This window comes from Ursus maritimus, unplaced genomic scaffold, assembly GCF_017311325.1.
Source record: "Ursus maritimus isolate PB19 unplaced genomic scaffold, ASM1731132v1 scaffold_7, whole genome shotgun sequence".
NCBI lineage: Eukaryota > Metazoa > Chordata > Mammalia > Carnivora > Ursidae > Ursus > Ursus maritimus.
The window spans coordinates 70,495,480-70,638,767 of record NW_024426885.1 but is presented as its reverse complement, the minus strand read 5'-3'; the positions used below and the strand labels follow the sequence as shown (position 1 = coordinate 70,638,767).

Below are 143,288 nucleotides of genomic sequence, written 5' to 3'. Positions count from 1 at the left end.
GGAGTAACTTACCGATCGTGTGTCCTGTGACTTCACCACATGCCACAACTTGTCAACCTGTCTTGACAAGTTTGTGAAGATATGGCCCCGTTCTCCGAGCACAGCTGATTGGGGTGAGGGGCAGGGGCACCGGACACCCAGGTTGGACTTTTGGGTTTGGAAACCCAGAGTGGTTCCGATGAGTTTCTTCCCGGTGGCTGAAGCTGTAAGAGGCAACATTTGGAAGACTGGGAAAGGAGAGGCAGCGGGTCTGAAGGGAGTGAAGGGAGAGGGCGAATGAGAAAGAAGCAGGTGCGCACAGATTCAGGGGGAGCCGGCCCACGGCTCCCCTTCATAAGCCACTTAGGTCTCAGGAAAGAATGAGGCTTAGTGAGAAATTTGCCTCGACTCATCGGCTAGGAAGTCATGAAGCCTGGACTCAGACTCAGATCTGCCTGATTTCAAAGCGGGTCCTCAACTGCTTCCCCCGTAGCGTCCTGTGTTAGTTGGCTAGGGCTTCTCCAGCGAAGTACCATAAACTCTGTGGCTTTGACGATGGAAACTTACCATCTTGTGGTTCTGGAAGCTAGAAGGCTGAAATCAAGGTGACCTGGCTCTCTCCGCAGCCTGTAGAGAATTCTTCCTCACCTCGTCTGGCTTCTGGTGATGCGAGTGACCCTTACCTCGTGGCAGCCATACTTCTTGGTGGGTGTTTCTTTGTCCCCTCAAAGGACACCAGTCCTACGGGACTCAGGGCCCACCCTACTCCAGCAGGAGCTTGTCTTAACATGATTACATCTGCAATGACCCTATTTCCACCTCGAGTCCCGTTCGCTGCATCTTCTTCAGGGACACAGTTCAGCCCGTAGCCCTCCTCCAGAGAACGAGATCTCGCTGCTGAGGGAGCCAGGCCACGAGGTTCAGGGATGGAGCCAGGGCATTGGTCCGCAGGGAGCTGGTGCTGGGAACTCTCTCCCCCTCTTACGTGCTACAGGTAAAGCTGTCTTGTAGCCACAGGAGAAAAGACACAGAAAATAATGTAAACTGGGGAGCAGTGAGCCAAAAGCAGATATTTAAATCCTCGATGATGAAGTGAAAAGGTGAGTGGGGCCAGGGGTAAGGGAAAAAGAGGGGCCAGCAATGAGATCACAGCGATCCATCTGGCTCGCCGTTCATTTATTCCATATTAAGGGACTCACGTGTGCGGTGCACGAGGACGCGTCTGGAGTGCAGTCAGCTTCCGATGGGAGGCTCACCGTTAGGAACGCGTCCGTGCCTTCAGACGTCCGCCTGACATCTTTTCCTCCTGTCTCCTGTTACGTGTCTTTAAGTAATTCTGAAAGATCACTGTGCTTTAGTCTTTTAAGAACTAAGATTTTGGCCTGCTCCTTAGTTTTGGAGATTGATAGGAAATTTTTAAAACCAACGCCTTTTGGGAAGAACCAGAATTAGCCAAGCAAGAGAAGAAAAATATGATGAATTATACTAAACATGACATGACAATTCAATTCATCTCTGGAAACCCCTAGCAAACAGTCATCTTCGAAATATACTTCAGACACTATTCTGCACTAATAAAGATCTTGCTCATATATATATATAAAATATGTATATATATACCCCAGGCCCTAAGCATGTGTGTATGTGTGTGTGAATGTATGTGTACACAGGCCCTAAGTGTGTGTATATATAGTATGTGCATGTGTTTGTGTGTGTGTATCCATATATATAATATATACATAGGCCCTAAGTATATATATGCATTCATATGAGTGTATATATATGGGAAGTACGTGTGTGTATATATGTCTGTGTATGTGTGTCTTTAAATGTGTGTGTGTATATGTGTGTGTATATGTAGGCTCTAAGTATATATGTACTTATGTGTGTGTATATATATGTAGATAATATGTGTGTATGTGTGTGTTTATGTGTGTGTATATGTATATGCCCTGAGTGTGTACATGTATGTACACACACACGTATTTACATATGCATATAATGGTATATGTGTGTGTATTTATATATATACACATAGGTGTGTGTGTATATGCACACATACTATATATATATACTTCTGTATATACTTCCGTATCTCTATAAATCTATACATATATACCCTTCAGATTCTAATTAACAGGCCTTGGTTAAATGTCCGTCACCTTCAAGATCTCCAATGTCACTCTAGTCTCAAGACAAAATGATAACCAGGAAATGCCCTGGGCACATAGACTGTTCCACCAGTTGGGTCTAGGAGACCAATGATACTTGTATAGGGCAGGATCTAGGGAACCCCAGAAAGAGGAGGTGTGTGTTGTAACATTCTGGATGAAGCACCAATCTCCAGAAACTAGGCACGTCCTGCAAAATGTCTTCCCAGTTCCCCAATTATCTCCCCCTTTGCATTTCTGACACCAACGTCCTCATTCTTCCCGTTCTCCTCCCTCGTAGCCCAGGGCTGGACCGCAGACGCTCTTACTTTTGGAGGTGCCCCCTCGCCTGTTGTGTCAAGCACGCAAATACCCCTACCCTCTACAGTGATCGGAAACTACAGTAGGGCTGAGTTCAGTCGTGATACGTTAGCACGTGACACCTGTAGACATTTGATGAAACCTTTATTCATTTAGCTTCTTTTCTTTCCGGCTTCTGAGGACAATAAGGTCTCCTCTTGAGTAAATGAGCACGTTTGGAACTCCTTATTTGGCATTCACCCATCTGATTTGCCTCTCCCAGTGACCTCTCAGTATTGACGGGGTATTGGCAGGCCCAGCTGAGCTTTGATTCCTGGATCCCCCTTTCTTCTCTCTCCTGCGACCGTCGTCATAGGTTTGCTTCAGGACCCAGCAAGACCACCTCCTCTTCTCTTTGAACTTCCCTCGTCTCGCCACAGCATCCAAAAGAAGCCCCCTCTGAACTCCCAATGGTGCCTCTTGTTTGGCACTTTCTTTTCTATTCCAACTAGGCAGACATCGAGCGAGCGTCTGCTATGGCCCACCGCCGTGCTTCTGTGCCTCGCTGAATCTCCTACGACGAGATTTATTTATAGATGTTGGCTGCAGGTACCAATCCCAAAGACGCAAGGGGAAAAGTCAGCACTCACCTTCTTTCACTGAATCAAGGTGCACCATAATTTTAAAAACCTGTCTCTCAGCTCACAGACGTTCAAGCCCTCAAGCCCTCTCTCATATAACCGAAAGAATTGAAAGAGTATTTTAAAACCCCGAAAGAGGACAAACATGAAAAGAAGCTGAGCTTTTCAGCACTTCCCATGAAGCAGGCTGCACCTTGAATGCTCAAAACAGGAAATTATTTCCTAAAGTGTTTTCTACACGCTTAGTCCTAGGACTGAATATTTATTTCGACTTCCACCATTAAAGGAAAGGAGAAAATAAGAAATCAGAAAACCGCAGCCCATTCCTTTCTAAGAGCTGTACCTCCTTCCAGCACACCTATGTAGATAAGTGAGTCTTTCTGTCTTCCGAAATATAAAATAATATATATAGAGAGGAGGCAGCTATTAATGAATTGAGGACTGATTATCCAGTCTGGGTTTGACCCAGACTCTTGCTTTTCTCCCACCCTCGTGGATACCCTGCCCCCATGGACAGCCTGCATGCGGAGACTGCCATTATCCCTTGACATAGTAGTTTGGACTTGAATTCTTGCAAGATCCTTGCATGGTGTTTGTACCTGGTTTCTTCATAGTTTCCTTGGTACCCTTAATAAAGCCAGATCGTTTTAGGCTGGTCGTTCAGGGGATCCTGATGATTTAAAACAAAAAAAAACAAAGCATTCTCTGCTTGGCCATGCCCGTTGAAAGACTTCTTCTTGTCCTGCCTCTGCTTGCTTGGGGCCGGAGTGGGGCTGATCTAACACGTGCCCCGCACAGATACCCACAATCTTCGGGGCCAGCCTGTGGCCTGCCCTCCAAGGGTGCTTTGAGGAGTTACCAGTTAGTGGGTCTAAAGTACCGTAGAAACCGAAGTTGTTTCCGAAAATGCTAAACAATAAGACATTGCTCCAAAGGGCCTGGGTCCCTTCGGTTATTTTACAGGAAATCCAACTCCAGCAGCCTTACCCAGCCATTATCATTTAATTACCAATATAAATCTCACTAGCAACTTCCATAACTTCATTTGCAAACGAATATACACACCTCCTCAATCATCCCCTCCTTTTCTCTCTCTCCCAAAAGCCATCCCCCGACCGCTGGAAGCCCAGAGAAACTCCGCGCCAGCCGTGATTTGCAGATGCCCCGTGTCCCGCCAGGCCAGCGTGTACCTGGAACAGGGCTAGGCGGGCACCACGGGGCCCGCTTCCCGCTCACACCCATAAATCCCTGCCCGCCTCGGCGAGGGGCAGAAGCATGGCAGGAGCCTGGCTCCCTCTGCTTAAAAGGTTCACAAACCACAGTGAACTTCTCAGTGATCTGAGGCCAAGTTTCCGGTATGTAATGAAAACTGAAACCCAGTTTTGGGTTTCCTCCCCAAATTCACACTGAGCTAGTCATGGCAAGAGACGTGTGAGGTAGCGAGGACAAGCAGCTCTGAGACGCAGCTGAGACGCACGGCCTTAAGTTCTATTTCGGGCTCTGCCACCAACGTGTGTGGCCCGAAGCCCGTCACCCACCCTCACTCCCCTTAGGTAACTTTCTCTAGTCTTGAGAGGGTGTTTTGACCTCGACTTTTCCTTCTGGGACCTGTGGGGGGTACAGGGCGGAGGACTTTGAGGTGGGAGCACCTCTGAGTCTCTTACATACAGCACACCCACTTCGGGACCCTACGGCCACCCCGCCCCCGCCAACATTTATATGTTGCCCTCTGTTTGCATTCTGAAGTGCTGCTTTCACTTCTTTGAGGCTTCAGCTTTGGATTTCAGGCACATCTCTACTTGTTTGGCTTTCCACTTCATGGAGACGACCAGAATCATGCCTCCGTTATTTCGGGGGTTCACCTAAATAACCCCCCAGATCATTCCCAACGTGGCACTTCTGCAAGTCTATGAAATGCTGCGGTGGAAAGAGAGCGCACCCAGGCTTTGAAGGCAGGCGTACGTGGTCCCAGCTCTTAGCTTTCGAATCTATTAGCTGTGTGACTTTGGGCAAACTATTTAACCTCTCTGAGCCTAATTTCCTCATCTGAAAAACTGGGCCAGTGCCAACTACCAAACCGTTGCCACGAAGATTAAGAAAGTACTTACAAGACACGGAACAGAGTGCCTAGTATATAGTAGATGCCAATGTCAACGCTAAATTCTGCTTTTCTTTATTCACGTGAGTCTCCGATGGGTCAAAAATGTAGGCCACAGTACATTTGAATATTGCTTCTTTCTTCCCATCCAGCGTCCCACTTCAGAAAGAAGGAAATCAACAATAACCCTCAGAGGCTCTGCTGAAAACATCACCCATCCATTGAAATGTACTTTCCATTCAACAACTAGGTTATTAATTATTCATTCCTATTGGAACTGAAATAAGAACAGGGCTCACTGCTTGCGACCCAGAGCTTGACAGGAACAGGGTTCCAACTGCTCGATTTCAATCGTTTCCTGTGATCTATGTAATATATCCCAAATCTGAGATTTGCAGTGCTAAGAATCAGGCAAACTTCAGACTGAATGACTGCCGGTAATGTTTAGTAGATGCCCTGGAATGACTGTTCACTTTCCTTTCATTTCCATTCCAGGCAGTGCATTTCTTGGGGATTATTTCACTGCATGGGTGGCCCGAGTTCCTTGGCCTTCAGCCTTATGGCTCATTCCAGCACTCTGGGCAAGCAAGAACTACCCAAAAATGCAAGCTTTTCTTTCATGCCCCAGTGGCATGAGTAACATCATTAACTCTTCGAAGCTGAGGTTTGGGATTACGTAAAAACCTTACACCCCACTGTGTTAGCCGCCCGAATACCAGAGTAACAAAGTGTTCGCAGTCTGTTTTTCATACCAGAAATGCGGTTGCCCTAATAAACAGTCCTTGAGATATTTTTTCCCAGCGATTACATTTCATCAGGATTGCGGATTTCAAAATGGAAGCTAGACTCCCTACTTCTAGTTCCAGCGAGAACAAACAGGCAAGAGGAGACTTGGCTCTGAAACTCTTCCGACGAGGGGAAACGCTGCTGTCATGTCGCCAGGAGCGAAAGGACGGGAAGAGCACAGCTGTGCAGTGTGGTGTTTCACGTGCTCCTCTATAGATGAGCTTTCTCAAAGCTAAAAACCTTGCAGGACACTCGGTAAAAGGAGACACAGTAACACATTTCCTACGGGCCTTGGGCCAGGGCTGGGCCAAACCAGAGACCCGCGCACGTGCACTGTGGGTTCCGCGCGCCATCTGGTGGCTCGGGGCTGATATTGCAGGCATCATCAGGGCTTTCACCCCTTGAGGCCTCATTCACACAAGAAGTGCGTAGTAGGCTTTGAAGTTCTGTTGGGAGGTGATCACCAGCGCCCCCAAAGGAAGACACCAAGGGCCAGGTGTTCTGCATTCTATTCCTTATTCTATGACAGGATACCGAGGCCCCGTGTTCTCCTGGCAAACAGAGGTAACTGTATCCTTTAGGACCAACCTTCCTCTGACACAGCACCATGAGTGATCATCTCTGAGCCGTCTGGCCCTTCGTGTTCCCCTTCCTATGTCGTGATCACCCAGGTCTGGGCACAGCAGTCCCTCTCTTGACACTGCCTGGAACACACATACATCCTCATCTCCAGCCTCCTGGACCCTGCACTTCCCAAGGCTTGGTCCACAAGCATCTTTACATTCTCAGAAGACCTGTCTCGGTTTTTGGTCACCCTAGTGTTTCCAAAACATATTCCAAGAATACTGGATTTATTATTAAAAATTGTAACTTTGGAACATCTGGCTTGTTCACTCGGAAGAGCATGCGACTCTTGATCTCAGGGTTGTGAGTTCAAGCCCCGTGTTGGGTGTAGAGATTACTTAAAAAAATAAACTTAAAAAAAAAAGAATCATACCTTTAAAACAAGGCATTCCACTTTGGGAAAGTCTGGGTTATACCAAGTCAAAACAGATATTGTTGGGGGACATCGCGAGAGCTTCACCATTCTGAGATCATAGCAGAGTTTTAAGAAGAAACTACTGTCTGCTATGGTAGCTAAACTTACTTGACATCAAAACGTTTTCCCCGCCTCCACCTTTGAAGTGTTTCTTGACACAGCATTTGACAAAATAACTTTAGGGAGAAAATGGTCTAATCTACTCACTCGATTAGATAGCCATCTTTTCAGAAGTGAAAGACTTCTGTGTGAGTCTCCCCCAGCTGCCATAACAAAAGTCCCACACAGGGGCGGGGAAGGGGGCTCACACCACAGTCCTGGAGGCTGGAAGGCTGAGATGGAGGTGTAGTCAGGGTTGGTTTCTCCTGAGGCCTCTCTCCTTGGCTGGTGGGTGGCCATCTTCTCTGTGTGTCTTCACGCGGTTCTTCCTTCTGTGTGTGTCTGTGTCCTAATCTCCTCTTCTTAGAAGGACACCTTTTGGATTAGGGTCCACCTTCACGACCTCATTTTAACTCAATTACTTCTTTAAGGATCCCATCTCCAAATACAGTCACATTCTGAGGTACTGGGGTTAGGACTTCAATAGGAATTTTGAAGGGGGCACAATTCAACTCACGATAGCATCTTAGTTTTATATCTGTTGGAGAAAATTTGTACATTGATGGAAAATCATGCATTCTTTGGAGCAGGGCCAGCAAACTATAGCCAGGGGGCCAGATAGGGATACCCACCTGTGTTTATAAATAAAGTTTTATTGGCACAAAGGTATGCTCATTCCTTCACAGATTGGCTATGATTACTTTAATGTTCAAATGTCATATGGCTTGCAAAAACCAAAAATATTTACTATCTAGCCCTGTATAGAAAACACTTACCATTGCCTGGTCCAGAGCACATCCCTCAGGGTATCTAATTCTGATTCTATAGGGGCTCTGCCCCTTTCGTTGCTTTTGAGCTACTTTACAACTCAGTAGAGTTGTAGATAATAGATAGCAATGCAAAATAATCTTTGCTTATGGACACAGACAAGCCAGTTCTGCCTCCTCTTGCTCATTGCTTTCGGCATTCCTCACCTATAAATGTGATGGTTCTTTGGATTCTCTCTTGAACTGGTTGTGACATCTTGCAGTGCCCTCATTAATCGTGAGTTAAATAAAATCTTTAACACATGGTCATTTTATATCTGGATGAGAGTCATAATTTTACCTTTTTGAAAATTTTCCTTTAACATGTCAGTGTGATTATTCTCGGGCATGATAATAGCACTGGGATTATGAAGGATGATGGTTTTGTTCTCAGAAGATGCATATTGAAACAGGGGGAGTGTCGTGACGCCTACAACTTACTATCAAATACATCGGCATATACATAGATATATGTATGCACGTGTGTGCATACATACGTACACATATATGGGTGCGTGTAGGGGAAGACGGAGAGAAAGAGAAAGGGTATATGATAAAATATTAACAGCCAGTGAATCTGGGTGAAAGCCACATGGTGCACTAGAATGTACGACTCATTCAACTTTTCTGTCGAGTTGTCAATTTTCAAAATAAAAAATTGGAGGGATAAGATCATGTCACATACCCGGCTCAGCATAGAGCCAACCCCATGACCTATATCTGTGGGTGTTTCTCCAGTACTTCCGAGAGCAGCCAATTACGGACCTTTGTTTGCTCTCTGACTCTTCGGAGTCTGTGCCGCGAAGAAGAATAAGCAAACGAAACATCTCTGTTGTCTCTGTGTCTCTGTTGTCTCTGTGTCTCTGTTGTCACGCGGCTCAGTCTCTTCACAGTCCTTAATGGTACCACGTGAACGAGACAGTAAGGTAGAATTTTTTAACTAGATTTCTCATATTCCCAAGGAATTCTTTTAAAATAAATAAATATTAGGGACGCCTGGGTGGCTCAGTCGTTGAAGCGTCTGTCTTCGGCTCAGGTCACGATCTCAGGGTCCCGGGATCGAATTCCGAGGCAGGCTCTCTGCTCAGCGGGGAGCCTGCTTCTCCCTCTCCCTCTGTGTTCTCTCTCTTTCTCCCTCTCAAATACATAAATAAATAAATCATCTGTAATAAATAAATAAAATAAATGAATAAATAAATCATCTGTAATAAATAAATTAAATAAATAAATAAATAAATAAATAAATAAATATTTTCAGATGAGCCCAGGATCTGAGGACCGCTTAGGGGACATTCGTGTTCAAGCTTAGGGTGCAACTCCTTGGGGGGGCATTGAGGTTTGTGTCTCTCAATTACTGCACACATATTGTATTAACCCCCCCCAATGACATCATGGCCTTAACACAGAGACCCCATTAATTGTCATGCGTCTGCTGCTTGAGTTGGGACTGTGCCATTTGAAGCTCTTAGCATCCTTAGAGGTGGGAACGGCCAGGTAACAAGGAGGGAAGAAAGTCAGCTCAATTCTCAAAGGTGGTGTCATTTAGCGTGAAGGCTCGGGATTGAAATTTTCTGCCTGAGGGAAGCAGAAAAACTGACTCTTTACAGAATGCTGCCTGTTTCTAAACCTAAAAGGCACAGTAAGAATAGCTCACGGATGGCGCTGCCCAGAGGCTCGTTGAGCAGCCCAGTGGGAGGTCCTCTCCCGGAATCTGCCCTTCAAAGCTGCTGCCCCCGCAGCCCGGAGAGCGTTGGAGCGGCGGGGTTCTCCTGGGCCGCCTTCCCTCTGGTCACAAGGAAGCAGGGGCTAGAGTGGACGGAGATGCTCCTTCATGGAAGAAGGCCCTAGAGGAGCAGACTTTCTGCCTCTGACAAAGGCTGATGGCCCTGAAGGGAGAGGCGCAGTGTGGGCTCGGAGACCAGACCGCCGTGAACTCCGCAGGAGCGAACGGGCTTTGGCCGTGACCAACACCAGCGTGGAAGAAACCTGCCTTTCCTTCTCCATCCCCACCGATAGCGCACAGATTTTTCCTATCTGGCTTATTATCATAGCCTCTCATCCGGGGCCTCTGGACCCAGTTTTGCCCACTCCAGTGAGTCTTGCTTACAGACTCCCCGATCCTTTTTCTGTAGCCCATGTCAGCTCAGATTGATCTGTTCTTAAATTTTCCTGTCTGCGGTGGGATGGCACTGTCTAAACCTCCACGCTATTTAGTGTAGTGTCATTCCTGGAAAGGGGGTTCAAGAAACAGACTTTGAGGGGCGCCTGGGTGGCTCAGTCAGTGAAGCGTCTGCCTTTGGCTGGGGTCATGAGCTCGGGGTTCTGGGATCGAGCCCCGCATCAGGCTCCCTGCTCAGTGGGGAGTCTGCTTCTCCCTCTCCCTCTTCCCCTCCCCCTGCTCACCACGCACATGCTCTCTCTCTCTCTCTCAAATAAATAAACAAAAAATCTTTAATAAAAAAAGGAAATAGTCTTTGAGTGTATATACTCAAAAGAATATCTGAGGGCATGCACTCCCTCAAAGGCAGGGACTGGAAGAGCTATCTGCAAATCTGTCTTCACAGCACCATTGTTCACCATGGCCAAGGGGAGGAGTGGATGCATCAACATGGTCTATCCCTACAATGGAATAGTATTCCGCCTTTAAGAGGAAGGAAATCCGGACCCAGGCTACCAGCTGGAGGGATCTTGAGGCTATCCTGCAGAGGGAAATAAGCAGTCACAAAGGGACAAACCCTGCATGATTTTACTCCTAGGAGGTTCCGACAGGAGTCAAATCCAGAGAGACCGAAGGTGAAATGGTGGCTGCCAGGGGCTGGGGGCTGAAAGGTGAGTTATTGTTTGATGGGGACAGAGTTTCAGTTTTGCAAGATGAAAAGGGTCCTGGCGGCGATGATTGCACAACAGCGCGAATGGGCTTCATGCCAGGGAAATGGACCCTGAGCAACAGATAAAATGGCACATTTGATGTTTGTGTGTTTTGCCACAATTAAAACAGAAAAAGAAATAGTTTGTTAAATGCCGAATTAGGGAGCTCGTGAGTGATTTCCACTGCACCTGTGCAGTCCTGCTTTCTCAACAGGATCACACTTTTGCAACATGCAAATCATTTGACATTCCCTCCTCCCCTGAAAAGCCCTCCAGTGTATTCCCACGTAGAGTCAAATCTGAAATTCTTAGCACAACCTATTGGCCCGCCTGGCCTGGCCTGGCCTTCCCAACCTGCTTCATCCGACACAAATGTCCCTCATTCTTCTGTCTTTCCTCCCATACCCTTCAGTCTCACAGTTTCCCCCATAGTTTCCCCTGGGGGAAGCTTCCATCAGCTCTTATCTGGCTAATTCCCCTCATTCTTTCAGTATCTGCTAACATACCCTCTATCGGGGAAACCAGTCCCACCTTCCAGACCAGCTGGGGCCTCTGGCTGTGGGCTCTCTGTGTGCTCTTTGCTTGGTCTTGCATAGTACTTATCATGCCAGTTGTTAATTCTTCATAAAATCATTCAGACTGTAAGCACCACAAGGGCAGAGACACGAACACTGTCCCTTGTGATATGGACAATTTCTGCCAGCCTTTGTGATACAGACAACTTCTGCCAGCCCCATCGTTGGGGGTGTGACACATGCTAAGACCCCAAGCAAAGTAAATTCATTTCACGTGCAGCCCTCGGTCATCCCGTAATGCAAAAAAGGTCAAAGTCAGAAGCAATAAGGAGCTCTGCCATCATTCCTAACTGAGGGGGATCAATATTTACAGACAACTGTGGTCAGGTGCTCAACGCGCAGCCCGGCTTATTCACACGGACATTAATATTTTCACAACGTCAGCTCTACATATAAAAAGAAATTGTCCACAGACTAGATGGAATGTTAGTTGACCGATGCCTAGATTTTCAGATTGACTGCAAACAAGATTAAGGACTATTTCTTCCACCTCCCCTCCAGGCAACAACCCCAGCACTCTGCTCCTCTTTGCAAAAGGAACTGGGTGTTGGTGATGGGGTGGAAAGTTCTGGAACAACTTACTATTCTTTTGCTCCCACTACTTCTTTGTCCTTTTTACCACTTTGGCTCACACCTCTCCTCTCCTTCCCGCCCCACTCCACTTTTTGCAAAGTTTTCTTCCTCTTGGATCGGGCCTCCTGAAGTTAGAACATTCAGTCCTTTTCTGTTCTCACCATCTGCTGCTGGATAAGGGTGGGATGCTGTGTGTGTGTGTGTGTACAGTGTGTGTGTGTGTGTGTGTGTGTGAAGTGTAGGGTGGTCTTCAATTTTGAGGATGAGGAAGGAAGCAGGAAGACAGCCTCGAAAGTCAGGTCTCTGGGTAGACTATCCTAAAAACAATTCAACTTTCTGCGTGGAAAACATCACCCCTCCTGCTAGCATCTCTCCCATACACTCTTGTGTTGAGTGGCTGTCTGTCTCCTTCCACCTGCGCCTTGCATTACAAAGGCTCCCCTCTTTTCGGCGCACAGAAAGGAGAGGAAGATACACGTGAGCGATAAACCACACTGACTTTTATAAACCGTTTAAGGGAATATATAGTGGATGGATGCTGAATAAATTTATCTCGACTGATTGGTTGGTTGAGAAAAGTTAGTTCCATAACACCTATTTCTTACAGACTCAGAAACACTGTAGTGTTTATTAGCCAATGAGAGCAATGCTGAACTTAAAAAATAAAACTACCTATCATTAGAAAGACATGAGACTATCAACTTAAAAACACAACAGTCTTTAAAATGAACTTCTAACACTTGGCAAATACTTTTTAAATTTTTTTACTCAGCATTACATTTAGTAAACAATGTTTTCAGAAGTACTTAAGTGTTTGGGATCAGTCAGGGTTCTCCAGAGAAACAGAACCAATAGGATATATGTATGATATATACAGAGAAAGTAATTTTTTTAAAGATTTTACTTATTTATTTGAGAGAGAGAAGCAGTTTCCCCACTGAGCCGGGAGCCCGATGTGGGGCTTGATCCCAGGACCCTGGGATCATGACCTGAGCTGAAGGCAGACGCTTAACCACCTGAGCCACCCAGACGCTCCCAGAGAAAGAGATTTTACTATAAGTTCGTTCTTGCGATTATGGAAGCTGACAAGTCCAAGTCTTCAGTGTGGGTCAGCAGGTTGGAGACTCAAGAGGGCCAGTGATGCAGATGTAGTCTGAAAGCCATGCTGCAGCGTTTCCTCCTGCTTAGGGAGGCCAGTCTTTTTGTTCTATTCAGGCCGTCAACTGATTGGATGAGGCCCACCCACAATCTGCTTTCCTCCAAGTTCATCCACATAATATTATCTCAACAAAAAACATCCTCAGGTTGACACATCACCTTAACCATCATGTGTTGCGCGTGCCCATTGTCAAAGAAAAAGAACCCAGCACAGGACATATTTCAGTGAAAAAAAAAATGTAGGCGTCCCACTGCACAAGACCTAGCACCAAGGCTGGGAGCTGCCTTGTGGAGGTGAGTGACACCTCTGGCATCTGTTTGTGGGCTGGAAACTACTCCTGCCCTAACTCCACAGGAAAAAAAATAATAAACCACACACTATCTTTGCCTGGAATCTTGAAAACTGTCTCAATTGCTCACCTTAAAAGCCTTGTCCCACCCCCAGTGAGAAATCAGCCATATCTACTTAATGCCCTCTGGCTCTGAGCCCAGGGGCAAAAATCTAAATCCACTTGCCAAACTGTCTCTATGGACACCTACTAAGCTACCAGGGAAAGGAAATTCGCAGGATTTCGAGAAAAAGCTCCTCGGGTAGCAGCTACTACTGGGGAGAATTTGATTGGTCTGGTACGTCCCAAGTTTGGCGAAATGCAGCCTTTCAATGCTTATTGGTGGACTAGCAAAATAAAGACAGTTCATAATGGATTTCCCCTCCTTCCTTATTGCAAATGCGGCCACGCTATCACATTGGCGTTGGTGTTGGCATTGGTAAGAACTCCCTCGGCTTCAAATTCTCCCTGCGGTGACCTGCTGCCTGCTCTGGAATTGTAATTCATCATTTAACAGGATCCTTGTGTGACCGCAGACCCTGCCATCGCCTCCCCAGGGAACAGCAGCAACAGGGGGAGAGATGCTGACAGCAAGAGCAAAGCTTGAGAATTCTGATTTTGCTTCAGAAACAGGATAAGCAGGCTTCATCCTGCTCCCTCCGTCTGCCAAACTCCTAGGGATGCAGCCCCTTGGGTGAGAGCAGCCTCAGTGGGGCTTTCTGCACTCGCTAGAACCAGGGACCACACTTATGCAGAACCCCTTCTGTTTGCAGAAAACCAAAAAGGAGAGGAAAGGATCTAGTGGTAGGAGCAAAGACAATTTTTTTCCTCTTTTTTAAAAAGCTCTTAGATTGTGTTTAAAAGATAAAATGATGGAAAATTTCACAGCCTTCATAGCATCCCAATATTTCACTGGGATCTCAGGGGAGACAACACATGGCATACTTGGAATGAACGCGTCCCTCCCGGGGGCTGCTGTGAACACGGTCGCACCTCCTTCCCTCCCCTTAGTTGGGCCACCGACTCAGTTCTTCTCGCTTCTCTTTCTCTGCATCTTCAAATGAGTGAGGCAGTCTGGGGCGGAGGTAAGGCAGTGTCTGTCTCTAATCGGCTGATTTGCTGAGTCTCCAAAGGATGGCTTGTCCCAAATATTTAAGTTTTCTTTGTCTCCCTTTCTCCCTTAATTTATTGTAAATATCTACCATGAGAGGTAGCAAATGCATGAGGGAGCCAGCCATTCTCAGCCAGCTTGTGGAGCTTTCAAAAAAAAAAAAAAATACGGATGCTTGTACCCCATGCTCTGAGTTTCTGGTTTGACTGATTCAGGGTGAGGCCAGGCATTCTGTATGAGTGGTCTGTTCTGGGGGTTCAAGATCCCTAGTGATTCTCCTCTGGCACCAAGTTGAAAGCCAACAGATTCTGGGTGAGGCCAACCCCAGGGAAGATCTTACTTCCTAGAAAGGCAGAACTGGAAGGTACGTATTCATGGGACGCTAATGGCACAAGCTTCGCTGTGCCCAGACACTTGAGCACAAGCTGAGAAACAGAGGAAGGAAGAATGGATGCCCAGAATGAATCGTGTCGTCTCCTTTTGAATGGGGCTTAGCAACAGTGAATGCGGGGTTCGAGGCAGAAACGATCACGACAATTGGTCAGAAAGGGGTTCCTCAGCCCAGAAAGAGTGAGATGTTCAGAACTAATTGAGGCAAGAATACGAAATAATGTGCAGCTGGGCACGAGATCTGCATCGGGTAGGAATACTTGACTTATGTAAGTATGGAAAACTCAACAAGAGATGCTTAAGCAAACAGGGGCTTATTTTTCTCATGTAACAGTAAGTCCCGAAATAGATACTTTCTAGCAGTGGTTAGCAGCTCCGAAGAAGCCAGGTTCTTCCTGGGGTTTCTTCCCTGCCGCCTTTAATGCGGAGTTTGTCACCTCACACGTGTTCTCTGATGGGATCGAGAGGGCTGACACCGGTCCAGGGTCCACACTGTGTTCAGGGGAGAAGGAGGAGAGGCAGGCTGGGGCAGTGATGGACGGTCTCTCTTCTCTCTCAGAAAGCAAAAGCTTTGGGACTCCTTGGGTGGCTCAGTCAGCTAAGCATCTGCCTTCAGCTCAGGTCATGATCCCAGCGTCCTGGGATCCAGTCTCACATCAGACGCCTTGATCAGCGGGGAGCCTGCTTCTCCCTTTGTCCCCCCGACCCCGGCTTGTGCTCTCTCTCTGACAATAAATAAATATAATCTTCAAAGAAAGCAGAAGATTTCCTAGACGTATCACTAGCAGACTTCTGCTGAGGTCTCTTTGTCAAGAACTGGGACACACAGCCAGCCCCCATTCCCTAACTCTAAGGAAAGGAAAGTGGGGAACAAGATTGCCCTGCTGGCTGCCTAAGTATGAGCCACTGCCCGGGGGGTTAACACACCTGCATCCAGAACAAAATCAGGGTTTTGTGAGCAAGGGGGGGGGGATAGATATTGGATGAACAGCTACTGGTGTCTGCCACAGACCCCCAAAGGGAATCGAGGCTTCTGGATATCGCCCTTCACATAAACCTACTCCTGATATGGCTACAGTAATTGTCTCCGCAGAGATTCTCTCAGGGCTTTCATGGGAGACATCACAAGGCAAAAAAAAATCTCAGACAGAACCTGTCAAGCAGCTCCCTCCCATTCTTAGACCCTCAGAGGTAAACAGCTGAAGATCCAGCTGAAATCTTGCTAGTAGTCGCGCTTCTTGCCTTCCGTACGTGTCTTCTACTTTGTAGCTGTGAACCCCAAGGATGGAAAAGCACCCCACATTGACAACAGCACCATCTTCTATCCAGAGAAATGTCAGCTTCGAACCAGATCTGCACATTCGTTCCAGAGCCCACGTGCATGCAAGACGCAGGCACTTAAAAGGGACTTTTTCAGTGGGTTTTGAACCCTGTGTACCTATCTCTGGATGGGTGTTCATCATTTACTATTTTCTGTGGGTATCTATTATCCACAGGATGGTGTTGCTCTTGCTCACTCGTTCCAGAAAGATCGGTTCAGTACCTGCAGGAAGCCCCAGCAACAGCAAACAGGGAGTTCGTACCAACATTCCTCCAAGTAAGAGACATTTGAGAACACAGTTACCTGGATGACATTCCCTAACTTACACATCCTCTTCCCCATTTGCCTCTCTTCATTACCCTTCCACAGAGGAAGCAGTATTCATTGTAAATTGGAAATGTGAGAAGAGTCAGGATTAAAATTCAGAGGCACTGCCAAACGATCACATTTAGAAGTGATTCAGCTTAGAAGGGAATCCGGGATATCCGTCTTTAGAGATCTCATGGGAAGACTTTAAATATATGGCGTAGGCAACTCACGCCCATAAATCTGAATGATTTGTATGTTGCAACCTGTGTCGTGAGAGCCTAAGCACGGGGGTCGTTCAGCCAGGAGAACCAGAGGTGGAGCAGGGAGCACATCCCAGGGACCATTGCCAGACGCTTGCATCCAGACAGAGCACAGGCAGAATCTCTTTCTCAGAAGCATCCACATTCCTTGCTGGAGGAAACAGCATGTGGCAGGCTTTGGGCATAAGGGACGCAAGAGAGAACGTGGAATACACGAATCCTTGAGCAAAGTATCTCAGAAATGGGGCGCCTGGGTGGCTCAGTTGTTAAGGGTCTGCCTTTGGCTCAGGTCATGATCCCAGGGTCCTGGGATCGAGCCCCACATTTCCTGCTCAGCAGGAAACCTGCTTCTCCCTCTCCCACTCCCCCTGCTTATGTTCCCTCTCCGGCTGTGTCTCTCTCTGTCATATAAATAAAATCTTAAAATAAAATAAAATAAAATAAAATAGCTCAGAAAGCAGGAGAGACTCTAACACTTGCCTATCCTGGCACCTGTTTTTGCTGTTAAAATAACTGCTAGTCGTAAACTCTATCCATTTATGCATGAACCAGAGAAATTGCAAGGATTAGGGACAGCAAACAATTCTCAACCCCATTCTCTCACTTGCAACAAACCATTCACCTTTGTGAGGATGAGGAGAGGTAGCTGGAGACTCTGGGTCTCCTCTACCAATATTATTACATGTTGTTCCGGGCGACAAGGATGTCAGGTTTCAAATGCTCATGCTTCAAGAGTGATGCTGTCCCTGCAAATTTTCTGACTGATGAATTTATCATACTGTCACCACAAAATACTGACTTCTTATTTACCCAGGTTCAAGCCCTCACTGCAGGGCTACCATGTTTCCAGTACTTTGTTTGGTGTGTAGGATATAAAATGGATTAAAGCAAAATCCTAATTCTTAAGGGGCTCATCAGCTGTGGCAGAAACATACACATTCATCCATTCACACAACAGTATTTACTGAGTGGTGACGCTATCCTGGACACAGGAAGTGCAGAGAATATGAGGCAGTAAACCTGACATGTTAATTGTGTCCCTTTCTCTCTCGATGTTTTAGAGGTAACACATAGCAGGGTGCATGGCTTTGGGTCAGCTCTGCTGCTTTTCTGTCGTGTGACTCTGGGGCAAGTTACTTAACCTCCCCCATTCTTGGTTTCCTCTTCTGTAAAATGAGAACAATAATAGCACTTCATTTATGAGTTGTTTTGAGGGTTAAATGTATTAATACATACAGAAAAATATTACCACGTCTTCTTTATAGCAAGTATGATGGGTAACCGTTAGCCACTGTTGTTACTACAATTGAAGGTTTGGAGAATACGGAAGTAGAAGCTAGTAGGATTCAGAGCATCAGGAGTGGCTTCCCGGAAATGCCTTGTAATTTGGGTCTTCATGAAGGAATTAGAGATGGTTAGTCCATCAGTAAGCATTTCTCTCTTAAAGATTTATTTATTTATTTATTAGAGACAGAGTGATTGTGGACAACCCTGCTATGAACATTGGGGTGCCTATGGCCCTTCTCTTCACTACATCTGTATCTTTGGGGTAAATACCCAGTAGTGCAATGGCTGGATCATAGGGTAGCTCAATTTTTAACTTTTTTTTTTTTTAAGATTTTATTTATTTGACAGAGATAGAGACAGCCAGCGAGAGAGGGAACACAAGCAGGGGGAGTGGGAGAGAAAGAAGCAGGCTCATAGCGGAAGAGCCTGATGTGGGGCTCGATCCCAGAACGCCAGAATCACGCCCTGAGTTGAAGGCAGACGCCTAACCGCTGTGCCACCCAGGCGCCCCCAATTTATAACTTTTTAAGGGACCTCCACACTGTTTTCCAGAGTGGCTGCACCAACCTGCATTCCCACCAACAATGTAGGAGGGATCCCCTTTCTTCACATCCTCTCCAGCAATTGCTGTTTCCTGCCTTGTTGATTTTTGCCATTCTAACTGGCGTAAGGTGGTATCTCAGTGTGGTTTTGATATGAATTTCCCTGATGGCTAATGATTTTGAACATTTTTTCATGTGTCTGTTAGCCATTTGTAGGTCATCATTGGAAAAGTTCATATCTTCTGCCCGTTATTTGATTCATTTATTTGTTTCTCGTGTATTGAGTTTGAGAAGTTCTTTGTAGATCTTGGATACCAGTCCTTTATCTGTAGTGTCATTTGCAAATACCTTCTCTTGTTCCGTGGGCTGCCTCTTAGTTTTTTTGACTGTTTCCTTGGCTGTGCAGAAGCTTTTTATCTTGATGAAGTCCCACAAGTTCATTTTATCTTTTGTTTCTCTTGCCTTTGGAGATGTGTCATGAAAAAGGTTGCTTTGGCCAATGTCATAGAGGTTGTTGCCTATGTTGTCCTCCAGGATTTTGATGGATTCCTGTCTCACATCGAGGTCTTTCATCCATTTGGAGTTTATTTTTGTGTATGGTGTGAGATAGTGGTCAAGTTTCATTCTTTTGCATGTAGCTGTCCAATTTTCCCAGCACCATTTATTGAAGAGACTGTCTTTTTCCCACCGGATGTTTTTTCCTGCTTTATCAAAGATTAGTTGCCCAAAGAGCCGAGGGTCCATTTCTGGGCTCTCTATTCTGTTCCATTGGTCTATGTGTCTGTATTTGTGCCAGTACCATGCTGTCTTTGTGATCACAGCTTTGTAGTACAGCTCGAAATCCGGCATTGTGATGCCCCCAGCTTTGTTTTTCCTTTTCAACAGTTCCTTGGAGATTCGGGGCCTTTTCCGGTTCCATACAAATTTAAGGACTATTTGTTCCAGTTCCTTGAAAAATGTCATTGGTATTTTGATCGGGATAGCATTGAAAGTGTAGATTGCTCTGGGTAGCATGGATCATATGGTTTCACTCATATATGGAACATGAGAGATAGGAGGATCGGTGGGAGAGGGAGGGGAGGAATGAAGGAGGGGTAAACAGAAGGGGGAATGAACCATGAGAGACTATGGACTCTGGGAAACAAACTGAGGGCTTCAGAGGGGAGGGAGTGGGGGATTGGAACAGGCCAGTGATGGGGATTAAGGAGGGCACATACTGCATGGTGCACTGGGTGTTATATGCAAGTAATGAATCATGGAACTTTACATCAAAAACTAGGGATGTACTGTATGGTGACTAACATAATATAATAAAAAATTATAAAAAAAAAAAAGAGAGAGAGAGAGTAAGAGTGTGTGTGTGTGAGTGGGGGGTGGGGCGCGAGGGACAGAGGGAGAGAGAGAATCTTAAGCAGACTCCCTGCTCAGCACGGAGCCCTACTCGGGGTTCGAACTCACGACCCATGATATCACGACCTGAGCTGAAATCAAGAGCTGGACACTTAACGGACTGAGCCCCCCAGGTCCTCCTCAATAGCATTTCTTGAGCGTGATATAGCTAGAGGTGCAAGGGCTGGGATTAGTGCGGCTAAAGACAAAGACTCCATACCTCCCCCCACCAGCCCCAGCCCTCAATGTGCTCATGGTGGAGAGGCGGGCAGAAACGTAAACCTGCAATTACGTCGCAGCATGACAAATGCAGTGTTGCTGCTATGCTAGGATGTTTTGGGAATTTGGAAGAGGGTCACCTACCTTAGGTTGCAGGTGGGTGTTTTTGGTGGGAGTGAGGTATTAAGAAATGATTGTCCGGAGAGGTGACATTGAACTGTGTCTCAAAAGGAACTGCGTCCTTGTTGGGTGGAATAGAGGTACGGGCTAATGGGATGATGGAAGGGCTTTTGAAAGGATGAAGTGAGAGCACGTGGCATGTTTTAGGGACTTTGAAAACCAGGTGTATATGGGGCTCGTGGGAGATGGGGCTGGAGAAGTCGGCAGGGGCCACCCCACAAGGCATCTTGGATCTCACATTAAAGAATTGAAACATTATTCTGAGGGCTATGGGCGCCGATGGTTTGATTTTAGGAAGATCATCCTGGTAGCAGCATGGAGTGTATTGGAGTGGAGAGTGATTCAGGGGGGAGATCGTTGCTGTTATTTTAGCGAGAAATAAGAACAGTCGAAAACTCAGGTATTGTTTGGGGACAGGGGTTGGGGGAACACTAGAATTTTAGAAATACTTGGGAAGAAGTAAGGATGCTGGAGGAATGAGGATAACCGGGCTTAAGTTTGTAAAAGTATAAAGTGATACCGATGCCTTGGGTGGTATGCCAATGGAGACATCTGGTAAGCAGGTGGGTAGATGGGTTGAGGGGTCAGGAGAGAGATCTGGACGGGAGATACAGATTTTCCCCCCATCCTCAGCTTGTAAATGGTAGCCCAATCTATAGTTTTAATGAAGTTACTCCAGTAAAATTTATAAAGTGAGAAGAACAGGGGTCTGAAGATGTAACTCTGGAAACAGGTCAGGAAGAGGAAGAGGAGTCTTCCTTCAAAGAGCTAGAGAAGGAACAGCTGGGAAAGTCGGGAAAAGAAAACAGGAAGAAGCTATGTCATGAGAACATGAGAACCTGAGGAAGACAGCGCTTCAGGGAAAGGAAATCCTCAACCATGGAGCACAATAAAGACGGAAAAGGCGGCTTTTGTGGTTAGGAGACCACATGCCCACCTTGTTCCGTGTGGCTGGGACACAGGGCAGAGTAGGGGGAATTATTATGAGGCTGGTTGGCTTTCACCAGATGCTGAGAAACCTTCAGTGCATACTCCAGAGCTGGGCTTCATTCTGTAGGTAACTGGGACCGGAACATAGGCCAACTTATGAGTATGTTTTTAATAAGTCCTTTTTAAAAGCTGAGGTAAAGCTTACATGCACTGAAATGCCTAGATCTCAAGGATTCATTTCAAGGAGTTTTGACAAGTGTGAAACCTGGGTGACCAACACACTAATCAAGAAAAATATTTCCATTACCTCAGAAAGTTCCCTTGTGTCCTGTTTTAACCTCCATTCCCTATAGGCAACTACCATTCTCGTTTCTACCCAAAAGATTACTTTTGGCTATTCTTGAATTTCACATACATGGAACCATGCAGTATGTAAACTTTATTCTCTGGCTTCTTTTGTTCCATATAACATTTTGAGATTTACCCATGTTGTTGCATGGATTAGTAATTCACTATTGGTGAATAGCAAGCATTATTACATGAGTGGATCACAATTAATCTATTCCTCCATCCATGGACATTTAGGTGGTCATAAACTTTTGGTTATAACGACTAATGTTGTCAAAAACATGCCTGTACAAGCATTTTTGTCATAATATGTTTTCATTTATTTTAGACAAATATCTAGGGGTGGAACTGCCCAGTCATGAAGTAAGTGCTCTTTAACTTCATGAGAAACAGCTTTCCAAAGTGAGTGCTTGGCTCTTTTCAATCTTTAAAACTTAAGCCATTCTAGTGGGAGGGAAGTGGTATCTCTTTGATGGTTTAATTTGCATTTCTCTAACAATGAATGTTGAACACCTTCTCAGAGGTCTGTCCCTGCGTGTCTTCATTTAATAAGTGTCTGCTCCGAGAGTTTTGTCCATTTTTGTTTGATAGGTATATGAAAAATATATGTTGAAGGCAATTGGTATTTATTCCAAGTGGATTTACCGTAGAACCATTTATGCATTCTATCCATGAAAAACGGAATGACTGAAAGATGGGGAAAAAATCTTGCATCTCTGATGTCTGGTAACTTTAAATTTAAATACCTTTAAATTTTATAAAATCAAACTATAAAAATGACTTTAAACGATATAAAAGTAACCTTAACTTTAAATAACTTTGAATTCTACCTTATCAGCTATGTTTATTATATGTCAAACTCTTTGAAGGTGGGATAGTGTCTTCTCCATTGACTACAGGAGAGATCTTTACGGTTAGAAGGTGAAGAAAAGCCATGTTATAGGTTCAGTTTGCCTGGGATTCAGCCAGGAACCAAACCAGGAAGAGACATGCTAACCTGGGGCTTTGTTTTCGTAGGTAGCAGCAGGTGCTGCCACAAACACAGAAAACACACAGACGGACAAGTTTTGAGATTGCACAGAACACAAGCACTGTGCAGAAACATCTACATGTTACAGTCGGCATTGGGCACGGACCGCAAAGGCTGGGGTGGGCCTCTCCTTCTCAGCCCGGCCCCTAACACATAGCTAAAGCACTTTTCAGGGCCTCTGAACCATTCTCACATTTTCGGGTTTTTTTGTTTTATGGGGTTTTCTTGCAAGTGTCCAGAACACATTTCAGACCCACGAGGTCAATCTCTTTGTGGGTGGTGCCAGCCTGTGCCTTTTTGAAAATAAGTGTCTACGTGGCTGTGAAGTGCACCTCGGTGTACCTCTACCCGGCAGGCCTGCTTGATTTAGGGCTCCGGGGCAGGCCAATCTCCAATTAGGAGTTGATGGAGTTCACCCACGTACTACAGTAACGTTGAACGAGGGGCACCTTTCTTCTAAAAAACAGTGAGGGAGGGGCGAGAGGGATCAGGCTGCCGGCCGTGCTGCTGGCAGGAGGCCACGGCGGGCTGAGCCGGACCAGGGCCAGGCTGCAGGCCCCCTCCCACAGGCCTCCGTGCGGCCAGCCGCGCACGCGCACGCACTCGCGCACGCCGGCCCCCCATTTGGGCGCCGGGTGTCGGCGCCGCGCGCGCGGCAAATGGAGTGGGTCCTCGCGGAAACGCTGCTGTCGCAGAGCCGGGACCCCCGGGTCCTGCTTGGGGCGCTGTGCCGCGGGGAGGCGTCCGCGGAGCGCGTGGAGACGCTGTGCTTTCTACTGCAGCGACTCGAGGACGAGGAGGCGCGCCGTGGCGGCGGGGGCGCGGGCGCGGTCCCGGAGGCGGCGCGCGAGGTCGCAGCCGGGTACTTGGTTCCGCTACTGCGGGGCCTGCGCTGGCGCCCCGCGGGCGGCTCGGACCCCGGCCCGCTGGCCCGGCACCGCCGACGCGTGCTGAGGGCGGCGAGTGCCGCCTTGCGCTCGTGCGCCCGCCTCGCCGGTGGCCCGCAGCTGGCGGCCGCCCTGGCGGAGGAGGCGCTGCGCGACCTGCTCGCTGGGGGGCCGGTGCCCGGCGCCGAGGCGGCCGTGGAGGTGCTGGCGGCCGTCGGGCCCTGCCTCCGGCCCCGCGAGGACGGGCCGCTGCTGGAGCGGGTGGCGCAGGCCGCCCTCGCCTTGGCGCTGGGCGCGGACGGGAACCGGGATGAGGCCGGGCCCGCGGAGGACGCGGCGGCGCTGGCGGCCGGGAGGCTGCTGCCGGCCCTGGGCCAGTGCGGCGGGGCGGTGCTGCGGGCCGTATGGGGCGGGCTGGTCGCAGCCGGGGCGCCCTCGGGGCCGGGCCACGTCGGGCCGCAGCTGCTGGTGCTTAGTGCCCTGGCCGAGAGGCTGCTGCCGGAACCCGGCGCCGACCGCGGTCCTGGGGCGGGAGAGGAGGAACCCGACGCGCGGCGCTGCTGGCGCTTCTGGAGGACGGTGCAGGCGGGGCTGGCCCAGGCCCAGGACGCCTTGACGCGCAAGCGAGCGCGCTACCTGCTGCAGAGGGCGGTGGAGGTGTCGGCGGAGCTGGGGGCCCACTGCACCTGCGGCCCCCAGGAAGGAAACGGTACTTGCCTCTTTGCTTCCGGCCCAGCGCCACTTGGCTTTCTGGGGCGGGGTGGGGGGCTCCTGCTTCCAAAACCCAGCTATCCGCCCTCCGTGCCTAATGTGTATCCGTTAACCGTAAAGCCTGGAAACCTTGGGAACCTCACCTCTGGGGTGTTCTCCAAGTGACTACGAATCACTGCAGCTGAGAACAGTCAGCACTTCCTCACCTTTCTGACCCAGAGCAGGGCGGAACCCTGCACCCGTGGGAAAATCAGGAACCTGACTGAGCCCAAGCAGGACTTTACAGCCCACATTTGAGCGATCTTGATTACGTCCATCCTAATAGGAAGGAAGGGTTAGCTTCCATCAAATTGAAAGAAAAATTATTTACCTGTACTGACCAGTGGATTGAGTTTTGAACATTAGAACTCTGTCCTAGAAATCATCACATTCTTTGGAAATTTCCCTTGGCAGTTCTCTTACTGGGGACTAAAATTTGTTAAATGTATGGTCCTCAAGTCGACCTTTTGATGGTATTTCTGCTATTGATTTAATAGGATGAGTCTGATTTTAAGTAATTTTTTTTAAAACTTTGAGACTATGCTTCCTACTCCTTTATTACAAAACAAGAGCGGTTAAACTAGCAAGGACTCCCTTCAATTTGGCACTTCCTGTTCTTTGGTTTGTTCACTGCAATGTGCGAAAGTGGGCTTCAGCCATCTTTCTGAGCAGCCCAAGACCAAAATAGAATAATTCAGAATTGTCCCAATACATAGAAAATTTCTACAATTTCAATTTCTACGCCTCTTACTGCTAAGCGGTTTTTGTTTGGTTGGAGTTGTGAGTAGATTTTCATGTTTGTCTAAAACGTTAGATAGTAAGTATTTTGACAGTCCACAAATTGGTGATCATCCGACGAGAGTTTTCACTGGAGAACACTTTTTCAATGACCCAAATTAAAGTAATTTAAAGAGTTCTGCAGAGTTTTAAATATGAGCAGTAGTCTTTGCTCCCTGCCCACCCCCAGTTTGCCCCCTCAGAGAGCGACCACTTGTACCTGTTTTAACCGATTATTTTAGTACTTACCTCTATGTCTCCCAATAATCTGGATAAATCACCATCAGTTGCCGTAGTTATACTTTCGTGAAATGTGAGTTCAACATTTACAGAGTTATGACGGAAGATGTTCTTCACAGGTGATCTTGTAGTAAATTATGATTTTTTTTTCCTTCCTGCAAGTTTTTCCTGGAATTATGTCATTTACAAATTTGTTTGGTTCTCTCTATATTTATCACTAATTCAGCCTTAAAAGTGTTAGCTATCCTCTAAATCTTTCTTGTACAAAGTCCGATCATTTTCTTGAAGACATCTCTCCTGCATTCCCCTTACAAGCTCAGCCTGACTGCCAATTCTTACATCTGCCTTCACCTGATGCCTGTCTTGGCACTCTTGTTTCCTGGAGTTCGAATCTTCCGTTTTGGTTTAATCACCTGTTTTGGTGTAGGCATCTTCCAGAAATAAAAATTTTTATCAGAGCATGTCCCATATATCCATCCGAGGATGCTTGTGTCTGATATGTTTTTAAAGATTACTTATTTGTTTTAGAGAAGGAGAGTGTGCGTGAGCTGGGGGAGAGTGAGGGACAAGCAGACTCCCCGCTGAGCGTGGAGCCCAACACGGGGCTCCATCCCAGGACCCCAAGATCATGACTTGAGCCAAAACCAGGACTTGGACGCTTAACCGACTGAGCCGCCCAGGCGCCCCTGATATGTTTTATTTCTGTTATTTCCATCTGACACTTAATTTCCGTTCCCTGAAGATCCCCATCTGTTCGTACAGGTTGTCTGCCTTTTTCCCTAGATCCTTTAACATGTGAATCGTCTTCTGCATGGGCCATCTCTAAGTTTGGTTTTGTTTTTTGTTTTATCTCTGGGTGAGAGGGGGGTGTCACTCTTTTCAGTAGCGTGAAGTAAATATTTATGTCTAGAGATGGGCGCTCCTCCCCTTCTATGAGGCCGTGAGTGTTGGGGGTTGGCTCATACTAGTTTATCGGGAAGCTGGATTTGGATCTTGTTGCTGCTGTGGTTGTGGGGTGTTGCTACCTGTGTTCAGTGGGAAGCCGGGAGTCCCTAGAGGTTTTTCCTCAGTGTTCCTGTTCTCTGAAGCCGTTGATGCTAGCACCTCACTTGGGGTTCTTCACGCTTCCGTCCTTCCCTCAAGTGGAGACCGCTGACGTCTGTTACTGGGTGCAAGGCTTGAGATGGAGGGTGGAGAGAGGGGATCTTTTCATTTCTTCCTCTCCAGCCTCTTCTTCGGCCCCATGTGCCTGCACCTCAGGGTTCCATCCAGCTTTTTTACCATGTCTGCTCTCTCCCCAGTGGCAAATAACCTTGCCTCCTAAGTAGCGAAGGGTGTAGAGTTCCCTCACCCACTCCTGCTGTGGCTGCATTCTGCTCATACCTGTGGTAGGCCTTGACTGCAGGTTTCCTGCCCTCCCCTCACAGCAGCAGACCTGCTTTGTATCAGTGCAGGACTCTCGGCGTGAGGGGTTTCGTTGGGCGAGCAGGTTTTCTATCCATCCCTTGGGGCGGCCAACTTTTGCCTGGTGTCGGCACCAGGACAGGCGTGGGGATGTGGCAGGGTTTCCTCCAGGGGCAGACAGCTTTGGTCTCCTGTTTGAGGAGGGTCCTGGGTGCAGACAGGCTTCAGCCGATGACCACGACCTTGCACTCCTGTAGGGCTGGGATGGGCTGCTCCAGTTAGTCCTGCTGTCCTCTCAGACCTACGCGGGCCCTGCATGCCTGGGCTCCAAAGTCTCTTGCCTCCCACATGGTCTTTCTCAGAACACCTGGGGGATGCCTAAGGAAATGAGCTGATGAGTGGTTGCGTTCTCCCTTTGGGGTTCCCAGGGTTCTAGGCTGTCAAACTAACCTACACCTGGCTTTGAAAAACTCAAACGTTCATTAGGGTTTTTTTTCCTTTTTTAAAAAAAGTTTTTATTTTATTTTAGAGCAAGAGAGAGAGAGAGAGTGTGAGCAGGGGGAGGGGGAGAGAATCACACTCTGCAAGGAGCCCAACATGGGGCTCGATCCCACGACCCTGAGATCATGACCTGAGCTGAAACCAAGAGACGGACCCTTAACCAGCTGCGCCACCCAGGTGCCCCTCATTTTTTTTTTTAACTACTTTTTGGTGACCACCTCCTCTTCCTGCACTTGGCCAGAGGTAGATTCAGTTTGAGTGTCCTGTGTGTTCTTGGACAGAGGTTTTCTGCCCTTTGGAGTTCCGATCCCTGGAGGCATTGTAGTCTCAGGTGCGAGGGGTTTGGGATTGTGCATATTGTCCGGTGTTTTCTCTTTGTCAGTATGGCAGGAATGTTCTTCTGTAGCTTTCTCTATCCTAAGTGGAAACTGAGAGCAAGCATGTCTAAATGCCTTTGTTTTCCCATCACAGTTGATTTACGGTTTGATGGGGGTAGAATTCTAGCTTGGAAAATGTTTCCATTCGGAATTTTGAAGGCACTGATCTATTTATTGTCTTAGAAGCTTGAGCTTCCAGTGCTGCTGTCGAGCCGTCTGAAACCGTTCGGAATCGTATTTGTTTGTATGTTTGTTTCTTCTGCATGGGAGTCAGTGGGGACTGTGCACCGTCATTCTGAAGTTTTGCAGTTTTGGTACCGGTCAGTTTTCATCCTTGTGCTGGGCACTCGGTGGACCTGGTCAATCCGGAAATCATGTTCTTTGGTTCTGAGAACTTTTCCAGGATTACTTTCTTTCCTCCCTTCCTCTCTGCTTTCTGTTCTCTTGTTGGATATCGAAGCTCCTGGACTGGTTTATCAAAGCATCTTTCCTGTTTCCTATGATTTTGTGTCTTGGTTCTATTTCCTGGGTGACTCCCTCAACATTATTTCCAGTCCTTTCTTGGAGTTTCTGGTTTTAGCTGTCAAAGTTTTATTCTTGTGAGATCTTTTTTGTTCTTCTAATGTCCCCTTTTTAATCATATCCTGTTCTTATGACAGCATGAGATTTTCTTCCTCTGGCATAGTTTGGTTCTCTCCAGATTTCCTCTGTTTGTTTTGGTCTTGATCTTTAATGTGGATGTTTCCCCAGATGGCTGGTGATCCTTAGATACCTGTTTATATTTAAGACTAAGGAACCAGTGGGGCACCTGGATGGCTCGGTCAGTTGAGCTTCAACTCTTGGTTTCTTTCTTTCTTTCTTTCTTTTTTTTTTTTAAGATTTTATTTATTTATTTGACAGAGAGAGAGACAGCCAGCGAGAGAGAGAACACAAGCAGAGGGAGTGGGAGAGGAAGAAGCAGGCTCCCAGCAGAGGAGCCTGATGCGGGGCTCGATCCCAGGACTCTGGGATCACTCCCTGAGCCGAAGGCAGATGCTTAACGACTGCACCATCCAGGCGCCCCTCAACTCTTGGTTTCTGCTCAGGTCATGATCTCAGGGTTGTGGGTTTGAGTCCCGTTTTGGGCTCCGAGCTTGGCAGGGAGTCTGCTTGAGGATTTCTCTCTCTCTTCCTCTGCCTCTCTCCCCCGCTCGCTCATGAACTCTCTCTCTCTCTCAAATAAATAAATAAATCTTAAAAAAAAAAAATAAGGAACCCTAAATCTGAACACATAAGTGGTGCTTGCTGACCGTGAACTTCACTGTGAGGTGATCTGGCCAAGCCCCATGGTATTGGGTAATCTCTGATGGCAGCATTGTCACGTCTTTCCTCTTCGACTGGCCAGATTCCACGGAGACCTTCCAGTCTGCTGCTGCACAGTGAAGGCCTGGCCAGCATTCTGGGACCCGAGGGGCAGAAGAGGTCTTAGCATCCAGGGTGCATCCATGTTCACTTACTCCCGACCCTAGTAGGATCCAGTGCACCTTAATCCAGAGACCCACAATTTTACCTGCTCCAGGGAATAAACTCCAGGCTTTTTCCTGCTCAGAGCATAGGAAAGGGCACAGAGGGTCTGTTTCTTAAACACACTGAACAAAATTCTCTTTAGCCTTGCTTTTCGCCTCCACTTACAGAGTAACTTTGGCTGCCAGTTCCTTAGGTCTGGGGAGATGTTCAAGTGTAAATCAGTTTTTTTTCTTGGCTTTCCATGTGCCGCTTTATATTCACTTTTCTTGAGTCTGCTTGTTTTTCTCTGATTTTCAAACTAAATTTCACTGCTATTGTCTGCTCCCCCGTTTTCGCCATTCTTCTGGGTTTTTGCCTTCGAAAAATCCTTGACTGTTACAGTGAGGTTCTTGGGGAGAGAAAGTAGGGTTTATGTGTTCAAATCCATGATTCTAACCAAGAACTCTAAAAGCAGTAATCGTAATTAAAAGAAAAAAAAAAAAACCTTCTGAGATTCATCTTAGCCCAAGCCTCCTATCTAGGCTTTGATAAGGGATGCCCTCCATTATTAGAGAATACAGTATTTGCTAATAGTGGCATTATTTTAAAAATGATTGTCATTAGAAACTTATAAAATCTACAAAAGGAGGAACTAATTTTCTTTTTTAAACCATGTCAGGCCCAAGTCTGTTTTGGTGGTCTGAGAAGAAGAAAGATGAGCTTCTAAAGTTTTGGGAAAACTATATTTTAATTATGGAAACTCTAGAAGGAAATCAGGTAAGTGTTTTCATATTTTAACAAATCCTATGTAGATGTAGTTTTAATTTTTTTCCAACATTCCGTAAACGCAATGCAGAAAGACCAATTTGGATAAAGCATAATAGGATACAAATGTACTTTGTTTTCTGGCATAAATGCAATTTAAAACTGAATGTTAACTTAGGAAATTAAAGCATACTTTTAATTGACTTAAATTGTCACTCAAAGAGTTTTAGTCTTACTAGTTCTTCCCTTGACATTTACTTCTGAAGTGTTAGTTTTTAGTTTCTCAGCGTTATGAATAATCTTCAAAGAAATACAGACTTAGGAAAATGTTACTTAAGGCAATTTGAGGTAAATTGTTATGTAAATAACTACCTGCCCTTCCTCCCTTTCCTTCCTCCCTTTCCTTCCTCCCTTTCCTTTCTTTTCCTTCCTTCCTTCCTTCCTTCCTTCCTTCCTTCCTTCCTTCCTGTTTTAGTTTTTTAGAGCTGTGTGTACTGGTCCTGCAAGTGGAAACTTAAAAAATCATTTTTAGTTAACTATGAATTGGTTTTTGTAGAATTTTTAAGTTGACCAGAATCTCTTAAGATGACCTAATCTAGTCCAGTGGTTCTCAAACTTTAACACTCCTTAGAATTACCCAGATGGCTTGTTAAAGTACAAATTGCTGGGTCTGGTCCCTAGAGTTCCTGATTCAGTAGGTCTGGGGGCGGGGCCTGGGAATTCAGGTGTTTCTCAAGTTCCCAGATGACGCCTCTGCTGCTCTGGGATCACTGGTGGAGAGCAGAGCCCTTGGTGGTGCAGGGCCTCCCGGTCTGCCAGCTGCAGACCTCCGAGGGGCTGGCCGTCCGGATACTCATTGCTAGCTGTCACCCCAAGTGTGTACCAGGCATTGTTCGTGGACTGAAATAAAGAATTACTCATGGGCTAAATGTACATGAGGAACAAAGAAAGCATTTCCAAATTCAGATGCACTTCTATGGTTATCCTTCATCAGCAGATACTAAGGCCCCCCATGATTTATTTAAGAAGCTCTACAATTTACCTGTATTTACCTACACTAGTCTGGCCCTGCTCTGCATGTGTGGCCTTGAACATCACTTGAGTGACTCGGGGGAATATTTTTTTTGCCCTCTTGGTATTCTGTTGGTATTATCAGCCCTACCTATTTCCCAGGACAGTTGAGGATTACATGACATGATTTGTGATGCTCACTGTACAAATGTGACATTACTGTCACTGTATCCTAGGGCGTATTCATTAGCTTTGCCACGCTCAGTCTCATAGACCGGAATTTATGGAAGAATCGGGCACCTTCTGCGTAGTAGGGTTACTGTTGTACAATAGATGAAAATAAGTTTCATGTGAATTTCTAAAGTTTTAAAGTTCATCTGAGTTTTTAAAGGGTAGTTTTTATTTCATATGGTTTTTTGTTTTTGTTTTCAGATCCACGTGATAAAGCCAGTTTTACCAAAGCTAAACAGTCTGTTTGAATATGCAGTGTCAGAGGAAAACGGTAATGGTTACTTGTATTTTGATTTTTATAACATTTATAGCTTCCCCCCCCTTGATTTTATAACTAATTCTTACGCATTATAGAGACTTTGGAAAGACCATCAAAGTGTAACACAGAAAAACACGCATCTGCTGCCAGGAGAACAGCTGTTAACATTCCAGACGCGTGCCTTCTGGACTGATCGTTTGTAGCGTTCTGTCTTACTGAGCAGTATGTCCAGATGTATTCACCTGTACCCTTAGTCTTTGAAAACATACCTCTGAGTGGCTGCAGAGTTTTCTGTAATTTAGCGTAATTTAGCGGTATGGTTAATTTTGTAAACTTCTGATCACGGAACATTTCAAACATTTACAGAAGGAGAGGCATATGTAAAGTGAGCCCCACCACCCAGCATCCGCAGTGACCAGCACGTGGCCGGCTTGTGCCTCCACCCTCCATAGGCCCCCCCGACTTCTTCCCCCTCAGCAGATCGTGGTGTCTGTAATCATTTGTATACACCCTTAAGATAAGGGTTCTTTAGGAATGTTTTCATGATGGGGTACTTTACCTTGTTAATAACGGCTCTTTGGCATTATATATTTTAACTGCTTTCCGTTCTTATTCTCTATCTCTGTTTCATTGTTCGTTACTTTTCGGGATTTCAGTTATTATTCTGTATCTTGGACATTTTTAGAAAGATTCCAAGATATAACTTTAAGTGTGGTTTTCAAGCCTTTAATCAGTACTGTGTTTTGAGAGCTTCTTAGGAGAAATAGACAGAAACTGGAGCTTCCTAAAATTATTTTATGAGACACCATTTGTATCAACAAAACAGCTAAATGCAGGCTGACAGTGTTTTGTGTGCGTATGAATGATACACTGCGGCATTAGCGTGTTTACCCGTGAGAATTAACCTGGGTAAATGGGTTTTAGTGCCTCCTCCAGATAATTACAACTTTAATAGTTCGACCCCTTAGATGTTGAGCTTTATCCAGTCGAGCGCTGTGGTGGTTTTCTGAGACACTGGGATTTTTCACAGACCGTAAGAATCTATAGTCACCTGAGGCTAGAATTTAATTGAATCCTGTTGTGACTTCACGTATGCATTTACTATTAAATGATTCTCTTATTCCCACGTTTTGCCCACAGCTCTTGGCAAACCAAATCAGATAGCAGTGACAGGTTTGGAAAAATTACCGTTGCCAAAGCATTGAACAAGCAAGCATCTTGGTGTAAAGTACAAATAATGGACCATTTCTAGAATGTCATGAGTTAAAAATGCTGAATGATTTTTTTTCTAGAAGAATTAAAAGATATTTCAAAAGAGTTAAAAAATACCTCTGAGGTACATATTTATTATGTTTTGGGTTTTTTTTTTCCCCCACTCATTTATATATTGAATAGAGATTCACTTAATGTCCAGTATATGCTAAGTGCTAGGGATAAAGTGGTGAGACAGATATGCTTTTTTTCACTTAATTTTTGTCTCTTTTCCATGAAAAAAAAGTTGTAATGATAAGTTCTATGAAGGTACCAAACAAGGGACTGAAATGGAATATACAGTGAGTGGGGCCATCCCTTAGAGAGGGTCGTCAGGGAAGGCCCACCCCAGGAAGGACATCGGAGCTGAGTTGAGACGGCAGTGTGCACAGAAGCCCTGACGTGGGGCCGAGGACCGGAAGGACCAGCATGGCACAGGGTGGTGGCTGTGGGAGGCGGGGGTAGCATCGACGCTGTTCTCAGGGTCGCTTCCTGCCTTGGTCAGATTTTCTTGCAAGAGTATGAGAAGCATACTCTTGAGCAGAGGAGTGACAGTTTCAGATTCTGTGGGAAAAATGGATGGAAGTAGGGTGACAGAAGGGTTGTTTGACATCACCCCAGATCTGAAGTTCCAGCCCACGTGCATGGGGTAATAGTTAACCTCTGTGCACTGTGGTAGCGGTAAAGTTGCTTGCCGTCTTTGTAAATGAAACTGCCTGAATGTGGTTACACCGTCGGATAGGTCTGTAAAGTCACTGTATGTTGTAACGAAGTTAACGTGTCCATGTGTAGCTGTGTGTGTTTATGAATCTGTCGTCTGTGCGGAGCCACAGAGTGTGAGAATCCGTGTCAGCGTCACATGTTTTATCTCCACAGGGTGTTGGCTCGTGCACCCATCCTGGCATATGTGTATTTATAAAAGAATGTTTGAAAGTGAAAATAAAATCCTGACCAAAGAAGGTGTTATCCATTTTTTGGAGCTGTATGAAACAAAGATCCTTCCATTTTCACCAGAGTTTTCTGAGGTAATGACAGCCTTTTTCTTCCCCCTTGCTCCCTTTGTCAAGAGATGAGAGGTAAAGACATTTGTTGCATCATAATGTGATCTTCAAAAAATATATACTAGGCTCTCTCAGAGCAAGTGACATTTTATAGATTTGCATAATGATGCTGTTGTCACAGTTCCGAATCTCTGAATTATTGCTGTTTAGGGATGCTGTTCCCCCAGTTCTGAGCCAATGAATTATTGTTAGCTACTATATTAAGCAGAGATTGCCTTTTGAGCCATATTTATTAGCATCTGTACTTCCCTTTGTCAGAAATCACACAAAGCAGAGACAGAATTATAGCTGTGATTTTAAGTCTTGTATTGCCAGGGAGTCACATGATTACTTAAGGTAGAGTAATTTACCCTCACATAGAGGTACCCTAGGAAACCTTCCTAACTCATGACAGGCTGTCATGTTTTGTTACGTATCATTTTCCACCTTCTCCCGTCCTTCCTGCATTTCCTGTACACTTGCTTTTTTGACCCAATGTCTTGTCATATTTTTGAAAGCACAATTTTTTCCCATTTTATTTTCCAGGCACAGGGGTTTGAGCACAGTTTTGTTTTTCCTTGTAACTGCTTATTTTCCACTGGGTGTTTCTTCTTTGGGCTCCTTTCTTCCTTGCTGGCCCCCCGTGATCTCTCTTCCTCAGTTTTTATCAGGTGGGAAGATTCTGTACATATTTGTTGCGGTGGCGGAATTAAGGTACCCTCCAGCATTGCCCTGAATTAGCCCGCAGCGGAAGGGATCAGCTTTGCTCAGAACAGCTCGCCTGCAGCCCTGCTGGGACGCGCAGCTACGGCAAGCCGGCTTTTCAAAGTTGCACCTGTAACTTAACATCAACTACATTTTTTTTGTTTCAGTTTATTATTGGACCATTAATGGATGCGCTTTCGGAGAGCTCTCTGTACATCAGGTAAACAAACATCGTGTCATCTAGCAGCCATGTAGGAATATGTCCTTGATGTAGAAGCGTAACGTGTTTGCGGAGTACGACCAGGCTGTTGGATGCATTTGGTGCATGACACATATCGCCGAACAGACATTCAACTTTTTCTTGCTGTGAAGTCCCTTCTCTATGTGTGATTCTTCTTGGTCTTCTTCTTTTAGTTGTATCAAGTGTTCCTTCTTTCTGTTTGTTCGTTTTCTTGGTTTTGTTTTCTTTCTTACCTTGAACGCTTCCACTCTTAGAGTTTATGGAAAGTATATCTTGCCAAGCTTATGTTCTTCCCCTTGCTCTGATTCCTGCTGTCTTGGAAATTGTAGTGACTTTGGCTAACCAGCATTCTAAACTTTCTTTCCTTTTTTTTTTTTTTTTAACTTTTTATTTGGAGTTAAAAGTTGTGAGGATAATAAAAAAAAATCCCATGTACCTTTCGTCCACATTCCCTCGATGTCAACGTGTCACCGTGTTTGCTTAATCACTCCTTCTCTCCCTGTGGGTGTACGTCGGTTTCCCAGCTCTGTCTGCTGAGTGGACTTACCCGTCTGTGTCTGTTTCAGGGTCTGTCTGTCCATCCGTCCGCCACCATCCATGTGAAAAACCTCGAGTTCACAGCAGTGCATCTGATTCTAGTCCGATGCCGCAGGGCTCGCTAACCTTGCCCTTTCCAGATCTGACAGAGGCTGCCGTGGTTGTGAATATGTCACTTCCTTGCCCCTTCTCTTCAAACAGTTAGACGGCGAGGAGAATTTGTCAGTATTGTGCCATAGCCTCGTTTTTTGGCGTCCTCTGTACTCTTGAATTACACCTGCAGAATAGTCCCCTGCCTCTGATCTTTTGAAGACTGATGAACTAAATGTATACTTGCAGGTCTGTTCGGTGTACCTCTAAACAGACCACCCCCCTTTCCCCCCCACTGCCAGTTTCTTTGAAACGTTTAAATTAGTTTGTGCTAAGTTATACTAATACTTAATCCTATTTAATAAATATTGAAAGAGCATAGCAGCGCTTGATTTGCCAATTAGTTTTCAAATAACTCATTACTGTTGAATAGTTCTGTGAAGCAGTTAGACAGCTGGAGAGCAGTAAAACCTACTTGGTTCCTCTAAAGGAGCCGACAGACACATTTATTGTGAAATGCCTTCAGTTTTCTCGCACTCTAATGTGTTCAATTAACAGATAATGTTCCTGGCGGAAGCATATAGCAAGAGAAGAACATGACTTTAGTAGATGTTAACAATTAAATGTTCTTGCAGAAGTCGTTAGTTACTCATATATGTTTTTCTATAAATGTTATTTTATTTAATACTTAAAGATTTAAAATCATTCGATTATATGTTGGAAATAATAAAATATGATTGAAAATGATCACTTTTAGAATTTCTTAAGATGATGCTATTTTAGCAACATTCATAGTTGTGTGTGTGTCAGGGAAAGTATCATAAAAAGGAGATCTATGTCTACTTAGAATGTTACAATACTAACTTATGTCCGTTTTCCTAGAAGGTCCTGACGTTTTCGTATTCAGAAGGATCTTCAGAATTTCACTGAAAAGTAAAATGCAGGCTCAGGAAAAGATGTCCTGATTGTTGTTGAAAGACGTTCGAGCCATAGTTCATTTAGTTTCAGTATTACTTATTTGTAAATTTTAAGTATTTGTTTTTTTCCCTCATTTGTCTATAGGTCCCCAGGCCAGCTGATAGGAAGTGGTTCTCCATTGGGATTGAAATTACAGAAGTTTTTAGCCACTTATGTTTCTCTTCTTCCAGAAGAAATAAAGAGTATGTGTCAGTAAAGAGTTTTGAAATTTATTAGCTTTAAAATTTTTAGTATATTGGTGATAAGCGCTATCCTATGACTATTATAATCAGTATTGTCAAAATTTTCGGGAACATACATATTTTGTCAGAATTATACAGGCGTTCATTGTCATTGGGTACACACTTTTGCCTTTATACATAACACGTATTACCAGTATCGAAATGAGGACGTGGGAGTCATTTTAGTACGTGTGCTGCCGTTGGCCATCTTTTCTAATTTTCTCTGTTCGCTTTCCAAAAATCAGTAAAATTGGTTGACGAAAGAGAGACCTGGGTTCAGGAAAAAGTTGTAAACACAATATCCATTGTGTCAAAACTGCCCTTCTGTAGATAGGAACCTGACAGGTAAAAGAAAAATATACTTGCTTCATGTAGACCTTGTATTTTAGAAATACCCACTTCTTCAGATTAGGGACTTATTTTCCTTTCTGATGAGCTAAGTTGGTAAACAAAGAGCAACATCGGTGTTACTTTGTTTGTTCAGCAGCAGAAGGACTTAACTCCCTGGGTCCTTTTTTTCACTCGTGTCTTTGTGGCCTATAAAGTGATCCTGGGTCTGCAACAGATACACATTTCCTTTTGTACTTTGTCTGCAAATAGGGTGAAGCAATGACTCAGGAGCCAGGCATTAAAAAAACAAAAAGATGATCCGTGTATCTCAACTTTAAGTTCCTAGAAAATTGGCTCTTTTGATTACTTCTTTAAAAAATTAGTTCATGGAGAAGGAAACTCAGATGTTCTGTAGTTTGCCAGAAGTCAGAAGTGTAAGCAGTCTGGGGTTTGCTTTGCTGACCATGTTGGCAGAGAGAGAGGATGGAGGTAGTGCCCCTGGGGTTTGAGCACCTGCTGTCCGTGGCCAGGGCCAGCACGCAGTGTATGCTTGTAAGTGTGTTGAATGAATGTGAAACGGAAGCTCGGCCATCGCCCTCTCCCCTGTGCCATGAGTGAGGTGTTAGGCAAAAGTGGGAACTTAATTAGTCCAACAGAAGAGAGGGCAACTAAAATGTTTACTCAGTTTGTACTTGGTACATTTTTCAGTCAACAGTTTCCAGTGAGTATCTTACATGTGTTGTGCTAGGTACTTGGAAGGTATAAGATAAATGCTATTTTATAAATAAATAACATAAAATGTTATTTTATAAATAAAACATAAAGCACGAGCTCCTTTTAGGAGCTTTTAAGGATTTCTTAAGTCATTCTACAGTGATGATCAGAGGAAACAGACATTATCACTAATTCCATTACTTGAGTGTCTTTAAGAAATCACGTATTAGCAGAGAAGGCAGAACGGAGCACCTTCCGTTGGCATCTCAAGCTAGAAAAGTAGTGACCAGATCCAGGGTAGGTAAGAAATGGCGATGAGAGAGATCTCACGTTTTTGTACGCACAAACCAGAGGCCAGTTACCATCAGTAATTCTTATCCTGTTTTTCTTTAACCTCTCCCACACAGCACTGGTTTCTAACAGTAAAAAAAATTGATTTACACCTTAAACTTATTTTTATTATTATAGCTGCATGGTTATCAGAATCTCTATAATATAGTAGAGTACTTATCTTAGAGGAATGAGATTGAAGTAACGTTTTGTTTGTTTTTTTTTTACCCAATAGGTTTGAGCTATCATTCACAGACCATAAAACTCATCTTTTCAAAGTGTTCATTTCGTTGGTTTTCAGTACATTCACAAAGTTCTAGGACCATCGCCACTAATTCCAGAATATTTTCATCACTCCCAGGAAGAATATTTTCATCACCCATCATCGATCCCTTTCCATTCTCCTTTCCCGCCAGCTTCTGTCATCCACTAATCTCCTTTCTCTACGGATTTGCTGATTCTAGACATTTCATGTAAATGGAATCCTATAATATGTGGCCTTTAATTTATGTCTGGTTTCTTTCACTTAGCATAATGTTTTTAAGATTCATCATCCATGAATGAGTCATGCAGTAATGATCCGTGTATCAATATTTCATTCTTTTTTGTGGTTGAATGATACTCCACTGTACAGATCTCTCACATTTATCCCTTCAACAGTTGTGGACATCTGGATGGTTTCCACTTTTGATTATTACGAAAAATGCTCTTGTGAATATTAACATACAAGTTTTTGTATGAACATACGCTTTCAGTTCTCTCGAGTATATACTTAGGAGTGGAATTGTTGGCTCCTATCGTAATTCTCGGTGTAACTCAGTTTAACTCGTGAACTGTTTTCCACACCGGCCGCACCATTTTGCATTCCCACGCGCAGCACTCGTTACTATCCTTTTGACGACAGCCATCCTCACTGGGTGTGAAGTTCTATCTCATTATGCTTTTTTTAAATTTATTTTTCTATTCAAATTCAATTAGCCAACATATAATACATCATTAGTTTTTGATGTAATGTTCAATGATTCATTAGTTGCGTAGAACACCCAGTGCTCATCATGTGCCCTCCTTGATGCCCGTCACCCAATTACCCCATCCCCCCACCCACCTCCCTTTCCACGACCCTCAGTTCATTTCCCGGAGTCCAGAGCCTCTCATGGTTTGTCTCCCTCTCTGATTTCTTCCCATTCAGTTTTCCCTCCCTTCCCCTGTGGTCCTCTGCACTGTACCTTATGTGTCACATATGGTTTTTGATTTGCATTTTCATATCTACTGACTAATGATGTTGGGCAGCTTTCCGTGTGCTTCTTGGCAACAGTGATATTTTAAAACCTTTTCTTTCAGGTAGTTTCCTATTAAAGTTTATTCAGAAGATGACAAGTAGACATTGGTGTGCCATTCCCATTTTGTTTCTGTCTAAGGCTTTGGCAAACGTTCCAAGATGTAAAGCCCTGGGTATAGAAGGGCTTCTTGCTCTCAGGTAATTTACTCTGCGTTCACATGTGTTCGTATGTTCACATAGGGTTATCTGCAGTAACTTTCCATCAGTAAATTTTGTTTTCCCCTCTGCTTTAATCTATAGTGAGTGGTTTTAGTTAATATTGGCAGGGGGGTTTGAGCTCTTATTTTTGAGCTCTTGGTTTTGTATTAAGAAGTAAAAAATCTATTTATATGGTTGAACTAATTTTGTTTTATGAATTACTTGGATTTTGGTCATTTTAAAACAAGGCCAGTAAGGTTTTCTTAAATTATGTTGATAATGTAGAAAACTAGAGATAAAATACTGAACAGTAATATTGATTGCAAAGTATTTCAAAAAATATGAAATTCTTTAATAGTATCTTTATTTATAGTCTTTGAAAGAGATATATTTTATATCAAAATTGAGCTCTACCAGAGACCGTAATGGAAAATAATAGCCTTGAGGGTGTACTGACAGTGACTTTCTGCATTGGGAAGTGTAGGTACTGTAAATCAGCTTGTCAGTATTTACGAGTTACCGGAACTGTCTTTGGGACCGTGGACATGCATGTTTTTGTGTTTTGACGTCAGGGATGTTCTTCAGTGCACTATGACCACCCATCAGATTCTGCTGAGAGGGGCAGCTCAGGGCTATCTTCTTCAAACAGCTATGAATTTGGTAGATGTGGTAAGTTTATCTTTTTTTACTCAAGATACTTCAATTTACAAGTCTTTCTCCGTAAGTGTGCAAAAACGTGTCAACATAGCAGGTCTGTGATGCTGTCATTAGAAAGCCTTGCTCGTAAGGTCAGCCTGGTCCTTGCTGGAGGCCCAGAATGTAGATTTCGGGAGGGTTCCTCCTATGCTAACTGGGAAGAGGGATGGACTGTGCCCGGTGTTTACACAAGCAGTATGGTTTATACTTACACCGTCTTTCCTTCTCAGAGTCTGGAGTCTTGGTAGGTGCTCAGCAGAAGTGCCTGTGTGACCAGCTCCCAACAGAAACCCTGAGCCATGAGTCTCTAACGAGCTTCCCTGGTTGACAGCATTTCATACGTTATCACGGCTTGTTGCTGGGGAGATTAACCCAACTTGGGTGACTCCCCTGGGGAGAGGACTCTTGGCAGCTTTTGCCTGGTTTCCTCTGTTTCCACTTTTTCTGCACGTCTTCCTGTAAATTGATCTTCAAGGAGTATGTAGTATCTTTGTTTTTTACAGAGCCCCTTCACTACTATTGCTGAGAATAGGGTCTAGCATAGCTTTTCTGTGAAGGGCCAGAAAAAGTCCGTTTTTTAAGGCTTTGCACATCCCATGGTCTCTATTACAACTACTTGAAAGCCGCCATAGACAGTTTATAAATAAAGTGGCCGGGTGCCACTAAAACTTTATTTACAAAAGAGCTGTGAGTGGTTTTGCTGACACCTGGCCTAGAGCAAGGTATCTTAGTTCAAGATGTGCAGCCTTAAGGGGATGAAAAGATTGCTGTGGTTTTCATAAGACGGGGTCATTTTCATGGCTTTGAAAGCAAGCATCACTGTTCGGCTTAAGTAATTTCTTACAGAATGTTTTTGTTTTTGCTTTTAGACTCTGACCATCTCTTCTCTAAGATAGTAACCTTGATCGTAAGGAACATGGACTTAGAAAATAATCTTTCACTTTATATAATAACGCACTGATTGCTTGTATCATTTCTAAAAAACATTTTCTTTTTAAAAAAAGTAGCTTTCTTTTGATTTAACTAGTAGTATTCTACTTTAAATGGAGTGTTAGCTTGCTTTTATAGTGATCTCATTTTATTAGATTAAAATTTTTTAAGTGAGTAATTTTGTTAAACTGCTCTGACCCCCTCCTCTCTCCTTCCCCCTTGTAGGAGAAGGTGTCACTTTCAGATGTTTCAACTTTTCTCATGTCTCTGAGACAAGAGGAGTCCTTAGGACGAGGAACCTCATTGTGGACAGAGGTGAGATGAAAAATAATTTAATGATAAGGTCTTTGAAAAGTTATAAAAAATTGTTTTCTAATTGAACTCACTACTAATCGCTTATGTAAAATATAGTGATGGCTTTGTAATCTACCAACAGAGGTTTTTAAATATTGTATATTTGCTTTGAGTGAACCTAAGTAATAATGCTGCTAACAATCTTACAGGAGGACCCGAGAATGTCTGGGGTAGAGACGGACTTAGATGAGAAGGTCGAGCTCGTGGGTGGATCTCGATTCTGGATGAGATGGGTCAAAAATAAGGATGAGTTAGACTCAAAAACAGTGATACCGACCTCCTCTTTCTGGTTTTCTCTGTCTGTTAATGGCACTTCCATCTACCCAGTTGCCCAAGTCTGACATTTTGGTAATTCCTGATTCTTTCTAACTTTATGCATCAAACCCATCATGAAATCCTAAACGCCTTTCGTCTTCTGCAGCCGTTGCTCTCGCGGAGACTCTGCTCCTCCCCCGAGACGGCCTTGCACGCCCACTGGCCTCACGGTGCTGCCTTTGTGTGGGCTCTTCAGGGGTCTGCTTCCTCCTCTCTGTTTTGTCTGAAACTGTGGAACACCGTTCACGCTACTCCTGTTAGCTCTTACCCATCGTATAGCTGGTTGAATCCTAATCTGTGTCCTCTACAGGTTTTATGGTTCTTGAGGACAGGGAGTTTTTTAAAAAAGAATTCTATTTCTCCAGTGCCTAAGAGATCACGGAGGGCAAGGATGTGCTTATATCTTTTAGAAGGCAAGTCCGTCTGCGTACGCACAGAGGGAAATGAGAAATCAGCGTGAACTGTGTTCAAATAATTCAGGTGTGGAGTCAGAAGGACATACAGCAGGGTAATGGAGGGAATGAAGAAAAAGAAAATTGGGGTCTTTAGCAATTAGAATTTCATTTTATTTTCTTGATCATAATGCATCTAATTAGGTGGAATCTAAAAAATACAGAACCATGTAAAGAAAATAAAAATCACCTGTAATGTCTACGATCAAATTAAATCCAGATTTTTGGGCTTAATTATTAATTTTTCAGTATACATATTCTTAGTCTTGCTTTCTCAGTATATAGGTTTATATTTAAAGCGATATGTTAACATATATGATTTTCTACACAAAGTAACGATTATACTGTTCTGAATTTTATTTTTTGTCTTACATTTGAGCATTTTAACATGTTGCTAAATCTTCACTATATAATATTTAAAAATTCAGTCAATGAGATATTTTAGAATTTACTTAATCAGTTCCTTTTGTTGGACTTTTGTCTCAGATCTTATCATTTCATCTGGAAATATGTGCTACTAAAAGATAAAGACTTTGAAAGGGCCTAAATAGTCTCTTATCATACCTAAAAATGTTAACGATCATTTCTTAGATTTCAAATATTTGGTGTTGAAATTGCTCCAGATGTCCAATAAATGTATTTGTTCTTTGCATTTTGTTCCTATATTCAGCTTTGTTCAAGTATTCAGATGAGGTCTATTCATTGCATTGATATGTCTAGTTTGTAAATTGTGGTTGATCCATCTGGAATTTATTTCAGTGTATGTATGGTATGAGCTTTGAGGTTTCATTGAGAAAAGGCACGTGAGGATGTTCAGACCGTGCTTGGTCCACACGGAGTGTAAGTGCACTCCACCATTGTGGTCCTTTCCCCTTTGACCAGCCAGATGGTGTTTGATTGTTTGTTAGCAAGCAGCCCCCTTGGATTTCCTAATTTGTTCCCCTGATTTTCTCCGTTCTCTAATTCACTAACTTGTCTTCATATTTTTCCTTCTTTTTAACTTTCTTTCTGTATGTTTACTTATCTCTTTATGTCTTTATTTTTTGAAAACTATTTATTGGACACCTTGTACACAGCAGGCTCTGAGCTGGGTTTTGGGAATACATGGTCAGCAAGATAAACGTGGCCACTGTCCTCAGGAAGCTTACATCTAGTGGTTCATAGCTGAACCCAAACTTTAAACCTTTTGGTTTAAAAATAGAAGCATATATAAATATAAATATAAATATATCCCTTAGCGTAGACTTGGCTGTAGTGTCTAACTTGCAAAGTAGTAGTGTTCTCATTATTGTATAAATCTCTATTATGTTGAATCATGTAAGATTATTGATATTCAGTCACTTTTAACCTATGGAAAAGGCAAGTTCACGTAGCTCAAGCTAAGTAAGTTTTTAAATTAATGGACTTTATTTTTCAGAGTTTTAGGTTCACAGAAGAATTGAACAGAAAGTACACAGTTCCCATACACCTCCTCACCACCCGCCTCCACCCCTCGATTATTAACATCTTGCATTAATGGGGTGCATTTGTTATGATTGATGAGCCAATATTGATACATGATTATTAACTAATGTCCATAGTTTACATTGGGGTTCACTCTTTGTGTTGTGTATTCTTTGAAGTTTGGCAAACATACAATATGTACTCACCATTCCAGTATCACACAGGTTAGTTTCACTGCCCGTGCTCCACCGATTCGCCCCTCTCTTCTTTCGTGCCGCCCCCCCCCCAACCCTTGGCAACTACTGGTGTTTTGTCTGTGTCCATGGTTTTGCCTTTTCCAAAGTGTCGTGTAGTTGGAATCCTATACTATGAAGCATTTTTGGATTAACTTCTTTCACTAAGAAATATGCATTTAAGGTTCTTCCATGGCTCTTCGTGGCCTGATAACTCATGTCTTTTTATCCCTGAATAACATCCCGTTGTCTGATGTACCACCGTTTTTTCATTCACCTCCTGAAGGACATCTTGGTTGTTTTTAAATTCTGGCAATAATGAATAAAACTGCTATGAACATTCACATATGAGTTCTTGTATGGACATAACTTTTCAACTCATTTGAATAAATACCAAGGGGCACAGTTCCTGGATACATGTTAAGAAAATGTTCAGTTTTTTAAGGAGCTACCAAATTATCTTCCAAAGTAGCGGTACCATTTCGCATTCCCACCAGCAGTGAAGGAGAATTCCTGTTCCCCACGTCCCGTCCTCATCAGCATTTGGTGTAGTCTGTGAGGTGTGTCGTGGTATCTTGTTGTTTTAATTTGCAATTCTCTAGTGACATAGGATATTGAGCATCTTTTCATATGCTGTTTGCTCTTCGTATATCTTCTTTGATGAGGCGTATGTTTAGATCTTTTGCCCAATTTTTAAAATCGGGTTGGTTGTTTTCTTAATGTTAAGTTTTAGGAGTTCTTTGTATATTTTGCCTGTCTTTTACAAATATCTTCTCCCGCTCTGTGGCATCTTCTCATTGTCTTGGCAGTATGCAAATAAACTCTCGAGATTTGTATTTTAATAGGAAATCAAGGTAACCTGTCTCCCAGTGACTGCAAGGTAGATGCCATTTTAAACCATAATTCTGACATGAAAACTCTTTGGAGAGAAAACATTCTGAATCTTCTGACAGATTTGTTAGAAGAAGCAAATACAAATTTGAGTTTGTCAGTTTTAAGATGGTGCTTGTGGGAGATGCAAGGTTTGTAAAACCTCACACATTTCATAACAATAGCTCAGAAACTTAGTCTGGCCAGTTTGAGAGAAATATAAAGAAAAAGTACATCCTGTTGAAAGGTCAGTATCCTGGCTGACCTCACTGTTAGATTTTACAATGATCCGACGTGATACCTACACGGAGCGACTTCTTCAGTGTTATCGAACTGCTCATTCATCACCACCAATGGGATGTTGGTCTCAGTCTTGACTGAGTCGTTTGTTCATCAAGTTTGTCTTTGGTTAGTCCCGTATTATTGTCTCCTTAAATGTAATTTTGGTTAACCCTAATGCAAGGAATACTTTTTAAAACATTCTTACTTTTTAGAGAGACTTATTTCATAATTATTTACTTTGTATTTAAATTCATATGTTGAATTCGTACAGTAAGAATCTTTTCCTATGAAAAGAAAACTGAGAACATAATTCAATTTCAAAACAAAATTCACAATTTCATGTGACCAAAGATGAATTCTGTGAGTTTCAGTTTTGCAAATCTTCTAAAAGTTGTAACAGAGAAGGACTAGTATTTCTCTTTTTAGTTTATATTTTAAAATGCACATGTTAGAAAATAGACTTGTGAGGAGGGTAGGAACTTTATAACTAATACAAAAACAAACATACCCTTGTTTTAGTATAGGAAGCAGGAATAAATTTTAACTTCAATTTAAGGTTGTAATTTGGTTTACATAATGTGTCATTTTTCACAGAGATGTTCTTTAGAAAACCTTATTAAGATGTGCACTACATATTAGGTACTTTAAAAATTCTTGCCTGTAAATGAAGTTCGTATATTCATGTGTATATACACACGTGTGTATATAGAGATACACATTTTTTTCTATCTGCACTGTCTGTAGAACTCAGTCATGACTAAATGTTCTATTACCTTGCTGTGTTCAGATTTTTAAGATTTTATTTATTAGAGAGCAGGGGGAGTGGTAGAGGGACAAGCAGACTCCCTGCTGAGCTGGGAGCCCAGCGCCAGGCTCGATTCCAGGACCCTAAGATCACGACCTGAGCTGAAGTCAGACACTTAAGTGACTGAGCCACCCAGGTGCCCCTGTTGTGTTCAGATATTTAAATTCAGTTTATTGTGGAAGAAAGAAAATTGCCTTAGGGAAATTAGAAACCCTTTGCTCAGTTAGGTTTTCAAAATAACGTAATAACTATTTTCTTTCCCAGCTCTGTGATTGGTTGCGTGTTAATGAAAGCTGTTTCAGGCGAGCCTCGGCTTATAGCTCCATTGGACTTCCTGAGACATCCTCTTTAAATGCTTACGTGAAGAACCTCGTCCAAGAGTATATTAAGTCACCTGCTTGGGAAAGTAAGTCTGAAATCACTTATATGGATTGCTATCACTACATTATTTTCAAAGAACTTTTAACTAGTTTTTCCAATCCAGATATAAGCTTAACCAAATGTGTGCTGATTTACTGATATCAAACTCGTATTTTCGGCCAAATAATGTGAATAAGCAGAATGTGGAAATACGTTTCCTAACGTGTACTTTATCTGGTCTAGGACTTGAGATTTTAAACTACTCTTGTATGTGTTAAGAAACTAGTAAGTTGCCAGAGTAGGAATTGGACAGAGACACATTTATTCTACAATCATTGAATCTTTGCGGGCTAGATACTGCAGATGTGTTTTTAAAGCCTCTGTAAGTGGAAATATTTGTAGATAAATCTGTGCGTCTTTTGTGTGTTTGTTTTCAAAACATCACATGTAGTATGAACTGATTGTGAAAAGTAGTTTTAGAGAAAAATTATGTTTGAAAGGATGGTTTTGTTAGTTTTTTCTTTTTCCCAGATATTTAGTCAAGATCCATTTTCCAACTTCTTTGGGGAAATGTGTAAGACTGCACTGAGGGAAGAACTATTAGCAGATTCATTAATTAGGATTCTTTTTACATTTCTAATGCTTCTTCTTCATTCAAGTCCTTAGTTGATAATTTGGGTAAATTGCATCTTTGAATTTAACGTGTCTTAAATTTCCTGGGTTTGTCTCAGACTGAGTCGTTTTCATGTACTGATTAATCTGATCGTGGAATAGGTTTTAAATGAGCAGATAAACTCATGTATTTTGGAAGAATAATTATCTGTTTTTCCTTCTTAGAACATTTCTCTTTCGTGTTTCATTCTCCGTCTAGTAAATTCTCTATGGTGTTACTTGGAGGATTCTTTTGTTAGGCCTATAAAAGTAAATAAATTTTCGTCCTTACTAGAGTAAACATACATTAAAGTCCCTAAAATGTCTTCAGAACTTATTTTATAATTCAGAGTATATAACAGCATCAGATTTGAGTAAATATTCAAAATCAGATGAAACAATATTTTTAGAATTTTTTTCTTTAATATTTCTAGGACTTAAAATATACTGTTTAATATAATAGGCTATTTTAAGTTTTTAAAACACTTAAAACTTGATTTCAAGTGCAAAGGAGGCATTTGTGTGTGTTTTAATATTTTTGTTTGACTTTTAATGTCCTTGACCGAGTGCCTTTATAAAGTTTAATTAGCAATTACTGGGGCAGTTTTCAGAGCAAGTTAATAAATTCCAAAGAAAAAAAATTAGCTTGAGTTTCTGAACATAAAATACATGTACTATTGAATTTTATTTTTGTATAGGGACTTACTGGCCAAAACACTATTTTCACTCAGGTTCTACATCTAAAGTAGCTTTTTCTTTGGGTTTTGGCATAGTTAGTACAGATAGATTTTGCACTGTGGACTCCGCAGGCATCTATGAAGTGTTTTCTAAGAGCCTCTGGAGTCCCAGAGACAAAAGCTCTCTCCCTCAGAGCATCATCTAGCAAGGAAGTTGACAGGGAAGCAGATAATCCAAGCACAGTGCCTTGAAAGACGTGATAAGCACTAGGCTGGGAACCCGCGTACCTACTTGGAATGGGTAGACCAGCAGAGTAGAGGGAGGTCACCAGATGGGTGAATCTGACCAGTGGGCAGAAATGAAGGAGAAAAGCAGGAAGGAGTATCCCACAAGGCTTGGGCGAACTTGCATCCAGGGAGCTGAAGGTAGGTAGGCATCTGTCTGTGTATTTATGTATCTGTCATCTGTCTGTCTGTGGCGTGGAGCCCAAGAAGGAATGGTGGGAGGTAAGGGTGGATATGAGGTACGTACACACACATATATGGACATATACACAGTGTTGGACACGTGGTATGCAAGACAACAAAACAAAGTGATAGCAGCAAACCCACACAAAACCAGCATCACCTATAAGCAAACATGCGGAAGAGCTTTCAGAGCAGGCTTTCTGAGTCATGGAAAGTGACACATAGTAGCACTGAAGGCTTGTCAGACCTCGGACGGACACGCTGAGATTAAGGGACATACATTTGGAGAAATGTATACTTAACTCAGGCAGTCCCTCAAAGGATTTGGTGTAAAGATTTTGTAGTCAAGTGATGTGCCTACTTAAAATTAACCAAGAAATCTAGAGATGTGGAATAAGCCCGAATAGTCCCGAAGTATTGCAGTTGTATAACAGATTTTAAAAACAGCGTTGAAGTGTAATTGACAGACATCACAGTCTATGTATTGAAGCTGTAGGGTGTGGTGGGTTTGGACCTACGTCTGTATGAAACTCACCCCCATAGCTAGGTAACACGCGTATGTATCAGGCTCCAAAGTGTTTTCGTACCTCTTTTTCATCCTTCCCCTCCACTTCACCTTTCTCTCCTCCATGCCCTGGACAAGACCCATGTGCTTTCCAACACTGCAGATTAGTTTGCATTTTCTAGAATTACACTCAGTGTTTAAAATTCATGGTAGCAAGATTTGACCGGTGATTCGGGGCTAAAATGCATTAAGGTGATTAGTAATTGCCAACGATTCTTTTGTTTCTTTAAAACCATTGTTGCCTCCATTTTTCTAGCTTCAGTAAGCGAAAAGGAGTGTAAAGAATTCTCCCTCAGTGGTTTGCAGAGTATGGTTTCCAGACCAGCAACACCAGCACCACCTGGAAACTCCTTAGAAAAACAAATTCTCCAGCTCTGTCCCAAGCCTATTGAATCAGACTGTGGGTGGGGGCTTACCCTCTGTATTGACAAAGCCTCCAGGTGATTGTACAACAGGCCGAAGTTTGAGAGCCAGCGCCCTGTAGCATGGATTTGCTTCATGTGGTGCAGGGTTCTCGGGAAGCCCCCACAGCAGGCAGGCCTGCCGAGCGTGTCTCGTGCCGGAGGAGCAAGGCACTCTCTTGTCATTGGTCTGGTACTGTGGCCCTCCTTGACCTCGGAAGTCATTAAAAATCCACTACACTTCCAATTTATAACCCTCCCTTTCAGTATCCAAGGTGCACAGTTGCTTAGGATTTCAAGCAGGATCTGTGTTTCTAGAACGCTGCCCTGTTTTGCTGAAGGAGGTGAGAACCGTCGGGTTAGCCATGTTGCGCACCGGCTGTGTGTGCTGGTCATTCCCACACATGCCGTGTTTAAGGCCAGAGCTTCCCGCTCGCACGCCGCGTGAGCGCCGCTGTGACTGGAGTAGCACCCCTACCCCCCCACCCCGTGAGGTCGAGGAGGTCTGCTCACAGGACTGCTCGTGAATGACTTCATTTTAGTCTGTGTTGATGAAGGACGTCGATGTAAGTGTGGGGTAGAAAGCAGTAACGTGAGGAAAAATGTTTCCAAGAACAAGTTTCAAGGACTCGTCTTTACAACACGTACAAATTTCACCTACTCCAATTTCCTGGATAGCACCGACATTGGGATTTAAAAAAAAATATATGAGCAGATTCTTTACTGATGAAAACTAAGTGGCATTTATAGGATTTAAAAAATAATATGATAAAGTTTATCCTTTTGTTGTATTTTTTAACTGAGTTGTCCTACATGCAAGTATGTTTTTACTGCTGTTTATCTTTGTACTATTCCAGTAAATTTATATTAAGATATATTAAATTACCCCCAAAATATATTAGCGTGTTTAAGAAAACGATTTAAGTATTTAAACTACTGAGCTGGAAAACTAGATCTCTTACCTAACTTTTTCTTGAGAATTGGGGTGAAAAGTGCAATCTTGCTGTAATAATACACCATGAATGAAAAAGAAATCTATTCATGGCTTATTTTCATTTAGTTGGCTTTCAGAGATGGGAAAATATTCATTTTATCTGGTAACCATGTTCTTTCTTCCAAAACTTATTCTAGAAACTTTGCATAAATTTATTTTTTTTTAAAAAAGACAAGGGGAGTCGTAGGTATTATTAGTTTGAGTTCATAGAAGATGACCTAAGCTTTTTTTTTTTTAGGTTTTTGTTCTATTTTATTTTATTTTTTTGAGTGTAGTTGATACGTAATGTTATGTTAGTTTCAGTGTAGACCTAAGCTTTCTGAGAGGACAAGCAGTTGTCCCAGGGTCCCACAGCTAAGGAGCACAGGACTGGGGCTCAGACACAGGTCCGAGGCTCCACAGCCTTTGGGTCCATATCCATTCCATCCTCCTCCTGCTTACATCTTAGGCAATTTTCTTCTCTCCACTGAAATAACTAGAATTGCCTCTTAACTCGTCACGTTGAATCTCCTCTTGCTTCCCGTACAATCTCTCTTCTGCCTGTAGAAGTCCTTTTAAACTACTGATTTGGGTCTGCAAATGTTTCCTCCCTTTCTTTCTGTGCCTTTACTTTACCCTGAAGTGGCTTCCCCTAGCCTTTAGGAAGTTCTTTGCATGGCCCGCTAAGTCCCCTGGTCTCTTCCCTGGCTGTCTGTGTCACCTCAGCTTTGGCACTCCCTCCCACTCATGTGCCCTGCTGCACGGGCATCCTTCCATCCCCTGGAACGTGGCATGCTCTGCCTACTTGGGGAAGCCTTGCCTCCCTTCACCTGCTGTACTCTTTCCCAGCCTTCGCGATCAGCCCCATTGTCCTTCTTCAGAGGACTTTCTCTTATTCCCCAGACAGATGAGGGCATGGCCTCCTGTGTGCACTCCCCTTGGGCCATTTCGTACCGCTCACCACCGCTGTCATCGGTAACAGTGAGCTATGCCGGAGGGTGTTCTGTGCTTCGTCTCCGTGCTTATAATTTGATATTGATAAGGCATAATCGTTTGGCTGTTCTCTTCTTGAAACATCATCTTTGAAGGATTTTGTTCATGCTTTGCAAATGTCAACTCTTGTTATTTAAGCAGGAGAAGACTGCTTTATGCCGGACTGGTTTGAAGCCAAGCTTGTTGCAATGATGGTCTTGCTGGCCGTAGATGTGGAAGGAATGAAGACTCAGTACAGGTAAGTGTTTCCCAACTTGTAAAGAAAGCTTAAAAAATCAAAGAAAAGGCTAATCAGATTTATGGTGCCTGTTGAGACTTCCATGATTGGTCTGGAATTGATCCTAGTGTATTAAAGGGAGAAACCAGAGCACTGGCAGTATGCTAGAGAACTGCTTAAAATTAACAACATATTGATAGGAATAGGGGCTTGTTAGTCTTTTTAGGTAAGTTCAACTGTTAGAGAAGGTCAAAAAAACTATCTACAGTAATCACTGGTTTTATATAAGAATATTAAAAGAATAGGTTGTAAGATTCTAGCATAAGATTAGGTAAAGAAGTTCACGGGTTTTGATCCCTTTGTAAAATGTGTAATTTTTTTAAAATGCAATAAAGATTAAAGTCCTTTATATTTTGAGAATGTGTACAGATCAGTTCTCACCAGATTATAATTGTTGCAAAAAGCAGCTCCATTTGCTAGTGTATTTGCATGATACACAGTTAATTTGATTAACATCAGATCTCTTTTGTAGACAAAGTTTTACTATGAAAGTTGGTTATGATTTTTTATAAACCCTTAATTTTTTGTATTTTTTGTTAACGTCTCATTTCCTTGACTAGTATATGTTTTGGTTTTTTTTGTTGTTTTGTTTTGTTTTTTGAATTACTGTAGCAGGGTCTCAGCATTTTAATTTACAAATAAATTGGGTCTAGGATCTTCCTACTTGTGCCTCGAGTGTGGTATGTTCCTGCCTGTGCTTTCTTCTCGAGTGCACAGAGAATTTATGGAGAAAGCATAGACCGAGGGGTCAGCGAGGAGGCCAGAGGGGAGGGTCAGTCCCAGTAGGTGCTAGGTGTCCGGATCGTCCGTGAGACTAATTCTGTCTAATCGAATCCAGTAGCTAACCAGCTCCACAAGTTATAGATGGAAAATAATCTCTTCATGCTTTTGAAATGCTTGATTTGGGCATGTCTTTTAATATCTAGTGAAAAGCGGAGAACACAGAATGTATTCAGGATATTCTTAGACCCTCTTCTGGAATCCCTTACGAAGCTGGGCACAAATGCCTACATGCCCTTGCTGAGAACTGACCGAGGCCTCCAGCTCCTGTTGAAGTTATTGCACAATTGCTTGTTGAGAGGTTCCAGTGCCCAAGATGGTGAGGACACGTAGTTCCTGCGGGTGTCTGGCTTGGTATACGGTTGGTGGTTAGAATGAGAGGAAATCCCTGACCTTTTAAATGAGAGGATTACCTCATGCATTCAGCAGATACTGCCTGAGCCCCCGGTGGGGCTGGGGATACGCAGCGATGGTGCAGACCCTCTGCCCTCATGGCAGCTGACGTCATGGCGTTACTCCTGTTTTGGAATGTGATTGTGTTTGCTTTTGTTTGTTTTTTTCATTTATGCTCACACATTAATTTCCAGACATGAAAACGACCTCTGTTTCATGCATGTTCTAATGGCCACTCTGCTAGATGTTGCAGAGGCTAAGCTAAAGCACGAGAATGGCGGTAATTACGTGGGTTCTTGTTTTCAAATGTGTTTGTCTTTGAGCACCTTCTAAGGAGAGCGTACTTCATACAGAAAGTATAGTCGTAGTGGAGGCGTTGAGCTGTCTGTTCTCTCCTTAAATGGAGACGCATGCAAGACAGTAGCTGAAAACCATGGACACGAGAGCCCCTCTTCGTGGAGGAGCCTTGATTCCCAATCCTTTCCCACCCCTCACTTGGAATTCTAGAAATCTGCTGTTTGAGGATCCTAGGGAAGCATCAGTATTAGGCTAAACCTGAGGATAACATTGATGGGATTCGATTTTAATATATGCTTGTGAAATTTTAGAGCGAGTTTCCAGATTCTGATGTTTTTAATAATGGCAGTGGAACCAAATGCTGTACACATAACGGTAACTTTTTATAAGGTTTTTGTCTCCTTAAGGGCATAAATTTGGGTTCATTTGTTGTGTTTTGACTTTTTACTAGAGTTAGTGCTTTCAAGAGCAGGACTGGATCCCAGGCGCCCTTCGGAAAATTGTGATATTTGACACACATGAGCATGCGATGGTTTTTTATACATTATGATGCCAAATAATCAAACACCTGTGAACTTCTTACCCAACCTAAGAACAAATGTACCTGTTACTCCTCAGTCCCCTCCTTTAACTTTAACTTTTGTCTTTATCACTTCCATGCACTTTGGAAGATGGTTTTATTTCATCTTTAGATATTCCTCAACAATGTAGTGCCTCGTTTTCCTGCTTTCGAGCTCTGTGGAAATGCTGCTTCACTGTGGGAAGTCTTCTGTAACTTTTTTCACTTCACATGTTTCCAACATTCACGCACGTCCTTTCTTAGACTTCGTTATTTTCCGTCATACACTCTTCTGTTGTGTGAAGACACCACAGTTTATGCATTCTCCCAGTGCTGGACTTTGGATTGAATTAATTACCGTGACGTAGCATGCGGCCACAAACCCTTGTCTCCATGCTTTCTGGGCCTGTACGTGCACCTCTCCAGCGTGTGTATTGGTTCGTAGAGTCTGTGCGTAGTCAGCTTTATAAGATAATGAAAATTGTTTTTCCAGTTTTCCATTCCAAAATGTGTACACATTTTATGTTCTTAGCAGCAGCAGAATGTAAGAGTTCCCATAACACCTCATGCAGATCTTTTTTATGTCACCAAATAAGAACCAAGGAGATACCTGTTGAATTTTGACAGCCATTGGTGTCCATATGACTGTTAAACTATAGCAAGCTTAATTTACCTGTAAATAGATCTTAATCCTGAAACATTTCTTTTATGAGAGAAGAGGAAAATAGGAAATACTTATTTCCATTTCATAAATGAGGAAGCAGTCTGGGAATTAATTACCAGTACCAGAGTCACTGAAGAAATCATGGTAGAGGCAGGAATACCCAGGAATACTCTCTGTGAGCAGGTGATGAAGGTTTGGCAGTATGCCGCTGTTCGGGGCAACTTTGCCTTTTTGTGTTTAAAATTTGTTTAATTTAATCTTCAATATTTTATTATGGAAATCCTTAAATATATAGAAAAATATATAGAAATATATATATATAGAAAATATATAGAAAAATGGAGATATCATAATCTCTCCATCAAAATCCCCATGTACCCATCAGAGCTTCAACATCTGTCATTCCTGTGTCTTCCTGAGAGAATGCAACTACTGTCATTTCCGTTTGTCCTCCTTTTTTTCCTTTGCTTCCTTTGTTTTTTTTTTTTTTTTTTTTTAACGTATTAAAACTTGGAACGGCAGGAGGGGAGAAAAGCCACAGGGGGAAGGGGCTCGGTGCACTGAGTGTCTGGCGAGATGCCTCTTCCCCTTCTCCTCCCCTTAACCCGCAGCAGTTGCTGTGCCGATCCTCAAAGTGTGAAGTTATTTAAATCTTAATTGGGGGCGGGGCGACTGTGGAAAGCCTTTGAGCTGGTGTTGGGGAATTCACCCAGCAGATAGGTACTGATGATCCGTACGCCGCGCACTGTTTAGAGCACGAGGGTGCCAGCATGAGAAAAGAAAATCGCAGCCCTTGTCGAGATCGCATGGATTGAGGGGGACTGGCCTGCAGCGGGAAGAGGGATGGTAAGCAGCGACTATATACAATATATGGTGGTTGGATAGATGTTGGGGGAAATAAGGTAGGGAAGGGGGGCGGGGCGTGCTAGGGTAGAGGTTGAGGGTTACAGGTATAGTTGATTGGTCGAGGAAGACCTCGCTGTGAAGGGAACGGTCGGTTAAGCAAAGACTTGAACTGTTGAGGGACAGAGCCCTGCGCACACGTAGGGAAGGCTTCCCCGGAAGGGCGCCTGGCGAGCAAGGAGGCGCCCGTGGGAGAGCTGGCTGTCTGGGGAACGGTGAGGAGGCGTCGAGGGTGGAATAACAGGGCCTGAACTTTGAGAGGGAGAGAGGGGAGTGGGGACAGTCACGTGGGACTCCTTCCCTGGGCCATTTTAAGGGTGTGGCTCGGACGAGAGGGTTTGAGCTGGGGTGTGCTGAGCCCTGAATTGAGTTTTAGAAAGCTCACTGGGCCCTGCTGTTGAGAGAGCCGCAGAGGGTCAAGGGCAGAGCCGCGGAGACCAGCTCCTACGCTTGCATGACGTGCTAGGCATGGATGCAGTGAGTTGTGTTAGGACTTGGAGGTATTTTGACGGTTCGGCCAGCAGGATTTGCTGATGGGATTGGATGTGAGCTGGGAGAACAAGAGAGAACTCAAAGGTTACTCAGCTCTTGGAGAAGGTGGACAGATGGGAGTTGCCTTTAACTGAGGTGAGAAGGACTGGAGTCAGAGAAGATTTTAGAGTTAAAACGGGCAGTTCTGCTGTGGGTAGGTTAAGTGCGGGGCACCCGTTGGCTATCCTCGTGGAGTTGGTGAGCTGGCATTTACCTCTGAGTCTGGAGTTAGGGGGAAGCGTGGGTTGGAAATAGAAATTTGGGAGTCATAGCATGATGGTGCTATTTAAAGCCATGATACTGGACAAGAGCACCAAGGGAGCCAGTGTAGACGGAGAAGAGGTCCAGGTGTGTGGGGAGCACCAGTGTCTAGAGGTTGGGGAGATGAAGAGGAAGTGGCAGAGGACACTTAGGAGGGATTCACTACAGCATAAGAAGAGAAAAGCCAGGAGAATGTGCTGTTCTGGAAGCCAGAAGGAAGGCGTGGTAGCTGCACCAGATGCTGCTGGTGAGCTGAAGGAAGGACTGAGAGCGACCGTTGGTTTTGGCAACATGGAAATCAGGGGTCAACCTGACAGATCGTTTTGGGTGGCGGTGGGGGCAGCTGGGGGGGCAGCAAGGAGGTATGGAGTCCGGGGAGCTCTTTCAGGGGGTGTTCTGTGTGGGGGAGCAGAGACGGGACCGTTGCTCTGGGATGGGAGTTTTATTTCCTTGGGGGAGAAAATAGCAGTGCTTTGTGCTGGTAGAAACGATTCAGTAGAGGGGGGTTTTGAAGATGTGAGGAGGGGACGTTTGCTTCCTGGTGGCTGAGAGGAGGTGAAAGGGCACCAGCGGAGGGGCCGGCCTCAGACGGGATGCTGACGGGGAGGCACGTGTGGGTGGGTGGGCAGAGGCAGGGGTGGCAGCCGTCCCGTTCTGACTGTGCTGTTTTCTCAGTGAAAGAGGCAGGCGAGGGATGGGGGCGCGTATTCCCTGGGAAGGACGGTTAGTGGGTGGACTGGGCAAGTGTCGCAGGCCTGCGGGGAAGCCCGGGGGTGCGCGGAGCCAGCGCTCACGAATGCAAAGTGCGAGCAGGCGTGCGGCCCTTTGCCTCCCGTCTGTGATCTGTGATCTGTGATGCCGTCTCAGACTGAATCAGATGGGATCGGACTTGGGTTGTGGTTCTCCTTTTGGTGCCTCCATGGTACACATAAATGAGGAGTTTTTGTGAAAGGATTTCCAATCATTTTTTCAAAATTCAAACTAACGGTGCGCTGTTTACTTTCATGTTTGTGGACATGCACCTTTAGTTGCATTAAGCTCCCCCCCCCTTTGGTTACATCGGATCCTACAGGCCCGGAGTACCTGGCCTTCAGCAGCGGACGCCTTCTGCCCCAAGTGCTTGCCGCACGTGCCACGGTGGGCCTGGGGTCCTCCGTCTCACATCCCCCCCAGGGGGCTTTTGTTTGCTGGCCTTGATTAATCTCCGTGTCGACTTGAACTTTTCTTCCCAAGGTAGCTTTTATTTTTTTAAATTGTGGTAAAATATCCATAACATAAAAATGTACACTCCAACCGTTTTAAGTGTACAGTTAGTGATATTCAGTACGTTCACATTGTTGTAAATTCACATCGCCCACCATCCATCCCCAGAATGTTTTCGTCGTGCCCAACTGGACCTCCATACCTGCTGGGCGCTAACTCCTTACCCCCCCCACCCCGCCCCAAACTGCTGGCGACCACCTTCGTACTTTCTGTCCCTGTGAATTTGTTCCGGGGATCTCAAATCCGTGTAATCATCTAGTCTCTAGCTTATGTTGGGCTTATTTCACGAACTGTAACGTCTTCAGGGTTCATCCATGCTGTAGCATGTGTCAGAATTCCATTCCTTTTTAAGGCTAATACTCCATTGGGCGTGTATGCCATAGTGTGTTTACCCATTCACCCGTTGATGGACATGGGTACTTTCCACTTTTTGGCCATGTGAATAATGCTGCTTGTGAACATCTAATGTACAAATATCTCTTCAAGTCCCTGCCTTCAGTTCTTTTTTTGGTTGTATGCCTAGAAGTGAAATTGCTGGATCGCATGGTAATTCTATGTTTAACGGTTTGAAAAACCGCCATACTGTTTTCCTTAGCAGCCGCACCGTTCCACATTCCAGTCAGCAGTGCACAGGGACCAGGTTCTCCACACCCTCGCCAACACTCATTTGTTTGTTTGTTAATGGCCATCGTCATGGGTGTGAAGTGGTATCTCGTCGTGATTTTGGCTGAGACAGCTTTTGACCAATGCTGGTACCACTGTTGGGATTCAGGTTGCCAATGTTGATTATGTGAGGCCCAGAGTAGGAAACAAAACCATATACCCCATTCTGGTGGAAGTTTTTCGCACAGTTTGTGTATTGTGATAAGCTGTTAAATTGGAGAGAGTGACTGGGGGCCTGGAGATTCTTCTGTACGGGGTGACTAACAGGAAACTCCATGAGAGTGAGGATGATGTTGGAAACACAGTCCCTACTTTTCTTCATGTCACTTCGTTCTCTGTCCTGCAGGCCCTCAGCTTTCCCTTGGAACCTTAGGTTAACTTTATTTTCATTTCTTTATGCGATTATTGAGTACATATAGGAAAAAGAAAAGACAGAGAATCTGGAAGGAGAGGAGTATTCTGTTCTTAATGTATTTGTTGGTTATAATGCTTGCTTTCATAGTAAAAAGCTTTACCTTTCACCCATTTGCTCGTGGTTTCCTGACCTGACAAGTGATTTATGAGCTACTTCAGAGGCCAGATAGTACTGTCTCTACAATAAGTAACATGAAAATTTAAAATTAATTCTGTAATTTTTAATGCTATGTGATCTTTTAAAAAAATGAACATTTCTAAGAGGGATAGATGTCACATTTTGCAAAGTATTCAAATCTTTTACCTATTTTATTTTTTTTTTTTTTGAGATTTTATGTATTTATTTGATAGAGAGGCAGCGAGAGAGGGAACACAAGCAGGGGGAGTGGGAGAGGGAGAAGCAGGCTTCCCACTGAGCAGGGAGCCCGATGCGGGGCTCGATCCTAGAACGCCGGGATCATAACCCAACCTGAAGGCAGACACTTAACGACTGAGCCACCCAGGTGCCCCTCTTTTACCTATTTTAAAATTGAGTTATTTGTTTTCATACAGTTGTATGAAATGTACATAATGAGAATTCATGATATAGTCTGGGTACAAGTCCTTTGTTGGATATGTGATTTACAAATATTTTCTCCCAGTCTAGCTTGGCTTTTCAGTCTCCTTAAGTGTCTCTTGAAGAGCAGAAGTTTTCATTTTGATGAAGTCTGGTTTGCTTTTTTCTTTTGTTTCATGGATTGTACATTAAGTATGTTTAGGAAACCTTTGCCTTGACACTAGGTAACGTAGGATTTTCTCTTTTTTTCTTCTAAATATTTTATTGTTTTTTATTTTTTGATTTACGATGCATTTTGAGTTAATTTTTAAGGTGTAAGGTTTAGGTTGAGGTTTTGTTTTTTTGTTTTTTGTTTTGCCTGTGGATATCCAGTTGTTCAACATTATTTGTTGATGAGACTGTCCTTTCTCTGTTGTTCTGTACTGTTGTAAAAAAAAAAAAATTAACGGGCATGGCAGAAATAATCCAAAATAGATGGATGGATGAATGGGTAAACAATGTGATATATCTGTATTTGGCTGTGAAAAGGAATGAATTACTGATACACGCTACAACATGGATGGACTTTGAAAATGTTCAGTGAAAGAAGCCAGTCACAAAAGACCATATATTATATGATTCCTTTTTTATATGACAGGTCCAGAATAGGCGGGTCTGAGACAGAAAATAGATTAGTGATTGTGTAGGGTTGGGGGGGATGGGTTTATGAGGGTGATGGTCACAGGGTCTGGGGTTTCTCTTTGTGGTGATGAAAGTGTTCTAAAAAGTTGGCTGTGGTGATGGTTGCACATGTCTGCGACTTTACTAGACACCTTTGAATTATATGCTCTTAGTGGGTGAATTATGTTACATGAGTTATATCAATAAAATTGTTTAAAAATAATTAATTGGCCATATTTGTGTGGATCTACTTTCGGACTCTTCCGCCGATCTACACGTCTGTCTCTTGGCCAATACCACACAGGTTTGGTGACTGTAGATTGACAGTAACTCTCCACATAGGTAGGATTCTTCTTTCAAGTTCTTATTTCTAGCTATTCTAGTTCCTTTGCCTTTCCATACAAACTTTATAATCCACTTGTATTTACAAAAAAAAAATCCTGCTGGAATTTTGATTGGAACCACATTAAATCTATGGATCAATTTATGAAGAATTGCCTTTATTATACTGAGACTTTTGATCGGTGAATATAGTGTGTCTCTCAATTTACTTAGGCTGTCTTTGATTTTTTTCATCAGAGTTTTTTTTGTTTTCAGCATATAGATCCTGTACAGGTTTTGTTAGATTTGTGCCCAAGTATGTCTTTTGGGGGAAGCTACTGTAAGTGATAAATTTTTTTAAATTTTGGTTTTCAGTTCTCTGTTGCCAGTATAGAAATATGATTAGCTTTTGTGTGTTGACCTTGTATCCTCTGACCTCACTGAAGCACTTATTAGTTATGAAGGTATTTTCTGAGTGTGTGTTTTTTTTAATAAAATCCTTAGGACTTTTCTTTTATAGACAATCATGTCATTTGTGAATGGGAACATTTCTATTTCTAGAGTTGTCTATGGTAATCCCTTCTCCTTTTAATGTGTGCCGCATCTGGGGTCTGTGATAATTTGTATCCTCTCTCTGTCTCTGCCTCTCTTAAGACTGGCTAGTGATTTATCAGTTTTACTGACCTTTTCAAAACACCGGCTTTTGGGTTCATTGATATTTTTTTTTCTTTCTTGATTTTTTTTTTTCCAGTTTCATTGATTTCTGTTTTTTGTTTGCTTCTGTCTGCTTGCTTTTGGTTTATTTTGCCTTTTAAAAAAAATTAAGGTGGAAGTTTAGGTTGTTGATCTTCTTTTTATAATTTTTTATTATGTTATATAATAGTCACCATACAGTACATCCTTAGTTTTTGATGTAGTGTTTCATTTGAAAATGACCTCTAGTGCTATAAATGTTTAAAGTTTTACTTTAATTCCATCTCAAAACTTTTGGTGTGCTGTATTTCAGTTCAAAGTATTTTCTTTTACTCATGAATTACTTGGAAGTGTGTTTGGAGATTTTCTTGTTATCTTTCTGTTGTTATTTTTAATTCAACTCTATTTTAGTCAGCGTACTTTGTACAGTTTCAGTTTTTGAAACTTCGTTAAGGTTTGTTTAGGATCTAGGGTATGGTCTGTCTTGCATACCGTTCCATGTGCACTTGGAAAGAACGTGTATCCTGCTGTCGTTGGGTGGGGTGTCCTATATCAGATCCAAGATTTCCATGTAGTTTTCAGTTTTATGTCCTTGCTGTTTTTGTTTACTCTGTTACTAAGAGAGGAGTGTTGAAGTCTCTAGGTCTGAGTTTGGGTTTATCTCTTTCTCTATTTAGTTCTACTAGTTTGGCTTCATGTTTTGCAGTTCTGTCGTTAGGTGCCTCTGTGTTCAGAATAGTTTATTTTCTTGTTGAGCTGACTCTTTCCTTGTTATGCAGTATCCCTTTTTATCCCTGGTTATTCCCTGTACTCTGAAGTCTGGTTGTCTGGTAGTAATATAACCAGTCTTACTTTCTTTTGATTAGAATTTGCATAGTAGTATTTCCTGGCATTTCACTTTTATTCTGTTTAAATTGTTATATTTGAAGCAAATTTCTTTTAGACAGCATATAATTGGGTCATGATTTTTTATCCATTTTGACACTGTCTTTTAATTGGTATAGACTATTTGCATTTAGTATAATTATGTATATGTTTTGATTTCAGTCTGTCATTTTATTTTTTGTATTCTGTTTATTCCCTCTGTTTTTCATTTCTGTCTTTCCCTCTCTTGGCTTGTTTTGGGCAGTTTGAACATTATTTCATATTCCATTTTAATTTACCCTATTGTGTTTTTTACTAAATATCTAATATTCTGTGTGTGGGTGTGTACATATGTGCATGTCTGCGTGTGTTTATGATTGCTTTAGGGACTACAGTTTGCACACCTAACTTTTCAATTAGAATTAATGTTTTACCACTTGAAATGAATGTAGAAACTTTACCACCTTATGGACTCTTTTGCCCCCACGTATTATAGTTGTTTTATGTCTGCATTTGTTGAAAACTACCAGACAGTGTTATAATTTTTGCTTTCAACCATAAAAGAGATTTTAAAAAATCACAAAAGAAGAACCTATTGTTTTTACCTAGATGTTTGCGGTTTCTTTTGCTTTTCTTTCATCCCTGACATCCCATGTTTTCCTGGGGCATCATATGCCTTGTGTTTGAAGAACAGCTTTTAGCATTTCTTTTGGAACAGATTTGCTGGCAGTGAATTTTCTTAGTTTTCCTTCATCTGAGAGTGTCTTTATTTCACGTTCTGAGGAATATTTTCACTGGATATAAAATTCTGGTTTGACGGTTCTTTTCTTTCAGCAGTTTGAATGTATTCCATTTGCTTCTGGCTGCCATGGTTTGTCCTTCGAATTCTGTAGTAATTCAGTGTGTTCTTCACCTAGGTAATATGCTGTTTTTCTCTGCGTTCAAGGTTGTTTCTTTGTTTTTAGTTTTCAGCAGTTTGGTTATACTATGTCATATTGCACATGATTTATTTTACTTTATTGATCTGTTTTCAAGTTCATTGACTCCTTTCTTCTGTTTCTCCTTCCTGTTAGGATTTCTGTCCAGTGAGTTTTAAAAATTTCAGTACTTATACTTTTAAATTATGAAATTCCTATTTGGTTTTTGTGTGTATCTTATGTTTCTTTGCTGAGACTTTCTATTTTCCCGTATGTTTTAAGATTGATTGTTGATTGATTGTTGAAGCATTTTTATCATTAGCTGTTTGGAGTCCTCGTCAGGTTTTTCTGGAGTCAACGTCGTCTCATTGTTGGCATTGGCAGATTGTCTTTTCCCTCGTGAGCTAGGAATTTTCTGATGCTTCACGTGCCCTGTTACTTTGGATTGAATCCTAGATATTTTGAGTATTATGTTATGAGACGCTGGGTCTTGCTTAAATCCTGTGGAGAATGTTGATAATCTTGTGTAGCAGATGGTCAGCTCGGGGTTAGGCCTTAATTCCTGACGTTGTGGCTTCTGTGTGTGTTGGTTCCACTGTCAGCGTTGTGGTGCTGTCTTGACCTGCACCACACGCAACCCATCCGGTGACCAGTCTGGGGCTGGGGCAGCTGTCTCTGTTAGTTCAGTTCGGAAAGTCTTTGGGATGCTGCTCACTAGCAGGTCCGCGCATAGCAGCTCGGGGTGAGCCCGGCAGTTCACAAACCCCTTTCTGAGGCCGTTTTCCTGAGCGCCTCCCCCTCTGCAACCTCCTCAGGACTCATTGTCTGCTTCTCTGGGCTTCCCCTTTTTCACTCTCTGATCAGAAAGTTGGGCCATCGTGCTGGCCACTTTGTTGACTGCTCCTGTGCTTGGTTTCCGTCTGTGGAGGGCCAAACTCACGCTGTTGGGTGTTACTGCTTTCTGATCCGTCTGCTACTCCCTACCTTTTAGAGTCTCCATGTCGATGCTCAGATCTTCTGTCTGGGTTTTATTGTGAGAGAGGCTGGTGTACCCCTGTTCCATCTTATCCAGAACTAGAACTCCTAAATGATTGTTAAGGTGAATTATAGATTGCCCCATGCTACTAATGACTGTTATATTATTGGAATTCATTTTCGGTAAGTAATTCACCCATATGCTTAATGTAGTTGTACTTTTACTAGAAAATCTGGCCTATTTTGTACCAAGGAACTTCTGTTTCTGTCATTTCAGTTACACACTTTTTTCCCTGTACAGATGAGGTGTTCACACTTCTTCAGAGCTTCGTCATGTCTACTACCGAGAGCGTTTCCGAATTTATCCTCCGACGGCTTACTATGAATGAACTAAGTAGTGTAAGTACTCACGGGAGCAACTTTGCATTCTTTCTGTCAATATCTGAGTGATTGCTTTTGGGCAGGCACTCTGCGAAATTGAGAAAATTAATGTGATACTTTCTGGAGAAGCTGCCTTAGGAAGCAGAGCAAACTTTAAGCTGCGGAGTCTCCTCGTTCCGTTCCACCCGTGTCATAACTGAGGCCTTGGGGGAGTTGTGAAGCTTTTCTGAGCCTCAGCTTTCTCACCCACAGAATGGGGATAGTACATCCGCTCCCCAGGGGCTGCGAGGTCTGCCCAGTGTGACCTAGCTGGAGTGCTTCAGGCGTATTGGTCCCAGTGTCCAGAGAGTGGCAGGTTTGGGGCGGGACCAGGTATCAGGACCGGTCTGTTTCTAAAGCTCCATAAGCGGTTCTGAAACAGTAGATAACAGTCCATCTGAGGTGAGTGTCCTTTTCTGCTGTCTGTGCTCTCCACATGCTTTGTTCCCTCTAGGACAGCTGGGAACACCGGAAACTAATATAACACTGCATGTGAACTGCACTGGAAGTTAAAAAAAAAAGAGAGAGAGAGAGAAAGAAAGAAAAAATCTTCCTTTTTCTTCAAGAGTATTTTGAAAATGCTGATTCTTATAGAAATGCTTATTATTCTTAATTTTTTTTTTTGGTTGAAATCTCTAGGGACAAATGTTGAAGCTTTAGAATCAGGTTGTTAATAAAGTGATAAAATATACTTATTTTAATTTTTATTAGAATAGTCAAGTACATTTGTTTGATAGGCTCATGAGCAGGTGTGAAAATGCAAAAAGGCAAGTTCTGTACTGAAGGACCTGAGCTGTTATGGTAGGAAGGCAAGGAGACTATGAAGAAAAGCCCTCTGGAGTGGGGGTGTCAACTGTCTAAGTTCTTACTAAGCAGTTGCTAATAGCGGCTTTGCTATACCTACATTTCCAAGAAGGCATTTAATAAAGAAATAACTCTTGGTTTGTTTTGCTTCAACATCACTTTATTATCATCTTTTTAGGGAAATTTTCAGACCTACACAAAAGAAGTGTAATGAACCTCCAAGGACCCATTGTAGAATGTAACTGTTTTTGTTTGGAATTTGACACTAAAAATAGCTTTAAAAGGGGGGGAAGGGTTCATGTGATTTTGTTTAACGACCGCTCTCAGGGAAGAAAGCCCTGGTTTGTAGTATTTATCTGTTTCCATGACTGATTTCAAGCTACAAACAGGAGGCCTTGGAATCAGGGAGCAAGGACAGGCCCTGGTGCTTGCTATAGGCTGCTGGGGCCGGGGGGGAGGGTGGCGCCTGCCCTTGGCCCCCCTGGGTGCAGCAGCCCCCAGACTCTGAACCCGTCTCCCACCCTCCCTGGATGCTGCGGAGTGCGACAGTCTGGCCTGCGTCCTCTTCCATCTGCTCCAGGACCTGGCTGTTGACAGTCCCCTCTCTCTCGTATTCTCAGCCTCTCTGTGTCTCCTGGATTCTTTTCACGAGCCCCAAAACAGCTTTGACAGTCCCTCATCTCGAGGAACCCACGCTTTCTATTCCCTGGTCTCTCCAGCGCCCAACTTCCTTCTCTCTAGAGCTGAACCTATAAACCACAGCTCTGTTCTCACCTGGTTTCTGCCTCTGTGGAAGCCCGGAAGTGGCTCTCTCTGAAGCTGTCAGTGACTCCTTTGTCACAAACCTGATGGATACTTTTCAAACCATGCTTTGCTTTTTCTTTTTTCTTTTCTTTTCTTTCTTTCTTTCTTTTTTTTTTTTTTTTTTTTTTTTTTTTTTTTTTTTTTTTTTTTTTTTTTTTGACGGAGAGAGAGAGAGAGAGCTAGAGAGAGAGCATGAGCAGGGAGGGGGCAGAGGGAGAAGCAGACTCCCCACTGAGCAGATCCCCATGTGGGGCTCGATCCCAGGACCCTGAGACCAGGATCTGAGCTGAAGGCAGACACTTAACTGACTGACCCACCCAGGCACCCGTCAAACTGTGGTTTTCTTGACTCCTAAGCCCCACTGGACATACCAGCCACTTCGCCCTCAAAACATTAGCCATCCCGAGCACCCCTCACATCATCCTCTCCTGCAGTGGCTCCATCTCTCCGCCATCACTCCACCTTCCCTTTGAATGTGCATTCTCCAATAGAGAGCCTCGAACGTGGGAGCTTTAGAAAGCATGGTCTGGGCCCTTCTCTCCTGTTCCTCCCGCGGGGCGGTCTGGGCTGCACCCCCAGCTTCAGCTGTGCCAGGGACCCTATGTCTCCGTCTCCACCGCAGGTGGCTCTCCCAAGCTCACCACCCCATCAGTCAGGTGCTCTTGGACAACTTGAGTTGCATTTCTCACACTTAAGCCATTCAGAACTGAACCCCTTACCATTCCCTTCTCAGGAGTTGTCTTAGGAAAATGGGACCATAACCTTCCTAGTAAGAATGGAGGATCATAACCTGCCTAAAACAAAGGCGGTTGTCACTGCTCTAACTGTTATTTATGATATGTTGGCTCAGGGATGCAAGAGTTGGTAGAACATAGTTTCCAACTTCCAGGGTCTCACGGTCAGCCCGTGAGCCAGATGAGCGAATCATGACGTGTGCCGCAGTGATGCGGAATGCATAGTCACTGTGTAAGCTCTGAGAAGGGAGTCCTTAGCTCCGCATGGGGAGATCATGGAGGGCTTCTCTGAGGAAATAACTTTTTCTCTCAATATCTTGTTTTAGTACTTTTAAATAAGGTCATTTATTTTCTATCTGAATTCTCATAGTTTGGTAAAAATCATGGACCCTGCATGTTAAGTGTTTTATTGTTTGTCTTTAGGTTTCGGATCTGGATCGTTGCCATTTATACCTGATGGTATTAACTGAGCTTATAAATATCCATTTGAAAGTTGGGTGGAAAAGAGGCAACCCCATTTGGAGAGTTATTTCTCCTCTGCAGAATGCATCCATTCGGCATCTTCAAGAGATGGACAGTGGACAGGTAATCCTCCATTCAAGGTGTGCACTTATGTTGAATAAGGCATACGTAGAATACAGATTTGATTTATTAACATTCCGATATGAAAAGCATCTGCTGAAATTTAAAATAGTATCCTTTGTTCATATATTTGATGAAGATTGGGATTTTTACCCTAATATTAAGAATATAACAAAGGTGTGGTGACTTAAGTCTGAAAACTGTTTAGATACAGAGGGTAGATTTGCCCTGAGTCTTTGCCCAGGTGCCAGTAAGGGACACTTTAACGTGTCTAAATATATATATAGTATATGATATGTGACTAATATGTGACATGTGACATATAACACATGGTGTGTATTAATACATCCAACAACCCATATCCCTGCCTGTCTACCTTGTTGTCTTCCCTGGTCTTCTGCTGCTTCCTCTCCCCCCGCCCCCCAAGCGCCATTATGCTGCAGTCACGCGTAGGGGTCTCTTCAGAGCGTCACGAATCACAAGCACATGCCACATCCTTCCTCGTCTGGGCTTTCCTTCTGCCTGGTCCTTCTGCCAACAGCGCGCTCCCCTCCAGTACGTACTTGTCAGTAATCTGCTCGATCCTTTAGGGCCCAACTTGGATCGGTGTCTCATTCCTTCCTCCATTTATCTTTTGTTCTTTATGCCTCCTTTGTAGTGTTTCTCTCCATCTTTCTTGTTTTTCCAATAACTTATGTGTTTGTCTTTTCTCCTCTGGATTTTAGTACCTGGAAGCATTTTTTTTTTTTTTTAAAGATTTTATTTATTTATTTGACAGAGATAGAGACAGCCAGCGAGAGAGGGAACACAAGCAGGGGGAGTGGGAGAGGAAGAAGCAGCCTCATAGCGGAGGAGCCTGATGTGGGGCTCGATCCCATAACGCCGGGATCACGCCCTGAGCCGAAGGCAGACGCTTAACCACTGTGCCACCCAGGCGCCCCTACCTGGAAGCATTTCTTAAACGTGGCATAGGAAGGTGTAGTGGTTCTGAGCACAGGCTTTGGAGTTGGACTCCCTAGATGTGGATCCTGGCTTTATCCTTGCTAGCTCTGTGACCCTGAGGAAATTACTTAACCTCTCTGTGCCTCATTTACCACACCGGCAAAATGAGGGTTATAGAGTTGACAGTGGGAATTAAAGTAAGCTCATACATGTTAAAACTTTAGAACAGTGCCCAGCACGTAGAAAGCTCTCACTGAATGTTAGCTATTTTCATTTAACACGTCATAAGTGTTTAATAAAATTGAGCTAAATCATAGAGTAGTCCAGTCTGCTAATTAAAACAGAGAAAGTACTCGATTGCTTTAATAATCTAATTTTTAGGAGGGGGGAGGGGCAGCAGGAGAGGGAAAGAGAGAATCTTAAGCAGACTGAGCATGGAGCCCAATGTGGGGCTTGACCCCAAGACCCTGATACCATGACCTGAGCTGAAACCAACAGTCAGACGCTCAACCAGCTGAGCCACCCAGGTGCCCCAATAATCTGATTTTTAAAGTAGTTTTTAAGAACTGTCCCCAAAAATAAGGAGGCCCACTTACTACTTCAGCATCCTGTCTAGTACATGCTGTAGAAGGACGTCGTAGACCAAAATCATGAACCATAACACAGTAGTTCTTTAAGACAGCTTGCTTGTTCTAGTAATTCACTGAATTACATTAAGCTTAACAGGGACCATATTGGCTAAAAGTCAACACAAAATTTTATTTCTTGTGTTGACAGTGTTGCTAGGTAAAATTTATACGTAGAGACACTTGCTTTATTTTAGGGTGGTTGGTGAGGGAAGGTGCAGAGTGAGGAGTAGAAAGTTCCTCTCGGGTAGAGATGTGGCTGGCTGGCTGGCTGGCTGGCTGGCTGGCTGGCTGTGGGGGCACTGCTGCGGTCCCCCCGTGCAGCTGCGTCCATAGTGTGGGTTCTTGCCGGCACTCCTGGGTTCTTGGTTCGAGACAGTTGACTTTCTCTCCAAGTAAGAAGCCAGACTGTCTTGGTTTCCTTTCTTTGTGTTTCCACGTGTAGAGTTTCAAGTGCTTTGCATGAAATCACCCATTTATGTGATCTGCACAGTAACCCTCTGAGGTAGATTCTCTTACTGTCCCCATTTCACAGGTGAGGAAACTAAGCTGCAGTGTGTCCAACAGCCAAACTGTAGTAAGTGCAGAGCCGGGGTGCAGCCTCGTCCCTGTGGTTCGTGAGTAGCTCTGAGCTGCTGGGCTGTGTCGCCTCTCCAAAAGCAGGGAACATGGCGAAGGAGTTAGATACATGGATGCCTGGAGCCTTGTTGTTTTCTTAACATAATTCAGCCCAACAGTTAAAGCTAAGGCTCATCCATAGAAACGTATCCAGATGTGTATGTGAGTAGGAGAAAGGCCGAGAAACAGGGCTTCCCATGCACGTGGAGGTCCAGTAGGTGGCTGCTCTGTCATGGGCCACTTCCAGGAACCCACCTGCCCAACTGAAGAGGCCACACTGTCCTCTTAGTCGGAACTGCTGACTTTTTATTGCCACTTTCAATTTGGTCACCACCAGTCTGTACAGAGGTGGTGACGCTGGTGGACTTGTAGTATCGGGTCTCCTTCTGTTGCCTCTGCCGTCCAGTAGCAGGCAGGGAGAGGGGAAGGCGGGCACTCAGGTCCCGACGCTCAGGACTGGCTCGCATGAAATAAGACACTGTTCCATTTCCCTCAGGAGCCGACACTTGCCCGACAGATTCAGAGAGTCGTGAGTATGGCGGCCTTGGCCATGGTGTGTGAGGCCGTTGACCAGACGCCAGAACTGCAGCTCGACTGTCCGGATGCCGGACCCACGGAAAGGTTCCTCTCCTCCCTCCCACTCAACCACACACTGCAGAAGCCCCGCACAGAGGAGCAGAGCAGGTGTGTTCACCCCCAAGGGCAGCCCCTGGGTGAAAGGCATCTGTTAGCTAATGTGTAAAATTTCGTTTTTGTTTTCGTCGTTGAGATGATGAGTGAGTGCCCAGCCGTATTTGTAGGGTATGGGAATTTGAAGATGATGATGTGTTATTGCAGCTCTGTTACTAGAGAGCCACGTTCTGAGTGAATCCTTTACGGGGAAGGAAAGTACCTACGTTCCGAGTAGTTAGAAAGTTGAGGTCTGTGTGCTTTCCTTGCCTTTTGTGGGACAGGCTCTTTAATGGTGACTGTGATTTCTTGTAAGGGTCGTTGCTCCACGCTCAAGGAACTGAGCCAGACTTGAAGGAGCAAGGGATGGTGACTGTTTGTTTTGTTTCAGTTTTTTTGAAGAATCATCAGCTTCCCAAGGATGGGGGAAAATAGTTGCACAATATATTCATGATCAGTGGGTCTGCCTCTCTTTCTTGTTGAGAAAATATCACACCTTGATACCAGTGTCGGAGGGTGATGTTCCGGAACCCGTCCTGCCTGCCATTCAGAGGCCGGTAAGGACTCTGCAGTCCGCGCTTGGCGCCCTCACAGTCCTGCCTTCAGACCGAGTCTTGCCTGTGTTCCACTGCATGAAAGTTCTGGTTCCCAAGGTGAGGTACACTGAGATGTGAACTGAAGAGTGACGGGAACAGAGATCGGTTTCTGAAATGAAGTCATTCTTACATATTTCTTTCTTTTTTCCTTCCAGCTTTTGACCTCCTCTGAATCACTCTGTGTAGAGTCTTTTGACATGGCTTGGAAAATTATATCTGCTTTAAGCAACACTCAGCTGATATTCTGGTCTAATTTAAAAGCTTTTGTTCAGTTTGTTTTTGACACCAAAGTTCTTACCATTGCCGCAAAAATCAAGGGCCAGGCGTATTTCAAAATAAAAGAGGTAACTTTTTTTTACAATGCGGTAAAACGTCAACTTGCCATCTTAATCATCTTTAAGCGTACGGTTCAGCAGAGTTAAGAACGTTCACGTTGTTCTAACAGGTCTCCAGAAGTTTCTTAACTTGAACTGAAACTCCGTACCCATTAAGCAGCTCCCTTTCTTCCCTCCCCCAGCCCCTGGTAACCACCATTCTACTTTCTGTTTCTATGAATTTGACTACTTTAGATTAAAAGACGGTCACTTTTTGTTCTTTTTTAATTTGCGTGGCCTGTAGCACACGAGGAAGAAGAGAGTTCTGTTTGTAAGTGTGTCGTTGCTGTGTATTCACTCATTCAGTCCACACAGATATATTTTGAGCCTTCTTCGGTGTCATGAGTGAGCACAAGCTCCATGAGGTTGGAAGAGTATGTGCAGAAGGGCAGCCTGTGACCCACACGGGCCACACAGATTTACTTAAGAATTGGGAAATTTGCAAGAGAATCTGTATTTCCCCTTCTCTTGGAATATTGGGAAATTGGATGGCCTGGCCACACCGGCTGTTCCTCAGAGCTGCCCGTCCAGAGGGGGCATGCCCCTCCACGTCCACACTCCCCAGCAAGCCCTTGACTCCCGGATGCTGAAGGCAGATGGCAGGTGCCATTTGTCACTACATTTGTGCTGTTGCTTTTCTTGTGTAGAGAAATATTTCTCTGAATATAACCTTATCAAAAGGTCCTCCTGGTTCCTGGTGGCATTTGCATTTACAACCACTGACAGTAGGGAACGTGACCTGGGGGATGCCGTCATGCCTAGGATTCATGCATACCTCGTTGTCCAAAGGGGGAATGGAAGATGAAGTCCTTTTATTACGCCGCTGTCCCTGTATACAGGACACACTTAGAGACCGGGGTCTTTGCTGCCTCGGGGAAGGGGGGGCATGCTGGCAAAATGCAGAGAGGACTGAAAATGTCGGGGGGGGGGCATGTTTTTTCTCCATTCTATTACTTTGGGCAGTCGTTTCTCTTGGAAAGTCCCAGGGGGATATCACTATTGGTAAAAAATTTTATTTACTTTTATTATGAGCAGTGAAGTGAGAAATTAGCATTCTGTGATTATTGATCATCTCACAAAATTTAAACAATAAAGAATTTTTAAATGTAAGACACTATAGTTATGTCGAAACTATCATCTGAAGCCATTCAAGTAAGTTTTCAGCAACACTTTTTTTTTTTAAACTAAACGGGCCAAAGAATAAAATGACCGTTGTATTTCATTCCAGATTATGTACAAGATAATTGAAATGTCTGCTGTAAAAACTGGAGTCTTCAATACACTGATAAGTTATTGCTGCAAATCTTGGATAGTTTCTGCTTCAGACGTGTCCCAAGTATCTTTATCAAGTGCTAAACATTATAGCGAACTTGTCCTCGAGGCATGTATATTTGGCACTGTGTTTAGGCGTGATCAAAGGTAAAAGATGCCATTGTTTCAACCTGCCGTAATTCATGTGAAGTATCTACTTGAGTAGAATTAGGTCTTTATTTTGAGGCTTTCAATTAGAAGAATATAAAACATTAACTTTAAATTTGGGGTTTTGATTTTTTCCCATCTAAACTCTGTTCCTTGTCAAATATCTTTTATGGGAAGACTTACTCAGGATGTGCAGACCTACATAGAAAATCTCGGACACGATTGTGCAGCAAACACGGTTATTGAAAAGTAAGTGTGGTGGATTTTCCACGTCTGGATATAAATGGAATATGCAAACTTTAACATCAGATGAGAGACATCCTGTATTTGTTAAATGTCATAAATGTTTACTAGTGATCTCTATAACATATGGAAAGAGCCTTCAAAGCAAGTTAGAAATCCTATTCCCTTGCAAATATTTCAGATCGAAAACTCTTTCCTAAAATTTGATAACCTTAAACAATTCTTTATTTTATTTACTTATTTTTTTAAAAGATTTTATTTATTTATTTATTTGACAGAGAGACAGCCAGCGAGAGAGGGAACACAAGCAGGGGGAGTGGGAGAGGAAGAAGCAGGCTCCTAGCGGAGGAGCCCGGTGCGGGGCTCGATCCCATAACGCCGGGATCACGCCCTGAGTCGAAGGCAGACGCTTAATGACTGAGCCAACCTAAACAATTTTTTAAAGACGAAGAAAAAGTGGGAAGAAATTCTAACATGACTTTGGAAGATTTTTTTTTTTTTTTACAGTGTTACTACGTTCTTGATGGGAATAAATGAAAATTTTTTGGGCAGAAAAAAAATGACAGGGGCACCTGGGTGGCTCAGTCAGTTAAGCATCTGCCTTCTGCTCAGGTCACGATCCTAGGGTCCTGGGGTGGAGACCCAGGTCGGGCTCACTATTCAGCAGAGAGCCTGCTTCTCCCTCTCCCTCTGCTACTCCCCCTCATGCTCTTCCCCCCCTACCCCCCCAATAAATAAATAAAATCTTAAAAAAAGAAAAAAGAAAATGACTATAGGGAACATAGAACCCCATTCCTCTCTTTTGTTTGGGTGGGGGCTGATCCTCAGCACACACACGTTATTCTTTCTTGTGGGGGGAGGTAACAATTCACCATTAACAAATCAATATACCACACACAAAAATAAAATTACTCCTACCATGCTTTTAAAGGCTCTTTCAGTATCTTAAGTAAAGTTTTCATTTCTAGGATAAGACTGTTCTTATCTAACCTCTAAATTAATTTTTTTTTTGGAGCTTGTCAAGTAGCTACTTTTCATTTTATTTTTCCATGTAATTTTCAAAAATTTGTGTGTTTAGATATTTATAAAAAAGACCTACGAATGATAATTGTATATAGGCATCACAGAGTGTTGATCTGAGAGTCATGGCTGTGTTTTAAATCGTTTGCCTCTCTTCATTAACTATATACATTTGTCATTGTTAACTGTTTTACTTGATTTTTTGTTTTCTTGGCAGGTTTAGTGTAGCAATAAAAGTGAAATTTTTTAGTTGATGATTCCAAAATACTTTGATTTCTACCAGACAGATCTTTTGTTGTTGGATGTTTATTCCCATTTTAGCAACTGTCATGAACTTTGGAAATACTTATTAACAGTTTCACACATTTGGACACAGAACATACTGGGAGTCTGGCTCAGGCCCGCGGTGCTCCCGAGTTTGCCCAGCACTTGGAGAACGTGCGTGTACCGCGCGCAGTAGAGACCAGCCATCGGGTGTCTGATGTGCGTTTGTGCCCCTGAGCTAACAGGTGTCCATGGTCTTCCGTAATGAATTGTTCCATGAGCGATGATCTGTTTTGTCTACAGAGAAGAGCTCATTGGCCCAGGCTGGGTGGTGTGTGCACTGTTTTGCCAGAAGTCTGGGGGAATTTGTGATCAGACTCTGTACAGGCTCCCCTTTTGAGAGATTCATTTGTTATGTTCCGTTATCCTGAATTGAAAAAGCATTGTCATTAAGTATGGAGCTGCTTAAGTTTAGAAATCCGTGGAAGGTTTTATATTTTGAAACAAATGCTTGACATATTTTTCTGTTTTGAAAATGTATTAACATAGTTTGTCATTTTACATTTTTTTAGTACTAAAAGAGAAGACCACTATGTGAGAATTTGCGCAGTCAAATTCCTGTGTTTATTACATGGCTCAAATGTGTCTCATAAGTTGTTTATGGAAGATCTTGCAATCAAGCTATTAGATAAAGTAAATATGCCTTATTTTACTTGTCTTTGTTTCTGTTCAACTAAAAAGTCAAAATCCAACATTTGCTCTGTATGTTGACACAGTATGTATTCTAAGCATTTTTTTTAAGATTTATTTATTTGAGAGAGAGAGAGAGAGCCAGAGAGAGCACAAGCGGGGAGGAGAGGGAGAAGCAGGTTTCCCACCGAGCAGGGAGCCCGACCTGGGACTTGATCCCAGGACCCTGGGATCATGACCTGAGCTGAAGGCAGACGCTTCACCAAGTGAGACACCCTAAACACTTTTTATCAGGAAGAAACGTGAGGCTTAATGTTCCCTGGTTTTAGTTAACTTTTGATTAATGATTGTCCAGCTTGTTTGGTTTTAGAAAAGAATGTTGTCCCTGTATTGTCTAAACTTTGCTCGGTGTATTTCCTAGTGCCAGTCAAAAGCAGTTGTGTTTAGAATGATATATCCATACATTATTTTGTGTAAGAAATGGAATAAAAAGGTAAAAGATTTAGGAAGTGGCATAATGTGAAGAATTGATTGTTTTGTTTTGTTTTGTTTTGTTTTTTGTCTGCAAAATCATTTATAAATCTGGGGAGAAGACAGGAAGGGGTGAAGTCAAATATAATGCTCTCCTGACTTTGCAGGTGGGATAGACAGAGTCCTGGTCTGCTTTGTCACCTCTGGGCTACACTGGGTGTAACTGATGACTGTAGCCCCCACTTAAGCCACTTGTATTGAAGTAACAGTGTTCATCATGCATTTATTTTCTGAAGGTAGCAGATCAGCTTCAGTTATATACAATCTGGGAAGTATTTTCTTTTTTTAATGAAAGATCTCCCCTTTGCACCATTGGAGTCAGGGAAGACGTCTCAGAGGAAATAGTGTTTACTGATTCCCTAAAGGATGACTAGAGTAGCGGTACTCCATCAGCTAGAGCACAAAGGTGTATTATAGTGAATATTGATGCATGATACAAAATGTAAGAGTGTTTGGAAGCAGAGTAAACCAGGATAAGGAGGAATAGCTATTTAGAGGGTCAGGAAGGGCCTCTCTGATTGGTGCCGTTGGGTGGAACTCTGGGTGCACTGTCAGTAATGTTGGAGGATGCCCGGAGAGGTGTTGTCCCCAGGCAAATGAGGGAGGTGCTGGCTGGAGGCATGAAGGGACATGAGGCTGCCTGTTGGCTGTCAGATTCGACAAGAAGGCTGTCGTTGGTCCCCTCTACAAAGACCTTTCACTGGGATGGTGAGGATGAGGACCTCAGTGGAAGGGCTGAACGGACTATGGTTGGGGAGCCAGTGGAGACTGTGGGTATAGGCACTCTTGACTTTGCTCTGGTGAGAGGGGGTGGCTGCGATGGGGTCTGGAGGGGGATGTGGTCTAGGGGCTTGTTTGTATGTTGAAGGAAATGATCCAACAGAGGAGAGAAATGATGGTTTTGGAGAGGCTGGCGGTGGTCACACAGGCGAAACCCCCGAGTAGCCACTTCGTATCTACTAGGATGGCTGTTACAACAAACAGACTAAAAATAACCAGCGTCGGTGAGCCTTGAACTCTTAGTCTAGGTGAGAAGAAGCCCGTCATAAAGGGCACACAGTGTGTGATTTATAGGAAGTGTCCAGGGTGGGCAAATCTGCAGATTCAGATTAGTGGCTGCTGGATCGGGGGCGAGGAGAGATCAGGAAGCAGTTGCACAGGATTTCTTTTCAGAGTGTGAGAATGTTCTGGAATGGTGTTGCTTGCAAAGCTCTGTAAGTATGCCCAAACCCACTGAGTTGGGACACTTTAAAATGGTGATTTTTATGGTACGTGAATTATATTTTTTAAAAAAAAATCTTTGAATAGTCTAGATGGGCTCTATGTCCGATAGAAGTATTGGCCTTATTTAGGAGATGGAAAAGCAAGGACAGAAAAGTCACATATTAGACACTGGCTCAAGCCAAGCAGTTGTTTGCTGAAGATGAAGAAAATTGGGCAGAGCAACTAATAAATGAAAAGGGTAATTTGAAAATAAAGAAAAATGAAAGAATAATCCTAGAGAAAGTGGAAAAGGATCGTATCCAGAGTGGAGTGGGCCGGCTCACCCTAGTCCGGAGTGACCTCGTCCTCTGAGCTGGAGAAAAGAGCAGGGCAGGTGGTGGTGAGTTGGTGTGAGGGAGGGAACGTCTGGGACCCTTGTGTTCTGAGCCAGGAAGCAGGGTCGTTTCTAGAGGGAAGAGGCAGAAACACAGTTGGCGTTTGAAAACCAAGGGTAAGGTTGAAGTTGTAGCAATGATCTCAGAATTAATTTATGGTAATGTTAAAGTCAGTCATCCTGACTGGAGTGCAGAAGCCACAGAGGGTGGGGATTACGCACTGCTGTGTCACTGCTTTGACACTGTGTGTCTAATGTGTCACCTTAGAGGTTCAGTTTTGAGTCCGTGGTTGGACGGAGTGAACCGAGAGGAAATGGAGGTGGTGGCCAGGGCGGGGGGGATCTTCAAGGACCTCCAGGCGCATGGCAGCCTGACCACCTGGTGGGCGAGCACTATTGAGCTCCTGGCCTTTGCAGTCTTCCCCACTCTCCGTTCTTTAGGTTTTACTGAGGCACGTGCGGGTAGTTTTTTGTTTGCTTTTTACTGGAAACTTGAAACAGTTTTATAAAAGTAGCTTTAAAAGGGATCCATTCCTGGCCTAGCGTCGGCAGCTACCAGTGATGGGCAGTCTTGTGGGGTCTACGTCTGACATTCCCCCCAACCCACATTATTTTGAAGCCAATCCCAATATCAGTTTCATCTATAAATATTTCAGTATGTATCTCATAAAGATAAGAATTATTTTTTTAGCCATGACTACAGTACTATTTTCACACCTGAATTCATAATTCCTTCCTATTATTGAATATCCAATCAGTGTTTAAATTTGCCTGATTGTTTTACATTTTTTTCAGTTTCTTTGTTTGAAATATGACCCAGATAAGGTCCATACCCTGCCATTGGTTGGTCGCGATGTCTCTAGTGTCTCTGAATCTACAGACTCCCCTCCTCATTCGTTTCAAACTTGAAATGTATTTTTTGGAGAAGGCAGATTGTTTTCATCTTAGGGACTTCTGCAGTCTGGATTTTGCTGTTTGAATTTCCGTGGTGCCCTTTAAGGTGTTTCCCTGATCCCTGATTTTATACAAGATGGTGTTGAGATCTAGAGCCTTGATCAGATGTAGGTTTGATTTTCCTTTTTGGGGGTGAAGGTGGGGCAAGAGCGTCCACCCGTCAGGAAATGTAGATACTTGGCTGTCTTTCCTTTCGGGGTGTTAGTCACTGACGCATTGCCTTGTTCTGTCAATTCTTTAGGAGCAGAATGGTGATGCTCTAATTCTTTTATTCCTTTTTCATTTATTAGCGGAAATTCTTCTGTATCCAAATACGAAGTATTTAGATAACCCCGAGGTATGTTTCATGTAGGAAAGGCAGGATCAGTGCTTGCTTTTTTCCTTTTATTTATCAGTTTTCAAAATAATGAATTGGCTTCCGAGTGTCTTCTAGTTTCTTCTGAAGGTGATCAGTGACTTTTCTTGTTTCTCATTTTTTTGAGCTTAAACATATTGGTGTGTTTCAGTCTGTTGTAGTTATTATTGGTGTTTGAATTATCCCAGTTTCGGTCAGGTGCAAGAGAAGGTCTGAGAACATAATTTGGTGCTGGATGTATTACATTTGAGTTGCTGTTGGGCATCCATGTGAAACTGCTCAGGAACAGGTGTTAGGAATATGATATTCAGGAAAGACATGGAAGCCACTGTGCCCAGTGATGAATGTGGACAAGACTCTAGAGGGAGGCTGAGAATGGAGATTTAGGACACACCAACACTTGAAGTATATTGGTAGGAAAAAGAACCAGAGAAAGGTCGTAAGAGTCCGAGAAGTGAGGATAGAACGAGTGTTGGATGGTGTTGGTCCGGTGTTGCTCGTGGCCTTAACTGAGCTCATTGAAGAATCTCGTCTGTAGAGAATTTGGCGGAGGAACCTCTGTGAATTTGTCCGTGATGATGAAGTTTCATCTCAGAGCCTGTCTTTCCCACCGCGAGCTGTGTCTCGGTGGCCGTCAGTGCTGGTGTCCACTGTGGCCGAGAGCGGGTTGGGCACTGGGGCGGAAGCTGGGTGGGGGCATTTCCGAGTTTTCAGAAGCACGTCGGGGTGCGGCCCGCGCGCGGTAGAGGGAGGGGCAGCAAATGCACAAGGCAGGAATGGTACTTTTTAAAAATCGATTTGATGTGATTTCTGAAAGGAACATTAGGACCTTTCTTCCTCCGATGTGAGAAGATGGAGGTTGAAGACAGAACGGTGAATCAGGGAGCTCGAAGGAGGGTCCTGGAAGTGGGGGGGGTCATGTGGCCGGAGTAAGAGACCGGACGGGGCTAAAGCCGTGAGGGGAGTAGTGAAGATTTCAGGTTCTCCTCGTGGAAACGGGAATGAGAAGAGACCCGAGAAGAGGAAACGACTGTCTGGCACAGTAGTCCGTTCGTTCGTTCTTAATTTGAGTGTAGTTGACGCACACGCCGCGTTGGTTTGAGGGGTGCAACACGGCGATTTGACAACTCTGCACGTTACGTTGTGCTCACCGCAGCGTAGCTGCCATCTGTCCCGTTACCTCGCTGTCCCGGTAGCACTGACTGTATTCCTCATGCTCTGCTTTTCATCCCTGTGGCTCGCCCATTCCGTAACCGCGGGCCTGCACCTCCCTCCCCTTCACCGTCTCACCCATCCTCCGTGCCCTCCCCTCTGTATTGATAGTTCGGATTCTGCTTTGTTTGTCCGTTCCTTGTTCTAGATTCCATTTATGAGTGGAATCTTATTCTTCCGTTCTCTGGACCCGCAGCGTCCGCGTCACCAGGGAGTGCGTTAGAGATGCAGATGCTCCGGAATCAGCACCTCGGGGTGGGGCCCGCGGTCTGTTTGAGCGAGCCCGCAGGGTGATTCTGGGCGCTGCAGAGTTGGAGACCCCTGGTCGAGCGGTGGTGAGTGCCCAGCTGAAGCTAGAATCCGTACTTTCAGTGAAGTTGGGGGGGCAGGTGACTTTTCTTCAGCAGTCTTGAGAACTTGAAAGGAGGATCAGATTCTTCTTTAAGACCACAGGGTTGATTCAAAAGAAGGGACTTTGCAACTGGGTGTGAGGTCGTAGTGAAAAGAATGGAATGTGCTCTTGAAGATACCGTAGAGCTTATTCTTGGGGCTCAGGCTGGGTCAGGAGGTGCATGACACTAGAGAGGTCGATGGACTGCTAGAGAAAAGAGAGATCTTTCTCAGTAAAAGAGCACAGTGAGTAGAACAAGTCAAAGGACAGAGGATGTTGAGCTGAAGACGGGTGAGGACAATGACTCCAGTGAGGCCCCGAGGGCAGGGGCACTGGGGTGCAGACGCTCCCGCCTGCTTGTGTGAGCTGCCCTAGTGCGGGGTCCGTGCTTAGCTGCGTCAGGGCTGAGCAGGAGGTGACACCCGAAACACTTCTAGCAAGAGAAAATGTCCCCAAGGAAATACTGGCGAGAGAGGAGGTTGGGAGACTTTAATCGTGGTGAGGAGTCATTAAATCCTACATTAACTTAGCTGTTGTTACAAAATCTTAACGCATCGCATTGCATGGAATGGGATCACAGAAGAGGAAGGATCACGGACTTTACCAAGTCGATGAGAATCATCTACATTAGTGGCAGTGGCTTTGGAGATGGTGGATGACCTACTTTCTCATCTTGGGGACATGTGACTATGATCCACCCTTTAGTGCCATCCTGACTTAGCGGCGAACCACTGGTAGTTACAGCACGGAAGTCAGCCTGGCGGTTGGCCGACTGTGGACCGCACCGAGCATCGCGAGCAAGAGAGAGAGAGCTCTGCTGCTGGAGGGGGCTCCGTGCTGCCGTTCTCTGGTGTAGGCACTGGTCACACTGTTTCCTGCGCTCCTGCCTTAGTGGGGTTCGTCTCTGATGGCACAGGATGCAGGGGCAGCGGATGAGAAGGGCCTGTCTTGGCGCATCGCAAAATATGTCCCATTTCTCATCTCCTCACCCCGGTGACCCCGTGTCTCCACCTGAAGTGGCTACAAAGATAGAGACGGATACTTCCAAATCCTTTTTGTACTGAATACAGTTCCGTGGTTCATATTCTAATTTTAAAAGCAAACAAAAGCAGCTGAATCCATTGTTTTGAAAGGAAACAAAATGCCCATAAGAACGTGTCTTTCTTATCCTCCTCTCTGCCTTTGGGAGGGTGATAAGCTCCTGTACTCCGCCTGAAGCTTTCAGATTTGCAGTTGTCGTTGGCTTTGTTTTCATGGGTCACAGATGCAGGAGGTAATTCGCTGCCACTTCTCTCCCACCCCAGGATGACCTGGTGTCCAAGTGCAGGACCCGGCACTACGTGAACTCGCAGCAGCACCGGCTGAAGAACCGGATATGGCAGACACTGCTCGTGCTCTTCCCCAGCTTCGACCAGGTAAGAGCTGACTGCGGGTCCCGCAAAGCATCGTGTTTCCACATGGAAAAAACCAGTAGAGACTGGCAGGTGCAGTCTTAAAATTGAGAAAGCAATCTGCTTAAAATGTATACTTTGGCTCTTAAAATTGAAGTTATTCAGGAGCATTTTTTCAGTAGAAAGAATCCTAAGGCAATTAGGTGTTGAGGAAGTAAATTGGAAACTGGTTTACACGGCACCATTTAGTATGTTTTTTCTTTTTTTTTCATTCTTTAACATAAGTAAGATTTTAACTGTTTAATGTCTGGGGTGCCATCCAATTAGAAAACAGACAGACACACCTGAGTTATTGTGGCGTGCTCTTGTTTTGGGTGAGATTGTCATTTCCTGGGGCTGATTCTGCCCCCTTAATTTCATGAATTCCATAATTGTATAAACCAGCTGAGCCAAGGCCGAATTCTCCATCTCTTACAACACAGTCTTTGCCCAGAGTTCCTTTTTTTTTTTCCCTGAGGAGGCAAGGAGCAGGTGAATGGACTCTGTCTGATTTCTCTAATAGTGTTTGCTTAATATTCCTGGTAAGAAAATAGATGATTATGTGAAAGTTATGGTATATTTCACACCATCTTAAAAAGCATTTTCGAATACAAACATTTCCCTCCGACTTCAGAGTTTCTTGTTGTCCTTCCCTCCTAAACTCCTTTAAATGTTTCAGAGAATTTTAAAAGCATATCAAACTCTTTTTTAATACAATTTTGTGAGGCCTTATATCTGTAAGAAAGAAACATTTCAGTAACTAAGTATAGAAATATATTCAAATTAGTTGTTTGGATAAATGTAACATGAAATGGCTAAAAGCGTTCTTTCTGGGGGCTGCTGATTTTCATCATATGCCTCTTCACGTTATTTGATTTTTAAAATACTGTACATATTACACTTAAACTCTAAAATGTGAGAGCATGTTTTGTCTTGGAATGGAGAGGCCCTCAGGGAGAGGGTCGTGTTTGTCGGGGCCGGGGGGACCGGGCATGTAGGAGCCGGCGGGCTTGTTGTGAAGACGAGCACGGCATGTCTCTGTCGGAGCAGCCACTGCTGAGAATTTTAAATTGCTGTATCTGGTGGTTGCGTTTCACCTTCCTCACGGTCTTTCAAGGCAGGCATGAGTCTTCCTATTTTGTCCGGCGGGGCAACGCAGCTCCCGAGATGGGGGCTTGCCTGTAACATAACCTGGCGAGTGGTGGTAGGGCTGGAATTAAAAACCGGGTCTCCCTGAGTCCGTGCTGCCTTTTACAGAGCTGTCTTGGGGCCTCCAAGCTGCTCTGCTCTCTTCTGCCAGTTAGAAATTAAGAAGATAGATTGTTCTTTAAAATAGTATACAAAATACGTGTTTTTATATCTTATATGAGTAGATCTATGTATGTATTTTTACCTGCTTCCTGGATATGTTCAGTTACCCAGCTGGAAGTTCAGTTTTGAAGAGAAGCCGGGGGCGAGGGGGACGGACATGGGAGCTCCAGGTCCTGGAGGGTGTAGGGGCGGGCAACGAGCAGTCGGCAGAGAGAAGCAAGGGGACCCGGACCTGCTTCTCTGGGCCTCGTTTGTCTCCTGCTGACTTAGGCATCAGTCCTTCTTGTTCCAAGTTTAAGCCCATGACGTTTTGGCAGATGTTTGTTTCCATCTGAATTCTGCCACCTACTAGGTTTTGAGGAAAATACTTAACTTTTCTGAATCTTCTCTCTGTAAAAATACAGAGTAATAACCTTCCTTATAGAATTGATGTCCAGGTAAAGTACTCAGTACCTCATCATTATATCTCAGTGAACAGATTTTAGGGTTGTTCAGAGAGTTGTAGAGCCGATAATTACTTACATTAAAACTTTAAGCTGTTCTGGGGGCACCTGGCCGGCTCAGTGAGTAGAGCAGGTGACTCTGGATCTCAGGGTTGTGAGTTCAAGCTCCATGCTGGGCGTGGAGTTTCCTTTAAAAAAAAAAAAAATCCACAAAACTTAAAGTTTCATTTGTTTTTTTTTGGTGACTGTTTTTTAAGTTACAATTAATAACTATTTTCAAAAGTTGCTACAAGACTAGATCTTCATTGTTCCCACCATAAAAAAGAAATCATTTTTTGATATGCTAGAGGGGATGCTCTGCTGGTCATCGTATGTGATACGTGAATTTATCAGATCGACAGGACGGACACCTTAAACTTACACAGTGTTGTATGTCAATTGTATCTCAATAAGACAAAACAATTAATAACCCTAACCTAACAGTTTAATTTATGAACTTTATTTTTCTCAGAATTTTTTGAATAGAATTATTGACAAGATTTTCCAGGCTGGTTTCATCAATAATCAAGCATCCATAAAATATTTTATAGAATGGATTATTATATTGATTCTTCATAAATTTCCTCAATTTCTCCTGAAGTTCTGGGATTGTTTTTCTTATGTAAGTAAAAGAAATTTTTCATAATTTTTGGAATTAAAAAAGATTTTAATAGTTGCTTTTTGATTGTCCTGTTCCAGTGTATTGACTTCCTAAGTTCTGTTTTGCGAGATCTGAGTTAATTGAAAGGACAGAAATCCCTGGCATTCATCTTGCATTATCAGTCTCTATTCCAAAAAAGTGAAGATAGAAAGGCTTATGTTATTAAGAAGTAAGAGGGGGTGGGGCACCTGGGTGGCACAGCGGTTAAGCCTCTGCCTTCGGCTCAGGGCGTGATCCCGGTGTTATGGGATCGAGCCCCACATCAGGCTCTTCCACTATGAGCCTGCTTCTTCCTCTCCTACTCCCCCTGCTTGTGTTCCCTCTCTCGCTGGCTGTCTGTATCTCTGTTGAATAAATAAATAAAATCTTAAAAAAAAAAAAAAGAAGTAAGAGGGGTGCCTGGGCGGTTCCATCGATGAAGCGTCTGACTCCTGATTTCAGCTCAGGTCATGATCCTGATATCAAGCACCATGTCAGGCTCTACCCTCAGTGCAGAGTCAGCTTGGGATTCTTTCTCTCTCCCTCTGCCCCTCCCTGTGCGTGTGCGTGCACTCTCTCTCAAAAATAAAATAAAAAGAAGAAAAGAGTGCCTTCTCTATCCTTTTTTACCAAGCAATGTCCTTGTTTTAAGAATGATGACGAATTAAATGCAATCTTTACATTTCAGAGAGTTTTTTAGTAAGGAAATTTCAAACAAGCACAGGAGAGAGACTCGAAGGGAGTCCCGATCACCAGCGAAGAACCATTCTTACTTCGTCTCTACCTTCATCTGCACCCCTAATACCCCCCCGACTTTTATTATATTTTGAAAATCGTTGTTAAGGCACAGATAAGTGATAGGGTTCACAGCTGCAGCTTCCTCACAAATGATAACCTGTTTCTAAACATGAATTCTGCATACTTGCCCTGAATGTTTTCTGTTGGCTCCCAAACACATCCTTCCCCTTTTTTCACATAAACGACCTTGCCTTTTGCTTGGTGTGAAAATGGAAATGCCTTCCTTCCTCGAAATATCTCTTTTTGAATGTCTGCCTTCCTGTTTCATTGGAAGAAATTGTTGTGTTTGTCACACCTGTCCTTGTGTCCTTATTTGTATTTTCTTTTGGGGACTTACTCTCAATTCTCTACTCTTCTGTTGGTATTTCCTCTGTCCAGCCATTGTCTTAGTGCCACCACCGCATTTGATGGTGGTTTGCTTACTGCGTTCCGTAGACACTGCGTTCTTGACCAGTGGGCGGTCCGGAGCAGCCGTGTGTCAGGCAAGTCTGTTGGTGCCATTTTTCCAACAGCAGTTGCTCACTACGTGGCTCTGTTCTCACAATATTTCAAACGTTTTCATTATTGCATTTGTTACGGTGATCTATGATCAGTGATTAGGATTTGTCAAACGCTCAGGTGATGGTTAGCGTTTCCCAGCGATACGGTATTCGTTAACGTATGCACGTTGTACTTTGAGGCATAACGTTACTGTACACTTACTAGCCTCCTATAGTCTAGTAAATGTCACTTTTACGTCCATCAGAAAATCAAAAGAGCTGTTTGACTCTCTTTTTTATAATAATTTTTTATTATATTATGTTAGTCACCATACAGTACATCCCTGGTTTCTGATGTAAAGTTCGAGGATTCATTAGTTGCGTATAACACCCAGTGCACCATGCAATACGTGCCCTCCTTACTACCCATTACCAGCCTATCCCATTCCCCCACCCCCCTCCCCTCTGAAGCCCTCAGTTTGTTTCTCATAGTCCATAGTCTCTCATGGTTCATTCCCCCTTCTGTTTACCCCCCCTTTCTTCCTCCCTTTCTTCTCCTACCAATCTTCCTACTTCTTATGTTCCATAAATGAGTGAAACCATAGGATAATTGTCTTTCTCTGCTTGACTTATTTCGCTTAGCATAATCTCCTCCAGTCCCGTACATGTTGCTGCAAATGTTGAGAAATCATTCTTTTGATGGCTGAGTAATATTACATTGTATATATGGACCACATCTTCTTTATCCAGTCATCTGTTGAAGGGTATCTCGGCTCCTTCCACAATTTAGCTATTGTGGACAGAGCTGCTATGAACATTGGGGTGCATATGGCCCTTCTCTTCACTACGTCTGTATCTTTGGGGTAAATACCCAGTAGTGCAATGGCTAGGTCATAGGGTAGCTCAATTTTTAACTCTTTAAGGGACCTCCACACTGTTTTCCAAAGTGGCTGTACCAACTTGCATTCCCACCAACAATGTAAGAGGGATCCCTTTTCTCCACATCCTTTCCAACATTTGTTGTTTCCTGCCTTGTCAATTTTTGCCATTCTAGCTGGTGTAAGGTGGTATCTCAATGTGGGTTTGATTTGAATTTCCCTGATGGCTAATGGTTTTGAACATTTTTTCATGTGTCTGTTAGCCATTTGTATATCTTCATTGGAAAAGTATCTGTTCATATCTTCTGCCCATTTTTTGACTTGATCATTTGTTTCTCATGTATTGAATTTGAGAAGTTCTTTGTAGATCTTGGATACCAGTCTTTTATCTGTAGTGTCATTTGCAAATATCTTCTCCCATTGTGTGGACTGCCTCTTAGTTTTTTTGACTGTTTCCTTGGCTGTGCAAAGCTTTTTATCTTGATGAAGTCCCACAAGTTCATTTTATCTTTTGTTTCTCTTGCCTTTGGAGATGTGTCGTGAAAAAAGTTGCTGTGGCCGATTTGTCAGAGAGGTTGCTGCCTATGTTCTCCAGTATGATTTTGATGGGTTCCTGTCTCACATTGAGGTCTTTCATCCATTTGGAGTTTATCTTTGTGTATGGTGTGAGAGAGTGGTCAAGTTTCATTCTTTTGCATGTAGCTGTCCAATTTTCCCAGCACCATTTTTTGAAGAGACTGTCTTTTTTCCACTGGGTGTTTTTTCCTGTTTTGTCAAAGATTAGTTGCCCAAAGAGCTGAGGGTCCATTTCTGGATTCTCTATTCTGTTCCATTGGTCTGTGTGTGTGTTTTTGTGCCGGTACCATGCTGTTTTTGTGATCACAGCTTTGTAGTACAGCTTGAAATCCGGCAACGTGATGCCCCCAGCTTTGTTTTTCCTTTTCAACAGTTCCTTTGTTTGACTCACTTTTGATACTCGCTGTTGGGACAGCCCAGAACCAAGCGTGCCGTATTTCCAAGGTGTGCCCGTATTAAACTTTGAGATGAGTGATCTTTGCCTTCCTCTTGCGCTTTTCTTAAACCACTGTGGTCAGCGATGGTGAGGATTTCATCGCAGCTACACTCGCCTTTTTCTTGGTCTTCTGACGTTTCACGCTGGCAGCTGACGCGATGCACACTGCGGGGTGCGCTTCATGCCCCTCCCCGTCAGGTCGATGCTTCCCCGTCCCTCTCACGTGTTCCCTTTCCTTCTCCCAGCCCTCACGCTGGGTTTTATCCGAAGAATCATCCTACACTCGTGGTGAGCAAAGTATAACGTATAAACTTGTTGCATCACCACAAACTATGGTCCCTAAAACTAATGCAACATTTATGTGTCAGCTGTACTGAAGTAAGAAAAATTTTAATGAAAAAGAGAAGAGATATATACAAGAATGCCCCTGTCTATATTGTTGGAATAAACTCACATCTCTGTCAGTATGAAATCAAGAACCAGGTAGCCCCGGTGCTTCTCTTTCTGCACTCCCCTTGCTTCGGGAACCCCCGCCGGCCACCTGCCAGGCTCTCTCACATGACCACGCAGCTGAACTGAGGAGAGCGTCTTGCCCAGACGCTGCTCCTTCCTATCATCCTTTCTCCCTGTCTCCTCACTTGAAACCTGGCCGTCCCATAAGGCAGTGGCTCCGGCAGCCTCACAGTAATCCTGAAGGCTAGGTCGGGCGGTTTTTGTTTTTTTATTTACTTATGAAGACGTTGACGTTCAGAGAGGGGAAGCGATGTGTCACACCAGTAAGAAATGACAAAGCTTTAATTGAAATATCTGTGTCACTCCCAAAGCTGTGTTCTTTTCAGTGTTCCAAGATTCCTCACCTGGCTTCCCCTTCCCCTCCTCATGTCCACAGAATTAAGAAAAATACTCTCATTTTCCCTCGAATTCCTTCTCCTATCTGTTGCTTCATTCAGTCGTCTGTTTTGTCTGCTCTCCAGCGGGGGAGTGCCGCCTCAGAAAGTCTCGGGAACAGCAGGTCAGCTCTGGTGTCCTCCTAAGACGTCCTGACTCGCCCGTGTCCCCAGTAATGCTGGCTCTTCTGTGAAGTTTTTCTACTTAGCTCAGTCTCTCTCTTTCTTCCTAAAGAGCTTTCAGACCTTGTGTATTGTCTTCAGATCTCTTTGTGTGCACACCAGTCAGGGGTATTCCTTGTAAGCAAATAAGACAACTTTGATTGAATCAGAACGGGATTCTTGAAACAAGCAGGGAGGAGGAGCACGGAATTAGGAGGTGTGCAGAATGCCCAGAGAGCTACAGAATCAGGCTTGGAAAACAAGAACAAGGAGGTTCAGCGGCTCCAAAGAGCTGCAGCGACAGCCCTGCCGTGGAGCTGGTCCAGTGGGGATGCTGCTTTACCCCACGGTGGGGGGGAGTGCACCACCTTAACCCACAGTACACCTGCCATCCCTGGGGGCTTTGCCTCTCTGGGTTAAGAGTTTGCGATTCGGGGTAGATGCCTCTGGATCTAAGTGTCGGCACCTTCTCTTCAGCGGCAGAGAGGCTGGGAAAAGGAACGCGCCTGGCATCTTCAGCTCCCCGCAGACCTCTAAGGTGGGAGAATTCCCTGAACTTGGAAGGGGGTTCAGGATAATTACCCAAAAGACGGCAAACATTCACTACACCCATTTCTCCCTTCATTGGAAGCAGATGACCTCAGCTTTTATTTTTTAAGGAAAACAGAAGTCCTCACATAGGAACACCTTTACTGTCTCCACGGCTGGCATACATCATCTGCCTGTGTCCGTATCCGTCCGAGACTCTTCCTGTCTTGTATCACGGAGGCCCTGGGTCTTCCGTTGGAGAGCATTCTTCTGCCTGTTCTCTGGCTCCTCTGGCGTCCTGCTTTCTTAGGAGGCTTGTGCTTTCAGTCGTCTTCCGGACCCCGTGTCTCCTCCTTAACCAGTGTTTCCATTGCTTTCCATGTGCTCACGTCTCCTGCGCTGTTGATGGGTGTTTGCACTGCACGTCCCACCCCTGCCCTGTGTCCCGCGTCATAGTCAGACCTCCTGCAGGAGGTTTTCCACATCCTCCCACCCACCCAGCGGTCCAGCGCTGTCACTTCGCGGAGGACCTGCTCCGGAGTCCGCCGTCAGCCTGCTGTCTTCTCTCGGCCCATCCATGCTCTCCATGGCCTCCTTGGTCTCGGGGCAGTGACACGCTTTCCGGGTTCTTCTTGTCCCTCTGTTCCCTCTTTTCTGTGTCCTTTCCAGCCTTGTCCTTCCCCAGCAGCTAATAGGTGTCAGTGCTTCTCAAGGCAAGGCCTCGGGCCCCTCCATTTCTCCTCGTTGTATAGTCAGGACTCACTTCTCTGAGGCACTGGCTCACTGACTGCTATTTCCGTTCCGGACATCTTCCCCCACGTGCTACATCAGGAGCCGGCAAACTACAGCAAAGCTGGGCCCCACGGTTTTAGAGCAGCCTTGCCCGCTTGCTGCCGTGCTGTGTGTGGCCCTGTTTGTGCCTCGGGACAGCGCTCAGTGGTTGCCGCGGAGCCTGTACGGCTTGCAGAGCCACGCGCGTAGTTACTGTTTGGTCCTTTCCAGAAGAAGCTGGCCGACCCTGTTCCAGACCTTCTCCTTGAATGTTTGTAGACCATGCAGAATGCGGACGTCTAACACCAAGTGCCTTCTTGTTTGCCCAGACGTGGTCTACCCGCCCGTGGTGAACAGTACCGTCTTTTTACAGTCGCACGCACCAGACACCTTGATGCTTTCCGTGCTTCACGTGACTCGTGACCAGCTCCTGCGGACCCTGCGTCCCAGGGTTTCTCAGTTACTCTGTCCTGCCTCTGCCGTCTGTCTTGGTCGAGCCTCTGCCACCCACTTGCAGGGCTTCCCTCTCGGGCTGCCAGCATCCACCCTCGCTTCTGCCTCAGTCCATTCTCCACGTGGAAGCCAGAGCGGGGTTTTCAGAATGAAAATGTGGTCAGGTTATCCGCTTGCCTCAAACGTTGCTCTCAGAATAAAGACCAGGAGTCTTCAGAACGGTCTGCAGGTCATAGGTGATGGCGTGCCGTCCTCCCTCTCCAGCCCCTCTGCGCCATGTTCCCCATTGGCACGTTCATCCTACTCACGGGCTCTGCTCTCTGTTGCTAGAACAATCCAGAACGCATGAGTCAGAAAACAGTGTTCTAATGTTTTTCATGTTTCTAGGTTGTGTGGGCCTGGCCAGGCGGTTCTGCTCCATGTGGTGCCTGCTGGGGCTGCGGTTTCCATGTTGGTCACCTCGGCTGCAGTGGGGGGAGGAGCTGTGGTGGCCTGGCTCTGTCTGCATGTGGCTGGCAGGTGGCTGGACCTCTGTCTGGATGGCTCAGGATCAGCAGGAGGAGCAGCTCAGGACGACGTGTCATGGTGTGCATGTGTTTCCCCAGCGTCTGGTCGCATCCTGCTTGCTCATGTCTCACGGGCCGAAGCAGATGGCGAGACCTAGTTTCGTGAGGTGGGAGGGGCCTGCACGAGGGCATGAGCACAGGGAAGCCGGGGCCCCGGGAGGCACAGATGCTACAGTGGCACTCTGCCCTTTTCTGAGCCTTCACACTCCTCACATGCCCTCTGGCTCTCAGGCCATTTGCACGTGCTGTGCCCCCTACCTGAAATGGCCTTTTTCCTCTTCATCTACAGAGCTGTCTCTCTTCCTTTAGATCTCAGCCCACATGTCCTTTGTGTCATTTCTTAAAGGAAGAATGGTTTGGATCCCCTTATTAGAGGTTTTTGTAGCATGTAAATAGTGCTTGTTATAATTGGAATTTTAATTTTTTGTGTGATTTTTTTGTCCTTCCAACCCACTGGACTAAGCTCCTTGAGAGCAGGAACCTTATCTAATTCTGTTTTCCCCGATTTCTGGCATGTAGAAGACATTCAGTAGCTGAATAAATCATCTGATCTGCCTTTGGAGCAGTTTCTGGACGTTAGTGTCTGTAATCTTTCCTTTCCTATCTGGGGTCCATCAGTTTATTATCATTAGAATGATGTGTCCTTCCAAATTCCTGTAACTGGGAAGGTTTCTGCATCCCAGGTGAACCACTTACATGGCTTTCCGTCCTTGGCTCTAAAGTCGTCTGCAAGGTCCTAACTTTGGAGCCTGTCGCTGTCTTCCTGTCACCTCGGACTTGTTCTTCTTACTCCCTTTTCACCTGTTCTCTTTCCTTCCTGCTCCCCTGGGCTGCCCGTGCCTCTTCCGAGGTGAGTGCCCCCTCCGCTGTACCACTTACTCCACAGTTAAATTCATCCCACCTCGTGGTGTGTGCTGGGTGTTGCGTTGGTGTTTGGCTGCAGGAAGTGACTTCCCTCCTGTGTCTTCCGTCCTGGGCCCCACAGCGTCACAATAGGCCTTGAGTGACTGTTTAATTTATCTGACTTTTTTTCCAGGGTGAAGAGAACCTTAAAACAAGCATTTGTACATTTTTATCCGTTTTGTCACATTTGGACATCATCACTCAAAATATTCCCGAAAAGGTGAGTTTAAATGGCAAGAGGAGTTTAAATCTACAAAATGGAATTGTGTGTGTTTGTACTAATTTTTTTTAAAATGTGGAGTATTTCCTGTGATTTTTGCCACTTCTCCTCTTCCCTCCCACTACTCGCCTACTGTGCACACGTACTTAGACACAAATCCACAGGCGGGTGTCACGTGCGTGCACACGTACGCACCGAGGCACGTATGCCTGAGCACATCCGAAATCTGTACACAGACTGATGGGCGATGTCTAGTGAGAGAGGCTTAACTTTATACAAGTATTTGTGTAAGATGCCTTAAGTCAGACTTCCTTTATAGCACTTCACTGCTCCTTGACTGACGTGGCTATTGAACGTGTGCTCGTGCAAAGACGCTTCCAGTCTGAGTATTAAGAGCTGTTGGGTAATTGAAGGCTGATGTGCCATGGGTCATTGTTTGGAGTGTGAGGCCCGTTCTCTCGTCTTTCTCCAGCTTCGAGCAGACTCCCTAGTGGTTTACCCCACAAAGTAGAGATAGTAGCTAATTCTGGTTAATCACTTTGGCAAAGCAGTTAAGAACTCAGGAAAACCTGCCAGTGAGATTTAGAGCAAGATTCTTCATTACTGAGTTTACAGGGAAGAGTGCTCTGAGCTGTGAACTCTGGGAGAGACCTGAATGTATAGAATAAGAAGCGTTGTTTGGTGGTGAAAGTAAAAGAAAAATACAGGGGAGAAGAGGTTTCCTAGAATTTTCTCCAAGTGTTCTTGTCTTTAAACAGTCGTAATAATCAAATTTAGTTGTTAAGCTATTTCATGAATTCTAAGACCAAGATCTTTTTCCCCACCACAATTTGGCTCCTAAAATCCTCAGATCTTGAAATTGCGGGGTGCCTTCCAGCGTCTGTCAGCCAGATGGCAGTGTGTGAGTTACAGCTCCCTGAAAACTTGTGTTCACAGCTTCTGCCGAAATCAGGCAAGCTCTAGCATCAGGTAACATCACGTGTTACCTTCCTATCTTAAATATGTGCAGGAAAGAGATTTGCTTGCCATCTACCAAGAGAGGCAAGGTAGACAAGGAACTGTCATCAGGGTGGCCGAAAGAGCTCAAGAACCACTCAGACAAGTTCTGAAGATGAATTCATCTTAGAAGATGCTTCTACTAGATCTGGAATAAATAACAGGTAGTTGGTTAGTTAGTTATTGGAGAGAGCGAGCGAGCATGGGCATGCTGGGAGTATGGGGGAGAGAGAATCCCAAGCAGGCTCCACACTCAGCGTGGAACCCGATGTGGGGCTGATCCCATGACCCTGAGATCATGACCTGAGCCAAAATCAAGAGTCAGACTCTTAACTGACTGAGCCACCCAGGCACCCCAATAACAGGTTATTTTCCCATTCAGCCCTGTTTATACTCACTGTATATAACATATTTTAGATTTATTTTTTTATTTTCAAAGCATCCAAAAGAAGGAATGCTGATTAGTGGAATAGAAGAATCTCAATGTCAGTATGTTCTGAGAAAAGATCTAAATGGAGATATCTACAGCAAAGAGCAGACTAGTGTACTCTGTTAGTCTGTGTCCACATCCTTCACACACTCTGCTGCAAAGCCTGTTGTTACCTGACAAATATGTTTCTGTTTAAAGACTTCTTGGAGACAGTCACTCAAGACTTTCCATTTTCCTCAAAGTATGGAAATATTTGCACTTGTAGAGGTCAGAGAAGATTCAAAACTACCGCCAAACAGGACAGAGGGCAGAACGCTAAATGTTCTATGGAGATTGAAGGCAGAGGGGAAAACACCCTTCTTTAGTGTGCTCATGGTTGTGTATTGTCCTGTCATCTTGTTCAGTGTGTCCAAACCTCGTTAGCAAATAGGAGGTGGCATTACTGGTGTTCAGTCCCAAACAGTGTGTATCTCAGTCTTGGCCAAGGCCAGTGGTCACAGGCAGTGCCAGTATATCTGAGGATAAGGTTCATAAAAGGACTGTATTCCCTGTTGAGCATTATCCTGGATTTTTTTTTTTCTTTGCACTTACAAGTAATCTACACCTACCTCCCAGATCTTGGTTTCTAACACCATTCTCTCATAAAAGGAACCAGGGCTTCTTGGAGAAACAGCCGATTCTAGAACTGGGGCAGAAACTACACAAGGTATATAGAATAAAGAAGTGCTTTACACACACGGGGACGTGGGGCGGATCTTCCGAGGGGCACAGGAGCCACCGAGAGACCTCCCACTGGCTAAAGCTGAAACAAGCAACACAGTACAGTAATATTGGATCGCAACCCAACAAAATAAATATCCATGAGCTTATACTGATATAAGTGAATGATTGAATAAACCAATGGGAAAGACAACAAACCTCCTGGGCAGAATTCCAAATAATTTATGTGGACACTCTGGCTGGAAGGAGGGGATGCATAACCACCCAGTCCTTAAGTGTGGGCTGCTGTGGTGACATCCTTCCACAGAGCAGAGTATGGAAGGGGGCACCCATGACAGCGGTAAGTCATACCAGTCTGTGCCCTTGATAGCATGTGATGGAAATGGCCTCTGTGGTTTCCTTCCTCAACACCGTAACCCCAGTCTAGTCACGAGAAAAACATCACCCAGATCCCACCTGACCTGACCCCCGCTCCTCAGACTAACAAGGTCACCAAAAACGAGCTAAGGCTGAGAAACTGTCACAGCCAAGAGGAGAGTGAGGGGACACGAGAACTAGAGGAAATGTGTCGTGGATGGAGTAGGAACAGGATACTGACGTTAGTAAAGACTAAGGCAGTCTGAGTAAAGCATGGAGTGAGGATTAAGGTTATAGGAGAGCGGTGAGAAATTTGAAGGGGAAGGTAGGCGTTTGGACTTGATTCCTCCGGTTTTCCTCTGATGTAAACTGGACGTGGTGCTACCTCCCTCTCGGGATCTGTGTAAGGATTAAATAGCACAGAAGTTACTTTCTCACCTCTCAGAATCATCTTTCGTCCTCTGTGCCCATCAGATTTTGGGATCAGGGTTTCTGTGTCATTCATTCAAGATCTTAGTGCTTCCTGTAACAAAGCACTGCCGTGGACCCTGGCGATCAGGGAAGCAGGACGCAGCTCTGTCTGGGGGCATGTGGTGGGGGAAGTGCAGAAGGCCGTGGGGGCACCGGTGTGACCTCCAAATCTCGGCCCACAGGGAGGACTTCCAGTTCAGTGCAGAAACCTAAAGGACAGGGCAGGGGAGCAGGCTAATGCAGAGATGCGTGGCACAGTTGAGACCAGGAAGATGCTGGAGACCTGGTGGGAGGCCGCAGAGCGAGCAGGGCCCAGTGCAGCAGGGCCTTTGTGAAGCAGGTCAAGGAGCTTATTAGCACAGAACATGAGTCACAAGCCCCAGCGCTAGGAGACCTAGGGTCGGATCTTAGCGCCACCTCCTACTTGGTGTGTGAACCTGGACAAGTAGCCCCACAATGGTGCGGACGTACAATAAATGCTCTGTGTGTGAGGAATTTGGACTTTATCCCGAGGGCACGGGGGAGATGCTGCCGAATTGTAAGCAGAAGGGTGACGCGATCAGACTTGGGTGTTGTGAGTGCAGCGTGTGTAGGATTGGTTTAGTGACGGGGGCGAAACTGGAAACTGTTGGGAAGCTACTGCAGCGATCTTCGTGCTTTCACACGAGCTGCACTGTGGCGTGGCGGGGAGGTGGCAGAGGGAGGGATGTGACAGGTGTGGGCTAGCAAGGAACCCCAGGGCTTGGTGGATGGCTTTGGTGGCAAGAAGGCGGGAAGCAGGGAAGTGACCTGGGCCTCCAGGGTTGGTGGCACTTTTCACTGCAGCGGGAAGAACAGACCGAGGGGATGGTGAGGAGTACGTGGGATTGTGGGTTTGTCACCCATGCGAACCCCAAGGGCCTGGGAGGCGGCAGGTGCATGTAGAGCTCTGGGGCTCAGGAAGAGGTCCAAATAGGAACTACGACTTGAAAGTGGTCATCAGCTTAGGGACCACGACTCCGATACCTCAAGGGGAGGTGAGGATCGATGCGCGCTGCCGTCAGTGTTGCTTGGGGGCGTGGAGGGACTGTGGGTGAACTGGGGTGCTCTGGTGCCCCTGCTGAAGATCTGGGGAGCTGTGGGTCAGGCTTCACCACACCTTCTTTCTGCCGAGCCCAGAACACAAAAACCTCTATTCTGAAAACCTCGAGTAGCCAGGGGTTCAGGTCGTCCGCACTTGCATGGGATTTGGAAGCAGAAGTGGGCCTCTGCTGACAAGCCGAGTCATGGGGGCTTTTGTTTCCTCTGGGACAGTGTCGGCTGGGGTCTGGCAGCCCGGCTCATTGCTCTGCTTGTGCAGGTCACGGCAGGCCCGCGTGGTGGAGGATCTGCACGGCGGTCGCCTGGCTCCGCAGTGTAGCTCCCGGTTGCTCAGCTGCAAGCCAAGAGCCCTTCTCTTCAGTGCTTCCAGTGATTCTGTGGTAAAGATCCATTTCTGTCCAACCAGCCACGAGATTCCGTGTCCGCAGCTAACCTCTAACAGGTTAAGATTCAAGTATTTTTCACAACACTGCCAGTTGTATAAAAAGTGGCTGTGGGGAGAGGAGCGTGGGCAGATGGGGTGGTTATAAAAGGACAACAGGAGGGGGGCCTTGAGCGTTGGAACTGTTCAGCTTCGTGATGGCGATGCTGGCTCTGTGAACCCACACGTGTGATAAATGGTCTAGAACTGAATACAAACACACCTCACGCGCAACTGAGGACAAGGAATCTGGAAATCCAGATTGCATCAGTGGGTTGTGTCCGTGACCGTGTCCTGGTTGGGATGCTGTGCCAGGATCTACCAAATGTTAGCAGGAGGGGACACTGGACAAAGCAGGCTGGGGCACAGGGGACCTCTGTGATTTCCTACAGCGGCGTGCGAGCCTGCCGCGAACGCGGTAACCTTTCAGGTGAGAGGAGAAAAGAGCTGTGCCGTGTCTCGCGGGCTGGGGAGCCCTAACTGGACTGAAGCTGTGGGAGCAAGTGCAGGGAGTGTGTGCAGCCCGACAGAAGAGCCCAGAGCAGCACCAGCATTCAAGGGACAGGAAAGGAAGAGACGGAGAAGGAATGTGCGAGGGCGAAGGGGCGGCCTTTAGAATGGGGTGTCCTAAAGGCCATAGGAAGCACTGTTTTCAAGGAGAGAAAGGTCAAGAAAGACAGGGGCTTTATCCAGTGTCCAGCAGCAAGGAGCCTGTGACGGGACAAGCTCTGTGAGGAGTACAGGAGGGAAACGGTGGGGTAGGAGATGGACTGAGGATAGGGGCTTTAGGTCAGAAGTTGGAATACCTGGGGGAGCCTGGGTGGCTCAGTCGGTTGAACGTCCCACTCTTGATTTTGGCTCAGGTCACGCTCTCGGGGTTGTGGGATCGAGCTCTGTGTCAGGCTCCACGCTCAGCAGTGAGTCTGCTTGAGATTCTCTCTTTCTCTGCCCCTCCCCACCCCTCTCTAAAACAAATAACTTTAAAAAAGGTTGGAATACCTGCTTTTAAGGTTTTAGAAAGAAGAATAGTTACAGGTTTTGTGACAAGGGCTGGGCTCTGGCAGACCTGTTCCCCATGGTGGTTTCTCTGACGGTGGGGAAGCGATGACCCGAATGTCACATTGAGGATTGGAACGGGTGCAGACCCTCTTGTGACTTAGGAGGGTGGGAGAGAAAGGTTAGTGCGGGGTTGGAGACCATGCTGGGAGGAGGGCTCCAAAGCCTCAGCGGAAAGGTTTAGAAGGGCAGGGAGAGCAGTATGAGCCGCTCAGAGGAAGGGAAGCGCTTGTTCCTTGGAGAGAAGCCTCTGCCCTTGGGGATGGGCTGTGTAGTGCAGGTAGTTGGCCGCACGCCCCGTGGAGGGGTACTTTGGACCAATCATCACTCCTCCTCCCTCCAGTATTTGTCCTGTGCCTTTTGTGGGTCCTAGTGGGTTGTTCCTGGTCCTAGGAATTCTGCAGTGAACAAAACCGTCTCCACCGTCATTCTGGTGTGAGCAGAGATGATAAGTAGACCTTATACTGTCAGGTGGTGATACAGGTTTTTCTTTTTCTTTTAAGATTGTATTTATTTGTCAGAGAGCACGCACGCACAAGCAGGGGGAGTGGCAGGTAGAGGGAGAAGCAGACTGCCCGCTGAGCAGGGAGCCTGATGTGGGACTTGATCCCAGGACCCTGAGATATGACCTGAGCCGAAGCCAGATGCTTAAACCGACTGAGCCACCCAGGCATCCCAGGTGGTGATACAGGGTTTGAAGAAGATGCGGAATGAGGGGTTAGAGATGGGGTGTCTGGGGCAGGACGGCTATTTCAGGAGGTGGGTTCAGGGGAGACCTTCCCAAGGGTGGGATCCTGAACACGGACCTGAAAGCATGAGTGGGCGACCCACACGCGGCCCCAGGGACTCTCCAGGCCAAGGGGCAGCAGGTGCATGCCGCAGGTGAGTCGTCTCATCCTGCCTGGAAGTCAGCGACGGGCACGGAACAGGGCAGGGGGAGGGGCGGGGAGCGAGAGCCCTTCCCCACCCCGTGGGTTCTGGGAGAAATCAGGAGTTTGGTTTTAGCCACGTCATGTTTGGGTTGGCCGTCGTTTACTGACACTGGTTTGTCTTGTCTTCACATCGGTCCCCTGACGTGTAGCTTGTGGGCGGTAAGACCCACTTGTGAAGCCACGCGTACTACAAGCAGCGACAACTGTGGTCCGTAACTGATGCTATCGCTAGTATTTACGTTTAGGTACTCTCACCTGTGTGCCTCATAACATCGTAAAGGACTGTAAAATATTCGTAATTAATGGTTAATATTCCCTTTACCTCCTCTTTTTTAATTTTTAAATCCTCTTCTCATGGTGTTTCGGATACCCTGGATAACCTGTCTTGGTAAAATACAAGTAAGTACTTAATGGTGCATCATTCAGAAGTTGCCACTTTCCCTCGCCACCCTGACACTTCTGTCTTCCTTCTAGCCAAGTAAATCTGTTTTCTTTGTGCTGATTTTCGTGGTTTTCTCAGATCTGCATCTGGTATGCCCCTCAGCCTTCCTTGCCCCTCTTAAAAATTATTCTTCCTCCACGTAGCCTTTTTGCTGGGCCCCGTCCGACTAGCTCCTGCCCTTGACCTTGCTCCGCATTTGCGGTTCCGAGGCTCCGCACCTTGGTTCAAGGTGCTTCTCACACAGGGGTGGTCGTAAGTATGCGACAGTTACGCGTGTGTCTATATTCCTGTGTCTCCCCTGGTGTCCTTGTGTTGCTGAGAGTACAGCGAGCTTTGATAAATGCTGACCATATTTTGGATGAAGGACTGACATCTGTGTATTTTGTCCTTCTCGAAGAGACCGGCAGATGGACATGCACTGTTAGCCCTGCAGCGTGTTGGTAAAGTCTCTGTGAGCACGGTTGTTTTTAGTCAGAAGAAGCCGTAGGACTCTGAGCTAGGTACAGCCCCGCGAACATTTACAGATGAGCCATTTGGAATGAGCATTGAGGTAGCTGCCGGTATTATATTAAAAGTTTCAGTCCATCTGGTTTCCACATTAATCTGTGTCACTTCCTTTGCTTTTCGCTGTCTGTGGAACTGTGTGTTTTGGAAGTCAGGGACTGTCACTGCCTGAAATCTGCAGGCTGTGAAGATGGGACAGTCTATGAATTCACAGGAAAAGACTACAGGGAAGTTTAAACGTGTATTATTTTTCTCCCCATTTTTTAAATCTTCCCTGCCACCCCTCCGTGCTCTGCGGGTCCAAGAGCATCACGAGGGAAACAGTTGTTCACGAAGACAAGAAGGAAAACAGCACTGCAGGAGGTCCCGGCTTTAGAAGCACTTGGAAGTGTACCAGAAGGGGCGCTCTCAGAGAGCCCTTCTGACGTCTGCAGCCCAGGGGGCGGCTGTTAGCACATCGAGGTTGCCGGGTGGTTAGCGTGCAGGCACTCTGTCCACGCTTGACCGGGCGCTGCCGTGCGGGGAACATGGACTGCGGCCGCCTCGTAGACAGAAACGGAAGAGCTGCGAGCATCCTTCTTCCTTGAGGAAATTGCTAATGCCCGAGCACCTAACGTGTCTGAGAAGGAAGGAGGAGCCCCGCTCACGCAGAGCCAGTGAGAGCAGCTGGACTGTGTGGCGTTTTTATCTTCCGTCCACTTGGTGGAACGGTCCATGTGTACATGTGAAGAATTTCCCCCTTTCCTTCCAGAAACCAGTTCTGAAGCAAGCCCTTATTATTGCGCTGCAACAGTGCTTCCATCCCAACTTCAGTGTCCGACTGTATGCCTTAGTCGCCCTTAAGAAGATCTGGAGCATGTGTAAGGCACTGCACATTGACGAATGTGATGCTTTGACTTCTGTTATTGAATCCAGTCTCAACCAGGTGGAAAACATGCCTGGAACAGGGTAAGCAGAGCTCGTACCCTTCACTTCCTTCCAGCAGAGCGCACAGAGGGGATGACCAGGGGCCTCGGCCTCATCCGTGTCTCATCATTCCGTCGTGCTCGGACGAGGCAGAGCTCGGAGAGCAGAGTGTGAGCAGTGTGCTGTTTGCTGTGTGGTTCCATATGGTTCTAACTGTGGTCAGCTCCGTCTCGACCTTTCTCTGCTTTCTTATCCTTGGTCCTTTGTTTTATAAATAATCTTTTACACACCTCTAGATATCTGTCTTCCAAATAGCTGACTGTTACTGGGCTCTCTTGTCAAGGAAGTGCTGAGAAGCAGAATGATCTGGCCTCAGGCTCTCAACCCCTCGGTTGTACTCATTAAAGATGGAAGCTTTTTTCTTTTCCTTTTCTAAGAGATTGCCTTTATTTCCCAGGCCAAATCCTGCACAGATGCTCACCATCAGGCAGACTAGGTGCTGAGCTGTGGACGGAGCAGGGGAGGGCTGCACGGCTCCGCGTTCTCCACACGCCCTGCTCCCACCGCACAGCGGCGGGCGGGAGTCTCCGTGTCTGAACTGATTTCCCCGGCTCTCAGGGAGTTGGCGTTGTTTTAGTTTTTTATTATCATCATTGATGATCACTATCCAGAATGCCCAGATTTTTATGACCTTCAGAGACCCAGGCACTATTAATCACTATAAAAGGTCTTTCAGAAGCTCAAAGGCACTCACAAGTGTTTATAAACAAACAGATAATGGTTGGAAGCAGCGTATTAAGCATATGAAATAGTGTTTGGAAAACAAGTAACATACAGGGTCGACATACAGCTTGACCATCAAGTTAACAGTGGTGTAAATGAGACTGTGAGTCATTACGAAGCTTCGAAGCTTCATGTGGGGCCAGGATGGAGGACTTCCATGGCCTCAAACTACCTTCTGGCCCTTCTGCCTGCTTTTACTTTTGACACTTTGGTTGAAAAGAGGCATTTAGGTGATTGAGTGTGGTTCAGGAGGAAAAGCCTCAATTCAGCAAATATAAATACTAAAATATAATTACAGGAGCTACAACAGAGAAAACCGGAGAAGAGAGTTAGGTGGGGACATGGGACAGGTTACAGGTGAGGGACAGAAGTGCAAAGGAAGGGGCTGGACGCCTCTGATCTGTTGTACACGGCTGGGTGGGTAGAAGGCCACCTCAAGTTCTGGTCCCGACTAAGACTAGTCGTTAAAATTAGTCGTTCACATAGCAGTGCCTAGAAGTCCCCCCTTTCCGGGTATGTTCCAGCAGCTAGAATTCCTGATCTTTCCGGGCAATCCTGAATGTCCCGTTCCTCCTCGGTGGGTGGGTGTGTGCACACTGCAGTCCCTCAGTGGAGCGAGTGTGAGGGAACTGAATATATTTTACATGCTAATAGGCATTTGTCAGTGTAGAGTTTGCTCTGTGAAGAAATCATGATTTAGTGTGTGGTGTTACAGTGTTTTAGTTGGTGGTAAGTCCTATTCAAAGTTCCTTGGTAGCCGTGTTTTGATTTCTAAAAAAACAGTTGGTTCAGCTCGTTTTTTATTAAGCAGTAAAACACCCTTTTACAAAATAACTTTTTCTTTTTAAGCTCGTAGTCCCGGGTAGGAGACATAACCAGTAAAAATAAAGGACCCTGGCATTAGCCCATCCCTGCTGTTCGAATACTCGGCACAATCGTTTTGTGCAGGCCGAGCTCTGGGGCTCAGCGGCAGGCCAGGTAGCTGCCCCGCCTCGTGTGGCTCCCAGTCAGGCGGACGGGACAGCAAGTAAACGGTCACACGAATGAAGTAACAAATCGTGGTATGTACCCCAGTGGAAGAGTCGATGGTGATGTGGACGTGCACACTCTTTTCTAAGTAACATCATCTGTGAGTTTCCCTGTAAAGAATGGGTAGGAAGCAGACGAGGAGCGGGGACGGTGACTTCTGGGCGGTGCCGAGGCGGGGGTGTGCAGCCGTGCTCAGAGCTCAGGAACCGGGCTGGTGCGGCCGGGAGCGCGGGCAGGCCGGAGTCCAGGCGGGTCGGCTCCTCGTGAGCCAGTTGTTTGAACTGAGGAACGACCTTGCCTGGTTTGCTTTTACCATTTTTTCTAGGAGGGAGAACAGGTCAGAGGCAGATAGTAGAAAATGGGGAGGAAATCGTGTGTTAGAGGAGGGGGGTGCAGAGAAACGGGCGGGTTTGAGGACGTGAAACGAGAGCCTAAAAGCGCCCACTGGATTTAGCGAGAGCCGTGTCAGCAGCTTCCGCTGGTGGGACCGACACCAAATTAGCGAGGGTGAGGAGTGCTTGGGACAGTATGTTATCTGTTCAGGGCAGGGATAGGCTCATTGCTGTCCATTTCCTCACTTGAATATTTGAAATATTTCACATCTTTAAAAAAAAAAAAAAAAAAAAGGACGATGAAGAGAATTGTAGAGCCAAGCTGTAGAGAATTCTCTCCAAAAACCCCTCTGTGAAATGCAGCAGCAGGAACAGTTGTGGGTGTGCTGTCGGAGGAGGCTTTTCTTTTCTTTTGGTCCCATTAGTTGTGTTAAATAAGGGTTCACGGTTAGGAAGCTGAACGGTGCGCAGAGTCAGATCAGGGCCAGACCATCTCCTTCTCCGTCCCTAGCTCTCTTCCCACCAGAGGGCTTTCTCTTGTGAGTGGCTTTTCCTCCGACCGCTGCCCGCTGTTCCCTTGCTCTCTGTCCCCCGCGCCGACGAAGGCGCTTCCTTTGTCCAGTCACACATGCAGCCCTTTGAAGCAGCTCAGTAACGAGAGGGGACAGTCCAGGGAGTGGGATCTGGAGCACACGCAGGCTGTCATCCTTGAACAGAGACCCCTGCGGCCAGGGGACGGCAGGGCAGGTGGGAGGAGGTGCAGGACACGAGCGCTCTTTTCTCTCCCCAGTGCTTCGGAGGCTCGGCGTCAGAGGCCCGCAGCGGGGCGGGGGGCACCGAGGGGTAAGGAAGGGACAGCGGCCATCACAGGAGAACCGTCTTGCAGGAGAATGCCTTGAAAGTGCTACTTTGCTTTTGGGCTGTTGATCATGAGTTTAAACTGAAACCTGCCTGTCATGTTCTGTAATTTTATCCCTACCGCCTTTGCCTGTTAAAACTTGGCAGGTGTGGTAGGACCTTACAGCCCGCTCGGCTTGCATGTGTTTGGTGTAGAACCGCTGCTACGGTGGGCTGTGTGTGGTCGATCTTCGGAGAAGGAAAAGCGTGTACTGCCGGATGGAGGCGTGAAGGCTCTGACCCAGGTTTCTTACGGAGTTCCCTCGTAGATTTCTTTTTCCGCAAGCATGTAAGCCACACGTCTCGCAGGCTGTGCCTGTAGTTTCCCCATCGGTGCCAGTGTGGCCACGGCCGCGTCCCATTCCCTCTGACGGAGCGCGGGCCTCTGCCCCATCTGCTGGACGGCTCGCTTCTGTGCTTCTGTTGAGTCGCCATTTGTTAAGACTGTGAAACAGTTGTCTTTGATTTGCATTTCAAAATGTCAAATTCAGAGTCGGTTTTTAAGTGTGTTGATCGGGTGAGGGGTATATAAATCTTCGGAAAAAATTCACAAAGTTTTCCCTTCATTCTAAATTCTGCAGTACCGCTTTCTGATTATCCAATTGATTCCATCCCCTTACCAGAGTCGTCTCACTTGTCCGTACCTCAGACTGTATTTTTCACCCTTAGGAATGCCAAGAAGAATTGGAAACGCATCCAGGAGCATTTCTTTTTTGCAACATTTCACCCAGTTCAGGATTACTGTCTGGAGGTGAGCGGGGAGTGTCATTTGTAAATTCTTTACTGTGTCTTCAATCCTGGCACCACCTTTCGGCCACAGTTCTCGGAGGGTTAGAATTAGGTGAATTTTTTCCCCTTACAGCATCACCTTCATGTTGTGAAGTTCTCCGTTTAATTTTGTTACTTCCTGCAGACGACTTGCATTTCACTTGTCAGCAGTGGAAACGGGCTGGTCATTGTCACTTTCTGTTCCCCAGGCAGTGTCGGGCTTGTAAACCCTGGAAGGGGGAATATTTAGCTCTGAACAAATCTGTTCTGACATTAAAAGGAAATGAGTGAGAGCATTTGTGCAGGTGAGATTTTGTTGTAATGAAGGCCATTGTTAATGAAAGAGCAAAAAGATCTGTCCTTTTGTTACCTGCCACGTTTCAAGTCTGGGTGACGAGATCGTGCAGCGCGCGACACACCACCTCCTCATGGCCGAGTGCATGCATATAACTTTAAGAACCTAAACATGTTTATTACAATTAGCATGTGAATTAATATATAAATTATTAAGATTTGTATGAATTGTATCACTTTCCCCCTTTTTCAGCTATAATGTAATAAATTTAAAACATGTGGCCTGGGACCTTTCCACAGCAACTTTAGCTGTTGTGCATATGCGATGTGGGGGTTGGTTACTCAGAAACAGGCCTTTTGAAAAAATATCAATCTGTATATTGTGAGATACTCACTACAGAATATTAATGCACTTTGTTGGGCACCTGTGCACCTGTGTGGCTTCACTGCAGAAACGCAGGATTTCTGTTACTTTAACATGCTCTGTTCTTTGTTCTTCAGCGCCCAGAATGCTTGGTTTGGCGCCTTTTTGAAGGACTCGTAATAGGTCTCTAGCGTTAAGTCAGCCCTTTCTGTTCCATTCTCCAGCAGGAGTAAATCCCTTCTTCCCTCTTTGCTTCATCTCTGTCCCCGACGCCTCACTGTCCCCCCTTCTATGTATTTTCTCCTCCGTTAATGATACGAGCCGTCGCTGCACGTGGAGGTAACATGACGGCTCAAGAGAACACTGCCTCGTTGGCGCATTTGACTGTGCTCGGTTCCTATTCAGTAAGCATTGCGTGGCAGCTGTCACGTGGTGCCAGCGTGTAGAAAGCCATCCTTCATTCCAGAAACCATTGTGAAGACGTGCACATCGTTACACGTTTCCCATTTCATTTTTAAATTGCCTGTTACTTGTGCTTCTGTTTTGTATGCACTTTTTCACCTTTGATGACTTACCTTCTGGTTCTGTTTCGTTTAGTAGGAAAGAAAAGGCCAGAGGACTGCTTATGTAATGACTGAGCAATTACCGTGCCCAGTGGTGGCACACTGCCGTCTGCACACACCTCGATGGGCTACTTTAACCTGATTTCATCCTCGTTTTACAAATGAGGAGGTTGAAGCCAAGAGAGGCTAAGTGATTTGTCTGATGTCACAGCTAATATACAGTCAAGACAAAGTTCAGATTCCAAATTTGTCTAACGGTAACAAGAGGAAAGATTTGGCATCAGGAGCTTGAACTCGATCACTTATGGAGGTGTTCGGTTCTCAACAAATAGCACCGACCTACATGTTGCCCATTAATATTGATTAATCCTAAAACACTTGTGGCTTTTATCAAGAGCACAGTGGTTTATTACATACAGTGAGAAATACCCAAGTGGAAGATCTGCCTGCCCTCCATCACTTCTGAAGTTAATCCCCTGATGGCTTAGAAAAGATGAGAAATATGTATAGACAGTCGCTACCAGATGTAAATGGACATATGTAATATGATCATCGTGATGGTGTGGGAGAATACATCAATAATAGTTAATAAGTTGCACTTGAAACATGTTGCCATGGATTTCTTTGTTATTTTTAAGAGGAAACTATTCAGATTCTACAATTCTCTTTTCAGACCATATTTTACATCCTTCCACGCCTTTCAGGCCTGGTTGAAGACGAATGGATTGCCATTGGTAAATTCACCAGGTTCACTGACATTCCTTCAGATGCAGGATTTCAGTGGTACCTTTCACCAACTCACCTCTGTGAACTAAAACCGGGTGACTGGGCTCAGCAGGATGTGGGTAAAGAAACGTTTTCTTTTTCTCCCCCTTGTTGACTTGGTTAGCCTTACTCGGTTCAGTTACTGAGAACAGTTGATCATACCACTTTTCACTGATGTGAAGTCGGCTCCTCCTCCACTTAGAGAAAAGACCGTGAAAAAAAATGTGCTATAACTTTGGTATTTTTAATTGCTTGGCTTCGCTAGAGAAAGCCAAGGAGAGCCTGATCTGCTTTAGTATATAAAGCTAGTAACTTCTCTTTTCTTTGAAATATTGTTAATTAATAGTCACTGCTCTTCCATTATGTATTTCTGTGAAAATACAGATTTTAAAAAGGATCAGATTATAAAATCTCTTTTCTTAGCCCATTTAGGAATAAAGCAGAGCTCTTGATTCTCGTCCTTTGTGGGTCTGGCTGGACCTCACTCCTCTGTTCAGCCTTCTTTCTACTGTTTCCCCACCTTCTGTGCCACTTACTGCTTCCCTTCGGCTTCCTGAAGGACCCACATTTCCTTCGACTGCTCACCTCCCGCCCCCTCCCCTGCACAACCCAGTAACCCCTGGAAAAACCAAGGACCAAGTCTCCCACCCATCCTTGAACCCACAGCTAGGGTTCAAGGTTGTATAGCAGTGGTCTTCCATTGGCCTCACCGCTGCCGCTCCCTTGGTTCTCGTGCTGGCTCTCCCTGACCCAGAACCACCGAAGATTCTTGCAGAAAATCAGAAATGGTCTTTGTTTCCTTCTTCATAAAGCCTAAGTGGGCGCTCCTCTCTTCTCATACGTGCCCTTTAGGAGACATTAATTTGCTAGCTTCTTGCTATCCTGATTTTCCTCTTCCATCTGACTCTTCTCACTCCCCTTAAGGAGTTCTCCTCTTTGTCCTGTATATTTGTAGTTCTCTAAAATTTTAATGTTTTCAAGAAACCCTTGGACAACTTGTGTAAGTTGGGTCCCACCCTTAGATTTTAATTCAGTGTGTCTGGAGGAGAGTTCTAGGAATGCATTTTTTTTTAATCACTCTAGATGGTTCACTAATACATTTTAAGACATAATCACCTTAAGTTTATTTATTCCTTCAAGATTTATCGATTGCCTCCTGTGTGCTAGACATAAGGCCAAGTCCCTGCCCTCAGACAGCTTACATTCATTCCCATAGAAAAGGTACCACGAAAACAAAGCAGGGTAGAGATAGTGACAGAGGATCAAAGAGACCTTTCTCAGGAGCTGACATTGAGTAGAGACCCACGTGAAGTGAAAGTAATCAAGCTTAGATCTGGAGGAAGAGCTTTCCCAAAACAGAGGACCTCAAACAGGGAGATCTGGGGGCAGAAGATGTTGGACAGCCCCGCTGGGCGGGCTGAGCAGAGATGGAGGAGAGGACAGCATACGTGGGCAGCCGGTTTTTGTTGGGCCACAGAGCAGAGCAGGGAAACCAGGTGTCACTTGCGTGGGAAAGAAGCTAAAGGAGGTCTCGGTTTGTTTTGTTTGGTGTGTGGTAATGGCCTGGTTTCCTCCTCCTGCATGCTGTCCCTGAACATTTTTAATTTCCCCAACGTGAAACCACCAGCTATGTAATGAAACTTCCCATCTTTGTCTCTGCCTGGCCTCCTTCCTGAGCCTGCTGGACATTTGCACCCAGATACACCATAACTCTTTAAACTCAACATACTTAAATTGGATTTCCCTTGCTGCCCACACTTGCCTCCTCCCTAAGCCCCTTCTGTCAGTGGTGCCACTCGATCATCACGAAGTCATTCTTTTCTCCCGTGCTGCATTCATCTGTTACCAAATCGGGGTGATTCTGCCTCCTGGATCTGGCTGCTTCTGCTCTTGCCTTGCCTTAATTTAGACCGTCTTTGTCTTTGCCAGGACTGGTGCAAAGGCCCCAACTTATCCTCACCTCACTTTTAAGAGGGATTTTTCCTAAAACACAAAACCAGTACTGTTATCCCCCTTCTTAAGACCTTTAATGGCTCCTATCTGTAGAGTAAGTTCTTTATCATTCTGTACAAGTCTTTCATGATCTTTTTATGGTCTGAGCCATCCTGTTCCATCCACAGCACGCTGTGAGCTGTACCAGAGTTCTGCCGCTGCCTGGGTCATTGTCCTCCTGCGCCCTGTGCTTGTGCACACACTTTCCCTACAGTCTGCACTGCCCTTCCACACTCACTGTTTGCAGACTCCTCCCAGAGCCCTCCTGGGTCTGTCCTTCTGTCCATCCCTCCCTCCCCGAGACATTACATACCCTCACTATAGTACCGTGTTCTGGTATATGCATGTCTCCTCCATCCTGGTAGGCTAAGTGCCCCTTGGGCTCAGTCAGCAGTCTGGAGTAGAGCCATTGAGGAAAAGCCTGGAAGGCTCAGAAGACTGCATTAGACAGGTTAATAACATTCTGTGTACTTGCTGCACTGGTTAAGAGATAACTGCTTCAGAGAATATCGTTCATTTTAGGAAAGTTTCCCAAGTACATGTAAAGTAATTTAGGATAAAGACTGTGCATATTTGTTTTCAAGAAAACACTGTTGTTTGTAAGATACACCATTATTTTATGGACCTCTAAGAAAAAATGCTAAAATCATACCAAACTAGAATACCCTATGGATTCTAAAATGCTTCACAGTTTGGAATATGCTAAAATGTAGACAAGTTCATCTTCTATTTCATGAAATGTTGGAGTATATTGGTTGTTAGAGTTGAATTTGAAAATTTTAAATTGCTGTTGAAAATGGCAGTTGTGTCTGAATCCAAGTAAAGTTCTTTAGTTAATGAATCTCATTCTAAATTATCATTTTAAACTCGTGTGTGTGTGTGTGTGTGTGTGTGTGTGTGTGTGTAAATAAGTAGATTTTTATATATGGTATTATTTCCTTTTCCCTCCCAGGTTCTCACTCGGGCGAAGCAGACAGCCAGTCAGAGTGGACGGATGTTCAGAAGAAGATTATCCCCTGGAAAAATAATGCCCCAGATTTAGATCTGGAGCTAGTATTTCAGGATCGTGTTGCCAAACTTGGGAAGTCCATTAGCAGACTGATTGTAGTGGCCTCGCTCATTGATAAGCCAACCAACGTAGGAGGTAAAATTACAGGTTCCCAGGGGGCTGGCTTAAAATCTTCTGATCCTGAAAATTTGTGTTCAGTCCAATGCCACTGTGCCCATTTTCCTCATTTAACCCTCCTGGGGAGCTATGCAGGGATGTGTGGCCGTCGGGAGCCCGGCGGAGGGCTGCCAACAGTAACCGCGGCCCGTCGTGTGCAGGGCTGTGCCGGACCTGCGAGGTGTTTGGGGCCTCGGCGCTGGTGGTGGGCAGCCTGCAGTGCGTCACAGACAAGCAGTTCCAAGGCCTCAGCGTCTCAGCAGAGCAGTGGCTGCCTTTAGTGGAGGTGGGTGGAAAGTCATTTATTAGTAAAACGCTCATTTGCCGAAATCATCTGTGGTTCTGTCTTCAAGTATCAGTCCTTTGGTAATACTTGATATCGTCCAGCCTTTAGTAGCTTAAAATAATACTCAAAGTAAAATACACTCCCCTCGGTTCCCCCGTTCCTTTTATGATCTCTCACTTTGTTGTATATTTGGAATTCTTTGTAAAATATGTCCTGTTGCAACTCAGGAGTACTTTTTATAAATATATTTGATGTTGGGAGAGGTTTTTTTAATAGAGTATAATTCCTTTTCCTTGTAAAAAGACTTAGTCTCCTGAAAATTTTTTTGAAACCTAATTTTACTCCAAGGCTGTAAATGAATAATTTATTATTCTGCTCTTTTTAAACTCATTTTAAGGTAAAACCACCTCAGCTCATCGATTTTCTGCAACAGAAAAAAGCAGAAGGTTACACTGTCATTGGTGTGGAACAGACTGCCAAGAGTGTGGACCTGACCCAGTACAGCTTTCCAGAGAGATCTCTGCTCTTGTTGGGGTAAGAAGATTCACTTGAATCTGTCTAGAAAATGCTTTCAGAAATTTTACGATTCACTGAGACTTCTGACGTTACACCCACATCAGGAGTTTTGACTTGTAACGTTTATGGAAAGACCCCTAGTTTTTGGTTTATTTCACGTCTTTGGGATGATCAGGTGAACCTAGATCGGCCCTGTTTATTTGCCTGCTGCCACGGACTTCACTTTGTTTTGTTAATCTCACTCTTCAGTGACATTCAGGATATCTGAGGGGAAAAATGTGTCTATTACAAGAAAACTAACCTTTCTTCTTCCATTTTTCTTCATCAGAAATGAACGTGAGGGAATTCCAGCAAATCTGATCCAACAATTGGATGTTTGTGTGGAAATTCCTCAGCAGGGCATTATCCGCTCCCTTAACGTCCACGTGAGTGGGGCTCTGCTCATTTGGGAATATACCAGACAGCAGCTGCTCAGGCATGGGGACACCGAGTCATGAACTTTGTGCCTTATCTGAGATCAGTTATCGGTGCTCTTGAAACATTGTTTAAAATTATGTGTACTAATGAAATTGATTCTGAAATTTACCAGGATAATTAGTATTTTTCTTGCCAACTTAATGCCAAAACTCTCTCATGTGCCTTAAACGTATTATTTTATGTTGTCCCCTTGAATAAATATTTTTAGCTAAATTGCATTGCTTCTTTAATAAAATATTTTAAGCAATTGTGGAAATGGAACAATGTATTTTAAGAAGAGAATTTCTTTCCTGGAAACCAGTATTGTCAGAAATGTGGACTGTGATGGGAGTAAGGTGAATTACAGCAGCTGCTGCCTGAACACCACAGCCTTACATCTCCAGGGGGCATGGAAGGGGGGAAGCAAAGTCCCTGCACGGAGAGGAGTCATTAGCCTGTTGCTGCTTTGTATCTCCTTATTCCCAGGGAATAAGCCAGCTTCCCTGTAGAATTCATGATGCCCAGATAATAGGTTTTAATTCCCTTTTAAAGCCATGGTATAGGCCATTATCATTCATATGAACTTTTTGGAAAACTTTCATACACTACCGTTGCTCAGAGAGTTCAGATAATAGAAATAGTCTATTCTGACAAATGTCAGTATCCACCCAAAGACGGTGAATTATTCTTTTTTTTTTTTTTTAAGATTTTATTTATTTATTCGACAGAGAGAGAGACAGCCAGCGAGAGAGGGAACACAAGCAGGGGGAGTGGGAAAGGAAGAAGCAGGCTCATAGCAGAGGAGCCTGATGTGGGGCTCGATCCCATAATGCCGGGATCACGCCGAGCCAAAGGCAGACGCTTAACGACTGCGCCACCCAGGCGCCCCGACAGTGAATTATTCTTGCACATCATCACCTAGAGTGAGAATGGAGCCCAGGAAGTCTGGTTTACCATTTCTGTTCTTCTGAGGGTGTTTTTGTTTGATACTGAGATTACTTCAGTATTGAATGTTGACCATTTATCCCCATCCCTCAATGAACTTCAACCATGTCTGGGTCCTTTTTTTTAATATTTAAATTTCAAAATCTGTTACCAGTATAATTTTTTTTCTTCTGTAGCTTTATTAAAGTAATTTTTGTTTTGCAGAAGAGTTGCAAAGATAGTGCAGTTTGCCTATGCCCTTCACCCACATGCCTCTTGTAGGATCTTACAGAACCGTGGACACGTCTCAAAACTAGGAAATTAACATTGGTAATGGTGCCGTTCACTGAACTGCAGACTACCAATCTGCCCTCTACTGAGACTTCTCGTTCTGTTCCAGGACGCTGCATCACATTAGGTGGTCAGGTCTCCTTAGTCTCTTGCGATCTCCGACACAGTCTCCATCTTTCCTCTGACACCTTCGAGGTACTGGGTAGGTATTTTGTAAACATCTCGTTGTTTGGGTTTGTCTGATGCTTTCTCTTGGTCAGACCACGGTCTGGTTTCCGGAAGGACCCCCCAGTGCTGATGTGCCTTTGTCATCGCATCTCAGCGTGACCTATTCCCTTGGTCCTCTGTCGAAGGCAGCGTTCACCACTTCTCAGTGAAGTTGCTATTTCTCAATTTCTGTGCTCTGTTTGTTAGAAGCCCGGTCACTAAGCCTACCTACACTCAAGGCTAGAAAATAAGCTTCACCTCTTGGAGGGAGAAGTACCAGAGCCTGCGGGCAGCTGTGAAAACTACGATGGTAATCAGTAAGTATTGTGGGGGAGATAGTTGGAGGCTATGCTGGTAACTGTGTTGAGCATGTTGCCCACTCAATCTGGTACTCGTCAGTGGCTGTTGCCTGTGGTGTTCTCAGGGTGATGGTCTGTGTTTCCTTCATTCCTGCTCCATTTGTGACTTGGGATTCTTCTGTAAGGACCACCAGTCCCTGATTCAGTCATTTGTTGAGATCAGTGTGGATGGATGGCTTGTATCCTTTTGACCTGCTCCCATCCTTCCACTTCTTTTTTCTTTTAGAACTTCCTTTCTCTCTGGCAGTTCACAGTGCTCCGGGAGCTTTCATTTTCCCCACCCCAGTTCCAGAATCCGACAGTTCTGCAAGGAGCACAGGTGCCAGATGTGCTTGCTGCTGCAGGCCCTCTCGGTGGCCAGAGCTGGCTAGTGTCTACACCCCGTGCGTGCACAAATACAATGTCTAGATGTGAAGGTGAACAGGAGCTCTTAGAGGCCTCGGGCACCAGTCAGCTCCACAAGGTTAATTCTGACACTTCTTATTTTTAACTGCTTTTTCTGACTTAAACATTCTTCTCATTAGTGTACTTTGAGAGCTGCCAAACCAGAACTCTGTGAAATTTAGCAATTTTTGTAAGTTCCTTCTGTCTTAAGCCTGACCGGATCCTGTCAGAACACCATTTTTCAAAGTTACTTAGATCAGCTCCTTTCTTACCCACGCCTTCCAGTGAGTTCATGTCCTATATTTATAATAGTTAGATTCATTTATCACAGTCTACATTCTAAACAGGAATCCCTCTAAAATCCTGGCTGACCTTATTTTAATGTGTATACAAAGTCACTCTTGAGTGTACCATTCTTTGGGTTTTGATGCATGTATACTCACAAATCCACCACCAGAGTGCCACAGAAGACGCTGTCAATGCCTAAAAATTCCTTGGTGTGACCCCTTCAGAGTTGACCCCTTTCCCCATTCCCAACCACTGGTCTGTTTTCTGTACTCATTTTGCCTTTTCCAGAATCCTGTAAATGGACGCATGTAATATGTCGCCTTTTGGGTCTGGCTTCTTACACGTAGAAAAATGCACAGAAGGTTCATCCATGTTGCTGCGTGACTCACAAGTTCATTCCCTTCTTTTTGCTGAGTAGTAGTCCATTGTATAGAGGGACCAGTTCTTTCCTCTGTTGTAGGAACCTGGGTTGTTTCCAGTCTCTGGCAATTATTAAGTGAAGCTGCTGTAAACACAGGTTTTGTTTTCAGTTCATTTGGTGGAATACCTAGGACTGCGACTGCTGGGTCATAAAGTAAGCATAAGTTTAACTGTAAGAAATTCCAAACTGTTTCCCAAAGGGGTTTTACTGTTTTGCATTCTCACCAGCAGCCAATGTGTGTTCCTGTTGCCCTGCACACCCATCAGCACCTGATGCTGTCAAGCTTTTTAAATTAAGCTATCCTTTTTTTTTTTTTAAGATTTTATTTATTTGAGAGAGAGACCGCACGAGCACAAGCAGGCAGAGGGGCAGACGGAGAGAGAGAGACAGACTCACTGTTGAGCAGGGAGCCTGATGCGGGACTCGATCCCAAGACCCTGGGATCATGACCTGAGCCGAAGGCAGCCGCTTGACCAACTGAACCACCCAGGCACCCTGAATTAAGCTATTCTAATGGGTTTTAATTTGCATCACTCTACTACTATGGAGCATCTTTTCCTAATGTATTAGTTATTCAACACTATGAATAGCTTTGTGACAGTATCTATTCACACAATTTGTCCTTTTTAAGATTTATTTGAGCAAGGAGTTTGCTTCTCCCTCACCCCCTGCTTGTGCTCTCATATAAATAAAATCTTTTAAAAAAAAATGAGTTCTCTAATCCTTGACTACAGTATAGCTAATTAGATCTCCTCTGACTTTTAAGTATTTTATGCTTTGTAGTTCTCAGATATAGGTCCTATACATAGATTTATACCAAATATTCCTTTTTTTTTTTTAGTGCTGCTATAAATTTAATACATTTTTTATTTTAAATTCCAATTATTCCTTGCTGGTATACAGGAATAGGATTTTCTTTTGTATACTGACCTTGTTTCTTGCCATCTAAGATTCAGTTCTAGGAGCTTGTCAGTTCTTTGGGATTTTCTACAGAGAGATTATCTTTGCCACAAGTTTGTGGCAACTCTGTGTTGAGCAAGTCTTTTGGCACCATATATTCAACAGCACCGTTTCACTTTGTGTCTCTGTCATTTCAGTAATTATAATATTTCAAACTTTTTCAATAGAAATATAATGTTAGCCACATAAGTCATTTTCAGTTTTCTAGTACCTATGTTTAAAAAAAGTAACGGGCGCCTGGGTGGCTCAGTTGGTTAAGCATCTGCTTTCCACTTAAGTCATGATCTCAGGGTCCTGGGATGGAGCCCCGCTGTTCGGCTCCCTACTCAGGGCGGAGTCTGCTTCTCCCTCTCCTTCCCCCTACTGTGCTTTCTAATAAATAAATAAAATCTTAAAAAAAAAAATGCCAGTCTTCTGAACACATGAATAAGAAAGTGAAACAGCCTTATCACTGGTACAGAGAAAATGTTAGTGCTCTGGATAGATCAAACCAGCTACAGCATTCCCTGAAGCCAAAGCCTAATCCAGGGCAAGGCCCTCATTCTTCAATTTTAGTGAAGACGCTACAGAGGAGAAGTCCGAAGCTAGCAGAGGTTGGTTCATGAGGCTTAAGGAAGGAAGCCATCTCCTTAAAATTCAAGTGGCAGGTAAAGCAGCAAGTTACCCAGATATAAGCTAATCAGTGAGGGTGGCTACGCTCAACAGACGTTCAGTGTCGCGAAAACAGCCTTGTTCGGAAGAAGATGCCATCTAAGACTTCCACAGCTAGAGAGCAGAAGTCCATGTCTGGCTTCAAAGGACAGGCTGCCTGTCTTGTGAGGGGCTACTGCAGCCGGTGACTTTAAACAGAAGCCTGTGCTGTGTAAATGGAACAACAAAGCCTGGATGACAGCACATCTGCTTACAACATGGTTTACTGAGTATTTCTGAATATTTTAAACCCACTGTTGAGACCTACTGCTCAAAAAAAAAAAAAAATCCTTTTAAAATATTCCTGCCTGTTGGCGATGCCCCTGCTTAGCCACCAGCTCTGGAGACGGGCATCCAGGTTGTGGTTTTCATTCCTGCCAACCCAGCATCCATTCTGCAGCCCACGGATCAAGGAGTCATTTGGACTTTCAAGCCTTATTCTTTAAGAAATACATTTTGTAAAACTAGAGCTGCCAGAGTTAGTGGCTCTTCCAATGCATCTGGGCAGAGTAAGCCTGGAAAGGGTTCTCCATTCTAGATGCCACGAAGAACATGCGACTCACGGGAAGAGGTGAACACAACATTAACAGGAGTTTGGAATAAGTGGATCCCCATGGATGACTTTGAGGAGTTCCGGACTTCAGTAGGGGAAGTCCCTGTGGATGTGGTGGAAACAACAAGAGAACTGGAATTAGAAGTGGAGCCTGAAGATGGGAGTGAGTTCGTACCCTCTCATGATCAGACTCAAAGGGCCGAGTTATTCCTTATGGATGAGCAGAGAGTGGTTTCTTGAGATGGAATCTACTGGTGAGGATGCTGTGAAGATGGCTGAAATGGCAGCAAAGGCTTTAGACTACGACATAAGCTCAGTTGCTAAAGCAGCAGCAGGGTCTAAGAACACTGACTCCAACTTCGAAACAAGTTCCGTGGATAAAATGCTGTCAAGGAGCATAAGGTGTTAGGAGAAATCACTTGTGAGAGGAAGAGTCAATCTGTGGCAAACTTCATTAAAGAAGAGACCGCAGCCGCCCAGCCTGAGCCGCCATCCACACCAAGACGGGACCCTCCACCAGCAAAAGAAGTCCCGCTTGCTGAAAGCTCAGATGATGGTCAGCACTTTTGCTTAGAATGCTGCTGCACACTTAAGACCTCAGCAGCGTACACGTAACTTTTACATACCCTGAGAAATACCAGACTCATCGGACTTGCTTAACTGTGGGATCTGCTTCATTGCAGTGGTCGGGAACCGAACCTACACTCTCTCCAAGGTACGCCTGTATTTAGATCTGTAAGATACGCCCACAACTCCAACCAAAACAAAAAAAACCATGGATTTTTATAATTGGCTTTAATTTTTCTTAAAATATAGCTTTCTTACTAAATTAAAACTTAGCATCTCTCATACCATTTCGATTCTTCATAGTTTGATGGAATCTTGTTACTTGATTATTTTAAAGAGTTGTTTATGTGGACCGAGTCGTGCAGTTCACCACGACTGATTCAAACCACTACTGTCCCATAGTCAGTGGAGCATTTCTGCAGGTTCAAAAAGAATAATTTCAAACCTTCTGAAAAGTTCAGGAGCAGCCTAGGACTTCGCAGTTGTTTTTGATGGTTGGAACTGTCCTGCTTCAAATTTTTCTTTGAACTTTAAGTAGTCTCTTCTTTTATCAAAATATTTTATCTGTTGAGAAAAAAGTGTTTGAAATAAGGGCAAGTTTTGCAGCTTAAACAAAAGCACAGATTTAAATGTAACAAATTATTCAACCTAAGTTAAGTGGCGTAAGTGATTTGTATTCTACAATCATTCTGCATCAAGGTATACGACGTGTAACAGTCTGCAAAGACCCTTTTTGGGTTATAGATCCTGTTGAGAATTCAGGTAGCCCATGTGCCTTCTCGGGATATGTCCCTGTGCTTGCCGTGTGGGCTCAGAGTTTGCAGGCCATAAAACTTCATGACTTAAAGACATTGTACAAGTTTTTCTTTTCAACTGTAAGTTCAATAAGTTTTGGAGTTCATCAGCCATGATGAAGTTTATCTCATCCAGAAACACATACTTGGGACAGATGGTTAAAAATTATATTTATAAACTGAGTGGATAAAACTTTAATAAAAGACTTCATCTTATTTATATGCTTCTCTTGCCATAGGGAATTTGAAGTATCTTAAAGCCCCATATCCTGAAACAGTAAAATTACAGTAGAAAATCAATGTCACAAACAGTCACACTGTCTACATCTGAGCTGCTTTGCAGACAAGGCCACGGCAGGACACCACACACTGTCACCGACAGGATAAAAAACACTAGTTGTTTTGTTAAAAGCTTTTCTTAGGATTTAATTCTTGCTCAGTGGAGCCTAAGTGAAAAGTAGATGGAGAATGTACGCGTCTGTCTCAAGCTGGCATGAGACACAGATAAGCCGGGTGCATTTCTCCCTGGGCTATGACAGCCAAGGAACGTCCTAACAGTCCCCTCTGAGGGACCACAACTTTCTTACCAAGAAACCTTGTCCTCTAAAACCACAGACTATCAGAAACTTGCTCTTTAAGGTTACAGCAATAAAAATGGAACATTCTACCTCTGCCCGGAGGATCTCAGGCAATCTAACAAAAGCAGCAGCCTTGATTTCCAGCCCAGGAGCAGGATCTCAAAGAAGGGATTTCCGAACGTGACATTCATGTTTAAGAAACTAGGACCCTGGGTCCCTTCTCAGTCCAGAGCTGACGATGACCTGTTTAGTTACAGCCCTGCTTTGATCTTATCAAAGCACAGCTTCATTTCACTTTTACCTGACTTCCACCCTGCCCCTAAATCCTCGGATGACCCCTTCCCTGTGCCTGGTGGGGTGCCCGCAGCTCCTCTGGTGCAGTCTCCCCAGTTACCGGGCTGCAGATTTACCCCCAGTGGCTGGGATGCGTGTTCTGCGTAAAAGATATCACAGAAAGAAGTGGACAGTGTCCGGACATTTGTGACGGATCCCATCACACGGCCACCTGCCTGACCGACCACTCCCTGTAGATGTCCTACTAGCCCACTGGTCCCAGATCGGCCGGAACCAAGTTCTTCAAGCTCGTGTCTCCTCTGATACTTCCTTCAGCGTACGCACCGCCATCCACCTAAACCCTTCGGTCCCACTCCCTCTTGTCGCTGTCCTAGAGCCCCTCATCTCTCACTCGGATTATGGTAACAGGACTTGAACTGGCTTCTCTACCCTCCTTAATCCATCGGTCACACCGCTGCCAAGTATGATCTTCTCAAAACCCACATCTGGCGGTGTCCCTCGCTGGAGGGTCTTGCCAGGCATCCCTACAGACTGTAAGGTGACATCCAGACTCCTCAGCAAGACACACAAGGCCATTCATGGCTTAATCTCTGCCCATTTGTCCGTCCTCTCTGAATCGGCCACCGGCCCCGGAAATGCTGGCCCACCCAGAGCTGCTCCGTTCCCGGATGTGTTTAGTTCCCGTGCGCCCGTGCTTCCCTGCCTCTGTGTGGACCGCACTCCACCTGAACGCTCTCCACCCCAGCCTTCCCTCCTCGGTTAGCAGTCGGGGGTCCTCAACACGGGGCTCGCGCTCCCCCCTCCAGGCTCACGAGCTCGTGAGCACTTACGGAGGGCTGTGTACACGGGACGCCAGCAGCCTCCGGGCTGTTACGGGACATGCGGGACAGCAGCGCCAACACCAGAACGCTGGGAGTTCTGAAACACTTCCAAGGTTTATATGCAAAAGACAGTATGAAATTGATACTGGGATCAAGTCTTTTGGATGATGCTGGAATGAATGATGGACCTCATCCCTGCTCCTTCCTCAGCGACGAACCAACAGGAGACTTTCAACAGGCCCGTCACGCAGGTTAGGCTGATGAGCGCCATCAAAGCAGCAAAGCGCCAAGAAGAGTCACTGTTCCAGTGACACCTGGTGTTTTAGTTGCAGGGCATCCTTACTACGTAACACAGCCGTATTTACTGCTTCACGGCTTAGCTGATCTTGAACAAAGTATTTCACGTGAGCCTTAGTTCCCACTGTGTAAAACAGACACACAAGTACTCAGGAGACGAAATGAAAGCCAATAAAAATGCCTCACACAGAACGGACCCAAATGAGCCTCTCTTTTCTGACCCCCTTCCCCCATATGCCTCCCCACCTTCTCACACACGGCTCTGGAACAATCTTTCCATTTCTAGTCTGTGGCTACTAAGACTTCAGGCAATCCCTGAGCAGAGCACACAGGTGAGGAGGGAGCAGGCTGAGAGCGCGCGGCCCTGCGGGAGAACACAAGTAAACATGACACAACAATGTCAAATGCTGAAGTCAACTGGAATATTCTGCTATAGCTCCCCGCTCCCTCCTCTGTTGGGGTCAGCTAGAGCTTTGCAGCCTGCGTTCCCTTCTCCACCAGGACTCCTGTCCTAATGCTTGGGTGGCTCCAGTGTCCACGTGGTCAGTCCTTCCGTAGCCCACGCCTCTCAGCTCCCTGACTTCTGCAGTCATCTTATCCTCCAGCCGTCTTAATCCCAGGATCAAAGCCTAGGCCTTGGCCTTACCAATAAATACACCTTTTCCATAATCCCAATTCTGAGCAGCCCATTCTCCAGGCCCCGCACCTTCCCTTTCTCTACAGGACCCTGACGCTGCCAACCTGAGCCCACCACGTTTTCACAGCCTCACTCTCGTATCCTCACAGCTCTCCTTCCTGTCAAACTCACAACTCTCCACTGGCTTCCCGTAGCACTCAGAGCGAACGCCACCACCCCTGGCCTCCCATCCCCTCCCTGGCGCAAACGTCTACTACTCTCTCCTTGCTGCTCCTTAAACACACTGGACCTGCCCCCACTGCATGGCTGTTGTGTTGTCCCACTTCCCTCCTGAGGACGCTCAACCAGTCAGACCTGCAGTGAGGCCCTGGGCTCTGGGGCTGTGTCCGTGCTGGTGTCTTTCACTGAGGTTAGGAGCATGGGAGGAGAGGCCTGCTGGGTACAGGGTGGGGCAGAGTTCAGACCTGTGTGTGCAGAGGTCATGGGGGTCTTATGAACATCTAACCCTACTGACACAGCTCAACAGGTGCCTCTGGAGTTGGAGAAAGGGCCTGGCTAGAGCTGCAGACTAGGCATCAACACCTGAGACCAGAATGCCTTGGGAGAGCGAACAGCACAGAAGAGCACCGGCATTACCAGCTGCACAGGGAAGCTCTCTAACAGGCGTCGCTGCTAGCCGAGCAGGAGGAAAGCTGGGGGCGGAATCATACACGCACCCAAGGAGATAGGGCTTTTATATTTAAGTAGACTACAGTTATGACTAAGTTTCTAGAACACCATGAGGCTTGTGCAGGCTATTTTCATGGATCCTTTTCTTGCACCACAGGCAAAGGAAGGAGGATGGGGAAAAGGGAAAAGCATGGGATCCAGACTTACTCCCAAGCTCAAATCTAGGCTCTGCACTTACAGGTGACTTCATTTCAATGTGCCCATGTCCTTGTCTGCAAAACTAGGTGACAGTTCTTTGAGAACAGTGGAGGGCACATGTGAAGTGCTCGGAGCACATAGTCTGTAAATGAGCTATGAGCAGGACGCAGCAGCCTGGAGAGCGGGCTGGCCCCTGGGGCACGGCACTCAGCCAGTGTGGAGTGGGAGGGGAAGGGACAGAATAAAGCAGCAACAGGGCTGGCTGTAGACAACCCTTCATGATGCAGAGAACAGAAGCTGCCCTGAAAGAAGGGGAGGGGGAGGGTCTGCCAATCACCAGGCTGGAGAGAAAGCCATGGGTTTCCGAGGAGAGGTAGAGAGAGAGGATAAAAACAGGAAAGAAGTGTGTGTGTGTGAGAGAGGATAAAAACAGGAAAGAAGTGTGACTTTCCAAAGGAGCTAAGACAGGGATTCCCAGCCATGGTTACCGGAATCACCTGTAGAGCCAGAGCCGGGTCCTACTGTGAGACATTTAGTAAACCTGAGGTGAGGTCTGGGACATGGCTCTTTAAAAAGTCTCCATCTGATTATGATGCGTCACCTGAGAGGAATCATGGCAAGGCTGTCAAAAGACATGTCTCACAGGGACAAAATTCTCCTGAGAAAACGTGGGGGTGGGGTGAGAGGAGAACCCACCAAGGCCCCGGCCCCCAGAGCTCCTGTCCTGTTCTCAGCTCCACCCTGCCCTCAGTGACCACAGGGCCAGCGAGCCCAGTGAGAAGGGGACAGCACAGGCAGTAAAGATATCAGGGCCCTCAAGGACTCAGGTCTGCCTCAGCCCAAGCTCCCACATTCTCCACCTACTTCTTAAAATCAGGAGTTGTTCTTGGTGCAGCAATCCTAATGGGAAAACCAGGGATGTATAACACTTTTTGCCTAAATCGTTACTCAATCCAGTCACAAAACCCCGCACTGATCATGTTTCTATTTATGTCAAGTTAGACATCGAGTCTTCATAGGAATCCCATGAGATAGGTTGCATTATGCTGGTTTTACAGGTGAGTTCATCTAACGCGTATTCTCCTAACTGCATTCACTCCCAGCCCAGCCCTCCAGTATGACCCCCACCCTTCTAGTGGGCTCCTGCACACGTCCGGCTCCTCATCTAAAAATGTGGGGTGTGACAGGGAAGACCCTAAACCATGTCCTCAGATGAGCTGTTCTCTCACCTGTGTGGTATGCTTTGTCACAGCACGATGGAGTGGAAAAGCACAGGCAGATTCAGGTACAACTCTTACATCCGCCAGCTGGGCCTGACTTAGAATTAGTTCTGCCACTTACCAATACTGAGCAAGTTATTTCAATGCCTTGACCTTCAGATGCCTCCTCCCGAAACAGAGCAAACCACCCATCTGAGAGGATACTGATAAAGGAGCGTCAAGCACTTAGGACAATTTACTGAGCTCAATGTTAGTGCCCTTTTCCAGCCCACTCCCACACTAAGGACTGGCAGCACAAGGACAGGCAGCACACAGCAGGAAAACGGTCAGGCATTCCGGGCAGCTGGTGACAGAACCCATCATCGGGACTTCCTCAGCCATTCTCATATTTTAGGTAAATGACCATATGATTTTGGGTGGGCAACAAGGAATGCCTTATTTCTGATAGTAGTTCTAGGCCAGTGAATTTGCCAACTCTTCCCCAAGATTAAATATTGTTCTTAAGATCCTGGAGAAATCTACCAACTTAGTGGGTTGGAATTTTTGGTTACGGTTTATAGGTTTGTTTTCAGTGATCTTTAAAGTGTCAGGTGACCTTTCCCATGTCTGCCTGACATAAGAACATAAAACAAGTCTGGATTACCAGGCAGGGGTTTCTCTAATGCTCACACAAACTAGATTTGACTTGCCTCAGACGGCGCTTCATCTCAGAGCCTGCCACACACACTGTAAGCTCTATGCATTTTAACAGCCAACAGAAACCCATCGAGTATGCCTTACCCACTGCTGGGGACAACTGGATTCAAAAGAGCTTCTTAACTTCTTGCACTGAGAAGCGTCCTCTGTGTTCTCATCTAAACACTTCCAGTACTCATCCCGGGCTCCCCAGCAAGCCTGCCTTTCTTTCATAGAGGGGGCTGCCATTCCTAGCGGGCTCAAGCTGTGGGCCAAAATAAAATTTAAGGTTAACGAGGAACTTGTTTCAGAGAAGGCAAGGCACTAACACTGTCATTCCTTCCCACCCCCTCTTTCTAAAGTTCTACCTCGGGATTTTAACGATACCGTAAGAGAGCACTCGCTTTTGAAGCTTATCTCCTACACTATGAAACTGGGCACCCAGCGGGGTGGCGGCTTGGTCTCAGGAAGCCCGAGTTAGAACTACGGTTTTCAGGGCGCCTGGGTGGCACAGCGGTTAAGCATCTACCTTCGGCTCAGGGCGTGATCCCAATGTTCTGGGATCGAGCCCCACATCAGGCTCCTCCGCTGTGAGCCTGCTTCTTCCTCTCCCACTCCCCCTGCTTGTGTTCCCTCTCTCCCTGGCTGTCGAATAAATAAATAAAATCTTTAAAAAAAAAAAAAAAGAACTACGGTTCTCTCACAGCCCACTCAGAGTAGCTCATTCATCCTCTCGAGCTTGTCTCCCCAGCTGTACAACGGGGGGAGCAGTGCCCATTTTACAAAGTTGCCTTTCCAACCAAACTGCTGTACAAATAAACGCACGGAGTCAAAGTGACGTGGCAGGGCCAGGAGTGCTACTGAGTTTCGCAGAAGAGGAGCCCGAGGCGTGCGAAGTCGCCCGGTCCACCTTCCACCACGCACGCATGCACGCCCGCCGGGACCCACCCGCAAGCTGACCTCTCGCCCGCCCGGGATCAGGTTCCCCTCCGCGCCGACGAGAGGAAAGGGTCATGAAACCCAACACACGAGGGCGGGGGGGAGGGCCCGGTGCCGAGTCCTGGTGCCCGGACGCTCGCATCGCCCGCGGGGGTTTAAGCAGTGTATAACTCACCACCCCAAGGAAGCACTTCACAGAGCGAATCCGCCCGTCTGCTTGGAATGACCCTTACGGCATCCCGTTCACCCTTCAAGGAGGCGGGACTTCCGGCTCCGCTCTCTGACCTATTGCAGCGACTTCCTTCCGGACTTCCTGGGCGGGTGGGGGAAGCTGGGCCTGGGAGTGTGGAGGTGAAGAGTGGGTGGGACTCTCGTCAATGCTCAGAGCGGCCTCAACCTTATTGGTGGGTCCATGCCTCTTTCCCGGAGGCTGTTAACAACTGTGAGGGACTGTGCTCCTTATGTGAATCTAAATTTCTATGCATATCTCACCCCGCACCGCCCGGGAGGCTTGCCTTTCGAGCCCTGAGGGACAGGGCGGTTTGAAGTGGAAATTGCAGCGGAGGGATGAGAGCTAGACAAAGTGTTAAAGATGACAGCTTAACTCCAAGCTTCCTAGATAGAGATAGGCAGAGAGGGAGAGGAAGAAAGATGGGGAGAGGGAGAGAGATTGGGGGGGGGGTTTAAAAGGAGTGGGAGTGGGGTAGAGGGAGGAGTGAGGGACAGACACAAGACCCAGGAAATTTGGCAAATAAGTGAACCAAGCTGCGAACCCGAGGCTTTGAGATCCCGAGGCTTTGAGATCCCAAGTCCCCTGGTCGAGATTTCATCCTGGTATATTTCTCAGCATCATCACCTTACCTTGAACGCTTGCAGCTTGCTTCCGTGGATGGAAAATGTCCTTTTAGTTGGTATTTGGAGACATCTAGTGAAAGCGAATGTGAAAGCAAAGTTCCATTCTGCTTAGAGTGATAGTTAAAATGTGAGCCCAATTAGTTTACAGATAGGATCTGTGGACTTGATCCGAAATTTGTGGGAGGTAATTCAAATTGGTCAGGAGAAGGGAGAAACTAAATATTTGCATTTTTGTTTTAATCTTACTCGTGGCTCTTTTTTTACTCCCAAAAAACACCAAGGTATTTTTAAAAAGGAATGAAAAGAGCTGCTCCAGATATTTTGAAAGGATGTTATCTCTAATATATGAACAAGTTAATATGAGCAGAATCTTTAAAAGCATGTTTATGGATAAAGACCAGTGAGTCATCTGGTGTCTGGTTCTCTTAACAGATTCCATGTGCATCATCTAGTCCTGTTGAAGTTCTAAAGTGCTTATAAAACACAGGAGCAATGTACAGCTCTGCCATCAGTGCTGGTGTTTGATCCTTTCCAAATTAACTTTATGCAGGTTTTCAGAGTGGCTATGTGAAGCTTAGTACCACCAAACACATGTTCTACAATATGGGCAGTATTTCTGTAAGTTAGTGGACTCTATAAGATAGCAGAATGCTTTATCTTTACCAGAGCTGTTCATTTCTTTTACATGGGCAGTTTATATAAAGATAATATTTCTAAGTATGACGGATGAGATATAAAGAGGATGAAAAGAAAGAGTCCTGGATGACTTCAGAGTTGAAAAAAGAAATACATTTAAAATTTTAAGTTTATACATACTTAATGATAAATATATAAAATAAAGTGAAACTTGACTGAATTATAAAGAAGAAAGTATACTCAGGTTACTTTAATAAGCCTTTCTCAGTGATTTTTAAGACAAAGGAAAAATCAATAAGGATATAGAAAAGTTGAATAACATGATTGATAAACTAACCTAATGAATATACAGAATGTAACCAAAATTAGCATATACATTTTTTAAAGCAAACATAGCACCGTCCCCAAATCAACCACATACTTAGCTGTAAAGCAACTCTCAACAAATTTTAAAGATTGAAATCATTCAGCACATGTTTTTTGACCATTATGCAATTAAGCTAGAAATCAATAAAGAATTATAACAAATCTATATAAACCGTAGTCAGAGGAGTCCTAATGATATTAAGAATATATTTTGAGCTGAACAATAAAATAGCAGTGCCTGTGGGATGCAGCTAAAACAGGACTTAGAGGAAAATTTATAGGCAGAAGTATATTAGAAAAGAGATTAAAAAGTCTTTAGCTAAACATCCCTTTTCAAGACGTCACAAAAACGAAAGCAAAATTAAAGAAAGTAAAATGGGGGCGCCTGGGTGGCACAGCGGTTAAGCGTCTGCCTTCGGCTCAGGGCGTGATCCCAGCCTTATGGGATCGAGCCCCACATCAGGCTCCTCCACTATGAGCCTGCTTCTTCCTCTCCCACTCCCCCTGCTTGTGTTCCCTCTCTCGCTGGCTGTCTCTAATAAATAAATCTTTAAAAAAAAAAAAAAAGAAAGTAAAATGACAGAAATTATATTAACAGCAGGAATTAATGAAATGGGAAACAAAAGTAATGTGCCAGAGACTATCTGTACTGGCTCAGGAGAGCCAGTTGTGCATACCTCTCCCCTACTACATGGCCACTAACATCAAATTAGTGGCTTAAAATTGTCCTTGATGATAGTATTCACTCCATGGAAATCAACAAACAGGCTTGTGTTTTGCTATGTTCGGAGCCAATCCACTAGCTGACGGCTGCATACAATGGATTAAAAATCCAAAAGTTGATTATTTTTTTTTAGAAAACACTAATAAATTGACAAATATCTGTTAGTATTGACCAATACAAAGAGAGATGTTAATCTATACCAGTAATGAAAACTATAGATATCAAAAAAGTTAGGACATCTTACAAACAATTTCAAGAAAAACACAACTGGCTGATTCAGGAGTAGAAAATATGAATCTTCCTAAGCCATAATTTAAATGAGTAGTAAAGAATCTTCACATGCAAATTCCAGGTCCACAGCTCCACGAGGAAGGTCCTCTGAAATTTGAAATAATTCCATCCTTACTGTATGAGGTTGCCATAACTTCTGTACTAATTACAAAATCCCCACACTTCTGAAACACCAAACTCTTTGGAACTCATTAGGTGAAAAATGTGACCTAGTCACAAGAAGCTCTTTGTAGTCATTATTTATATATTACTGAGGTGACTAGGTATGTTTTGCTGCAGAAATAGTAATGTCTGAGTATTGGTTTTCGAGTAGAGGTGCTCTTCCAGTTCTTGTTGATAGTGTTACATATGTTCCATAGTACCTTTCCAATGTCTGAAAAAGTCTGTATTTCAAAACACATCTGGCTCCAAGAATTTCAGATAAAATGCATGGACCTACAGAAGAATGTTTTTATGACATCGGGGCCAAGAAGAATTTTTTTCTAGCCATATAGGAAAAGATCAATGAATTCAACTACATTAAAACTAAGAACTTCTGTTTACCAAACAATACCATGAAGCGAGTGGAAAAGACAAAACCACAATGTGGGAGAAGTTTGTAAAACAAAGAATTGGTACCTGGGATAAAGAACACTTAGGAATCAGTAAGAAAGAGACAATGTAATTTTTACCATAGTCAAAAGGCTTAAATAGGCACAACACCAAAGAGGAGAAAGAAAGGAGCAATATCAGAAACCGCCCACATCCTTGTGAGTAACCACAGTCATGAACATTCAGATCACAGTGCAACACGATTAGACACCAACCAGACCCAAGAAACATTAAAAAGTCTGACAGTAACAAGCATGAGAAGGATGAAGCAAAAAGCATCCTCACACACAGATGGTGGTATAAATTGATACAATCACTTTGGACAACAGTGTGGCGTTATCTAGTAGAGTTAAAGATACACATTCACGATGACTCAGCAATTCTGTTCTACAGACTCACTCATGCACGTGCATCTTTGTTATAGCCAAAAACAACATACACCCCAAACTTATACCAGCGATAGAGTGGATGAACTATGGCGCAGTCATATCAGGAAATGCCACGCAGCAATGAAGGGAACATTTATAGCCATCTACGATAACATGACGTATCTCACATTGAGTAAAAGAAGCAAATCAACCAAAGAATAGATACCGTGTATTTCCACTTACATAAGGTCCAAAAACTGGCAAGACTCAGCTATCCTGTTTAGGATACATTCGAACGTAGTAACACTATTAACACAAGAAAAATGGGTTGTGATTGGCAGAGGTGAATAGGGACATTCTGAGGTGCTGACGAAGTTTTATTTCTGGACTTGGGTGTTTGTTTTATAATTATTGTATAAATAAACTGTACATGAATGTCTTATTCACTCTTCTGTATGAATGATATGTCCCTTTTTTTAAAAGATTTATTTATTTGAGAGAGCGAGCGAGAGAGCGAGAGTGAGTGGTGGGGTCGGGGTAGAGGGAGAGAAAGAATCCCAAGCAGACTCCCCACTGAGCACGGAGCCCAACATGGGGCTTGATCCCATGACCCTGAGATCATGACCAGAGTGGAAACCAAGAGTCCAATGCTCAACCATCTGAGCCACCCAGGCGCCCCTATATGTCACAATTGTTAACAGAGTAATTGTTTAGTCTGGAAAAGGTCATCTTTAGTACACAGAAAGGTAAAAATAAGGATCATACAGACCATTTATAAGGCGATTACTAACTTTTTAACAGATTTAACATCTTATGTGCTCTTCTAGGTCAAAACTCAGTAGTCTTTCATGCTGTCACCTGTGCAATCAAGCCCTTTCTACTGGGCAGTGGTACGCCTAAGGAACAGACAGTAAAGAATTATGGAAGAGGTTTAATACAGTGCAATAATGATCCCCACTCCTGCCTCCAAGGAGGTCTGGGGTTCACCAACCGAGAAACACAGATGTATCCAATAGCACAAAAACAACTAAGGAAAGGGAAATTTTGAGATGTCGATCAGGCAAACAAACCCAAAATAATGCAGGATAAGAACTGCCAAGAAAATCTGGAAGGCTGTGGGCAAAAGAAAGTGGTGCCAAAGATGATTTCAAATGTGTTGTCTTGACACAAAGGGAGTGTAGTCTCCCAGCCTGTCTGGAGGAGAGAAGAGGCAGGGAGAAGTCAGTGTGAACAGGTGGGAAGAGTGCTGTGCGGGCTCTTGCCACCCAGAGAAAACTTCCTGCGGGCATATCACTAGTCTGAACTGAGTAGATCCCCAAACCACTGCTGGGCAGGGCCAGACAGACCCAGGAGCACCGAGAAACGTATGTGTTGTTTTTCTGTTGCTGCCCACAGACTTTTATTTATAATCTGTACTGTTTTACAAAACAGTGTCACAGACACCTACGCGGGGACAAAAACAGGAGAAAGATCCCCTGACTTCAGTGTTGCTACAGAGATCCTTCTGAATTTTCTTAGATCTCGGTGCCAGCTCCTGGTCGTTTTCCTCCTGTGAACTATGGATGTGCTCCAAGAAGCTGGCCTTCTCTCTTATTTTTTTCCTTCTCTTGCATTTCCTTTGCTCTGTTTTCCTTGGCAAGCTGATTCACTCTCCTAGCTTCAGCTGCCGCGTCTATCAGAAAGACCTGCAAGTCTATGTTCTTGTCCTAAAGGAAACTCTGTCCCACTTTTCTCTTTCCCAGTTCCTCTTGGACACCTCCACTTGTCTGTCCTTCCATTACTCCAATAAGCTCAAAACTGGACCCACAGCACCCTCTCTCCAGAACAGCTTCCCGTTCTATGCTCTTCCTTTTCACTGGTTTGACAAGTCCTTTGTCTGCCAGTCAGGAACCTGTGAATCTTCTTTCCTGTTTCCTGCTCTATACCCACATAGCCAGCTTATTTCAGAGACACGAAGCCCTGCTGAGGGCCAGGCACAGTGCTAGGCCGTGGGGGAAAGAGATGAATGAGGATAGATCTCAGCCCTTGAGAAGCTCAGTCTAGTGGAGGACGTACGCCATATTGTCCTCTAAGGAACAGGAGTAAGAGCTATGATAGACGCATGCTCGAATAGGAGGTTGCCCAGAGAAATCCAGAAGGGAAATGCAGGCTGTAGGAGAGGCAGCAAAGTGTAGCTGATAAAAGTGTAGGTTCTGGAGCCAGATGGCTTGAATGCTACCCCCCCCCCATGACAAGCCATGTGACCTTGGGCAGGTTATTGGAACTTTGCATATACTGGTTTCCTCAATGGAGAATGTGGATGATAGTAATATCTACCTTAGGTTATTTGGAAAAGTTAAATGAAATAATCCCTGCAAAGCACTTAGAACAGTGTCTGGCACATAAAAGCATTTCATTCATTTGCTCGTTATTCAACATGTGCCAAGCCCTACCCTAGGGCTCGAGAGAGAGCAGAGAACGATCTAGACGAACACTCCTGCCTTCTTGGAAGGAGCATTCTAACAGAGACACTAAGCAACAAACAAATTCTACATGTAGTATGAGACAGAAGAGTTATAGGACAAGGAAAAAGTTAAGTGCTAGTTATTAATATTATTATATTTCAGAGGTCCTTTGATCTTGGACTTAAAGGAAGAGAAGTTCACTAAAGAGGATACTGTTTTATCGAAGCAAACGTGATTATAAATAATCTGCACCATTATTTTATGTTCGACTAAGAAAAGAGGCACTCCCAATTAAACCATAATAAACCATAATGCGATTCTTTTTTCTTACCTAGGATTCTTATCTGAAACTTAGTAAAACTTATTTAGGCATATTTACGTATGAATTTTTTAAGATCATATCACACAGAAGAAAGAAAACAAAAGAAGTTGATTGAGGTGAACCTAAATCTTCTTCACATTTAGAGTTCTAGTGCCCGGAATCCCTTTCTGAGCCAATCACCAATTTCTCCACCGATCTTATCATCTATGCCATTAAGCACTTGGAGCAAAGTCCTCATCTTCTCTCCTTCCCTTCTCTTGGCTTTTAAAACTCTGTGGATCCAGAAAGGGCTAAAAGCCATTGGTGCAGAGCCATGCAGCCAACTTTGAAATTAGGTACAAGGATCCCGCTTTTCACTCCTATTTTGGGGATGTTGCTCAACACTTTGGAGTTGCCCTCAGCCCACGCCACCCGCCCAAAGTTTTTTGCTTCCTAGAGGTTAAGAGCGCCCCCTTCTGATCTCCTAGATTATCGTCTAAGGAGCTGACCCTGCGAGTTTGGATAGGTCTGTGCACACAGGCAGTGAGGACCATGATCTATAACTGGGATCTGGTCAAATGTAAGACGCATCCTACTGTCCGAGATGCAGACGTGTGGGAACAAAAATGGGGGTGTTAGAGTCCATGAAATACTGCAGTCATAACTTGGCAGTCTTCCTTTTTCTGACCATGTGTTCTTTGTCAGGCACTGGGCTAAATATTTTTATAATGATGATCTTATTGAACCTTTATAACAACCCACTGAAGCAGGCACTCTAGTATCCCCGTTTTATAGAGTTGCATTATCCAACAGAAGTATACGGCAGGCTACACATGGAATTCTGTAGTCCCTAGTAGCCACATTAACAAAGTACAACTTGGGTGAAACTAACTGTAGCAATATACTTCCTTTAACCCAATATATTTAAAATATGATCATTGAGGTGCCTGAGTGGCTCAGTCAGTTGGGTGTCTGCCTTTGGCTCCAGTCGTGATCCCAGGGTCCTGGGATCAAGTCCCACATCAGGCTCCTTGCTCAGCAGGGAGCCTGCTTCTCCCTCTCCCTCTCCCTCTGCCTGCAGCTCCCCCTGCTTGTGCGCTCTCTCTCTCTCTGACAAATAAATAAACTCTTTAAATTTTTTTAAAAAACCCCACATCTTGGGGTGCCTGGGTGGCGCAGTCATTAAGCGTCTGCCTTCGGCTCAGGGCATGATCCCCGCGTTCTGGGATCGAGCCCCACATCAGGCTCCTCCGCGGGGAGCCTGCTTCTTCCTCTCCCACTCCCCTGCTTGTGTTCCCTCTCTTGCTGGCTGTCTCTCTCTTCAAATAAATAAAAATAAAAAATCTTTAAAAAACAAAAAAATAAAAAAAAATAAAAACCCCACATCTTATCTTGGACTAGTCACATCTCAAGTGCTCTGTAGCCGCACGTGGCTGGCAGCTCCCCTGCTGGACGGCGCACTTACAGACGACAGACCCAAACTGTCAGATCCACGTTAAGGATGTCGCGGAGCGCAGACTCCAGCTCAGATCCTCACAGAGGTTGTGCTCCTGACCTGTATCCTGCACGAGGGAAGAACCCCCCAGGCAGAGCAGGAGGTGAAAGCAATGTCCAGAGTTGGTGCAGAGCAGGTCTCTTGAAACCGTGAATGGCTGACTTTGGTTGAGACCTAGAATGTGGGGTCCCCTGTGTCACTGGAGACTACTGTTCTGTGATTAGAAACAATCTCAGCTCTTCCCCCCCCCAAATTCTGACCCTTTCATTCACCTCCCTCACAAAGGGGCAGACATCTATTTGGCCCCTGCCCGCAGTGTGGGGTGACTGCCAAGCCGTCCAGGACCCCAGGCCTTGGGTAAAGGATCCCGTGCGGCTTGAGCTCCACATTTTTTCTGCCACCCACCCCGCCCTGCGCCCCCTGACGAAGCTGTCAAAGTGCAGCCTGCACCGTGAGGCTCCATTCCCTGAGAACAAACAGCAAACAGCTATTTGGTGTCTGGGCCTCACTTTCGGGGGCGGGGGGGGGGGGGGTCTCTGGGATCTGACCCCCGGCTGCCCTGGCCAGGCTGACTCCTCTCTGCTCCTTCAGTCAGGCCCCTCATGGCCCTGGCTTGACTACTTCTTACCTCGGAGGCCTCACCCTGATGCCCTTCTCCTCCCCACTCAGCAGCCAATCCCACACATTCTGCCAGACTTAGCTGACCGAGATCCTTCCAGAAGCCTCAGGGATTGGAGACCACATCCATTTTGTGCTTTCCTATCAGAGCTGTTAATTAACCTTCTCCACTTTTTTCACGTCCGTATTGACCCTCTCACATCTACCCAGAGCAGGGATTGATAAGTTCCTGATTATTTCCCGTAGGACTCAGACCTGGGAGACGCTTAGGAACATACCTGACATCGCATGAAAGATGGGAAACAAGCAGTGAAAAGAGGAATTGCATTGTTTAATGCAGGACATTTCTCATTTGCTCCACAAACGCTTACCGAGCGTCTTCGGTACCGAGCCTGACCTACGGGAAGCAGAGCTAAGTCCTCGCGCTTCATTTGTTCACAGTTGGGGGGCAGGAGTCAGGCAGGAAAACCCAAAGCCACAATGCGATAAACACGAATACTGAGCTATGGGCCAAGTGCTGTGAGCACGAAGGACAGAGTAACACATGCTTCCTGGGAGAAGAGGGGACCTTCACGGAGGATGACGTTGAGCTCACCTTAAAGGGTAAGTGGACATTTTCCAGCTGTGAAGGGGGGAGGGGGTGCTTCAAGCAGAGGGACCTACGCGTGAGGGGCCTGGCACCGTCAGAGGGACTTAGAGGCTGCCTTACTGTTCTTCAAACTCACTAAGCACTTCCCTACTTCAGAGTCTTCGTGCCGGCTGGTCCCTCGGGTCGCTCTGCCTGGAATATTTTCTCTCAACCACCTGTTCCCTTCCAAGTCACTGCTCACCAAATCCTACTCAGATCTCCCTATGTCCGTGGAAATCTGCCCCCACCTCCTTCGTTCCATTATCCCAATACCAGTTCGAACATTCCATTCTTGCTGCATTAAGAGCTCAAATTAATCCATGGGTATTCGTGATATTTATAGCCTCCCCTGGGTACATCAGTCTGTCTAGCTACCTACCACATATACATAAAATGTACCTATTTGTGTATCTATGAATCTATCACCCATCTAGACAGCTAAGCTTATAGTGGGTTATTTGCTCAAACCCTATACCTTTCTGTTGTTATTGAATTATTTGTTGATTACGCCGAGGGGCATATTAAAATACCATACTTATGTATTCGCCTATTTCTCTTTTATATTTCTAAACCATTGTAACAGCTCACAGCTGTCTTGTTAGATATAGAAAATTATATATTCCACCAATATAAAGTCTCTATTTACTCATTTAATATTTCTGGCTTTGAATTATATTATGTTATCTGATACTAATATTATCTCATCTACTTTCTTTTTTGTGGCATTTCCTCAGTATATATATTTTTCAATTCTTTACTTTTAACTTTTCCCTATTGTTTTCCTTTTACAGTGACATTTTAAAATCTGCTCTGAGAATCAGTTTTTAAAAGGGTGACTGTAATATATTTTCATTCACAAGGATTATGAGTATGTTTCAAATTATTCCAGCCTATCCTAGCCTGTTTCTAGAAATGTGGGACCAATGGGAGCCCATGTTGCATATGGCTAGTAAAAGTAACTAATTAAGCTAAAAACAAAATATGTTCTATCCTTCACCTTGACAAATGCAGCTTTGAAGTGGCAACATTATGAAATGTTTAAAAGTTATAATTTTTATATGACGAAAAGTTGCAAAAATGTCAAAGATGGCTGAACTAAACTACTGCGTATCTGGAGGTCCTGTGGATGGGTGTCTGTTTGGGCTGCTATTACAAGATACCACAGGCCAGGTGGCTTATGAACTACAATAACTTTTTCTCACGGTTGTGGAGCCTGGAAGTCTGAGATCGGGGTGCCAGCAGGGGCAGGTAAGGGTCCTCTTCTGGGCCACAGACTTCTGTATCCCCACATGGCAGAAGGGGTAGGAGCTCTGTGGGGTCTCTTTTATAAGGGCGATAATTATATTCATGAATGTTCCACCCTTGTGACCCAATCACCTCCCCAAGGCCTCAACTTCTGAGGGGTTAGGATTTCAACATATGAGTTTGCAGGGGGCGGGGGACACAAACATTTCAGTGATATCTACTTTATACAAAAGTATATATTGATTTTATGAAATGCGTTATTCTTGTCATCGTTTCAGCAAAATTACGTTGCTAAATGAGTATTTTCCCAGGAGACGGGAGGAGGACGGCGGAGGACGAGAATTCTGAGCTCACCTCATCCCACAGACACACCGAGCAAACAGCCACATTTGTGCGACAGACTATGGAAATGACCCAAAGGCTCTGGCAGAACAGACCTTCCGCAGTTAATCATAGAGATGAGGCCACAGTGAAAGGGTAGCAGGGGTGAAGAGGCAGCTGGGAACCCCCCCTCGGGTGAGACACAGGAAGCACAGAGAAGCAGAGAAGCAGGAGGAGCAGATCCCACCCTGGGCACCCCGGGCACTGGAGATCCACACTGGGAAGATGAGTTCTGCAAGAACAAAAATGCTGTAGGTGGTAGGTGCCTTTTCGCTTCCCCTCCCCCAGCCTAGGTAGCAAGACACTTGCGGACCCCAGCCCTAATCCTCCCCATCTGGCTTGCCGGCACCGTGTGACCTGTCCCTGGATTCCCCTGTGGACCCACCCCATGCAACCCACCTAGCCTGGCATCCATCCAAAGCAGCTCCTGCCCTGCCACACCCTGCAAGCAGCCCCGGCAGGGACCAGCACTACTCCAAAGCTGGAGAGAGAGGCAGAGATAACCCGACACACCAGTGGGTCTGCAGTTGAGCCTTTGAGCGAGCTGTGCAGGAGAGAGCCTGGCTGTATGGTGCACCTACAGTTGCAGCAGAAGGGCTAACTGCAGACCCTTAGCACAACTGCTGACCGCATCCACGGAGAAGCTCCCAGAGGCCTCAGGCCTCTCAACACTGCAAGGACCAGACCTTGCCCAGTGGGCTCAAAACAGTCAGAGCAAGTCCTTCCAGCAGATTGGGCTGAATGCAAATGTGGTCAGCCACAACAGTAGAATGCCTGCAACCCAGAAGAGACACCTCCCTGCAGCCTCTGGTTCTGGTGACCAGGAGGCATTGCGCTACAGGGCACCACAGGACCTCTTCTGCACAAGGCCACTACTTTCAAGACCAGAAGGCAAAGCTGACCTCCCGAATACACAGAAACAAGCACAGAGAGTTAGACAAAATGAGGAGATAGAGATGTATGTTCCAAATGAAAGAATAGGACGATATCACAACAAATAGCTAAGTGAAAGAAAGGTAAGTGATATGTTTGATAGAGAATTCAAAGTAATGGTCATAAAGATATTTATTGGACTTGAGAAAAGAGTGGAAGATCTCAGTGAGACTTCAACAAAGAGACAGAATATATAAAACAGAACCAGCCAGACATGAAGAATTCAATAACTAGGCAGTCACCCACTTCCTCTTTCAACATGACAGATGTCCCGTGTCCTTTGCCAAGGACTTCTGGTGGGTGGAGTAGCCATGGCCATCTCCAAGACCACAGTGGCACCCATCGAGTGGGTCAGGCTGCTGCTGCAGGTGCAGTGTGCCAGTAAGCAAACCACAGCTAAGCATTAGGAGGGCATTAGAGACTGCGGGCTCATATCCCCAGGGAGCAGGAAATCTTCTCCTTTTGGCATGGTAACTTGGCCAATGTCATCAGATACTTCCCCACTCGGGCTCTCAACTTTGCCTTCAAAGACAAATACAAGCATCTTCCTGGGTGGTATGGACAAGAGAACCCAGTTTGGGCGCTACTTTGCAGGGAATCTGGCACCAAGTGGTGCTGCTGGCCACATCCTTGTTTTGTGTATTCTCTTAGTTTTGCCTTTTCCCATCTAGCAGCAGATGTCGGCAAAGCTGGAGCTGAAAGGGACTTCAGAGGCCTCAGTGACTGCCTGGTTAACATCTCCAAATCTGATGGGATTAAGGGCCTGTACCAAGGCTTTAATGTGTCCCTGCAGAGTATTATCATCTACCGAGCTATAGTTTGGTATGTATGACACTGCAAAGGAATGCTTCCAGATCCCAACAATACTCTTATCTTCATCGGCTGGATGATATTGCAGCGATTGCTGGGTTGACTTCCTATGCATTTGACACTGTTCATCGCCATACGGTGATGCAGTCAGGGTGCAAAGGAACTGACGTCAGGTACGTAGGCATGCCTGACTGCTGAAGGAAGATTGCTTATGATGGAGGAGCCAAAGCTTTTTCAAGGGCACATAGTCCAATGTTCTCACAGGCATGGTGGTGCTTTTGTGCTTGTCTTGTATGGTGAAATCAAGAAGTTTACATAAGTCATTTCCTAGTTCCCCCCTCCCCCCGTGAACAGTCATGTTGTTAAATAACATATCTTGAGCATTCTTGACAGGCTGTTGACGATTTATCAACAGCAACTATTTACTAGTTGAAAATGGGAAGCAATAATATTCATCTGACCAGTTTTCTCATAAAGTCATTTCCATGATGATGGGACTCAATTACATTTTTTATTTCTGTCACTCCTGATAAATTTGAAGAAATAAAAAATATCAGAAAACAAGGAATAACTAAAACTAAAAAAAAACAAAAAAACAAAAATAAACCAACACAAAAACAAACAAAAAGCACTGGAGGGTATCCATAGCAGTTTAGAGGAGGCAGAACAGTCAGTGATCTGGAAGACAGGGTAATGCAAAGCAACCAAGCTGAACAGCAAAAAGAAAAAAAGAATAATAAAAAATGAGACTAGGTTAGGGGAACTCAGTGACGTCATCAAGCACAATAACATTCACATTAAAAGGAACCCAGAAGGAGAAGGGAAAGAGAAGGGGGGCAGAAAACGTCTCTAATCTAGGGAGGGAAACATACATCCAGATCCAGGAATCACAGAGAGCCCCTACCAAGATTAATCTAAGGAGCTCCACATCGGGACACATGATAACTAAAATGGCAGAAAGTAATGATAAAGAGAGAATTTTTAAAGCAGCAAGAGAAAAGAAAACCATTACACACAAAGGAAACCCCATATATATATATATATATCAGCTGATTTTTCAGCAGAAACTTTGCAGGCCAGGAAAGAGTGGCATAATATATTCAAAGGGCTAAAAAACAACAACAACAACAACAAAAAACAAAACCTTGCAACCAAGAATACTCTACCCAGGAAGATTAGCATTCAGAACAGAAGGAGAAATAAAGAGTTTCCCAGGGGCGCCTGACTGGTTCAGTCAGAAGAGCATGCGACTCTTGATCTCAGGGTCATGAGTTAGAGACCCATCTTGGGCATAGAGATTACTAAAAACATAAAAAATAACAAAACTTAAAAAAAAGGAGTTTCCCAAAGTTAAGGGAATTCATTACCACTAAACCAGCCTTATAAGAAATGCTAAAGAGAATTGATTTGAAATTAATGAAAGTAAAAAAATTCACAGGTAAAAGCAAACATAAAGGTAGTAGATTAATCACTTATAAAGCCAGTACGGAGGTTAAAACACAAAGTAGTAAAATCAATTATATCTACAAAAATCAATCAAGGGATACACAAAAAGATGTAAAACATGACAATATACATAAATGTGGCGGGGATGTAAAAATTTAGTGCTTTTAGAAGGTCTTCAAAATTAAGTAACCATCAACTTAATATGTACTGCTATAGACGTAAGATGTTATATATAAACCTAATGGTAACCACAAATTTAAAAATCTATAATAGATACACAAAAAATAAAGGTATCCAAACATAACACTAAAGAAAGCCATCAAACAAGGGAAGAAAGGGAGAGAAAAAGAATGGAACAGAGAACTACAAAAACAACTGGAAAACAATTAACAAAATAGCAATAAGTATACACCTATCAACAATTAATTTAAATGTAAATGGACTAAATGCTCCAATAAAAAAAAACCCCACAGGATGACTCATCTATGTGCTGCCTAGAAGATACTCACTTTAGACCTAATGACATGTACACACTGAAAATGACGGGCTGGAAAAAAACATATATCATGCAAATGGAAGCAAAAAAGTAGCTGGGGTAGCAATACTTAGACAAAACAGACTTTACAACAAAGACTTTAGTGAGACAAAAGGCACTACATAACGATAAAAGGAACAATTCAACAAGAGGATGTAACAATTGTAAATATCTATGCACCCAATATAGGAGCACCTAAACACATAAAGCAATTATTTTTTTATATATATTTTTTTTAATAATGATTTTTTATTATATTATGTTAGTCACCATACAGTACATCCCCGGTTTTCGATGTAAGGCTCGATGATTCATTAGTTGTGTATAACACCCAGTGCACCATGCAATATGTGCCCTCCTTACTACCCATCACCGGTCTATCCCATTCCCCCACCCCCCTCCCCTCTGTAGCCCTCAGTTTGTTTCTCATAATAACAGATATAAAGGGAGAAACTGACAGTAATACAATAATAGTAGAGGAGTTTAACACTTCACTTACATCAATGAATAGATTATCCAGACATAAAATCAACAAGGAAACAGTGGCTTTGAATGACACATTAAACCAGATGGACCTAACATATTTATAGAACACTTTATCCGAAAGAGAACACACATTCCTTATATGTGTATGTGAAATATTCTCCAGGATAGACTACATGGTAGGCCAAAAAAAGTCTCAATAAACTTATGAAAATTGAAATCATACCAAGTTTCTTTTCTAACCATAACAGTATGCAACTAGGAAGCAATTGCAAGAAAAAATCTGGAAAGAATTCAAATACATGGAGGCTAAACCATATGCTAATAAACAATGAATGGGTCAACCAAGAAATCAAAGAGGAAATTAAAAAACAAATGGAAACAAAAATGATAACACAATGGTCCAAAATCTTTGGGATGCAGCAAAAGCAGTTCTAAGAGGGAGGTTTACACCAATACAGGCCTACCTCAAGAAACAAACAAACAAAAAAATCTCAAATAAATGACTTAATATTACAACTAAAAGAGCTAGAAAATGAACAAAGCCCAAAGCTAGCAAAAGAAAGGAAATAATAAAGATTAAAGCAGAAATAAATGAAATAGAGCTTAAAAAGCAATAGAAAGGATCTATGAAGCCATGATTTGGTTTTTTTGAAAAGTTACAAAATTGATAAACTTTTAGCTGGACTCATCAAGAAAAAAAGAGAGAGGACTCAAGTAAATAAATGAAAAAGGTGAAGTAATAACCAATATCACAGAAATAAAAAGGATTATAAGACAATACCACAAAAAATTATATGCCAACCAATTGGACAACTTAGAAGAAATGGATAAATTCCTAGAGACACAAACTGAATCCCAAAACTGAATCAAAAAGAAGCAGCAAATCTGAACAGACATACTACTAGTAATGAAGTGAACTGGTAATAAAAGAACTCCCAACAAACAAAAGTCCAGGACTAGATGGCTTCACAGGTGAATTCTACCAAATATTTAAAGAAGAGTTAATACCTGTCCTTCTCAAACTATTCCAAAAAATAGAAGAGGAAGGAAAACTTCCAAATCCATTCTATGAGGTCATCATTACCCTGATACCAAAGCCATAAAGACACTACAAAAAACAAAACCAAAAACAATTGCCAAGTCATATCCCTGATGAACATAGATGCAAAAATCCCCAACAAAATATTAGCAAGCTGAATTCAACAATATGTTAAAAAGATCATTCACCATGATCAAGTGGAATTAATTCCAGGGATGCAAGGATAGTTCAATATCCTCAAATCAAACAACATGCTACACCACGTTAACAAAATGAAAGATAAAAACTATATGATCATCTCAATAGATGCAGAAAAATCATTTGGCACAAGTCAACATCTGTTCATGATAAAAACTCTCAGTAATGTGAATTTAGAGATAACATACATCAATATAATATATGACAAACCCACAGCTGACATCATACTCAACTGTGAAAAGCTGAAAGTTTTGCCTCTAAGATCTGGACCAAGACAAGGATGTCCACTTTCATCACTTTTATTCAATATAGCACTGAAAGCCTAGCCATAGCAGACAAGAAAAAAGTAATAGACATCCAGACTGGTATGGAAGAAGGAAAACTGTCACTATTTGCAGATGACATGGTACTTATATAGAAAATCCTAAAGACTCCACTAAACAACCGTTAGAATTGGTAAGTGCATTCCATAAAGTTGCAGGATACAAAATAAAATATAAAAATCTGTTGTTTCTATACACTAATAATGACGTAGTGGAGAGAGAGAAATAAAGAAAATAATCCCATTTACACTGGCATCAAAAAGAATAAAATAGCTAGGAATAAATTTAACCAAAGAAGTGAAAGATCTATACTCTGAAAACTATAAGACATTGATTAAAGAAGTTTAAGACAACACAAAAAATGAAAAGATAGTCCATGTTCAAGGATTATAACAATTAATATTGTTAAAATGTCCATACTGTCCAAAGCAATCTACAGATTCAATGCAATTCCTATCAGAGTACCAACAGTATTTTTCACATAACTAGAACAAATAATCTTAAAATTGATTTAGAACCACAAAAGACCCAGAATAGTTAAAGCATTCTTGAAAAGGAAACAAAAAGGGGGAGGTATCATGATCCCAGATTTCAAGAAATACTATGAAGCTATAATAATCATATAGTAAACATTATGGTACAAGCCCAAAATATACATAAATCAAAGGAAAAGAATAAAGAACCCCAAAATAACCCCCAAAATAAACCACACTTATATGGTCAATTAATCTACAACAAAGTAGGCAAGAATATACAATGAGGAAAAGACAGTCTCTTTCATAAGTGGTGCTGGGAAAACTGGACAGTCACATATAAAAGAATGCAACTGGACCACTCTCTTTCACCATATGCAAAAACAAATTCAAAATGAATTAAAGACCTAAATGTGAGACCTGAAACCAAAAACTCCTAAAACAAAACATAGGCAATAATCTTTTAGACATCAGCCTTAGCAACATTTTTCTGGATATTTCTCCTCAGGCAAAGAAAATAAAACCTAAAATAAAATATTGGGATTAAGTCAAACTGAAAAGCTTTGGCATGGCAAAGGAAACCATCAACAAAATGAAAAGTCATCCTACTGAGTGGAAGAAGATATTTTCAAATCACATACTTGATAAGGGGTTAATATCCAAAATATATAAAGAACTCCTACTACTCAACTCAACACCAAAAAGTCCCTAAATAATCCAATTAAAAATGGGCAGAAGACCTGAATAGACATTTTTACATTGATGGCCAACAGGTACGTGAAAAATGCTCAACATCACCAGAGAAACCACCAGGGAAATGCAAATCAAAACCACAGCAAAATATCATCTCATACCAATCAGTCCAAATGACTAGTATCAAAAAGACAAGAAATAACAAGTATTGGCAAGGACGTGGGGAATGCAGAGCCCTTGTGCACTGGAATGTAAATCAGCGTGGCCGCTATGGAAAACAGAATGGAGGTCTTCAAAAAGCTAAAAAATAGAACTACCAGATGATCCATTGATTCCACTGCTGGGTATTTACCAAAGAAAACAATACTAATTCAAAAAGATATATGTACCCTCATATTTATTACAGCTTTATTTCCAAAAGCCAAGGTATGGAGCAACCTAAGGCCCATTGATAGATGAATGGATAAAGAAGATGTTGTGTATACACACACACACACACACACACACACACACAGAACATTACTCAGCCATAAAAAAGAATGAAATCTGCTATTTGTGACAGTATGAATATACCTAGAGCCTATATGCTAAGTGAAATAAATCCATGAAAGACAAAGACCATATGATTTCACTCATATGTGGAATTTAAAAAAACAAATAAATGAACAAAGAAAACCAGAAACAGACTCATAAATACAATGAACAAACCAGTGATTGGCCGGGGTGGGGGGGAGGGGAGAGGGAAGATGGGCAAAATAGGTGAAGGGGATTAAGAGGTACAAACTTCCAGTTATAAAACACAGAAGTCACAGGGATGAAAAGTACAACGTAAGAAACATAAGCAATAATATTTTAATAACGTTGTATGGTGACAGATGGCAACTACATTATAGCTGGCAAGTTTGTATGGTGACAGATGGTGAGCGTTGTGTAAATATAGACTTGTCCAATCACTATGTTGTACATCTGAAACAACTATACTTCAATTTGAAAAAGTAAACGTAATTTCACATGAAATATTCACAACAATGCAGATTGAAGTCCATGTAAAGAACTGAAAATTAAAATTATTTTTGCATACATTCATAGTATGGTTATTCTAAAATATTCAAACTTATCTATTAAAATTTAAAAGGCAAAACAAATGATAATCAATGGCTACGAAACCAAAAAATTGCCATTGAAATTAAATTGTATTTAATTTTCTGAAAATTGAATATTTATCAAGTGTTTTTATAAAACCGTAGCTATTTGCAAGTTTAGCACACAAATTTCATCTCATTGCCAAGGTAACAAAGGTAATGTTTCAATCATGTTAAGTCTGGACCACTATGCATACACCTTTGATTATGAATTGTTTAATACTGAAAATGTTCTTTAGTCACCAGATGCAACTGTTATGAGTATTACACTAAATTGTGAGTATCTTCAAAACCACGAATTGGAACACAAATGGGGGCTTGCCCCTCCTGGGAAGAGATATATTATGATACAGGAATTGATTGCATTCATGGTACCCGAGAAAAAGGATTTGAACAGTTCATTTAATTTTTTCTCTAACCTAAGCACTTCTGCTGAGCACATCTTCCCCGCACAGCAAAGCATCTACATGCTGGTGTCAACAGTGACACAAAACTATCACAGTATTTGGATACAGTCTCAGATCATATTCAGATCGGTTTCAAGGACCTACACCCAGTCACAAGAGCTGATATTTAGGATTGAGTCCCCAAGCTGAAGACTGGATCCAGGGACTGAGCAACCCATTCTTGGTTTAGTCAATCCTCTGAAAATATTAGTCATGCTTTATTTTAAAGGCTTCTTATGTTCATTCAATATATTCTTTTTCTGCACATGTATTTCTGACCTCTGGGTTCAATAGTCTCATTCAGTGTTGGGTTTGCGTCAATGCTCGGTGAATCTTGGTAGTCGATCTGTTCATGTTTGTCACTGCTCGATTGTGTCTTAGTCGGTACCCTGACTCTTTGGATTGAGGCGAAAGGATGGGAATTATAGCTGAGTGGGATTCTGTGCATGGGAGCTCTCCCAAGCCCACGGGTAGGTCTCCTGCGTCCGAACTCCTCCCGCAGGGAATAATCACTATGTGGCAGAATCAGCAGCAGCATTGCTTTTCCTGCTTCAACTTTTCTTTTTTAGGTTAGGTTAGGTCACTTTAGCTCCGCTCCCTTCACCAGCTCAAACAAACAGAGCTCTTCCCTGGCAGGGGAATCCCTCTGGTGAGCAAGCATGCTGGGACTTACCCCTAGGGGCACACACACCTGCCTTCCTCTGGCTCAGCTGTTCGCGTTAGGAGCCATTGCCCGGCACTGCCCCTTTATGTTTTGATCTCAGTGCGGCATTTCTCTGGAGCTATGTAAGGGCAGTAGCTTCTACTCTTGACTACACTTTCTCTGGAGTGTGTTTTAAATCACAGTTTTATTTGTATAGTTTTCTTTCCATAAGTAACATCCCATCTTTTTTCTGTTCTTGAGAATTCTTCAATACTCCTGACCCTCCATTTTCAGTACTTGGGATAGAAGTACGTACATCCTCTCTCACTTCAATCTGATCTCTTTCCTTCCTTTTCTCTTCCCCATTTAAAAAAACTTCATTTTTGAAGAGCAGTCTCGGGTTCTCAGCAAAATTGAGAGCAAAGCACAAAGATTCCCTATATACACCGACTCCACACGTGCACAGCCTCTCCCCTTAGCGACATCACTAACCAGAGTGGTGCCTTGGTTACGACTGATGACACATAATGATCACTCAGTGTCCACTTTACTTAGAGTTCACTCTTGGGGTCATATAGTCTATGGGTGTGGATAAATGTATGACATGCATCTATCATTATCATATCACACAGAATAGTTTCCCTACCTTAACAACCCTCTGTGCTCTGCCTATTCATCCCTCCACTTCCCTCAAGCCCTGGCAACCACTGGCCCTTTGACGGCCTGCATGGTTTTGCCTTCTCTAGAATGTCACATGGTTGAAATCATACAGCATGTAGCCTTTTCAGTTGGCTTCTTTCACTTAGTAATATCCCTGTAAGAGTCCCCATGTCTTTTCGTGGCTTGATAGCTCATATTTTTTTAGCACTGAATAATGCTATCTGGATGGACCACAATTCACTTATCCATTCACCTACTGAATTGTATCTTGGTTGCTTCCGAGTTTTGACAATACAAACAAAGTTGATATAAACTTCCATGTGCAGGTTAGTGCGTGGACATGCATTTTTGACTTCTCTGGGTAAGTCCCAAAGGGCACCATTGCTGGATCATATGGTAAGACTGTATCATGAATGGTTGTTGGATTTCTGTCAGATAATTTTCTGCATCTGTTGACATGATCATATGATTTTTCTTTTTTAAGGCAGTTGATGTGCTGGATTACATTATTGATTTTCAAATATTGAATCCATTTTGAATACCTCAAATAAATCCTTCCTGGGCATGGTGAGTAAGTCTTTATACATTGTTGGATTCAATTTGCTAATACTTTGTTAAGGATGTTTGAGTCAATGTTCATGAGAGATTTTGGTCTGTAGACTTCTTTTCTTATAATATCTTCATGTGATTTGGGTATTAGGGTAATAATACTGACCACATAGAATGAGTTAGGAAGTATTTCCTCTACCTTTATCCTCTGAAAGGGATTGGTTATCATTTTTTCTTAACCTGTTGGTAGAATTCACCAAAGAACCCATCTACGCCTGGTGCTTTCTGTTTTGGGTGGTTATTAATTATTAATTCAATTTCATTAATATGTATAGGTATATTCAAATTCTCTGTTTCTTCTCATGTGAGTTTTGGCTATTATGTCTTTTAAGGAATTAGTCTGTTTTATCTAGGTTATCAAATTTGTGGGCAAAGAATTGTTCATGGTATTCCTTTATTATTATTTTTTTAATTTCTATGGGATCTGTAGCAATGCACCCTCTTCTATTTCTGATATTAGTAATTTGTGTCCTCCC

At 44.4% G+C, this 143,288-nt stretch overlaps 2 protein-coding genes and 1 pseudogene across 7 annotated transcripts; 2 read left to right on the top strand and 1 right to left on the bottom strand.

The window, feature by feature from the left end:
• Window positions 1-23,376: 23,376 nt before the first annotated feature.
• TARBP1 (TAR (HIV-1) RNA binding protein 1) lies at window positions 23,377-108,935 on the top strand. 3 transcript variants are annotated; one of them, XM_008689657.2, is made up of 30 exons: window positions 23,377-24,313; window positions 29,818-29,915; window positions 31,347-31,416; window positions 33,532-33,680; window positions 34,568-34,620; window positions 36,331-36,428; window positions 39,183-39,318; window positions 39,891-39,987; window positions 41,170-41,259; window positions 45,963-46,104; window positions 50,925-51,024; window positions 51,990-52,162; window positions 63,079-63,176; window positions 65,963-66,124; window positions 68,804-68,991; window positions 69,368-69,629; window positions 69,728-69,916; window positions 71,175-71,365; window positions 71,543-71,614; window positions 73,465-73,585; window positions 79,927-80,037; window positions 82,318-82,467; window positions 90,056-90,142; window positions 98,303-98,499; window positions 102,168-102,249; window positions 104,161-104,332; window positions 107,197-107,388; window positions 107,571-107,695; window positions 108,093-108,229; window positions 108,540-108,935. In XM_008689657.2, the coding sequence occupies exons 1-30, from the start codon at window positions 23,377-23,379 to the stop codon at window positions 108,706-108,708; spliced, it is 4,848 nt and encodes a 1,615-aa protein (XP_008687879.2). In that variant the 3' UTR covers window positions 108,709-108,935. The 3 variants fall into 3 exon arrangements, 2 of the variants coding, with proteins under 2 accessions (XP_008687879.2, XP_040480235.1); XR_005833217.1 differs by lacking the exons at window positions 107,197-107,388; window positions 107,571-107,695; window positions 108,093-108,229; window positions 108,540-108,935 and adding an exon at window positions 102,476-102,571 and having other exon boundaries at window positions 104,161-104,287; XM_040624301.1 differs by lacking the exons at window positions 102,168-102,249; window positions 107,571-107,695; window positions 108,093-108,229; window positions 108,540-108,935 and having other exon boundaries at window positions 107,197-107,335.
• Window positions 108,936-114,522: 5,587 nt separating this feature from the next.
• Window positions 114,523-122,359, bottom strand: LOC103661887 (cytochrome c oxidase assembly factor 6 homolog). Of its 4 annotated transcripts, XM_008689554.2 has the most exons (4): window positions 122,295-122,359; window positions 121,609-121,770; window positions 120,600-120,759; window positions 114,523-114,875 (listed from the first exon to the last, which is right to left on the bottom strand). In XM_008689554.2, exons 3-4 carry the CDS (start codon window positions 120,741-120,743, stop codon window positions 114,780-114,782), a joined length of 240 nt encoding a protein of 79 aa, XP_008687776.1. In that variant the 5' UTR covers window positions 120,744-120,759; window positions 121,609-121,770; window positions 122,295-122,359; the 3' UTR covers window positions 114,523-114,779. The 4 variants fall into 4 exon arrangements, with proteins under 4 accessions (XP_008687776.1, XP_008687777.1, XP_008687778.1 ...); XM_008689555.2 differs by lacking the exons at window positions 121,609-121,770; window positions 122,295-122,359 and adding an exon at window positions 121,455-121,601; XM_008689556.2 differs by lacking the exons at window positions 121,609-121,770; window positions 122,295-122,359 and adding an exon at window positions 121,443-121,579.
• Window positions 122,360-132,182: 9,823 nt separating this feature from the next.
• Window positions 132,183-135,134, top strand: LOC103661984 (annotated as a pseudogene).
• Window positions 135,135-143,288: the final 8,154 nt, after the last annotated feature.

What these genes read in the sequence shown, in the direction of transcription:
- TARBP1 (XM_008689657.2), top strand. Translation starts at nt 23,377, where the DNA reads ATGGAGTGGGTCCTCGCGGAAACGCTGCTGTCGCAGAGCCGGGACCCC. An exon ending in GTGTTTAGGCGTGATCAAAG is followed by an intron (nt 71,366 to 71,542) that starts GTAAAAGATGCC and finishes TTTTATGGGAAG; the next exon opens with ACTTACTCAGGATGTGCAGA. An exon ending in CTCAAAATATTCCCGAAAAG is followed by an intron (nt 90,143 to 98,302) that starts GTGAGTTTAAAT and finishes CTTTCCTTCCAG; the next exon opens with AAACCAGTTCTGAAGCAAGC.
- LOC103661887 (XM_008689554.2), bottom strand. Translation starts at nt 120,743, where the DNA reads ATGGCAGCCCCCTCTATGAAAGAAAGGCAGGCTTGCTGGGGAGCCCGG. An exon ending in CCAGTTGTCCCCAGCAGTGG is followed by an intron (nt 114,876 to 120,599) that starts GTAAGGCATACT and finishes TTTTCTCAACAG; the next exon opens with ATAAAATATTTTGATAAAAG.